We start from the raw sequence: 122,523 nt of genomic DNA on the forward strand, positions 1-122,523 counted from the left end.
CGAGTTAGAAATTAGTTTCTAGTTTCTGTGGCAGTTCAAACAATGAATAAAATCTTACAGACAAGTTACACTTTAGCCATGTATAACCAACAGTGTTTAACTGTTTTTCCCCAAAATCGTAGATGTTCCCTTTTAGGCAGCGCACAGAAAACTGACTGGGTGGTCTTGTTTCACAGTGTGTGGGTTGGTGGGCTCCAGATCCACACAGTAATGTGCTAATGCACTGAACAAAGGAGTCCTTCATCATTACTTACAAACTCTAATTTGTGTTTCTCTGTGGTTTGAGTCTATTCATGGAAAATGTGGGTTTTAAACTGTAAACTAAAGGCATTAACTTTAAATTAAAATGATATGCATTTACTGCAGTGTGACTCAAGCTGGGACCGAATTACTTTGTAGAAGACAGTTAAAGAGCTGGTGTTATGTGAATTTACTGAAATACCCTGTGGGAACTTTATGTCTGGTTGCTTTGGTTGTTTATGGGAACGCTGGATGTGCACAGTGCACTATATAGGGTGTAGGGATTAAGTGAACAAAGTGAGCCATTTCAGACACACCCCTGCTGTTTTTAATGAGGCTCAGAACCCAGAGCACTGTCCATCGTCCAGTCAGGCATGACTAATCGATCTGACCGCAGATTAGCTTTAATACAAGGAGAAGAAAAGAGAAAAGAACAGAGGAGAAAGCGAGAGGAAGAGAGTCGTCCTGACAACTCTATTCCTCTGCAGCACATGGTCATCCCTCGCTCCTGCCGTCCTCAAAAAGGAGAGAGAGGACATAGAGGGAATAATTAGGATTCTTTAAAAGATGTTTTAGTGAAAAAGTGAAGAAAAACAGGGTTTGTTTAGAGACACTGAAGACCCCGACGCTGACAACGTTCACAAAAACAACGTCTGGATCTCACAACCCTTCACAGCCAAAACCATCAGTAACCAACAGCGGACAAATAAAAACCAGCGCAGCCTCTTTCCCCCTGCCCCGGCTTTCAGGTCCTCGTCCATGACACATCACTGTTTCTGGGATTAAACCCCACCAACACCCACATCTCACTTCAACACCTTCACCTTCCCACCCCTTCATTCCTCAGATATAAACATGACTTTAAAATATTCATGAGCTTTCTTCTGATGGTTTAACACCTGAACTTTATCTGAGAGAAACCTGCAAGAAATCACATCTTACAGAGTGAAATCATCTGAAACCCAGTGGATCTCTCTGATGCTCCTCGTTCTGAGCTTGATGTGAGAAGATTAAAATATTAAACCTGTTTTCCAACATGTTTCAGGCAGTTTCGGTGGTTTTAAGTGGTATATTCCAGAGAGAAATAACTATATTCTATCAGCAGAGCATTTGACTTGTGAATGACTTTGCTTTTTCAATGAAATTATGTTCTGTCCAGAGGAATATGACACTTTCACTTTGGAAACTGGTTTCAAAAGTCGTGAGATTTCCTCACAGTGATCTCAGACCAAGGGACATCAGAGAGATTTCAGCTGATTTCCGTCAGTAAGAGCTCTACATTTCCAGTCACTAACTTTGGAAGATGATGATGGTGAAGAAGGTGTGAGTGAAGTGTGAAGTCATTACGGTTGTTAAGAGGTTTTAGCACAGCTCCATATGCTGCAGCAGAGCGTCCCGCTGGGTTTAATTCACACCGTGTGGTGGCAGAAAAACACGAGGACAGTTTGGCGACAGAGGCGTGAACTCCGGCCCGAGTTACAGGACAAACAAGGACTTCTTTTACGTGTTTTGTTTGTTTTTGGGTCTTTTTCTTTTTTAAAAGACTGGTGTGAAACTTTAACCTTTGATTCTACAGGAACATTATTTATACCCCGAGACCTAATTATAAAATCACTTCTTTCAGTCCTTTCAGTTTGGAACAGTTTTTAAAAAGCACAAAATATAGAATAGAAACTTAATAATAATTTACAAAGCAGAGGAATACACAACAACAAGCTTTCACTGAACCTCCAGACATTTACAAAAATAGGCTAAAATAATAATAATCTAAAATTTGTATTTTCGGGAAGAAATAAAAGGACAATTGGAAAGAATTCTCAGGTTTTTTCTTTTATAAAATGATTTTCTCAGTAACGCTCAAATGATGCCATGGTGAAGAAGAGTTTTTAAAAGAGGTAGTTTTTTGGACAAAAAAAACCCCAACACTGTTATTGATCAATGTAGGTCACATTAATGCTGATACACTGATATATCGGTCCACCCCGGATGTACTCATGACAATATTAAAAATGAAGGGAAATAAAGACGAGCACTCGGAGGAGTTTAACATGAACTGATGTGATTTTACTGCATTTTAAGAAAATGAAACTTTAATCACACGGTGCATTCACCCACACAGAGAGAAACACCCTCCTTTAAAGATAAACAAGATTCAAGTAAATAAATTTTTCATCACTGGGGACGAGTCGATTCAGAAAGAAAGGCTTTTATTCTGGCGTTGGAAAAAAAACGACAGAGGAAGCATCTCTTTTCAAACACTCCTCCCTTTTCACTATGAAAAAAAAAACACGTCCTGAGAGTGGAGCCCCCTTAACCTCGAGAAGCGTCTGAAATCTCAATGTGTTTATATTTATTTGATTTATAGACATTTTTAAAGTTTTAAAGCTGAAACTCTCTTTCTCTGATCCAAGGACCAAGTCTTAAAGGTGCAATCATTCACGTTCGCAGAGTCTCCTCCGTGGTATGAAGCAGCAGTTATACTGACACCTAATGGAGAACTAGATGTATCAAACATTTGGTACTGAAACATATTTCAAACATGGCTACCCCACGCAAGTGACCCACTCCATAGGGCATAAACATGTTCATTCAGTCGCAATAAAGAAACAGCTTGATTCTTCACCTCATGTGAGGTGCACTTTATAGAAATAATGTAAAATAAATAATAAATAACCACTTTCATAAACATGGATGTGTGAAACTGCACCTTTAAAGTGAGGAAAAATGACCGGCAACATTAAGCGACGTTTATTATTCCTGATGAATTTGCTTAAAACAAGTAGAAATGTCTAGAAACATATAAATAATTGTACAATATTCCTACAACACGAGAGAAATATCAGATGTATTTAATTGTAGATGAGGTTTAGGAGCATTTCACTCACAGAGACGTGTTTTTTTCTGTAGTGTGTTTAAATGCAGTTATTAAAAGCACTCAGTTGATGCATTAGGGCAAAACAACACACAACACGGTGTAGATGTGTTGGACAAAACTGTGAGGAGAAGAACCAGAGAAACAGAATTAGCAGAAACAAGGTTATCTTTCAGAGTATTTCGGGTTTTCATGATTTTCTTTTGTGTCTCTGTGAATTTAGGAGGTTCCTCTCCAACAAGAATGACACTTAAATCTCTGACTAAAAAAAAAACAAAAAACAAAAGAAGTCTAAAACGCTAAAAATCCTTGGGTTAATTCTGCTTCTATGGTGCATGGTTTTTAGAGGGAAGCCTCCAGCTCTCTGCACTGGGGTCACTTTTAAATTTACCTTAAAAGCTGCTACACTTTGTTTTGTTTAGTTTTTTTTTTTTTAATTTATTTATTCTTATTATTTTTTATACATATTATTTTTTCTAACATCAGTTTTATCCTTTATTTTTTCTTTATTTATGTCTTCTGCGTATGATACTCTGCGAAAGTCGTACACATCCAGAGAGAGAGAGAGAGAGAGAAAAACGAACGCTTTAATGTCGGCGTAGAAGGTAAAAGCTGGGTGACTAATTATATGAAGACAACAACTACAACTTTCACAGCACTGCCATTGGTTAATCTGTAAAATACTCAAGCACTGTTATTATTCATAGATGAGAAGAAAAAACTTAAAGTAAATATTTAAGTAAACAAAATAACCCCTCCCTGACCCTCCCAAAAATAAACAAAAAAACAAAAACAATCTACGGAGGCTTTTGTAATGAAACTTTTCTTTTTTAAACCGATGGCACACCTCTTTTCAAAAATGAAAAAATAAAATAAAAAACCCAAACAGCTAGAGATCAGGGAAATGCTCTACAGTCACGTAACTCTCTTTCTTTTGTTTTTTTTTTTGTTTGTTTTTGTGTTTTTTTTAGTTCAACAGTACCATGCATTAACTCATTAACTTGTTAAAGTCATATTTAAGTCATTATCTGGTCCGTTTTTCTCTTTTTATCATGTGTTTTTCTCATTTTCTTGCTTGTTTCTTTTCATAGTTAATTTCTCGGCGCTAAATAAAGTGTTAAGATAGTGTTGTCTTCACATAGACGGAAAGAAAGCTTGTTTTAATCCGTTAAATCCTCTAAATCCGTGCGTTTGTGTTTCTCCGGGACACATCCACCCGATTGCATGTTGATGGAGGGAAGGATACAGCGCCATGGGAAACGGTGTCCTTCTAAACCACGGCGCTTGGATCCTTACAGTCCTGAGCGCTGGTGCCTGAGTTAGTCTGTTTACTGTCCGTCCTCTCAGCCAGCAGCTTTGCTTGTCTAAACAAACAAACAAACAAACAAACAAACATTTACTGTCTTACTGTGATTGTGTGTATATTTATATATGATTTATATTCCCTCACCTAATGAATGGGCGGGGCTAAACTGCCACAGGCGATATGGGCAGGTGTTAACTGCTGGAGGCTGATTGGGCGGGGCGAAAATGTTGTAGGCCGCATGGACAGGTCTAAATGGTCTAAGCTGAATGAGTGGGGCTAAACTTGCTTGGGCGGAAAGGGTGGAGCTAAACTGCTGTAGACTGACTGGGCGTGACTAAACTGTTTCAGGCTGAATGGGTCGTGCTAAATTGATTTAGCCTGATTGGGCAGGGCTAAACTGATTTAGGCTGATTGGGCGGGGCTAAACTGATTTAGGCTGATTGGGCGGGGCTAAACTGATTTAGGCTGATTGGGTGGGGCTAAACTCCTGCATGCTGAATGGACGGGGCTCATGTTTGGGATGTTAGCCAAGTTTGTGTGTGTTAAACCAGACACCTGAGCATTTGGATCTGATCTGGGCTCTTTAACTGAGAAGAGGATGATGGAGATGAAGAAACGAGGGATGGCTCAGAGCAGGATAAAGGTGAAGGATTTCTCACAGGGTTTATCCTCCTTCATCTAAATGTGTTTTTTTTTTCTCTCTTTGTCTGAATATTTGTGCAGTCTCTGAAAGCGTAGCCCTCTGAACCCTCTCCCGCTGAGAAAATATTCTTCAACGGACAGAGAGATTTCCGCCTCACTTGCCCATCGTTTCCACTCTCTCACATTTCACTCTCCACCACACACTCATCAGATAAGATAAGGAAAAGGTTAGAGAGAGAGAGAGAGAAGAGGGGGTGGAGAGAGGAAAAAGAAAGAAAGAACAAGTTGGGGATAAAACGGGGATTAAGAGGAGAAAAAAATCACGTAAAGAAGATATAAAGACAGAAATAAAAAGAAAATTATAAATGGAGAGAAAGAACAATAATGGAAAAATGAGAAAAAAGCAAGGGAAAAATTAATCAGAGAGAAAGATGGACTGAAGGCAGGGGGAGAGAGAGAGAAAGAAAGAGAGATGGAGTGAAGGATGGGGAGCGGAAGAGAGAAAACAGAGAGAATGATGGGAAAGAACACGAGAAAAACAGCAAGGCCTTAAGCCTGGAGTCATAGCCAATAGGAGAAGAGCTGGACTGTAATCTGCCTGGATACCAGAGAGAAAATAATTCTGATTAGATGATATTCTTTCTGTCTCACTTACATTTCACACGATCCATTCTCCACTTTGATTGGTCCATCCACTGGGTCCAGTCCTTGTTCTGAAAGCTGTTTCAAGGCACTAAGAGCAGCCTGTGGACAAGAGAAAAAAGTGTGTTTTTAGTGTGTGAGTGTGTGTGTGTGTGTGTGTGTGTAGAACAGTTCAGAAAAAAATTGAAATTGGTGAGGTTAGTGGAACTGTGTTGTCTGGAGTGATGGGGTTCCTCTGGTGTGTGGAACTGTGTTCTCTGGAGTGATGGGGTTCCTCTGGTCTGTGGAACAGTGGAACTGTGTTCTCTGGAGTGATGGAGTTCCTCTGGTGTGTGGAATAGTGGAACTGTGTTCTCTGGAGTGATGGGGTTCCTCTGGTGTGTGGAACAGTGGAACTGTGTTCTCTGAAGTGATGGATTTCCTCTGGTGTGTGGAACAGTGGAACTGTGTTCTCTGGAGTGATGGGGTTCCTCTGGTGTGTGGAACAGTGGAACTGTGTTCTCTGGAGTGATGGGGTTCCTCTGGTGTGTGGAACATTGGAACTGTTTTCTCTGGAGTGATGGGGTTCCTCTGGTGTGTGGAACAGTGGAACTGTTCTCTGGAGTGATGGGGTTCCTCTGGTGTGTGGAATAGTGGAACTGTGTTCTCTGAAGTGATGGGGTTCCTCTGGTGTGTGGAACAGAGCAACTGTGTTCTCTGGAGTGATGGAGTTCCTCTGGTGTGTGGAACAGTGGAACTGTGTTCTCTGGAGTGATGGGGTTCCTCTGGTGTGTGGAACAGTGGAATTGTGTTCTCTGGAGTGATGGGGTTCCTCTGGTGTGTGGAACAGTGGAACTGTGTTCTCTGGAGTGATGGGGTTCCTCTGGGATGGGTTGGAGTGGTGAGTGTGAGCCAGAAAAAAAACCCCAAAATCAGCCCCTGACCCTTGCTGATTATGAGAATACAATGCCATCAAATCCTCACAGCTGTGTTCTCCAAACACCCAAATTCACAAAAACACAAACCTCTCTGTATCAGGACGTATACATAGTGTCTCATTTCAATATTTGTTTCTTTGTATCTTTGTTCTTTAAAGCTGCTGTATACATTGTGTGAATATTTTAAATCAGTGGACCAATAGAAACAGTCCAAATCGAATATAATTATTTACATCAGATCAGATAGAGATACTAATAAAGTTAATGAGGTGAAGACATGAGGAAATGATAGTAAATACATGTAAACCAATGGACAATTGAAACAAACACACACACACACACACACTTCTACATCACGAGTGGTGTAGAATACAGACATTCAACAGAGCATGTGAGAGAAAAGAAAAAAAGACAAAGAGGGGGAGGGGAAGAGAAAGATTTGGAGAGAGAAGGGAGGTAAACAGAGAGAGAGTATAAAAAGGAAAAAGAAGAAAGGATATGGACAGAGAGAAACAAACAGTTTAGACAAATTAATATATAGATGGTACAGTGAAATGTGATACACATGTCTCTTTATCTTTCTCTCTCTCTCGCTCTGTGTGTGTGTGTGTGTGTGTGTGTGTGTGTCCGTCCACCTGGTGAGTGTGTGATGTTTTCTGACGTGTCTCCAACACACTGCCAATGAAGACCAGATGTGTAGGAGGAGTGACCATGACATAAATCTCTCTCTCCCTCTCACACACACACACACAAACACACAGACACACAGACACACACACAACCTTACAGTACTTTAACGGCACCACTCCGTCCACTCAGGAATAAACATTAAAATGACTGATGATTTCACCAACTTACGACATCCACTAAACACAGACTCGGTGAAGTCCACCACAGACAGACTACAGCACTCCTGGGACTGGGGGAGAGTCTCCGGGGGACGTCAGCAGGGACATGTCTCACATGTTTCTCCAGTAATTAACCTCCTGTATCTGGACTGCTTTGAAATCACAGCAGGATGAGGGAGTCTCCAGTGTGTGAACACACCGCATTCAAATCATGGCAACTAAATTATGAGACGTACTCCAGTTTGGGCCGAAGTGAGGTTCCACAGTTAATATTTTCAGAAGAGATAACACCCCCATCCCACCCAGGAATGTACGGAGTGGACGACCGAGTAAATGTCTGACTGACCCATCCAAAGCATTCATGTATTGTTTTTTGTGATTACGTAGTGTCTCTGACTGATCTGTGCTCTAAATACAGCTAGTCGCACTGTCAATAATCTTTATTTTCCAAGGTGAAGGGACATCTGCCTGGAAAATAACAGAGATCTGAATGCAGACAGCACTGAAAAGATCAGAGCTCTGAGTGTGGTAAAAAAACAGTAGGCAATTCAGCCTATAGTTTTCTCAGAGGAGGAGGGAGACAAAAATAGACAATCTGGAAAATCTGGATGGAAATAAAATCACAGAGGAACTCCTGTATCCCATGGACAATACGTCCTGACACATCTGGATGAAGTCCATGCAGGAGTCAAGACAAACAGTCGTCCATCAGAGTCCAGTCGGGTTATTTTTGCTCAGATAGAGGCGGCGTGGGGCTGAGTGAGATGTACACACAGGTGAAGAGTGTTTGGTTTGGAGCCAAGGTGTGGAAGTGTGTGGAGATAACACTGTGCTCTTAGTGAAGTCATTAAACGACAAAATGGATCTATCTCAGTCGCAAACTGCTCTGAGATATTCACTCAACACCCCCCCCCACACACACTGCTTCAAAGACGAGTAAAGTCATGAGAGACAACTTAAAAAGGAAACTAGAGACGAAATAGAGACAATAAAGAGCAACTAAAAATGGTCAAAAACAAACAAAAGACGGTTAACCACCAATTAAAGAAAAGTTAAAGACAAACAGGTGAATGCTATTAAAAACTAAGAATTAAAGATGACTAAAGACAAATAAACATAGCAAATAAAACAAAAAATATTAAAGACCAATTAAATATAAGTAATAATATAAAAGAAAAAAAAATAGACAGTAAAATGAAACCATTAAAAAAACAATTACCGGCCATTTGGTGCCTCCCCTGATAAAGAAATGAGAGAGAGAGAGAGAGAGAATGAGGAATGTGACTAAAGGCCGAGAGGATGAGGAAAAGCTAATTTTTCTGTTTCAGTTTAATGGCTTTTCTGATTGTGTCCTCATTTCCTTCACTAAACAGCAGCTCTCTTCAAGAGAGGGACAGTGGTGTGTGTGTGTGTGTGTGATGGACAGATACGAAGGGGAGGCCACCATCCTCCAGAAACATGGACATCTTCAAACCGACAGTTTATCACTCGTTAAAACGAGAGGGGGTGGTGAGAGAGAGATTAAGACATCCACTTGTCCAAAGAGCTCTATGTGGAGTAATGATGATGATGATGATGATGAGGAACAGTGGACATCTGTCGCTAAGTGTCCTGCATGTCCCTCTCCACCAGGGACTGAGTTTAAACTATGGTCAGACATCAGCCGTGTGTCCCCCACCGTCTACTGTCCTCACTTTCTGTGAGGGGCTTTTAGAGGAGGACGTCTGGTTCCATTCACCTCCACTGTCCACTGGACTCTAGGAGTTTTACTAGAAACAGAACTCTCCCCATCACTGTTTACCTCTCACTCTTTGGATTATGGAGGAACTGTTTTCTCCACATCTGAAAAATACAGAATCATCTCAGTCCATCAAAAGGTTCTACCATCGCGAGTTACCACCTTTAGAGCTCCGTCTGTAAGAGAGGAGGTGCCCCCGGTCCTAAGTCATCGCTTTCTTCTCCTGCTGCTCTTTGATGTTTTCTGTTTTTAAGGTGGAGACGGCGGGACGTTAGCGCTCCATTAGTTCCCAAACTCCTCCGACAAGGAGCTGCATCTTTGGCTCAACTATAAACAGCCCAGAGGTCTACAACACAATCAAACACTCTGCAGGTGCACGCACACACACACACACACACACGCACACACACACACAGTCTCTCTCCCCCCACAGTGTCACTGAGGCCAAAAACCAAATCCTGCTGTTTTCACTATTACTCAACTTCAGCGACATCAAAAGAACGTAAACAGCTCTTCAAAGACTGACGTCATCACCTAAGACCTGAGAACAAGGGGATTTAAATATTTACCGTTCATCTCCAAATGAAAAATGGACAAATGAGACCACATCTGTGACCACAGGGAATGCAACCAACCTCTAAAACTGAGCTGCCGAGGAAAATGAGGAAAGAACAGAAGAGGTGAGGAATGTGACGAGTGGACACTGGACACAGAGGGAGCTGATACTGAATTTTGTTGTGATGTTATTTTCTGAACACAGCGCTGCATTTTTCAGACACAACGTCGGAACTACAGCGTACAAAAACACAGCGTGGAAAACAAACCTGCAGTTCTGAGTGTTTCAGTGTCCCACTCATGAGCGCAGGTGCGAAACTCAAGTTCAGAGAGAACTGCGGCCTGCCTTCACCAGAAGATAAAGCAGAGGTGAGTTTATCTGACAGTCAACAGCACAGTACAACCAGACAAACACGGACATGAGCCCGCCCCCAATCTTTTAAACCACGCCCCCATTCCAAACCTGGAACAGAGGCGAACTCAGAGTGACGACAGGTATCAAATTGAGACGGAATAAAACACAGGAGGATTAACAACCAGAGCAGGACATTACGAAAAACGAGTCGCAGTTCTGCTCTCTACTCTCATGCATTTTACATCTGCACTCGCAAGTCTCACGTCTAATTACACACACCAAAAATTCACATTTACAGGTTTATACATCTTTCACCTTGTGTTACCGCTTGCTCTTATTTTGACACTGTTGTGAAATTATAGACTTAATTTAACTACAGACAATTGAACAACTGTAAATAGTTAATTGAACACAGGACAAGCAATAATCAGAACCGGTGTATGGATCAGACACTGAACCGTTCTAGAGACAGACTCCACTTCATTCTCCATCATTAACGGCTGTTAAAATCAACATGGCTGAATGTGTGTGTTTAATGTGTAAAGCCTCGCTCAGTCTGAGTCTGAGTCAGAGTCAGAGTCAGAGTCCAAGTCTGGAAACAGGACATACCACAGCCCTGGCTCAATGAGCTGTGAAATCACACCAGAGGAGGAGGAGGAGCAGGAATTCCAGCTCTTATCAGCTTCAGCTCTCTCTCTCTCTTTCACACACACCCACACACACACCCACACCCACACACACACACTTATCTGAGGTTATAAGCAGGTGTGAGGGGGAACCTGAGAAATGCAAACATTCTACAAGTGTTTGCATTGGGGGTTTGATGAGGGTCTTAAACAAAGATCACTTCAGCTGATGCCCATATAAGGAGCTATGGGTGTGGCTGGATGCCTTTATACGGCATTGTGAGTGTGGCTGCATGTCCACATAAGGAGCTGTGGGTGTGTCTATGTCCATATAAGAAGCTGTGGGCATGTCTGTATGTCCATATAAGAAGCTGTGGGTGTGTCTATGTCCATATAAGGAGCTATGGGTGTGGCTGGATGCCTTTATAGGGCATTGTGAGTGTGGCTGCATGTCCACATAAGGAGCTGTGGGTGTGTCTATGTCCATATAAGAAGCTGTGGGCATGTCTGTATGTCCATATAAGAAGCTGTGGGTGTGTCTATGTCCATATAAGGAGCTGTGTATGTGTCTATGTCCATATAAGGAGCTGTGGGTGTGTCTATATCATATAAGGAGCTGTGGGTTTGTCTATGTCCACATAAGGAGCTGTGGGTGTGTCTATATCATATAAGGAGCTGTGGGTTTGTCTATGTCCACATAAGGAGCTGTGGGTGTGTCTATATCATATAAGGAGCTGTGGGTTTGTCTATGTCCACATAAGGAGCTGTGGGTGTGTCTATATCCATATAAGAAGCTGTGGGTGTGTTTATGTCCACATAAGGAGCTGTGGGTGTGTTTATGTCCATATAAGAAGCTGTGGGCGTGTCTGTATGTCCATATACAGAGCAGTGGGTGTATCTGTATGTCCATATAAGGAGCTCTTGGTGTGGCTGGATGCCTTTATACGGCATTGTGAGTGTGGCTGCATGTCCACATAAGGATCTGTGGGTGTGTCTATGTCCATATAGGGTGCTGTGGGTGTGTCTATGTCCAAATAAGAAGCTGTGGGTGTGTATTTGTCCGCATAAGGAGTTGTGGGTGTGTCTGTATGTCCATAAACAGAGCTGTGGGTGAGTCTGTATGTACATATAAGGAGCTGCTGGTGTGTCTATTTCCACATAACGAGCTGTGGGCGTGTCTGTATGTCCATATAAGAAGCTGTGAGCACGTCTATATGTCCATATACAGAGCTGTGGGTGTGTCTGTATGTCCATATAAGGAGCTCTTGGTGTGGCTGAATGCCGATATACGACATTGTGGGTGTGGCTGTGTGTCCACATAAGGAGCTGTGGATGTGGTTGCACATCTATATAAGGATTCGTGGATGTGCCTGGATATCTGAAAGTCCTTATAAGGGCGTAACACTCTCCACAGACTGAGCACATCATTTCCCTAACGTTAAACATCATCTGAATCTGCTTTGATTCAGTGTCCATGAGCACTGCTCATTGCCACTGTTTTACAGTGCTCCCATAATCCCACGGTCACCACGGCAATGAGACCAGAAAGGAAATAGGCCTCCACTCTCTGTAATGTAAACACCCTGTATCCAGCCAGGTGAGGAATTACTTTCATTAAACCAAAAGAATAAGGACCTGGCGCCTGCGAGTATCTTCCACTGCGGGACACACACTTCCTGCTGCCACAGGACAGCAGTTCCCACACACACACAGCTTCAGCTAGAAAACTATAATCAAAGCATAGAACTCAGCACAATGTGGGGGTTTGTTGGCTGACGACATGAAAGAATTCACTTTTACAGTGTTCTCCTCCAAGCGTGCTGAGTTGATGTAACAGATTCAGCATTTGGTGTTCTCCTGTGAGGGAGTTGAGTGTCAGTCTGTAAAGGTTTGGTGGAGCTTCATGCGTCTCATTTAGAATGTGCTAGAGTTTTAGTGAGGAAATAAGGTTTTGTAAGTGCTCCTGAAAAAGGCACAGGACCTCTCTCTCTCTCTCTCTCTGTATTTACTGGTGTTTACTTTGTCTGGATCTCAGACGATTGATTAAACCCAGAACACTGATTTAGAGAAGCTCCCGTCGTGTGCAAGAGCAGAACGCACCATCTGCCTTCACACCGCAGGCTTCACTAATCAAAATTCCAGATATCTGAGAGTCCGAGGAGCTCGGGTCAGGAGCGAGCGAAAAAAAGGTCCCCAGAGACAGAGACTCGCTGACATGGGAAGTCATAAATTAGAGGAGAAATGCAAAGGCATGCCACGAGTCATTTAGAGCACAGAAACACAGCCTTATCTGCCTCATCTGTTGCAGGGAAGAGTAGAATAACACTTCACTGCTCAGTTCTGGAGAACAGCCTTTGGCTTCACCAAGCTGTGCAGAAATAAACATTCAGAATACGTTCAAAAACGGACACAACCTTTAAACGCTACTGAAAATTACCATCAGAGAGAGAAATGAATTTGGGTGTGCTTCATCCCAGTCAGCTTCATCAGCCTCAGAACACAACAGAACACTTTACTCTCAGGTTTGGAGCTTAAACAGCAGAATAATACATTGTCCTAATATTAATAAATCAATAAAACTGTCAGAAAACCTACAGGAACATATCAAAGTCTTCAAATACACCTAATGGGGGAGAAAATGTGGATAAGTTAGGAATCTTTCACATCTGCTTTCTCTCTCTCTCCAAGAAAGAGGGGAGACGAGTGATAGTGCAAAAACACCACAACACTCTTCTATTAGTTCACATTTTCTAATATTTACTAATGCTCCATCCTGTTTCCACTCTAAGGTTCTTCCTCAAAGTATCGCAAAATTCATTACAAGCCGGATGTTTTAGTTTTAAGTTCTGAAAAAGCCTCAGATGAGAAATAAACAAACCCTCACAATCAAAACCTATTATAACGATCTTTATTCCCATTAAAGCCCATCAAACTGCATGAATTCCCTTCAGAAACACTTCAGAAGTCAGTATATTAAATCCTGAGCACTGAGAAACAGTGGACACACAGCATCTGATGAAAAGCAAAGACAGGAATCTCAGAAATGTCTGAATGAAGGATGCAGTAATTGAGTGGGAAACACAGCGATTAAGTGAATTGTTCTTTAACTGAACACATCTGGAGCTGTGCAGCACATCTGGACTCGTTCACATCATGAAATTACATTCTGCACATGTTCAGATTTAAAGATTACACACACACACACTTTACAGCCTCCATTAAGGGTGGAATAACTTTTTATAAAAATGCCTGCAGGTCTGTAACAGCAGATACATATCAGAGCACTCTCCAAAAAATACACTGCTGCTGACCAAGAGGGAATGCTATTATTATTGTTATTATTATTGTTGTTTGTGTGATATAGGCATCACAGCTGAAAATGTAATCATGTGTAAGTTTTTATGCTTTTAGGCAATGAGTACAAAGCTGCATTTTCAAATAAACGTTCAGCAAAATACAGTGAGCTCTAACAAAAAAGCACTTACAGGGAACTTTTTTTTTATTGTGGGGAAACACTGTTCTCTCTGGTTGTTTACATTCTGAATCTCTGCGTCTTTTAAGGTGTGTTTGAGGGGAACTTCTCTGTAGTGTTGTCACGATACCAAAACTATGGCTTTCGATCCGATACCTGCCTAAATATCTCGATACCAATACTGAAACTATACCATGGCAAAATCCTAAGACATCAGGAAAGGCAATGTACTTTCTCTACAAGCTGAGAGCGGTCGGCAAAATCGCTGCTATCTGCTTGTTCAATGTGATGCCGTTTCACCATTTGCCTTCTGCCCCATGTCATACATTCATAAGACGTGTTTACTGTTTGAATAAAGCTGAATGCCTCAATCTTTTATGTGATCTCAATTCGGGAGTTCAGAAAAAGGAATAAACTGAACATAAAAAAAAGCAAATGTGTCTTTGGCAGCACTTTTTGCACATTCACAGCTCATTCTGATCTGTGTGAGCTGCCTTGCGGACCGACTGTGCTGCTCCGTCTCTGAAGCAGACGAGCCGCGATGAGTCCATTTAGTTTTGTAGCACGGTAACACAGTTTTAGCCATCTCCCGAATTTGGAGACCTTTCCACCGAAAGTGATCTGAAACAGCAAAAAATAAGTCAATATTACCCACCTATGCAACAGGAACAGAGCAACATTTCTCACAGCTTCCATGCTGTGAGCAGAGAGAGAGAAAGCCTAGCATACCAGACCAAGACACTTTGTTTTTTTCCCCAATTTACAGATACTGGAGCTTCGTAAACACATCAGAGCGGTTTCCAGCGTTTTTTTTTATTAAAATCGTGACTGTCGCCTTAAGGGCAGAAAAAGTTGATTAAAACCGAATCATAGACCAGAGTAAGACCTAAATACACAAACTTCCATAAAATTCCACACAGTCCATACATTTTGGCAGCAACTCTGAGCAATTATATAAAATCACAATAACTTCCCACCTTCTCCAAAGCGTGACCTGCTTCCTCTCCTCTGTAAACATGACACAACCGTAATTACAAAATGCTTAAGAGGTTGTGTGGGGATCTCTACTGTGGACACTGACATCACCGTCCATGAGGAAAAAAGGCCATGGTGGAAGAGGATTCCCTTCCGTTCAGCCCTGAGGCATTGATCTCCCACTCAAACCTATCTCTCTATCTCTGTCCATCTCTCCTCCATACACACTCCCTCGGAGCGAGCAGTGTGTGGAACTCTGTTCCCTGCCAATGTGATCTCAGCGCCTGGGGCTGTCCCTGTCTTGCTCTGGATGAGATCAGCTCATTAATGAATTGCTGATAAATGCTGACCCAATGCAAACGTCCGGCTGGTTATCTGAGCTCCTCTGGAAAAGACCTTTCACTCACGGCTAAAATCGCCATTCACTGTGAGGTATAATCACTTCCTGTCATTTGCATCAGTGAAAGCGGAGCGGATAAAACTGCATCAAGCAAAAACAACATTCACTTTAAGAGTTGAGGATAAATGGACCAATCAGACACAACGAGTGCAGAGAAACGAGCACTTAGTAAAATGAGAATGGAGAAGGAAGAGAACTGAGCAAAAACTTCTGCTCCTCATTCTTCACTGCTGTGTGCTCAGGGTCGGCGTGAACAGCACGCGGCTCATTATCATTTAAAGGAACAGGTGCAGAAAGCGGGCGTTCTGAACAGGGCTGTTTAGACAGAGGGAGAACACTGCTGTGGGGTTTGGGCTTGTGGGGTTTTGACCAAAGCAGGACACACACGTTTCATTAAGAACCAGAACTGTGTTCCACGGTGGAGAAGAGGGAGAAAATATGGAAATGCCATTGATCTGATACACTTCTGTACATTGTCTCAGCAGAGGACTGGCTTTGGTTGAACACTTACAGCTGTGGTTCATTCATTAATTTGTGTGTAATCACTTACCCTGTTCAGGGTGGGTCTGAAGCCTACCCAGAATCATTGGGCACAAAGCGGGAACACACCCTTGAGGGGGCGCCAGTACTTCACTGGGGGACACACACTTACCTACGGACACTTTTGAGCAGCCAATCCACCTACCAACGTGTGTTTTCTGACCGTGGGAGGAAACCGGAGCACCCAGAGGAAACCCACGTGGACACAGGGAGAACAGACCAAACCGAGACAGAGACACTACATACACCTACAGCTGTGGTGTTGAGGTTGGAGTATTTGTGCTGAGTTTAGAATTGATATATAATTTATGCTTATTTCCAGAAGTTTTTAATAATGTTTGATGCTTTTCTTATTTTGTTGTGCTCAGGAACCACAGACAGGAGTTTCTCACGGTTGTTTAGTGGACATCTGGCCGAAGGGTGGCAATTTCTTTCCTGTTCTTTTTGCGTGCCAATGAAATGACTGACATTTGTGTGTAATTGGCTTGATCTGCTGAGGCCTGTTATTGCTCTGAGTCTGAGATTGTGACGTAAAACACACTGCGGCTCAAGAGGGATCGCTTTACAAAAACACCGCTGTGTTCCCGAGAAGTCTTAACACAAAGGTTTTAATCTCCTGACAGAGCACGGGAGGCGCACACGGCGCAGGAAGTGGCGTGTTCTGCTGTAAATGAGCTGCAGAGGCCACAGCATCAAGTCTTTCCCAAAAACAACACAAACAGAAAGACAGACAAACAGATATAGTCCAAAAAAAAAAAAAAAACAGTTGCTAATGCCCCCTGAAGTGGAGAATTCTTTTTATATTAATTTTTATTATCTCCTGTGAGCTACACAAAATACACAAAAGTAAAAATAAATCAGTTTTATGATGGTTCTCTGCTCTTTGAAGTTGAAAATGACTGACTGCATCTTTAAATTACTCTGCTCCAAGTGTGTTATTGGTGTTTAACACTGGGAAGGGTGTAAAACGCTGTCTGACTCCTGGATCTCTCCAGTTTCAGGATTTTGCTTCTCATATACAGCTACAGTCTACAAGCTGTGAAAAAAAATAGTATTAAATTCAGCTTCTTTAAAGGTGCCATATTCTCCCTCTTCTCTACAGTGGAACACAGTTCTGTTTCTTAAAGAATCATCAGTGGCCTGCTTTGGCCCAGACCCCACAGCAGTGTTCTCCCCCTGTGTAAACAGCCCTGTTCAGAATGCCCGCTTTCAGCACCTGTTCCTTTAAATGATAATGAGACACTCGCTGTTTACCCCGACCCTGAGCGCACAGCAGTGAGGAGCGAGGAGCAGAGGCTCTGGTTTTAGCCGTTTTTACTCAGTTCTCTTTCTTCTCCGTTCTTGTTTTCTCTGTTTTTATTCAGTGCTCTTATTTCTCTGTGCTCATTGTGTCTGTTTTGCTGCATTTAACCTTGTGTTTGCGCTCTCATATAAACATGGGCCCTGCGCTGTAATTGGACAGACTCAGAAGAGGGGGCGGGGCAATTCTAAAGTCTATGCACTTGATGTCAGAAGCGGAGCAGAATCAGAGTGGCTCGTGTTATCCTGTGTTTTTGAATGTTTTCAAATGCAGCACACAGAAAACTGACTGGGTGGTCTTGTTTCACAGTGTGTGGGTTGGTGTCCTCCACATACACACATTAATGTGAACATGCAGCGAACAAGGGAGTTTTCATAATATGTCCCCAGTATTTGGTCAACTGCTAGAAAGTTACATTAGTAAGGTTAGTGTTCAGGGAAAACATCCTCTTCTTTGTTCTGACTCTAGTGTTAAATACGGCCATATCTGCCTCTGCATTGTCACCTTCGCTGTGAAAACACAATCCAATGTTAATGAAGTGCCCTGTGCTGGTGTGAACGGGGCAGAGCCCAACAGGAAGGAGGTGTTGTGTAATTATGGAAATGGCTGAAGCATTAATTATGTAAATGAGAAGAGCAGAGGCAGGAAACGTAAGCAGCTTAACCCTGGAAATGTGGTGCAGTGTAGTCTGCTGATGTACGTCTAGAGTAAATATCGAAACAAGTTTAAACTCATACAAATAATCACAGATACTGCACTGTAACCAAGGAAATCACAGTATTGTAACCATGGAAATGGAGGTTAATGTAACCATGATAAAACTGGGTGTGGTGGGGTGTATTGTAACCATGGAAACAGGGGTTAGTGTAACTATGGAAATGGTGTTAGTGTAACTATGGAAAAGGGCAGAGTGTGAGGTACTGTGACCATGGAAACAAGGGGGTTAGTTGAACCATGGAAAACGGGGTAGGGGTGGTGTAGTGTTACAATGGAAACGGGTTAGTGTTACCATGGAAACTGTTAGTGTAATCATGGAAATGGGTGGAGTGTGGTATAGTGTAACCATGGAAACAGTACATAATGTATCTATGGAAATGGGTGTAACATATCCACAGATGTGTGCGTATCAGTGACATAGTTCTGCTTAGAAAAGAGCTGTGTGAAAAATCTGCAGCAAATCACTGATCTGGGACCAGGGGGTCTGAGTTAAATGAATAATTTTAGCCTTTTACACAGTCCTCACCCAGCACTAAGCCACGTGTGTGAACTAAGAAATCTGGTCAGCGGTGAAAGCGTAAAACCCGTCAAGCCTTCTCTCGCTCCTGACTTTATGGATTAATGGATTCTCTGTGGTTTTGTGGTTTGTGAGTTTACGGCTCTTCTTGTGTTTTTTTACAGCGTGGCGAACAGACAGTAAACACTAGGCGACAAGATTTAACACACGATTAGGACAGAGCTAATTAGCCTGCGGTCAGTAAAAGCGAGAGGAGGGTCGTAAACAGGGTCCGGCTTTTACAGCTGGGGCAGAGAAACGGAAAGAACAGATTTCACCCTCTCTCCTCTGCTCTTTTCCTCTTCTCTGGAGAAGAATCCTCCTTTCTTCTGCTGCCCGTATCAGAGGTCAGAGCACTGATGGACACCTCATGGCCTCCAGAACATTCCCTGGCTCTCAGACTTCATATAAATCAGTAGAAAGCCCTCACCCTGGGACACGGCTTCTCTTCTTTCAGAGAAACAGGTTTAGACACTTGCACACGGCATGAAAACGTGAGAAACAACTTGAAGCAAATGAAGAAACTGAGGCTGTTTTAGTTTTACAAATGAAAAACAAATGCTTATCAAATTTGGAAAACAAAAACACGCATAAGCACCACCAGAGCTCGACGTTCTACACAAAGGGACGCTTAAAGGGCACAAACTATAAGAAAACCCCTTGTTCTGGTCATGTTCACTTTAAAGCCCACCAACCAACACACTGTGAGCTGTCCAAGTCAGAAAAGATGGGATAAAATGAGCCAGCCGTGGCCTAAAGTTTAGAGAAGAGGGCTCAGGGCTGAAAGGTTGTTGGTTCAATTCCCACGACTGTCAGGAAAGTTAGGGGCGGTGGGAGTGAAGGAACAGCACTGTCCTCCTCCATCAGTCCACAGCTGAGGGGCCCTTGAGCAAGGCACCGAACCCACAACTGCTCCCCGGGCGCTGGGGATGGCTGCTCGCCGCTCTGGGTGTTTGTTCACAGCCCCTAGCGCACTAGTGTGTGTTTAACCCACAGATGGGTTAAATATGAAATACTCATTTTGCAGTAAGTCATACAAAGACAATTTATTACACTTTATTACATTTCAGTCTGCTCCACTTCTGACGTCAATTACAGAGACTTTAAAACTGCCCTGCCCCCTCATCAGAGGCTGTCCAATCACAGAGCTGGACCCCCGTTTATGTGACAGTGCAAAGATGAGGAAAACAGACAAGCTTGGAGAACCCTACCTTCTTCCATTTTACTTCCAATTAATTACAGCTCAGTGGAGCATCACAATGATTTTGAAGCTGTAAATTTAAGGTAAAAATATTAAATATATAAAGTATTAAAAACAGTAAAAATATTACCTATTGTTCCTTTAAGTGCTTTACACTATTAATAAACACTGAATAAGACACAGGGCTTTTATGTTAATGTGGAGTTAATGTTACTAGAAAAGTTTTCCTGCTCTTTTGTAAAAACCCTGTCAAGAGGTGTGATTTAAGGCGGTGTGTTTAGCCATTGGAGTAAACACTGCTCCTCTTATGGTTTGTGTGAATGCAGATTGCTCACAGATCGCGTGTGAAAGGCAGAGTGTAATTCTGCGTAATGAAATACAGAGCATTACTCTTCTCTCTGGTGAGATGAGGAAATAAGGAGGAAAAAAAAATATAATGAGTGAACAGGAAACTGCATCTGTTCTGTTTACTGACACTGCATGGATCCACGCTGGAGTTTTTAAGGACTTCAGGCACAAATCTCTGAAATCTGTATTCAATTTGTAGTCATTAAAGAATATATATATGAAATGATATTCCCAGAAGATATCGGTGAGGTTATCCACACTTGTTTAAAAAAATGGGAAAAGCCTAACAAAACAATGTATATTTGTTTAAAAATAAAAAAAAAATACACAGACTCATAACATCCGCGCAAGACTCTGGCGTCTCCCCAAAACCACCCCATGCAGATAAACACTTAAACTTTCATCTCTGAGAGAGAGAGAGGAGAACATCCTGAGACCACACAGCTGTCCTCGTCCATCCTTCTTTCCACTGTGCGAGGAACAGGCCAACAACGTGGGTCTGAAAGGATGTGTAGCTGAAGACAAAAGAAGCCCTGCCCTTAGAAAAGGAAAGAGGCACAAAAGAAGAGCAGAAGAAGGAGCTGCTGCTGTTTCTGAGAGAAATGAAGAGGCCCCTGAGCCCCGACCTCAACATCTCTGAATGTGTTTGTGTTTATCTTGAGAATCAGAAAGTGTTAAACCAGCTTCTGAGACTGAACTGTGGAGGTGTGGCTGCAAAACAGATGCCTTCTGAACAGAACAGAAGCTGGAATAAAGGCAGAGTGTGGACAGAGTAAACACTACAACACTGGATTAAACTTGGTTGTTTAGGCTTCTTTACTTTCTGTTAAATACATGGCTTCTGAATCTCCCTCTCTCTCTCTCTCTCACACACACACACACACACAGAGGGGGGCCGGTGTTTGTTTTAGCAGCAGGAGAGTGTGACACCTCCGCTGTAATCGGTGTTAACCCCGAGCGTCCAAATACTTTACGGTGTCTGGCTCCTGAAAGATGAGAGAGTTCTCAGACAGATAGAAAAACATTATCCAGTTTCAGCTCCAAATCTCACAGCACTGACTTAGGAGCTCATCATTAACACACACACACACACACACACACACACACACACACACACACACACACACACACACAGTTCTAACAAATAAGATTTCTGTAATGTCTTTAGTGTCATTGACATTGTGTGTAGTGGTGTGTGTAATGTCAGTAGTTGTATGTCATGACAGCAGTGGGGTGTGTGTGTTTAATGTCAGTAGTCTCTTTCTGTGTGTGTGTGTGTGTGTGTATTTAATGTCAGCAGTGGGGTGTGTGTCTGTGACATCAGTAATTTTCCACGAGAACAGCTCCTAGCCACAGGATTACAGTAACTGTAAATGAATAAATCAGTGTTTGTTACGGAGGGAGTTCTGTGTGATTCTGAACACACTGAGGGTCTTTGAGTTCGTTCGGAGACGGAGCGGGGACTCGGCTCTTCTGGAGAATCTGATTAATGCTGAAGAGCTTCAAACCACAAACCTGGGTCACATTTCAAATAAAGAGCAGAGCTCTGGGTCTCAAACCTCTGTTTCCCACCAAAAGCAAACAACCCACACACACACACACACACACACACACACGCAGGGTGATTATCACTGTCCCACCATCTCTGAATAATTCAGTTACGGGTCCGGCGGTATATATTTATTTATCAATTCATTTTTTATTGTCAGTTATATATTCAAATCCTTATTATTAATACAATCTAATATTTGCATCTGTTTTGTTACCAGTGTAAAATTCACAGTCTTTATCAGTACTTCCTGCAGCTCCACAATTTTACCACAGGGCCTTGAATGTAATACACTGCTATTTGACTGCTGTCAGAACTCCTGAAATACAGGACTGTCAATAATTAAACTGCTGTAAAGTTTCTCACACTGAAAACATGCTCTTAAACACACAATAAACACACAGTAAACACCCAATAAACACCTAGCAAACAAGAAATAAACACACACACCTTATCACTAATTAACCCCTTGCTAAGCAAGTGCTGTTAGCACCACAGCGATAATGAACCTTACACTTAAGTGTGTGTGTGTGTGCCTGAGATTATTTAACCACTAAAACAGATTCACACATTTTCCTTGATTCTCGTCTATTAACCCACAGACAAAAACAAAGGTCCTTATTTGCCAAGCTAAGCAGAGAGAGAGAGACAGAGAGAGAGAGAATGTGTGTAAAGTCAGATACTGAGACGCTTTGATTAAAGGCTGAATAAATGTTTAAAATGAAGCTCCTTTAAAATTTGACACCAACAAACTCAGAAAAGGAGCCCCACCTGAGATTTACACAAAACCAAACCTCAGTTCTTCACAGAACATCAAAGACATGCAGGTAAAGCCCGAGTCCTTCAGAGTGCCCAGAGACACACTACAGCCCTCTATCTGCAACACGGGACCCTCCATCAGTAACCTGCTCTTACAGGTAAGGACACAGGCTCCTAAGGAAATGTGGATCTGAACACAACAGACGAATACTGAAACAGACGACTACTGAAACAGATGAATACTGAAAGAGACGACTACTGAAACAGACGAATACTGAAACAGACGACTACTGAAACAGACGAATACGGAAACAGACGGATACTGAAAGAGACGAATACTGAAACAGACGGCTACTGAAACAGACGGCTAATGAAACAGACAAATACTGAAACAGACGAATACTGAAACAGACAGATGCTGAAACAGACGAATACTGAAAGAGACGAATACTGAAACACACGGCTACTGAAACAGACGGCTACTGAAACAGACGGCTAATGAAACAGACAAATACTGAAACAGATGACTACCGAAACAGACGACTACCGAAACAGACGAATACCGAAACAGACAGATACTGAAACAGACAGATACTAAGACAGACAGATACTAAAACAGACGAATACTGAAACAGACAGATACTAAAACAGACGACTACTGAAACAGACAGATACTAAAACAGACGACTACTGAAACAGACGACTACTGAAACAGACGAATACTGAAACAGATGACTACTGAAACATACGAATACAGAAACAGACGAATATTGAAACAGACGGCTACTGAAACAGACAGATACTAAAACAGACAGATACTAAAACAGACAGATACTAAAACAGACGAATACTGAAACAGACGAATACTGAAACAGACGGCTACTGAAACAGACGGCTACTGAAACAGACGGCTACTGAAACAGACAGATACTAAAACAGACAGATACTAAAACAGATGACTACTGAAACAGACGAATACTGAAACAGACGAATACAGAAACAGACGGCTACTGAAACAGACGGCTAATGAAACAGACAGATACTAAAACAGACGACTACTGAAACAGACGAATACTGAAACAGACAGATACTGAAACAGACGGCTAACGAAACAGACAGATACTAAAACAGATGACTACTGAAACAGACGAATACTGAAACAGACGGCTACTGAAACAGACGGCTAATGAAACAGACAGATACTAAAACAGACGAATACTGAAACAGACAGATACTGAAACAGACGGCTAATGAAACAGACGGCTACTGAAACAGACAAATACAGAAACAGACGAATACTGAAACAGACGAATACTGAAACAGACGAATACTGAAACAGACGAATACTGAAACAGACAGATGCTGAAACAGACGAATACTGAAAGAGACGAATACTGAAAGAGACGAATACTGAAAGAGACGGCTACTGAAACAGACGAATACTGAAACAGACGAATACTAAAACAGACGAATACTAAAACAGACGGCTACTGAAACAGACGACTACTGAAACAGACGACTACTGAAACAGACGAATACTGAAACAGACGAATACTAAAACAGACGAATACTAAAACAGACGGCTACTGAAACAGACGACTACTGAAACAGACGACTACTGAAACAGACGAATACTGAAACAGACGAATGCTGAAAGAAACGAATGCTGAAAGAGACGAATGCTGAAAGAGACGAATGCTGAAAGAGACGAATGCTGAAACAGACGGCTACTGAAACAAACGACTACTGAAACAGACGAATACTGAAAGAGACGAATACTGAAACATAAATCCTGAAGGAATACTAGGAGAATGTAGGAGATATCTGTCCCTTTATGATTCGTTGGTTTACTTCAAATATCTAGAGACTGAGGCTGTTTTTTTGTCCTCCAGAGTTTGTGGTGTCTCTGGACGAATGGACAGATAACCCAGGATGTGTGGGCTGGGGTGGGGGGTGGAGAGTGATTGGGGGGTTCCTCCTCTCCCTCCATTTCTTCTCCATTATTAGCTCTGAGAAACCGACGAGTCCCTTCAGCCGTCAGCAGCCTCTCCTTAAAGTGAAGTTCATGTTTACATTGGGACACTGTGACCTGCTGATGAAAGAGATCTCTCTCTCTCTCTCTCTCTCTCAGACTTTAAAAGGCTTTATCTGAGCTCAGCGGCTGATGGGTCGATGACTCTCTGGGCTCCAAGCCACCAGCAAAGAAGAGCCAGAGTCTGAGATAATAAGAGAAAGATTTTCAGATATTGAGACAGTTTGAGATGTTCAGAGAGCACAGGGTCTTCTGAGATTAAGATTTTTTGAGAATTAGAAGATAATTAAAGAGTGAGATGCTCAGAAATTGAGATATTCTTTGACATAATCATGAGATTGTCTGAGATAATCAGACTTTGGGGATATTCAAATAGTCTAATAGTCTAAAGATATTGAAATAAATAACTAGATAAATATATGTACAATTAGATAAATAATCTTTTCTTACATATAAATTTGGCTGAAATTTGCACATTTACATGATTAGACAAACATAAACTTGAGTATGTGTGTGTGTGTGTGTGTGTGCAAGGTTGTCATTGCTGTTAAATAAAAACTGAGGAGAAGTTTTCTGTCCTTAAAAGACTGTAAAGACCCTCCTGCTCTAAAAGGAGAAGCTGAGACCCTTTTCTGATGAACGGATTAGTTCAGACACTTCTGCTGTTTTCATGTAAACGGATTTGCTGCGGTTCTGTTGGCGCAGACGGAGAAATTACACAACCTGAACAGCTGCAACACACACACACACACACACGTCTCCAGATCAGCTTCAAACGCCCTGCAGGAGACCCTCTGAAGATCCTAAAGACCCCCACCATCTTCCCATTAATCAGCCCCTCAACAGCCCTTTAACAGGTGTGTATCACATGCACATACATGCACGTGCACACACACACACACACACACACGCACACACACACACACGCACACACACAGCACTAATCCCCGTACTTCATCATATCAAAATTGGAGGAACGTCTCTCAGCTGAATAATAATAGATAGCAAATCGCTCATTTCTAGTTTTACGGTGGAGGTGAATGGAACCAGAACTCCATCTCTAAAAGCCCCTCACAGAAAGTGAGGACAGTAGGCGGTGGGGGACAGTGGACAGTGGAGGTGAATGGAACCAGACGTCCTCCTCTAAAAGCCCCTCACAGAAAGTGAGGACAGTAGACGGTGGGGGACAGTGGACAGTGGAGGTGAATGGAACCAGAACTCCACCTCTATAAAGCCCCTCACAGAAAGTGAGGACAGTAGACAGTGGGGGACACACGTCTGATGTCTGACGATAGTTTGGAGAAGGGTGTGGTGTTTAAACCCAGTCCTGGTGGACAAGGACATGAAGGACACTGAGGGACACACACCGTCCTCCATTATTTTCATCATCATCATTGCTCCATAGAGACTCTGTAGATGGTGGAGACGCTGGTGGAGGTGGAGAGGGAATAAAATGCTGGGGGTGTGTTGGAGACATGGTGACGCCTGGTTCCATTCACCAACACTGGAGAGAAAGCAATGTCTCCACCGTCAGAACTCTCTGAATGACTATGTTTACATCTCAGCCCATGGATTAAGATGTAAATCTGAATGAGAGCGGCCTTCAGACGAATCTGACATCAAGATATCAGACTTTGTTTTATTTTCCTCACGGCTGGATGCTTTTCATGACCTTTAAACATCTGTAATGAAATGTTATGAAGTGAAAACATCTGCTCCGTGGGTTTGATGCTGATGTTCAGAAAGCAGACGCTTGTCAAAAGGTAAATAAAGAGAGACTGTGATGTGAAGAAACTAAAGTCAGATGAATCTCTCTACTCCAAACACAGCATTTTTGGGATTTTCTAATGCACTGATGACTAAACAAAGCACGAGTCCAGATCAAGGTCTTACTTCTAATCCCACCCACCTCCAAATTCCCAGAAAACCTCTGATACAACACTGAAACAAACATTTACACTTCCACCAGTGTCATACCAAAACTCCCAAGCTCCTGCTTTCATTTTGACAAACATCTGAAACATCTGCTGCTCTGTATCTCAAACTTTCATGAAGAACGGACCAATAGGAAAACTCCAAACTTACGTTCCATTATTTATTATAATATTAAGGGACAATAAATAAGCTGTTTTTATTTTAATCAAATTTACAGCGCTTCTTTAAGTCGTTCACTGTGTGGGATGCGATTAACAGATCACACACACACACACACACATACATCAAGACTTTAGAGCTCGGCGATATGATGATGATACGGTATCGTTATTGTTATATATATCTGAGCCGATCTTCAAAAAGCCAGTTTATTTTTATTACTTTATTTAGATCAAAGTGGCAAAGTGTTTCAGTCGTTGTTCGTTAAACTTCCAACAGCAACAGAATTTCTTCAAATCGAATTTGGACTAAACGAAAGCACAGCGTAAAGACACAGGCTGCAGTGCCCTCTGGTGGAGGACAGGGTTCAGACCAAAATGCAAATGCTGCGTCATTTAAGGTGGAATGGAAAACTGAAAGAATATCAGTGTCAGCTTCCTGACACTTCGCTCTTTGATGTGTTAACACACAGCTTCTGTTTTTCTGTGTTTTGTGTACAGACCAGGATTTGGAGTTTTTAAGGTGGATGTGATTTTTTTAAGGTGGTTGTAAGGTTGTAGTGTAGAGCATTATATTATTGTTCCCCATGTTCCTCCACATGAACAGAAATAATAATCTCTTGTGTAAATGAACCCCTTGATGTCTTCTCTGCTGATATGTTGCTGCTCTTGGACTAATGCTGTCAAATGATAAAAGAAATTAACAAATTATTCCTACAATCTGCTGCAATTAATCGGGGGTTAATCGCATTGCCCCTGTAGCTGCAGATTTTAAAGGATATTTTAATGTGAAATGAAAATATTCGTTGAATTATCAGCACAATGAAATATCGATTAACATATATAATCACAAAAATAAAGTATTTTTAGGAGAGACATAAATGTGCAGTGTGTGATATTCAGGACAAACCGGGGAAAGGAAATTGTTTTTACTTTATATAATATCTCAGTGTAGTTTTGATGATTTTTGAATTACAATCTCTTAATTTACTGAGTAAAGCTTTCAGTGAGAGATTTAGAATCGGACACAAACTTTAACAGAGAAAATAAACGCTACAGCGCAGCTCAGGCTCAAGCATGGAAAGAGGAGATGTGTGTGTGTGTGTGTGAGCGAGAGAGAGAGAGCGCGAGCGTGTGACAGCAAGAGAGAGAGAGAGAGAGAGCATGAACTACAGAGAAGACAGAAGACTAAGAGTCAGAGCTAGAGAGTTCATATTGGATACTTATTTCAGCATAAAGAAAATATAATCTACCTTCTGAACTCAACCATAGTGACTCTGTGTTTATGTCGCTAAATAAAACCGCTAAAATACCACTAAACTCTGTAGAAAGAGGGAATTATGGGAGGAAGTTGTGACCAAATATGGTAAAATTATTAATTAGCGTTAAAATAAATTAACCCATTAACCCGCTAATTATTAATTAGCGTTAAAATAAATTAACCCATTAAACTCACACGTGCCTTGACTTGTTCATATCGACAGCTCTGGACACATTTAAATGTTTACAGTTTTCTCTTTTGAAACATTTTAAAACATTCTCAGAACACCTCCACACAGCCCCACAGCCCCACGTCCCCCGCCCTTCTGCACCACCAGCGCTCTCAGCACTTCACTTTCTGTTTTCCAGCTCAAACTTCACAGCAGGGAGCAAACACGTGCTCGTTATTAAAACACTGAAGCTCTCGTGGGCAGCTTGCCCTCATTCAGACGCTCGCTAAGCTCCGGGAAACGTTTATCACAGACTCCATCACATCCTCACAGCTACATTAACAACATTTAATTACACAGATAAGCCTGATCTATCAGAGCTCCAGAACACATGCATCTGCCCACAGTTAAAACCCATCGCAAGCCGTGTTCATCCACAGGGAGATCTGCATGTGTCTGTTCACTACAGACGTCTCACGTCTGTTAGCGCTCATCAACACCAACCCGTGTCTCAACCTCCATCAACACACTCCCCTGTAAAACAAAGTTTCAAGCCAAAGTGGCCTGAAGTCTTGAGCTGGAGATTAAAACCAGATCTGTGAGCTGAAGTCTACAGATTACGGCGTCAAGTGGGATGTGTGACCTAAAGCCTGGAGTCTAAAGCTGAACATGTGGCCTTAGGTCTACAGACTGAAACTAGATGTGTGGTCTAGACCCTGTCCAGTCAACAGCCCTAAACCTAGACATATGGCAGAAATCTTAGAGCTGTAGATCTAATCTCAAGCCTAAAACCAGATCTAGAGGTCTAAAGTCGCTCATTATGATAATAGCTCTGCAAGTGGCTTGTGCTAGTGACCTAGGCCCAAAAACACCGGTCTGGGCTCAGTGTCCTTGTTCAAAGGAACCTGGAAATGAAATTTTAAATGTGTGGCCCAAAGACTAGAGAATAAACCTGGACGCGCTGCTTAGAGGCTAAAGCTTAACATGCGTCTAAAGCCAAAAGTCTACAGCTTAAATTCGTAGGCTGAAGAGGAATGTGTGTGAGGGAGGATTGATTGATCTGCTGATGCACACATTTATAAAACACAGAAAGATAAGATACTCTGGGTTAACATTACTGACAAATGTCACTTTTATTTACACAACATTTTAGTTTTCAACCAAGTGCATGGAAACCACAACCCGGTCACAGCTTAAACACGCTTTCTAAATTCAGTTAAATAAAATTATTGATATACATCATCATCACGAAAAAACGTTCAACAGTGCAGTGATACAGAAATAAGATCTTCAGCTCTTCAGTGTTTCTCCACACTGTCAGAGGGCGAACAATCTGAGACAAACTGTTTTTACCCGTTCATCAGCATATTATTTTTAGAATCAGAGCATCGCCCAGTTTTCTTCCGCCATAAAATAAACACATCAGCGAATTATCAGTTTGAAATATCAGCAAAATCAAAGCATCTGCCTGATACCGACGGTCTTTAAAAGCTATTTTCTACAACCATCGTGTATCACTAGACCTCGGCCCAAAAACTTCAGCCTGGGCTCTTTGTCCTGGTTCTCAGCGGACAGCCACCGTATGCAGGAATCTGGAGGAAAAAAGCTGCTCACAGCCGTCATGCCCCACTGCTCTTGGCAACAACAGAACTGTGTCCTATATCGCCTTCATTTAGTGTCCTCTCCCCGTCCCCCACTGTAGAGCGGCCTTTATTGGAGAGCGAGCTTTGAAGGGCAGAACAAAAGAGAGTCCTATGTTTAGATTAGGTAACGTAAGCAATGGGTTTTCTGCTTGGACGAAGGAGCACAAAGAGCCACCTCCTGAATACCGGCCGGCCCGAAGAAACCCCAAAACACACAAGGACATTTCTCCTGTAATTACTCCAGGAACTTATCAAAGGCTCTGCGGCCTGTCCAGACTGTAACCAAATGATGCTTATCATCAGACGTGCGGATAATGACCGGCTGCGTGCGCTGACCGCCCGACTGCAACAAACTCGAAGGTAATTTGTGGCAAATCCTGCGTAATCTAAGCGTAATTCATCTCCAAAAGCTTAAACTTGATGCAAGAAACAAACTGGAGACAATCTCTTACATACAATCTGCGTGTAACCACGGCAACCACGCAACAACCAACAGCGCTCAAACATACGTGGGGAAATCAGGCTCTACCGCTCCTGGAAAACATCTGGATGCTGATATTTCAGCATACTGGAGTGCACCTGTTCGTCCAGTGTTCCTACCTTACAGCAGGAGCAGGCCGTACTCCTCTGGGAAGTTGTTTCACTTAGATGTTGGAACATTGTGGTGAGGATTCGATGGCATTTTATTCACACAATCAACTGTGGGAGGGTTAGGGGCTGGTGTTGGTGATTAGTTCTGGATCACACTCACCACTCCAACTCATCCCACAGGAACTCTATCACGCCAGAGAACACAGTTCCCTCATTATGAGGAATGTATACAATGTACTGGAAGAACAGCGTTTTTGCTTTTTCACTCACATGTTCTTTCGAATCGCTTTAATAAGTTCTCTTTCTTTTAAACATAAGACTGAAGCCCCTTTCACACATGCACAGTCACAGAAATGTTCTGGAGTTTACCTAAAACTACAGCGTGAAGGAGCCTCATGCGTGAATGCAAACGTCTGCAACATTCGTCCAAGACACTACACAGACTTTATCCTGCTAGCTCCCTAGTAGAGACACTAGGTAAAGTCAGAGTCATTGCATGTGTGAATAGAGCCACTAATGCCCCGGAGTATCTCCTAAATGTGCTGCACAAAGACTGACCCACTCCTGAAGCACATGGAACATTTCCCGCTGTGAGAACATGCCTGATACATGTTGTGAGCTGCAGTTGTGAAAGGACGACTCTAGGACAACTCCGGACCTGACACTCCAAAATTTCTCTAGAGTTTCTCCAGTGTTCATATGTGAAATGGGCTTAAGTTGTTATAAATGCTTTAAACGAAACAGTGTGTATCGTTTACCTGGTCGTGGCTGGCTTGAATGGAGCTCCCAATGCCGTGGAAAGTCATCTGGACAGGAGAGAGGGTCAGGTAGGTCATAAATTCTTTGTCTGTCTGTCTGTCTGTGTACTGCACCTGAGGACAAGATTAAAAACTGAGATCAGACAGAGAATTAGGCTCTGAGAGTTAGTTTCTCCTAAAATCTTTGATTTATTTTTTCGTAACAGTGAAACCTAGTGGAGGTTTGGCATATTTAAAGCATGGCCGCCCCACACAGGGTACCCACTCTATGAAGCATAAGAAGTCGCATTCCGAGAAACAGAGCAATTTGTCTTTTCCTCTGATGAGAGCTGGTCTTTAGTGGAAACCAAGTAAAAATGATAATCACTTTTCGGTACCTGATCACTTTTTACTGATATCAAATTATTACATTTTTAAAGAATACATTTAAATATTTACTTTCTTGGTACTTGAATCACTTGATTCACTGACAGAGTTGTTGATGAACAGTAAGGAATATAAGGAAGTGGAGTAAGATCATGTAAAATGTAGACACAATAAAACAATCAAAGTGAAAGTGGTGTTCTCACTTCAATGAGCCAAGCTCTTCCTTCAGTTTTAGTTTCAATTTAAATTAAACGGATTACACAGAATGAGATAAGACTCCCCCACCAACCCCACGCTGGTCACTGTGCTTTTGGGAAATTTTGGCTGTGTTGTTGCTCCTGGGGTTTTTCCAGGACACACACACACACACACACACACACACACAGAGCAACCTGTCAAACTCCTCAGCGACACACTCAGCCACTTCTCACATCATTACACGCCTGACCTAAATACACCTCACAGAGAGAGAGGGAGGGAGGCAGAGATAAAGGGAGAAAGAAGAGGAAGAAGGCGAGATAGATGAAGAGAGTAGAGGGAAAAACAAGAAAGAGAGGAAAAAGAGAGAGGGAGGGAGTGGGGACAGAGAGAGTGAGAGAGTTATACAGAGGGAAACTTAAGGAACTTTCACATTTAGAGAAAAAGCATGTCTTCTGTCCCTTCTCCTTCTCCTCCCCCCCATTCCCTACTCTTTCTCAGTGTATTGGAGGGTTTAGCAGCTGGCCATTTGTTGGAGCGGTAATGGGTCGCTCCCACTGTGCTGGGGGGCTTTTCTGGGAGGGGGGTGTGCTCTACATCATTAAAGAAGAATAAAAGGCTGAGTACAATGGTGTGAATTATTGCACTGTCGCAGTGTGAGAGAGACACACGCTCCATCAGCGAGGCGCTTCATTACCTCTCCCTCTTTCTTCTCCTCTTTCTCTGACTTTCAGCCAAAACCACTGCCCAACATGTGGCAGCCTTCCAGCCAGCGCAATGCATCATGGGAAATGGAGGCCCACTGACACTTCATATATCAGCCGAGCGAAAGATCACGCTGAGGAGGAATGAAAAAGCCTCGGATTTCTCTCTTTCCCCTGGTTTCACTTGTTTATCGGTTCACAGGATTGATCAGAAAAACTAAGTACAGCCAGCCCTCGGATCAATTCCAGAAAAAACGATCATGACATCACTAATTATTATTATTATTGCTATTATTTTCAGAAGCATTCTGAGCCCTGTGTTAAAGCCATGTCTAACCTGTGGGGTTTAATCCCGACTTTAAGGCTGGTCTGATATAATGTTTTTCCACTTAATCTTCTGCCTGATCTCAAACTGCATCCATTTTTACGTTAAACAAACACATTAAACTTCCTTACACTTCACAAAAACGGTCCAATTGTATTTGTCTATTCTCAGAAAGACATTAATTACGATTACATTGAAATATAGCCCCAAATTACACGCATTCTCGAGCCAAAACTTTACAAAATGGAAAGAGCGCTGTGCTGTAATTCACTTTAGAACAGAGCTAATGTAATTATGTAATTTTCACAGAGAACTGGAGCGGATCCAAATGGCTCACAATGTCAAAATGTGTCAAAACAAATGAAACCCTTTTTCTCTACGTGTTCCAGAGCTGCACTTTCTCCAAGACAACAGCGCCCTATTTGTAGAAAAACGCAGCTCTGCTCAGAGTTAACGACCCGATCGGAAATAACACAAACCACAACAAGAGCTCAACACAACCATCATCACCACCCTCACACTGGCTTCTCTGGTCATGAATGAATGGATTAATCCATCCACCACTAACTCTGACACCTCAATCTGTCCTCTGGGCGTCGGGATGCTGATAGAGGAGAAAGCGCTGTGGTGTGACGTCTCTCCACTCCATGTGACGTTAAAGAGAGGAAATAAACAAGCGCTCGGGACTGCTCAGGGTTTGGGCACTAACTTTTGGATTTTTTTTTTATATATATATACACACACCACTGTGTGTGTATGTGTGTGTGTGTGTGTGTGTGTGTGTGTGTGTGTGTGTGTGTGTGTGTGTGTGTGAGAGTGAGTGCGTGTGTGCAAGCGTGTACATGAAGGCGTATTTGTTTAAGTGTGTGTGTTGAAGATTTCCGTCTGCATTTAAGTGTGGTGTCATTTTATCGCTTCAGTTCCTCACTAAGTTCTCTCTCTCTCTCTCTCTCTCTCTCTCTCTCTCAGACACACACACACACAGCTGGAACATATCAGCCCCGGCCAAAATCAAAATCATGTCCTGGGTGTTTGCTAATGTAATCCCAGTATAAACACGACTGAGTGAACGGAGGATGGGAAGAAAGTAAGAACGGCAAAAGAGAGAAGGGAATGGATCCTGTCCGTCTTTGAAGACAGGATGAAGAATGCTGTTTGATGCTGAAAAATTAAAAAAGAGGAGAAATCCACCAGCGAATCCACCAGTCAGGCCAAAACACAACCAAAATTCCAGAAACAAAATAAAATCTGACAAATAACCAACACAAAGAAATACATTAAAGCATCTAAACTTTCTAGCCCATTTCTTTGTGGTGGAGAAATTACATTCTTTTTTAATCGAAATTCCACCTTAAACGCTGCAAATAACTGCTACAATATTTAAAATGGAATACAGAAGTTTAAAAAAACAAACAAAAAAACAAATAAAATGCAAACAAACAGCATTTTAATCAATACTTATCCTGAAGTCGAACAGTTCCTAAATTGAGAGCTTGTGTCTGATTGGCTGCATTGAATGTTATGGGAGGAGTCAGCAGGCGGTTCCTAAATCGGGAGCTTGTGTCTGATTGGCTGGAGATGTTTCTCTTCTGCAGATTCTCTCCTTGACCGCGGGGCTTGTACAGACTGATCAGAATCGCTCTGACTGACCACTGCGAATTTATTTAGGAATGGTAGTGATCCTCCTTGTCTCCAGGGGTTTTCTAGGAGTGTCCAGATGTGACGGTTGCTGAAAAGTGCACTGACCTAGTACTGTATTAGAGTTGCATAGCGTCTGATTAAGAGATTTGGTGGGCAGTCCAGAAATGTTTGTCACCTCAAAAAAGAAGAGTGTCAACTGTGCAAAAGGGTAATAAACCCTGGGTTTTCTAATCCCGGTAATTCAGCCTACACTGAAATAAATTAAATATTGCAGACTCTTTTCATGACAGAGTTTCACTTCTGAAACTAAATATGGTCTTTAACCACAGTCCAGGTCTAAATATCTGATAAAATATATCCTTGTAGATTAAACAGACGTGACAGAGGCTTAATTTACTGATAACGCCGTTGTGTTTAAGTTAAACTGAGAGAGTTCTGAAGCCTAATAATCCCCATCGCTCCTCTCACAGATCAAAGCAGGGTCAGAAACGCTTCGCTTCAGAAAAGCAAATCCTTCATCGAGTTACTTCCTCTGAACTTTCAGCAGCTCCATCTCTCCACTGCTGTTATTAACAGAGAACTAAACACAGTGAGCTACAATAAAAACACAGGAGCCCGAGACGTTAAATCATTAAATCAGTCAGTGCATCGTCAGTCAGTGCTACATGATTAAAAGTGCTGTGGGAAAGCTCCGCAGGAAACAGGTGGCTAAAGAAGAAACAAGGAAGCCACGGTTAATGGCCGGAAATTTACCAAGGTAAATTTTGTTAAAACCGAGCTCAGAAATGATATATTCATTCATTCATTCATTATCTGTAACCGCTTATCCATTTCAGGGTCGCGGTGGGTCCAGAGCCTACTTGGAATCATTGGGCGCAAGGCGGGAATACACTCTGGAGGGGGCGCCAGTCCTTCAGAGGGCAACACAGACACACACACACATTCACTCACACACTCACACCTACAGACACTTTTGAGTCGCCAATCAACCTACCAACGTGTGTTTTTTGGACTGTGGGAGGAAACTGGAGCACCCAGAGGAATCCCACGCGGACACGGGGAGAACACACCAACTCCTCACAGACAGTCACCCGGAGTGGGAATCGAACCCACAACCTCCAGGTCCCTGGAGCTGTGTGACTGCGACACTCCCTGCTGCACCACCATGCCGCCAGAAATTATATAGTTTATTAAAAAGTTATAAATGTAAATAATAAACTGATCAATACAATGGTCTTATACGTCTGTTCATCAGCTCAACACGCTCGGAGGAGAACACTAATTACTCACTTAACTAACAGTTCCCAGTATTTGCGCTTAAATTAAGCATTAGATCATGAGAGGGAGTGTGTTATCACAAAATAACCGTGCTGTTATTTAACTACCTCTGGTTTTTTATTGCTTTTATACAACAGTTTGGGTAATAAATCATTAAATATATTAACGGAGCTGTGAAAGTGGCGTCAAAAATGTTTATGAAATTAGTAAACCCTTAGTTAGGAGACCTATGTTTAGAAAATAGTAAAATTATACTTCCTCAACAAGTTTTACTACATCCCAGTAACAAACTGCACATTACTAACAGCCTCAGCTCACCACAGTATCACTAACCTGTCGAGTAAACTACACAAACCGCTAATCTGCTGAATAAACTCAGGGCTCTCAAGGCTCACGCATTGAGCTTGAGACACACACATTCCAACAAGTTCACATGCTCACACGCTACACATGGCATTTCTCACACTGAGAAATGATTAACTTGCAGCCCAGAAATGTATCCTACAAATGAGTCAAAAGCAGTTTACTCTGCACTCCTACACCTGTCTTGAATTAGCAACCTATCAGCCAATCAGAACACCACACCCTAGTTGACAGAAAACCCCTCCAACACCCATCCCTCCAAAAGAGTCTTTATCTAGCCTGGTGTGCTCGGTCAAGCTGCAACTATCACAAATTTCCACATGTTCCCATTGTAGTACACCATAAGCAGTGAGGTAACTTGGCTTTAACCAGCCAAACAGTGCAATATACTTCTAATATAGATATAAATCGTATTGGACCACAGCTACATAACTTAATTTTAAACATTTTGTGATTGGTTCAAAACCCAGTCATACATTGCATGTTAGTGCACGGAGAATTATTTGAGACAAGCCCTGAATGTGCTGCTAAAACAACAAGCTTCTCACAAATACGAAGAACCTCTACAGCAAGTGAACCTCTGCGATCATTTAATTAATGGCTTATTTTGTATTTTTGCATTTGTGTTGAATTAAACAGTCTTGAGTGCCAGTCACTGCCTGCAGTCTCCCATTTATTACGAGAAAAGTTAAACTTAAGTGTTTATAACAGTGAATGAGTATAGCTGGTATGTGATTTTTATTGGTATTAATATTCTCAAAGTAAACTGTTTATTGGTGTGAAACATGAGCTGGAGTTTATTTAGTGATGAAAAATGTAATAAGGACAGCTGCGTGAAGTGATAGTGTTTAAAAAACTTTGCTGTTATCATGAAATATCAACACAGAATGCTTCTCCCCAATCAGAGTGTGTGACTGGAACCAACTGTTGTATAGTCAAATATATTAAATTAATAATTGTATACTGTTTATTGTAATTATGTACATTTGCTGGAATTAGCTCCCACCAGCTTCTGCTCTAGCCTTGTATTTCCAACGTACCACTGAAGAAGCTCTCGGCTTAATCATAACTCTTATATTTAGTAGAAAACTGATGTTTAAGAATTACTTAGATATTGTTCAGATGCATTGTGTTTGTGTGTGTGTTGGGGTGGGGGGAACTGTGGTGGGACTGAGGAGTCCTTCATATCAGCTCTACCTGCCTGCCACACACACACACACACACACACTCTCTCTCGCTACAAAAGGCTCTTTATGATGTGCACCTGACGTGCTGCACTAAGACGGTTCCCAGGTTCCCACAGAGATTGACTTCACTATTCACCCCCTACCCCCCCCCACACACACACACACACACACACACACACAGACACAGACACAGACACAGACACAGACACAGACACAGACACAGACACACACCTCCTGTTGGCTGATATCTAGACTCATTTTGAAGTGATGCTGCCACAGCAAGAGCAGGAAAACCGTGACTTATTCAGTAATAATGACAAAATAATAATACTACATTTATGGTTGAGTAAATTAACAAGAGACACAAGATAATGTTATACACATTAAAATATTTTGAGGAAACTAAATTAAATATAATCCCTCAGAACTGTTCTGATGCAAAAGGAAAGAGTGAGAGAGTGAGAGAAAAAAGATCCAGAGAGAAAGGAGAATGCAGAAGAGAGAGAGAGACCCAGACAAAAGAACATGAGAGAACACATGGAGCCTAAAAAATTTACCAAACAAAAAAAAAAACCCACATGAAATGGTCTAATATGGAGTGTTTTAGAGAACGAGAAAGAGTGAGAAAGAGAGAGAGTGTGCGCGAGTGTGCATTGTGAACCACACTCGCCCCATTATTTCTGCCCTACTTCCAACAGCCAAAGACCGAGCCAAAGCCTGAACTCGGGCCAAAACAAAAACACCCTGAAATTCAGAACACACTGAGGTTGAAAGGTCACCGTGCTCAGCGCCAAGTCTGGGGTAGAAGGGTATAAACCCCCCAGTGCCAGTGTGTGGAACAGTGGAACTGTGTTATTTGCAGTGATGGAGTTCCTGGCGTGTGTGGAACAGTGGAACTGTGTTATTTGCAGTGAAGGAGTTCCTGGCGTGTGTGGAACAGTGGAACTGTGTTCGCTGGAGTTATGGGGTTCCTCTGGTGTGTGGATTCACAGACACTGGGACTTTGTAAATACATTAGAGTGATTTCCAGTGCAAACAGACTGGACAGCAGCACATGGGAAGGAAACAGTTTCAGAATTTTATAAAAAGTGTTTTTGATTCAAATTGTGAATGTCGCCTGTAATGAGTGAGAGAGTGAATGAATGAGAGTTATGTATGTTACACAATGTCATTGTGATAGTTGTTATGATTGTTGTTGTAGTGGTTGTTGCAATTGTGATTGTTGTTGTGACTTTGATTTATGTTGCGAATGTGATCGTTGTTGTGACTGTGATTTATGTTGCCATTGTGATCGTTGTGACTGTGATTTATGTTGCGATTGTGATCGTTGTGACTGTGATTTATGTTGCGATTGTGATTGTTGTTGTGACTGTGATTTATGTTGCGATTGTGATCGTTGTTGTGACAGTGATTTATGTTGCGATTGTGATCGTTTTTGTGACAGTGATTTATGTTGCGATTGTGATCGTTGTTGTGACTGTGATTTATGTTGCGATTGTGATTGTTGTTGTGACTGTGATTTATGTTGCGATTGTGATCGTTGTTGTGACTGTGATTTATGTTGCGATTGTGATCGTTGTTGTGACTGTGATTTATGTGGTGATTGTGATCGTTGTTGTGACTTTGATTTATGTTGTGATTGTTGTTGTGACTTTGATTTATGTTGTGATTGTGATCATTGTTGTGACTTTGATTTATGTTGCGATTGTGATCGTTGTTGTGACTTTGACTTATGTTGCGATTGTGATCGTTGTTGTGACTTTGATTTATGTTGCGATTGTGATTGTTGTTGTGACTGTGATTTATGTTGCGATTGTTATCGTTGTTGTGACTTTGATTTATGTTGCGATTGTGATTGTTGTTGTGACTTTGATTTATGTTGCGATTGTGATCGTTGTTGTGACTTTGATTTATGTTGCGATTGTGATCGTTGTGACTGTGATTTATGTTGCGATTGTGATTGTTGTTGTGACTTTGATTTATGTTGCGATTGTGATCGTTGTTGTGACTTTGATTTATGTCGCGATTGTGATCGTTGTTGTGACTGATTTATGTCGCGATTGTGATCGTTGTTGTGACTGTGATTTATGTTGCGATTGTGATCGTTGTTGTGACTTTGATTTATGTTGGGATTGTGATCGTTGTTGTGACTGTGATTTATGTTGCGATTGTGATCGTTGTTGTGACTTTGATTTATGTTGCGATTGTGATCGTTGTTGTGACTTTGATTTATGTTGCGATTGTGATCGTTGTTGTGACTGTGATTTATGTTGCGATTGTGATCGTTGTTGTGACATTGATTTATGTTGCGATTGTGATCGTTGTTGTGACTTTGATTTATGTTGCGATTGTGATTGTTGTTGTGACTTTGATTTATGTTGCGATTGTGACTGTTGTTGTGACTTTGATTTATGTTGCGATTGTGATCATTGTGACTGTGATTTATGTTGTGATTGTGATCGTTGTTGTGACTGTGATTTATGTTGTGATTGTGATCGTTGTTGATTGTTATTGCAATAATTGTGACTGTGATTGTGATTGTTAATTGTAGTTGTAAGGTTATGTTGTAAGGTTACTGTAATAGTTGCTATGAATATTATTGTTGTTGTAATAGATGTCGTGACTGTTGTTGTGATTGTTGTAATAGCTGTTGTGAATGTGTTGCTGCTGTGATTGTGATACATGTTGTGACGGTTGTTGATTGTTGTTGCAATAATTGTGACTGTGATTGTTGTTGTAATAGTTGACTGTGATTATTGTAAGATTGTTGTGATTGTGAATGTAATAGTTGCTGTGAATGCTAATGTTGCAATTTGTGATTGTTTTAATAGCTGTTGTGAATGTGTTGTTGCTGTGATTGTGATTGTTGTTGTAATAGTTCTTGTGATTGAGATCACTGTGAATTTGATTGTTGATTACCTGAAAGCCCTGGATGTGTGCAAGGTACTCAAGCTGCTGAGAGGGCTGCACAGTCAGAGTGGGGGATTTACCCATCAGACCTTCGCTGAGCAGTTCCCGAGCCATGGACGCTGTGCTGTAGAACCCTCCAGAAGAACCAGGACCCGCAGAACCCTGACCCACAGGGCCCCCCTCCTTAGAGCCCAGGAAAACTCCAGAACTGCCTTTATTCCGCCCAGGAAAACTCCAGAACTGCCTTTATTCCGACTCGCCTCCATCTCCTGATATACATCCGGGGAAAGATGCAGAATTCCCTTCTGAGCTGAAACAGGAGCAGAGACACACTGTAAATAACACACACAGAGAGAGACAGAGAGAGTGAGAGAGAGAGCTCGGTCCTGATTGCATGCGGGCAGGCTGAAGTGGTGTAGGCTGAATGGGTGTGGTCAAGGGAGCAGGGCTAAACAAGCAGTCAAATCGGGATATGTTCATGAATTATTCAACACTGCAATGTTTCCTTGTGTGGTTTGACACCGGGAATTAAAACAAATGATGTGAAGAGGACAATTCGGTCTGGTTCTTTAAAGCATTCAGCTCTGATTCAGCTGTGCTGAAGTGTCCAGCTGCTCCTCTGAACTGTGTCCTGTTTGTGCTCGCGGAGAGAAAAACAACAACAACATAGGACTGTAAACACCACTGAACAAGCAGAGACTGGTTTAACCAGAGCACCCTCTCCACAAAACCTGAAAATATTACTCTAGAAATTACAGAAAAATCTGAACAGTACAGCCATCGCTCTCGCTCCTTCACTGAGCGCAAGGACTCAATATTATTGGTTTGTAGTATCTCCCTCTTCTCCACAGTGGAACACAGTTCAGGTTCTTAATAAAACATCTGTGACCTGCTTTGGTCAAAACACCACGAGCCCCACAGCAGTGTTCTCCCCCTGTGTAAACAGCCCTGTTCAGAACGCCCGCTTTCAGCACCTGTTCCTTTAAATGATAATGAGCCACTCGCTGTTCACCCCAACCCTGAGCGCACAGCAGTGAGGAGCGAGGAGCAGAAGCTCTGGTTTTTAGCCATTTTCGCTCGGTTCTATTTCTTCTCCATTCACGTTTTCTCAGTTTTTACTCAGTGCTCTTATTTCTCCGCACTCGTGTCGGTTTTGCTGCATTTAACCTCATCTTTGCGCTCTCACATAAACGTGGGTCCAGTGCTGTGATTGGACAGACTCGGATGAGGAGCTGGGGGATTCTAAAGTTTCTGCACTTGACATCAGAAGCAGAGAAGAATCAATTTTATCCCATGTTTTCTGACTTGGGCAGCGCACAGAAAACTGACTGGGTGGTCTTTTTTCACATTGTGTGGTTTTGGTGGCCTCCACATACACACATTAATATGAACATGCACTGAACAAGGGATTTTTTCATTGCAGGTCTCTCTTTAAACACTGGAGTGTGATCAGTAGCAGGGCCGGTGAATTCATTTCATTGTCTCATTGCTGTAGTGTGTGAACTGCTGATACAATCTGAGGATAACCAGTGAGGAAAAAATTAAGACGACAGTGTGGATGATCCCACAGTTCAGTTTGATCAAACTGACCACACTCTGGACCCAACATAGACTATTCTCTTTCTGCAAAAACTTTGAGTGTTCAACTTCCTTCAGCAAAACAGATGGAAAAGAAACTGGACTCAAACTTGTTCGACAGGAGCTTGACAAAAAGAGGTGTTTCTGCATGACATCAGCGGAGGAACGCAGGAGAATGCATGGGAAGAGCGTGGAAACATTCAATAAAACGGTTCCCCCTTCACCCTCACGCTCTGGGAGAGTGTGTGTGTGTATGTGTGTGTGGTGAACTGTAACGCCTCCAGCTGAGGGCTGAAACACATTGATTTAAACCAGAAAAAAAAATATCACATCAAGTTCCTTGCTGTAAATCAACACCTCCAAACTAAACAGGGTTCTACAAACCAACAGTTTAATTTTCTGTACTTTACTTAATAAAGTAAACATTCAAAAGTATCTGCAGTCCTGATCCAGTTACATTCTGGACAAACAATGTCTGGCACAAAGTTAATTTTCTTCTTGGAAAACAAAGCAAACAACATGGAAATAAGACCACTGTAACCACCCGAATGCAATATTCTTCTTGAACATATTTACACATGATCCACCCATTCTCCCAAAAGCAGTTCAGCCCCGCCCATTCAGCCTACAACTAGTTAGCCCCGCCCATTCTCACTGAAGAGATAGAAAGTGCTTACACAAATCAACCTGTTTAATTTCAGGGGATAAACTAATGAAGGAGAACAGTGAAGTAGAATTTAATTAAAATAATTGAATACAAACAAAGTTCAGAGAGTACAAAATAAACAGGAAAGATCCATTTGCTTAAAAAAGTAAAAGAAATTCAAGTGGAGCTGCATTCACCGGAGATCTGGATCATATCAGAACTCTGAGCATCAACTGACAGCAACAAACTTTACACAGAGTAAAGTTTACAGACAGAGAGAGAGAGAGAGAGAGAGAGAGAGAGAGAGAGAGAGGGGCACAGAGAGGGTAGAGAAGAAATAAAGAGAGAATCCGAGGGGAGGGTGGGAGGGACTGGGAAGTGGCTCAGTTCCAGTTAAGCACAGCTCTCGCTCTCTCTCTAATATGTATATCTTTCTCTGCTGTCTCCCCCCCACTCTCCACCCCTCCTCTGTCCCTCTCTCACTCTATCCCTCAGTCTGTGACACATTCCTTATTTTATTTCATTTTTCCAATATGTAAAACATCAATGAGGCAAGAGAAAGGGAAGGAGAGAGAGAGGCTGTGTGTGTGTGGTTGTGTGGTTGTGTGTGTGTGTGTAGTCAGTAATCCTGAGTGGCAGATAATAGAAGGCACAGAAAAATAAGGCAATGTGTTTGAATAGACACCTCACAGCAGTTTGTTTGTATGAAAGAGAGAGAGAGAGAGAGAGAGAGAGAGAGAGAGAGACAAGAGAGAGAGAGAGAATATCAGTTAAACAGATTCAACACCTCAGCGTGCATACTTACTGTTAGCCGATGCTTCTGGGAAACCGGCCCTCTGTCCATTCCACCCTTTATTCTCCACCTGTGACTAGAGAGAGAGAGAGAGAGAGAGAGAGAGAGAGAGAGAGAGAGAGAGAGAGAGAGAGAGTGTGTTAGATTTAGATGTTGCAGCTTAGCAGCCAATAAACTGACAGGTAAACAGAGAGAGGAAGACAGCAAGTTACACTCTATAAAGCTCAAGTTTGTGTACAAGTGAGAACACAAACACACACACACACACACACACGTTTGCACTTAAATGTGCTACTGTTTGCACTTCGTAGTTCAGAATGCCACAAAGTAAACTGGGAGTACTCTAGACCCTGGCACATTGCTGTGAGGATCTGATGGAGTTCAGCCTCATAATCATCAGTGAGGGTCAAGGACTGGATGCTGTGATTATTTGTGGATCACACTCACCACTCCAACTCATCCCAGAGGAACCCCATCACTCCAGAGAACACAGTTCCACACACCAGAGGAACCCCATCACTCCAGAGAACACAGTTCCACTGTTCCACACACCAGAGGAACCCCATCACTCCAGAGAACACAGTTCCACTCTTCCACACACCAGAGGAACCCCATCACTCCAGAGAACACAGTTCCACTGTTCCACACACCAGAGGAACCCCATCACTCCAGAGAACACAGTCCTCAAGACTCTGTATGTATGTGATGATGCTAAACTTGGTTTATATGGGTCTCATTCTGAATGGGAGTCTTATTTCTCACATTGCCCCTACACCTTACTCCATGTTTCCTAGGGGTGGGGGTCTCAGTTCTTGTTGGGATAGAGGTGTGGGGTCAAATGTGAGGGCGACATGGACCTTCAAATACAGTCTTACTCCAAAACGGAGGGTTATGACATCTTGTGAATCTTTGTGCCCAAAGCAACCCACAGATGTCAGGACAGTGCTGCAAAAATTAATTACACTCTACATACAACTCTAGGGGGAGCCCAGGAGCAAAACACTAATCCTTACCTAGTGTTCCCTTAATAATGTCTTCACCTATAAATGTAATTATTACCTTGTGGGGACCAGCTGGTTTTTCCACACAACGAAGACAAGTTCACACAATGTGCTATATTCCTAGTACACACACACGCACCTTTTCTGGAGAGTTTTGTACAGTTGAAGCTTTGAATCCGAGCTGCAGCAGCATGGCCTCCGCCGCTGCTCGTTTCGCCACCTTCTTATTAGGTCCACTTCCTGTGGTCACTTCTGCACCTACTTTTACCTGGAACATACCAACACAGACAGGGGGGTGTCAGAGCACTTCTGAAGCTAAATAATTGGCTAATGTTATAAACCTTCCCCAAACTATGGTCAGACATCAGCCATGTGTCCCCCATCATCTACTGTTCTCACTTTCTGTGAGGAGCTTTTAGAGGAGGACATCTGGTTCCATTCACCTCCGCTGTTCTGACTCCCACTGAAACACTGTCCATCACTGTGTTTACATCTCAAACATCAGACACAAAATCAGAAGGAATTCCTCTTTAAATTCACACAGAAACCAAGTGTCTTCTCTTTTTTTCCACTAGGAGAGAATGGAGGAGGACGGGAGCGGAACAGAAGCTGATTTGTGCCGACAGCCGAGAGAACAACGAGGAAACTTTAGAAGCAAAAAGGACACACAAAAGAAACAGAGTGTAAAGCAGCACTGAAAGAAGCGTGGAGAAATGCTATGAATGAGGAGGATTAACACACACAAACACACACACACACACAGAGAGAGAGAGAGAGAGAGAGAGAGAGAGAGAGAGAGAGAGAGAGAGAGAGAATTCCAATCAGGATGGAACAGCTGTGGTGTTGATTTTCTGAGTAAAAACAGGTTGCACTTGTTTATCATTTCTGTTCATTTACAGAGTTTAATACTTTGAAGAATAAGACAAATATATTTTAAACATTACATATTCAATCCTGATCACGCTACCACTTCACAGTTATTCCTGGATCATCAGGCTGGATGTAAACATAGCCACTAAGACACCACCTAAAAAAACAGGTCCATGTTTTTATATTCATTTTTACTGTGGTGTTTTTAGAGGAATAATTTTTTTTGTTTGTTTTAAGTTTCCCATTTCCCTCTTATTTCTTAGGAATTCTGTAATGTCTGAAATCCCCAACAAGTTCAAGTGTAGTTTATTGTTAAAGTCTGGTCTTGTTTATAATCTCTGGTATGGGGATGGTATTAATCGCTTATGTTTTACAGAGCTGTCTGTAGATAAGGAACGATCTGGACGTCTGTAACTGGACCTTTGTTCTGGACAAAGTGTCAGTGACTTTTGGAAAGAGACAAAATCTAATTAACCAGGAAGAGCAGAAAAACAGGAAGTTTAAATCTGTGTTGGGGGTTTTCTTGGAATGAAAGTACAGTGTAAAGTAACAGAACAAGATTCTGTGAGTGTGTATACAACCGCAGCCTTTCCACACACACACACAGTTATGCATAAATATGCACACACACACGTCAATTTATGTCCTAAATATCCTGCAGTATATTGACCATTCTCTCTGTGTGTGTGTGTGTTGTAGTTTCCTCCCGTTTTTTGCTGCATTCCTCCTCCATGACGTGGAGAGAGTGAGTGATATCAGCGGAAAAGAGGGCGAGCAGCTGCTTTAATAAGCCTAAGAAAACACTGAGCTTTAACAGAGAGAGAGAGAGAGGGAGAGAGAGAGAGAGAAAGAGAGAAAGAAAAGGTAAAAGAGTTCGGTTTTACTTCAGTTCTATAAACTGCAGCTGTCTTCTCTAAATGAAACAGTTTATGCTCCACAGAGCGGGTCCTCCACACAAGGCAGCCATGTTTAATACAGAATTTACAGCACATCGAAACCGCCACTAGGTGTCAGTGTAACAGCTGATTCACTAAAGAATGGATTAAAAGGTTTAGGGGCTGTTTTCTTGAGAGTGATTAAACTTAGTCCTGGACTATATTCTCCAATAAGTGGAAAATCCCGTCACTGTGTATTTTCTTCTTCCTCTCTCCTCAAGTTCTCCATTTTCCTTCAGGTCTCCATCTCCATTTTCTCTTCTTCCATCCTCCATTTTTCCCACTCCATCTCCTCTCTCTTCCCCACTTTCTTTTTTTCACTTCTCATACTTATCTACATTTCTCTCTCATGTCACCTGACCTTTATTTTGTTCTCCTCTCCTCCTCCTCTCTCATTTTTGTCTCGCTCCATATTCTTTCTTTACATCTCGTTTTTTTTTGTTTCTGTCCCTTGTGCTCTTTTTCCCTCTCCATTTCACCTTTGAGTTCTCTTGCCCTTGTCCACCTCCCTCTATTCAATCTCTCTCTCTATTTATTTTTACCTCTCCTTTTCCTCTCTCCCTTTCCTTCCTTCATTTCCCACTCTGCCTTCTATCCCTCCCCTCCCTCTATTTTCTCTCTCTCCTTCCTTCCTTTCTAATTTCTCACTCCCACTCTGACTCTCTTCGTACCTGCATGATGAATTCCCGGCGGCGGGGCATCCCTCTCTCAGAGAGAAGCATGTATTCTGGTTCTTTCTCTTTCTTCGCCTGCTGGATTTGGGCGAGTCTGCTGATGGGGTTCATGCCCTGGCCGTACTCGGGTCCAGTCTGAAAAAGAAAAAGGAAAAGCTATAGTTTAATTGTCGATGACAGTCAGTAGACTTGTCCAGAGCATCCATCCTAAACAAAGAAAACATTTTTAAAATATATGTAAAGCATGTAAACGCCAGGAGGGGGCGCTGATGAAACCAGAGTTGCTTTTCTGTGTGCGTTATTTAAAGAGAAGAAACACTGATCCCACATTTTCACCAACAAAGTGTTGATGCTTGTTCCTATGACCCAGGAAACCTTTTAAGAACAGACTTGTGTTTCCACTGGTCTGAGAGTCTGTGGATTATGAATCCAAACGGGGCATTGCCAAATCAGGAAGCATAAGAAGTTCAGAAGATGTTCCGAATGTGTAACACGTTTCTCCTGAGGACCACACTGCAGTTCGTTTGTTTCATCTCTGAATCCCCGGCCCCCACCTTTCAGCTTCATGTCACAGGTTTGTTGTTTGGTGACCAGCGAGATCCTATGAACAGCACCAGGTTTGCAGATTATTACAAAGGGCAGTGCACCTTTAGGATGGTCTTGGGCCGTTTTTTGTAGTGGAGCTTGGGCTTCTCCACCGCGGGGATGAAGGGCAGTTTCTTCAGCTCCTGCAGAATTGTGAGAGCTGCTCGTTTTTTGGAAAGTTTCTTGCTGTTTCCTTCTCCTTCGGCAGAGAACTCTCCCACAGTGACTCGGGTCAAAAAACTCTTCATGTGTGGGGGACCACTCTCTTTCAGCACCTGGAAAACACACACACACACGGGTTATTTATACACTCCCAAGAGAAATAAAAACAGGCCACACATGTCAAAAAATGCAAATCTTGGTCTTAAAATAAATAATTCTAAAGGTATTTAACCCCAGAGTTAAACTGGTGTCCCCCTAAGAGCTGTTAATAACAGATATTTATTTTAACGTAAACAAAACATTTATTAAAACAGGGTATTTCCTCATTTTAGGGTCATTTTATACAGAAATAAAAAAATAAACCTCTTAAAATGTAATTTTTATTCCGCAATTTCTATTTATATGAAGTTTGTAATATTATTATTATTTTAACAATGTGCCATATTCTCTGCACAGGCTGCACTTCTTTTGTAATTAGAAAATCCAGGCAGTAAACAGCTATAATGTAATAAATAACTCATAACAATGTAATTAAATAATAATAATGAATGTAAATATGTGCGCAAAGCAGAACTAGTTATATTTGCTTCATGTGTCCCTGCAGTGGTGCAGGTGAAGGGGGATTAGATCTCACACACACACACACACACACAGCTGCTGAGCCGGACTCTCAGTCTGCAGTGAAAGTTATCTCCCTCCTGAGAATCCCGCTCACATCCTCTACACAAGACCCACATCACACACACACACACACACACACACACACACAGACAATTTCTTTTAATTGTTCAGCTTCAGGGAAAAGCAGAAATGTACCCACAAGCCTCAACAACTAAATATAACATTAACCCCATTCCTCAGTACCTCTCCTTTTATTCCAGCCTCCTTTCATTTTTTCGGAAATTCTCTCAGCTCCTCATACACGTCTGCCGCCACACCTTCACAGTTCAGTCTCAGAAGCTGGTTTAACACTTTCTGATTCTCAAGTTAAACACAAACACATTCAGAGATGTTGAGGTCGGGGTTCAGCGGCCTCTTCATTTCTCTGAGAAACAGCAGCAGCTTCTTCTTGTTGTGCTCTTCTTGTGTCCATTTCCTTTTCTCAGGGTAGGACAATTTCTTCTCTCAATGCAGAACAGCATACTCAATGTAAAAATGATAAACTTGTCTTCACTTTTCTAACAATGCTTCGCTAAGTGTCGGCAGTAGAAACGACTGACTGCACCTTTAAAAGGAGTAGAATTACTACCTCCGGTGTGATTTCTGCAGAACTAAATGAATGAAGGCAGCTGAGAGAAGTCATCAATCTTTAGTCTTCAGATGTTTGGACTTTTATCTGAAGACAGAGGAGAGAAAAACGCAGCCGAACATTGAGCATTCCTCACACACTTCCCAGAATGCCCACGGCCAATATTTACACAGCTTTGATGTGGAGAGGACCAGATCGTCACAGTGCGACGTTGCATAAGAATTCAGAATTTCTCTTTGCGTCCTCAGCCGCTCAACTGTTATTCCACCTCCGGTGAGAAGACACAAACATTCATCCAAAAGATCTCTAGTGTTCCTGGGGTGTTCTATAAGGTGTTTACGTATTAAACGGGTTTCAGACTTTAACCTGAAGTCCTTTTTCACAGTTTCTATGCATTTTCTGATATTGAAAAATAAGAAAATCTAACACATATAACATTTCTGACCTGAATCCCGTAAAAACTCTGAAAACCGAACCAGTGCACAGAGTGAGAAGCCCAACAGACGTCTGTGAATGACAGCAGTTCTGTCTGGAGGAATGGGCTATAACTCCAGAGCAGTGGAAGTGGGAGATGCACACGGACACCCTTCAGTCAGTAAAAATCAGACAGAGTAAATAACAGCTTTTTTGTTTACTTACAAAAAGTAATAATACTGATTAAGCCATTTTAATATTTGACATTTTTGAAGTTTCAGGTTTTAAGGTTGAAGTATGGGTTTTAATATCATTTTTAAAAGAGTATTATTTTGCATGATAATATTAATAAGTAAATACAATCTACTTTAACTCAGATGAGACCTTTCCACTTGTGTGACCTAGGTGACTAAGGAGGAGTCTTCACAGGACAGTCCTGACTCAGCCGCAGCCGTGGGTTTGGAACGCAGCTACGGTTTTGTGGGCGGATTCGTTTTGGGTCGTGTGTTCTTGGCCTCTCACTGGAAACAGTTAGCATTTTTGCGCACTCTGATTGGGTAAGAACCACCCTCTGTGTGTATGTGGGGGAGAGGGAGAGAGAACAATGTGACTGGAGTTAGAGACCAAAGTCCTTTAAGTGTGTCCACTTGTTCTGTCCATCTTGGCAATGCCTCTGTGCAGTTATTTCCAGTCTCACAAAACCAGATGCCTATATCTTCAAACGGAGAGAGACCATAATACCTGGAAACTGAAGTTCGAATTATGGTTTCAATGTTGCATTTTATATCTCTGATAAAATCAGACAAAAACTTTAGCATTTGGCTCAATAGTGCATTAAAAAAACAGATTTTTCAACATATCAGCATCTGATTGGCTATTTTTGTTAAAGGGACTTTTTCCGTAAACAGAAGCCATGTTGAGCATTATGAGAACTCTCATATTTCAACCAGTGACTGCTCTCTTCTTATAAAATCTCTGGTGAAACCTCTGAGTCTCGATGCCGTGGCTTTGGCCAACAGCAGTTAAAAAAAGAAACCACAAGCCGTTATGAAAACAGTAAAGCAAACTGTTTAGCTGAAGTTCATTGTTTATCAATGACGCAGAATAAAGTGTGGCTGCTGTTGGCTTAATTACTGACTGCTTCACTGAACAAGGACTCTCTAACCCTTTGTTTTTGTAATTATTTGTTGTGAAGACTGTAGTGTCTCTGAAATGTGCTCTGCCTTCCTGTATTCACTTTCGTCTCAAGTAATTCTCCATCTAACACACTGGGTGATGCTGACGCTAAAGTATGGACTCTGGGTCCCGTTTATTGCTTAGAGAAAAAAACAGCAGATTTGTATTTATTTGATCTACAAATAATGTTCTTCTTTTGTGTTTATTTCCTTCTCCTAAGCTAGCTACCATCTAGGAGTGAATATACACAGAAACCAGGGACTTTATGACAGTTTTCAGAGTCACATTCTCTGATAGAAAAAACACTGCTGTACAGTGACTTTAGCCTGGAGCTAGTGTCTCCATCCTGTGGAAAAGTTTTGGCGCTGGGAGTTGTAACCATGGCAACAGACGCCACAAGATCTGAGCTACGGCGATGGAGTTTCAGATCGGACCTTGATGCCGAATCTGACGGTGGCCTGTCGTCCTGTCTCGTGCTTTTAAAAATGTTTTTTAATAAAACCGTAACCCGAGTTCGACCATCGGCCTCCATCACGGCCCAAAAAAACCCTCACACACAGTGTCAGTGGCAGGATCGGAGCCTAAGAAACTCTGGGAGAAAAGGCAGGATATCAGGCCTGGAAAGGGACAAAGGAAGGCTGGCAGGGTGAAGAAAGGCTCTTTTGTGCGGCTCGTTGATGCGTCTGCCCTGGAGAAAGGTACTTATGTACGCGATGGGTGGTTCTTGGCAAAAGCTTATGCCTCATATATCTTTTACTTCTCTTATATCTCTCAGCAGTGTGTCATCCGTCCAAAACCTTAGAGCTACGCACAGATATCTTTCGTCTGACGTGATTCGAGAAGCGACTCGAGTTGTCCTCATGTCCTAGCTGCACATATACACATCTAGAGCACGCTCTGAGTATATGCAGTAGTAGTATTGTAGTAACAACATAAATATTCTACAAAATGTATAACATTCATATGATCCACAGAGTCTTTCTGGAGGAGCAGGGGAAGATAAGGTTTCTATTATTCTGTTATCATAAAAAAAGAAAGCAGAATACTTCAAATAATTTGATTAATTGAATACACATATAATATACTGAAATCTTCTGTTCAGCTCTGAAAAGCTTGCCAGTAAAGAGCATCACTCACATATTCGGGGTCTAGCGCATATTGTAGCACTTATTTTATGGTTTAAATGGTTATAAACACACACACACACACACACACACACACACACACACACAATTCCCTCTGTAAATAGGCAAAATTCCTCAAAATAACATCCATATTTTCACTGAAACAAAACCCCTGCCGACTCTGAATTGTGTTCAAGGACGTTCCTAATTAAATAAACAACAGGATCTTTTCTGGACATAGAGGGTGAGCGTGGGAGCTCAGAATGACGAGGACATTATTGTGTCAAAAAAAAGAAAGTGTGGAAAATGCAGCATCAGCCACACGCCGGCTCTGGAGAAGGGTGTGGAAAAACACTTTACATAATGAAGATGTTACAGAAACCGCAGACATCCGCTCGACTCCCTCAACAGCAGAAAACAACTCTGTCTGCTCCTGGGCTGCCTTCAAAATCTGAGTTAAAAGAGCAGTCAGTCAACTGTGCCCACAATAACAATAGCAAACAACATTTATTTATTGTTTCAACCAGTTTACCCTCCACAGAGCGGGTCCCCCACACTGGGCGGCCATGTTTAAACAGGGTTTAGTACGGAATCTCTGATCTGAATCTTCTTCATATGACGAAGACTCACTATTCTCCACTGGTTCTTCTTTACAGTGTATAATAAAACGCATTATACTGACTCCTAGTGGTCTGGATGTGTCAGAGATTCTGCCCTTAATCTTATTTTAAAACATGGCTGCCCACATGTGGAGGACCCACCCTATGGAGCATGGACTGGGTTACTCAGGAATGAAAGCACAGTTTAATTCATGATCTTGTGGGAGATATACTTTAAAGAAATAATTTTTTTTCAAGGTGGTAAAAATGACTGACTGCTCCATAAAAGTCCTCCTCTGGTCCTGACTGGCCTCCCTACTCTTCAGAGTTGTGGATGTAGAAACTATTACCAACAAAAAAGTCCTTGACATGTATCTCTGCAGCTTCATACACTGTCGTTCAATACATCATAACTGAACACTGAATATACAATTAGTCCCTGAATTTAAATTGGACAGGAGATTTATGGCAGAGCTGTGATTTTTTTTTATTAAAAACTCTCTGTAATTAAATTATGTTTAATAAAACTTCTGAAGCTTTTAAAAAAATTGAATTCTCAGTAATGGAGATGTTTACGGTAATCTCTATTGTTCTCGTCCTCACGTGGCTGAGCACAGCTTTTCATCAGCTTTCCCCTAAAGTAACAGATGTTTTTATGAACATTAATGAAGAAATGTGATTAAATAAATGAACATAACGTCAGAACGTTAAAAGCAAGCATTTCAAAAGGTGACCTTCCTTCAGGACATGATTCAAAACAGTGAGCTACCAAGGATTTACTGTAATACGTCTGAAATGAAGGGTCTTATTTACAGCAGTCACAACCTCTGCTCTTCTGGGAAGGCTACACACTCTCTACACTAGATGTTGGAACACTGCTGTCAGGATTTGATGGCACTCTGCCTCAGTCATCAGTGAGGTCAGGTGCTGATGATATGGATTAGTTCTGGATCACAAACATCACTCCAGCTCACCTCACAGGTACTGGAACTGGCTTCATCACTCCAGAGAGCTTTTACACCCCTCTAGAGGACTCTGCATCTGCTGTAGAGAGTCCCACTCTCTCAGACAATGCTTTCATGGCATATATTCCCCCCTATTTTTTATATTATTTATAGGAGCAATGGCTCAGTGATGAAGGTACAACTGATTCTCCTTCATGTGGGATCGTTCACAGAGCAGTGCTTTACCTCAAAGTTAACGGGAAGGTTCCTTTTCAGAGCGATTTCGTAAACCAGGCTGATCTCTGACTTGCTGGCGTCACTGTTTTCCTCCACTCCCTTCTTCTCTTCTGGATTGGCCTAGGGAAATATTTACACACATTTTTTATGTTAGAATTTCATTAGGACCGGCATCTTTTATTCTTCTGAGCCTTTGCTCCTCAACACAATGTTTTCCCCACAAAAAGAGCTGCTTTAAACAAGTGCTCTTCTACAAAATACATAACAAATTAAAGCAAATAATCCCTGAAGATTGTGTGGAAGGTTTTGAAATCAGCCGTTCATATTGTTGTTAGAATCCCTTAAGACCCACTAACAGGTCTGACACCTAGTGTCCTGGATGTACCAGATTATCCTGATACATGTGGGGGAACTCACGCTATTGGATCCCACCCCAGGATCCCACCCAGGACCCAGAGACCCTGCAGCAGAGAGTGCTGCCCTTAATGAATAATCAGTTTTATAAAAATATTTTCCTTTGTTTTTGGTGGCAGAAACGACTCACTGCACCATTTAATAAAAGTAAAATATAAAGAAAAATAATCGCATTGTGTAAAAATTGGATTGCGAAATAAAACCAATATAAAAAGGCTAAGTTTCTCAGCCCTGCTGCCAGGTCGGTTGCCTGAAGGCGTACAAGATATCTGTGTTCTTCAATTTGTAAAGCAATACAGGAAAGAAGCGCCTGACAAAGACTTTATTCTCTGAGACAAGACGGGACAGGAGAGATCACAGCCATCGCGGTGTAAGTGACACTGTGGATGGCTGCCATAAGGAGCAGTGTGCGATAATATTTCCGGCTGCTGAGGGAAACCAGCGCTTCCAGAGATGACCCCGGGCTGTGTGTTTTATTCACAGAAACCAAAACCACATGCATTACATTCTGAATATGTTTTTTTAAACACCACACACAACAATGTGACGCCTGCTCTGTCTCACTTTAATCCTCTGGCTTCTCAGCGCTCTATTCGGGCTGAAAATGAGCTCCTTCCAGCAGAACTGTTATCAGCAATCACCATTACTCAACACTGGGACAATTACGCCTCAGTCAGTCCACAGGGAAGTAAATAACAACGTCTATCATTCAGTATTCAGTCTTCATCTAATTCTGAGAGATACAAACCCAACTATAAACCTGGTCCAGCTTTGCACCTTTAAACTCTATTAGATAACTATTAAAAATCTATTAGGTTTGGACACTCCACTCATGTTACATTCAGCTGATTTTTATGGAGAAAATAAGGACAGAAACAACACGGCTTTTGCTTATATCCTGAGTTAAAAAATTTGGAAATAATATGAAAACACTGTATGAAATAATTAGCAATTTTCCTCCAACATGCTTTAAATATTTTACTGAACTGAGCTGAGGGTGAGTCAGAAGTCACAGGACCTTGGGTGAAGTTCCTATATTATAGGCTGTGTCTGGCACGTGGCCGCCATCTTGAAAGCTGCCATATTGGATCAAGGGCAAGTTTTTCCAATGGGAAGTTGCATGTAGCATATCAAATCATAACTTGTTTTTAAAGTTATGAACGCAGAAATATAAAACCTGTGGTTGTTTGTTATAGGGTCGTTATAGCCTTGACCAGCCCCTAAATGCACAGCGCCATCTTTAGTCAGAATGGATAGGAACACTGTTTCCTGTAGCACTGTCAGGTTGCGCTGAGCATTTAGGGTCTTGTCAAGTCTGTAACAAGTCTCTAACGGGCTTCTGACGAACAACTTAAATTTGCAACCTTTTTTTTTTTCTTTCTTTTTATGTATTACAAATTATATTGCAAATCTGATTGCAGCAAGCGATTTCTGAGACAAATCTGGTCTTCTTGATAGGCTACACGAAAACAACTTCCTGTTGGAAAAAGCCTTGATCCAATATGGCTGTTTTCAAGATGGCGGCCATGTTCCGGACATAGTCTAAAAGATAGACCCCTTACCCATTACTTCCTGAGGTATTCAGATATGTCATTTTCCCTTTCATTTCTGAAATAAGAGAGTGTGTCCTTGTGACTTTTAACTCATGCTCTGTGTGTGTGTGTATACAAGGGTATGTACCTGAGGGGGTCTTTCTGGAATGGGCTCGTTCCTCAGAGCTTGAAGAGCTTTCATGGCAGCATTGTGTCGAGCTGCTTGGCGAGTTCGACCTTCACCAATAAACTCATTGCTACCCACTGTCAGCTGCACATAAAACACCTTCGGCACTGGGTAATGATACCTACAGAGAATGAGAGAGAGCGCGACAGAGAGAGAGAGAAGACAATTATTTAAAAACACAAAGTGGACATAATAAATGTTAAAGGCAGGGGTCACTGACGCTGCTTAACAGCTGGCCCTCGAAGGAGAATCTCCAAACAACTCATATTTATCCTAAATAGAGCAGATTTATCTCTAGTTTTGCTCACCCAGGGGGGCTGTCGGGTGTGATAAAGAGGACCACCAGCTGGACCCTCATTTACTCTTATACATACTTTCCAAAGTCATACATTCTGCAGAGAAAACATCTCCCACAGAGTCCTACACCGGAGCCAAAGCAAAAGGCCGTAAAGGAAGGCATGTCCACTCTGGTCATCTGTACGTTCCACTCTGCCCATACAACACCAGGCACATAAGGAGAAAAACATACAAACTCCAAAATTAAAGCCATGTTCAAACGACCTATAATAGTTTCATAGGCTTTTTACATTACGGGAGCGGGACTTTTACAAAGTCATCCCTATTTGTTTTTCAACTAGAGTCCAATCTCCTCCTGCTTCATTAAACCCACTTCCCAAACATTACATAATGGTTTATGCCCTCACCTTAAAACCATTTCTGGTCAACTGCCCTAAACCACAGCCTACGGAGGAGACCACTGCACAGTCGGAAAAATCATGTATAAAATTATGCACATTGTCCATTGAAGAAAAGGGTAAAAGGGAGTAAAGTATGCAGAGCAACAGATGGACTACAGTATGTAACTGTAAGACTACAGAGTGAGCGGGTTGGACAGTGTGTGTAGAAACAGGGAGGTGATTTTAAAACGTTATGACTGAAACACTGAAGACTAAAAATAAAATACAGGACACTGCTTTGTTTCTTAATTCTTCTGGAGGTTTGGGTTCAGTTCTACTGTGATTTGTGATATTAGGCAGATCTGATCCTGATGGAAAACACGTGGGAAAAGTTACGCTCAGAGCCACCAAAGAAGAGAGGATTTAAAAGCGAAAATTACACGCATGCTAATGAGACGCAGAGAACAGTAAAATCAAAAATAACTCGGCGTACAGACAACACTCTGTTTAGGTGAGTCACTGAGGACTTCAGAGACTAATAAAAGAGTTGTGACACTGAAAACTCCCGCTCCGAGCCTGAGAACCGCAGAGCTTCTGCTTCCTAAAACCAAGGATGAAAGAAAGTCGAGGAATCTGGAAGCAGTGAGGAGGGAAAACAAGGCTGAACTTTAACAGAGCTGGAGCGCTGCAAATAATAAACAGACCACCCGCCTCGTAAAACATGCTGAATCCTAAAAAGCTGAAAAGACACAGAGGAACATTCAAAAATACTTTCATTTGCTGTGTACATTCTGCAAGAATGGGGAAACTGGCGCCCTCTATATGCATGCAGGAAACGTGTGTAAGAACACTGTGTAACATGGGTTGTGCTTCTTCCCATTCCACCAAGTGGATTTATCTGATAACAATGTGACCGTGTTCACACTGAAAAAGCATTCTAAAAAAGAACTGGATTAGATGATGGATATGTCTCCTGCATTTTGAAGCATAAATTATAAAATACAATTTTATATATATATATAATTTAAACGCGCATTGTGGAATCAGTAAAACAGCATAAACAAGTGGAGTGAAATGGGTGAGATACACAAAAAAGGTCAAAATATGTCATGTTGTGCTGTTGGATGCCAGAATCGAAATTATCTTATAGCAAATTATCTTATTTTTATAGAATACCAGCGATGAAGATGCCCTTTGAGACAAAACACAGGAGTTTATGGTGACAAGCTATTAAATGGACAGACGGGACTGATGAATTTTCGGCTCTGCGCTGCACATTTCATATCAGGTAATGATTTTTGCCACTGTTTATCACAAAGCAAAATCAACAATGTATCTAATAATAACAAATTAGTGAAAGAAGGCTGGCATTCTCAGCTATTTCATAATGGTAAATACCAAAGGCAGTACGTCGGTCAGTAAAACACAAAAAGTATCCATCAGATCTTGGTATTCAATATCCTTTGTAGGCATTGAGAGATTTTATGGCTTGAGTGTTTCTGCTGTATACACGCTGGGTTTCCCACAAGGTGGTTCCTTGACCCACTTGCCCGACAATGAGTATGGGTCTGGACACCTCACTCCAGTACTAAGAGTTAGCTTATTAGTGTAGGACAACCTCTCTTTAACTCGTAAGCTAATAAGCATCCGGATTAGCCATATTCCCATTTTCCTACACTTGACACCGCTATGCTCACTGTGACTTTCTGCTACCGACTAAGCTCAAAAACAAAAACAAAAAAAATGGTCTATTATAGAAAGAGTGGCCCTAACCCCCACCCTGAGTTTCAGGGAGGATTTGTTTAAAAATCCTGAACCAAATCTTCATCAATCTGTCAACAACCAATAATGGGTTTTGTCCTAATAAAAACATCCATACATTTCCCAACATTCATAAAGGAATGCCAAGCATCCAATGGGATGATTGCAAAATGTGAGGCTTGTGATTGGCTATAGGTGTAGTGCACACACACTCACGCACCTCATAGGGCTGCAGTGTAATGTGGGAAAGGAGTCACACCCACACACAACCCCCAACACACACACACACACACACACACCATCCAGACTGTCTGTTCTGCATTAAAGAGAAATCCAACCCAAAGCGGGAACACCTAAGAGAACTGGAACAGAGCCAAACCCCAACAAAACATCAGCATCATCATGAAAATATCACTTTATTGATGTGTGACTGTGCAAACACAACAGGACTGAGGGGTGGGGCTTTAGAACAGACACATCTCATAAAACGCAGACTGGGGTATTAATATTGTTATTCTGACACATTTATTCTGTAAGTGGATGGGTGCTGGGACTGTGGGAGGAAAGCAGAGTGCCTGGAGGATACCCACACAGACCCCACACTCCTCACAGAGAGTGACCGGAAGAAAGGATCCCACTGAGGATGCCAAGACGCTGCAGCATCCCCTTGCTGCCCAATGTGATCTTAGTGACCCACTACTAATCATCAGGGCGGCACGGTGGCGCAGCAGGTAGCGTTGCACAGGTTGGTACACACGTTGGTAGATGGATTGGAGACTCAAAAAGTGTCTGTAGGTGTGAGTGTGTGAGTGAATGTGTGTGTTGCCCTGTGAAAGACTGGCGCCCCCTCTAGGATGTGCTTCCCGCCTTGCGCCCAATGATTCCAGGTAGGCTCTGGACACACCGCGACCCTGAACTGCATAAGGGTTACAGATAATGAATGAGTGAACGGCATCAAATCTCTTCACAACCAACGAACCATCATCAAGTGTAAAGAGTAGGGACTGTTTTAATTCCCTTTATTTCTGAGCAAATGCTGGAAGAGCAGGTGTCCACAAACCTTTGGCCACATCCTATAAATGTTTAGCTGTGTCACTGTTCCATTAAAGACTCAGATTAAAGATCAGAGAGTCATTAAAAAGCTTCTGAAATCAGAGCTTCAGTGGAGCTGCTAAACCTGTAAAAAAAAGAGCTCCGAGAGAAATTTTATCATAAAATCCTTCATCAAAGGGTCCTGCATCAAGGGGTCACTCCTTAAAGAAGTAAAAGGACATCAGTCTGCAGCAGCTGGCTTCAGTTCTGATCATGCATTATACAAATTAATTAAAGTTCTGATTCAGTAATACCAAAATAAAACAGACAAACGACATGTTTAGGAGCTTCAACACATTCTGCAGCTCTCTGACTTCCATCTCGAACTTGTTCTAAAACACTCTGCTGCTTTTAATGTGGCCATAAAATGTCTTCTCACTAAACAGCCTAATAAACACCCAGGCAGTAATTTCGGTATCTGAGAAAACTAATTTAAAAATCCACATCAAAATTTCCACATGAATGAAATGTCTGTGACCTGCTAAACCCCACAAGCCCCACAGCAGTGTTCTCCCCCTGTGTAAACAGCCCTGTTCAGAACACCCGCTTTCAGCCCCTTTTCCTTTAAATGATATGGAGCCGCTCACTGTTCACCTCAACCCCGAGCGCACAGCAGTGAGGAGCAAGTAGCAGACACTCCGGATTTTAGCCATTTTCGCTCTGTTCTCTTTCTTCTCTGTTTTTACTCAGTGCTCTTATTTCTTCTATCTTTGCGCTCTCACATAAACGAGGGCCGAGCACTATGATTGGACAAACTCAGACTTTTAAACAGCTGAATTTTTAAATGCTTTAAGCCACACTCCAAAGACTCTCTAGAGCTTCTCTTCCATGCCTTATTCGATGGACCTTGGCCTTTGGTCTGAGAGCAGTATTTAGTTGTAAATAATAACTGCTCTCTCCTCTTTAGAGAAAACCTTTCAATCGAGGGAAGCAGCTCCTTCTAGAATATTCTAGTATTCTTCCCTAATAACATTAAAAGATTAAGCTTTGAGTGAAGACTGGTGGCTGAAGGGTTAAGTGAGTTCTCTGTCACCGAACAGTGGTCTTGTTTGAGGCTCATACAATCCAGACGTCTGTTTTAAGAGCCTCACGGCTAACGGCCTGAGCTCCTTTCAAACATTTCTGCTTTAAATGACACAGCACAGAACATCCTGCTTTCATAAGGTTTAAATAAGCTGCGCTAAATTGGAATTCCTCCGCCAGCCCAGCCTGTTTGTTATGGTTTCTGTTGCAAACAAGAGATTACGACTGACCCCTGCTTTTTAATCAGGGCACGGTTTACCGTCTTTATCCTTTTAAAATTTGACCAGTGCTTTATTGCTTACTCATAATGACACACTATGATCTGTTTCCACAACCCCACAGGACACTGAATTCTCAGGCTTCAGAAAAAGACACGTCCAGGTCTTGTGAAATACAGCTCTCTCTGGACACTGTTGAAAGTCCCAGGTTAACATGTGACCTGAGTGTAGGCTTTTTTCCAATGCGTGGTCTTTAATCTACTTTATTCAACTCGACTTGTCTTGTCTGCTTCTCCATCAGGTAAATTTGGTCTTGGTACTGGTCCTGGAACCGTGGTTCCAAGCGAGCAGAATAGGGACTAAACCTTGGCTTGTAAACCTTGCAGAGCGCTGAGAGTCGTCATTCTACACCATGCAATGCAGACGTCCAGAACTCTTCATCTGTAAAATCTCCCGCTGCAGCAGAGATCATGCTTGTTTTTATCTGACTCACGATGGCAGCTTGTAAAATTACGCCGTGGTCTTTTGAAGAGGTTCAAACACTCCTTGAATCGGTGGCCAACGACACTGCAACAAGGAAGGAACAAACTCTACTGATCTGTCTGAAGTGATGACGGAGCTGTGTTCAGCTCCAAACAACAACAACAACGTGCCAATAAACAATGAGTAACCAACTGCCGGCATTGTTGTGCTTTCCAAAGCCTGCTGTTCCCGTGAGTTAGAGACATGGGAGTGGAAAACCAACCAGGGACCAGAGACACAGTGGGATTGAAATAAAATGAGAGTATTTGGTTGTTAATAGAGAAGCAATGCATGCCCAGTGGGCGGCACGGTGGTGCAGCAGGTAATCACACAGCTCCAGGGACCTGGAGGTTGTAGGTTTGAGTCCTGCTCCGGGTGACTGTCTGTGAGGAGTGTGGTGTGTTCTCCCTGTGTCTGCGTGGGTTTCCTCCAGGTGACTGTCTGTGAGGAGTGTGGTGTGTTCTCCCTGTGTCTGCGCGTTTCCTCCGGGTGACTGTCTGTGAGGAGTGTGGTGTGTTCTCCCTGTGTCTGCGTGGGTTTCCTCCGGGTGACTGTCTGTGAGGAGTGTGGTGTGTGCTCCCTGTGTCTGCGTGTTTCCTCCGGGTGACTGTCTGTGAGGAGTGTGGTGTGTTCTCCCTGTGTCTGCGTGGGTTTCCTCCAGGTGACTGTCTGTGAGGAGTGTGGTGTGTCTGTGTGGGTTTCCTCCAGGTGACTGTCTGTGAGGAGTGTGGTGTGTTCTCCCTGTGTCTGCGTGGGTTTCCTCCGGGTGACTGTCTGTGAGGAGTGTGGTGTGTTCTCCCTGTGTCTGCGTGGGTTTCCTCCGGGTGACTGTCTGTGAGGAGTGTGGTGTGTTCTCCCTGTGTCCGTGTGGGTTTCCTCTGGGTGCTCCAGTTTCCTCCCACGTTCCAAAAACACACATTCTTAGGGGGATTGGTGACTCAAAAGTGTCCATAGGTGTGTCGGCCCGTTAAGGACTGGCGCCTCCTCCAGGGTGTGTTCCTGCCTTGCACCCAGTGATTCTGGGTAGGCTCCGGACCCACCGTGACCCTGAACTGGATAAGGGTTACAGACAATTAATGAATGAATGAATGCATGCCCAGTATAGTGAGTACAGGTGTGAATTTCTTTCCTATAGCCCCAACGATGACTGCTTTAATGTCTAAAACTACAAACCACTAAATCAAATCTACACTCCCTGCCTCAGGACAATGCAGTGATCCAGATGAACAGGCCCTTTAACATCATGAGAGTTTAGCCACTGTCCGGATTAAACAGAACAGAAACAAATCACTCTGAACAAACTCAGAGAGTAAAACACAGGGCTAAGTGTTATCGGAGTGCATTCAGAATTCCTGGGAAAGCCATTTTTCAGCCTGAAATTCCTCCCCTGAGTCTCACGGAAGATTAATTCTCCTCGCTCTCCGCGCCCTCGGCCAGGCCTTGTGCAACCCGCTCGTTTCTTTTTAATATGAGAGCGGCTCTGTGAATAAGCTGACCAAACATTTTCTTTGGAACACTTCGCTGCAGGAAAGAGATCTCTTCAAAACACGACTCAGCCCTAAAGAACCAATCAGCGGGCTCTTTCTTCACCGTATCGAAACGCCACACTCCTCCTCAGGGTTCTCCATCACCTGAACTGGATCGGTTTCACTGCCAACGTGGAGGTTTTCTAGGACATTAAGAGGACCCCCCTTTAGAAACCCTGAGGCTGAGGGGGGTTCCTCTGCCTTTCAGGATGTTTGAGATATTTAATCACAGGGAAGGTGGAAAACACTAATCCCCCTTGTTGGTGCACTTCAGCAGCGCTGCTGTGTCTGATCTACTAGTAACAGCACAACACACACAAACACACCCCCAGCACCGAGAATGAGCCACCACCCAAATCATACCTGAGCCTGAGGGTCCTGAGTGTTAAAAAACAAGGTGGAAAAGGCGGGAAGAACGTATGCAGAACAACAGGCAGACTACAATCTTTAACTGTAGAACTAGAGAGTGACGGGAGTGGAGAGTGGAGCTGAGGAAATGGACAGTGAGATGATTTTAATGTTAATGAACACTGTCTTTACTCCCTGTAGAGGAAGGGTTCCCTCATTTTCCAGATTGAAAAGCAACGACACTGGATCTGTAGTGATAATGAACAGTGGAGTGTTTTTCAAATATCACGGTGGAAATAAACAAGAGCTCCACTACAGCCTCTTCGCTGACGCAGATTTCCAGAGCAGGCACCTGTTTGCCGAGCATTATGTACTCCGGAGAGAGTTTCCAGGCCGGTATCAGAGCAGGAAATATCATTGTCCAGCAGCTCTCTGCTCTATTATTGCAGCTGAGCTGGGGCCCTGACGTAATCTCACTCTTGTATCCAAATCAGCCCTGCTCCGAGAGGTTCTCCTGGAAAAACATCAGCCAAATCCCGACTCCAATGGAATGCAGGCGTTTCCCAAAGCACCCGCAAAACTCAGCCTCCAAAAAACTGCTCCAGTAAACGCTCCTGATGACTATGAGTTAAAACATGAACAATTAACTCCAGATTTCTCCTTAAAGGCAACTTTTTGTTTAATTCTGAGGATGTTTCCTCTCCATTTACGTGCTCAGACCCGGTCTGATGTGTTTATGATGCCCCAGTGTCAGTAAAAGGGGAAAAAAATAAGCTGTCTCTGTGCAGTATGCTAGACTTTACTATCTCTCTCCGCTCGTGGCAGAGGCATCTGAAGGATTTTAGACCAAGAAGAAAAGCACAAACCAGATGAGGATGTTGCTCTATTCCTGCCCCATAGGTGGTTAATGTTGACTTATTTTCACACTTTCATATTACTTAAAGGGGCGGCACTGTGGCGCAGCAGGTAGTGTCGCAGTCACACAGCTCCAGGGATCTGGAGGTTGTGGGTTCAATTCCCGCTCCGGGTGACTGTCTGTGAGGAGTTGGTGTGTTCTCCCCGTGTCCGCGTGGGTTTCATCCGGGTGCTCCGGTTTCCTCCCACAGTCCAACAACACACATCGATAGGTGGATTGGCGACTCAAAAAGTGTCTGTAGGTGTGAGTGTGTGAATGTATGTGTGTGTCTGTGTTGCCCTGTGAAGGACTGGCGCCCCCTCCAGGGTGTATTCCCGCCTTGCGCCCAATGATTCCAGGTAGGCTCTGGACCCACGGTGACCCTGAACTGGATAAGCGCTTACAGATAATGAATGAATGAATGAATATTACTTAAAGCGGAATTTCTCCAAATTCGGGAGATGGCAAAACTGCAACGCTGGAAGTGCTACAAAACTAAACAACTCCGGATACAAATCAGCTGCTGTGGCTTCAGCCATGTACAAACAGCAATCGTTTTTCTCCTCAAACACGTCATTCCACCTTAAAAGACACGGAGGACAACTTAAACAAAGATAAACAAGAGAACAGCATCTCCCCACAGTCACACACATCCCCTTTAAATGTGAACTCTGTAGCATAATTAAATATAAGGTGCACAAATAAGCTTTTAAAACGTCTTTTTTGTGTAACGTATAATTTTACTCCAAATTCAAACATGTTCCAGCTCTTTTGTTGTTTTCTTGTAATTGGTAACAGCAGACATTTTATTCAACAGAAAATAACCTAAAAACGGTAAATTTATTTATTGGGCACTCCATTCATTATGAGCTCCATCAGGAAAAAGCGCTGCAGAAGACTGTAATGGATTTGACCTGTTCTTGGCGATAACATTGTATCCAAAAGTACGTGTGAGTTTGACTTTAGATGATTTAAAGATGGAAATGTCAGAGTTAGAGGTGGTGAATGTAGCGTATTAATACTTCATTTTATAGGTTATTTTTTGTTGAATAAAATAATAATTCCGATTTTAATACTACACAACAGTCACCATAAAATGACACAAATGCAGGAGAATGTTTGAAATTTCAATTATAATTATGCGTTACACAAAATCGCTTTATAACATATTTACACACCTCACAGTTAAGCTGTAAACAAACTCACAGATTCCAGAGTCAGGACAGCGGGGGTGAATGGAACCAGACAGCCTCCTCTAAAACATCCTCACAGAACTGACTATGAACATTATTCAAAGACAAAATAGTGTGTGAACACCACAAGTTCGAAAGGATTTAATGCCATTCGGCCACTTAAACAAGAGGAAGCTCCGGTATTTTTTAAAAATGGTGTTCGATGACTAGATCTGCGCACTGCATTTCATGCCAAAGGTTTTGGGTGGAACTCTGGGGGATTTTATACCTCTCTGGCTGACTCTGGGTACTGGGTATGGTGACCTTAGGCTCATGTGTGGCCGCTCCAGAGTGTTAGGCTTTACTTTAAAGATTATACACAATGTCAACAGCCTGAATTCACTCGTTGTAAAGGTAAGCTACAAATGTGTGAGCACAGTCTGCATGTGAATAGATATTTTATACACAGATGGACAGACAGGTGAATGAAACAGACAGATAGATATTTATAGATTCACTGCACAGTGCCATATGAATAATTTACGAGTGCAGTGTTCAGTAATAGATCACAGGATCCGTCTGTGAGCTGATGAGTTTAAAGCTCTGCTGATGTATAGAGATCATAAAGCCACTGAGGCTCGGTATAAATCAGCACTCATTTGCACTAATCAATGGCCAGCGCCATTACAGCGCTTCCATTTACACACACCTCCCCACGTTCTCCGTCTCCTTTCACTCAGACCAACGCATTATACCCTTCATAACGTCAATGCCCCGCTCCATTAAACACCAGCTGGACACCGGTGATGGAGTGGACCTTCCTTTAATCGCCCACACCTTTAACATACTGCTGTGGAAACACCATCATCTCTCTTTCTCTCCATTGTCCTCGCTCTCCAACTCCTTTTCAACCCATTTCTTTCTCTTCCCTGTTTTCCCCTCTTTGCATGAATCTTCCTCTCAATTTTCCCCTCTCTTTCCTTCTCTTTTCTATTCTCTCATGTCTCTTTTATTCTTTCTTTATCTTTATATTTCTTTACTCTTTTCAAGCCTCCTGCAGTTTCTTTACGTTTTCTCACACATTTTCTCCTCTCATCTTCCCCCTTCTTTCTTTTATTGTTTCCATTCTTATTTCTAATATTTTTTCTTCCGTTTCTCTTCTCTTTCTCCATTTGCTTCTCACCTTCCCTTTCTTTTTCCCCCTCATTCTATCATTCACTAACTTCACTCTCAGTTCTTCAAAATCAGTTTCCTTTCTCTATATCTGTGCTCTATATCTTTCCTCTCCTCACACCTCTCCCTTTCTTTCTCCTTCCTCTTATCACACCTTTTTCTCTCATTCTTTCCTTCCCCATACTCTGTCTTCTTTTAAATCATTTGCCTTGCTCCATCTTTCTTGTCTTCTGATTTTTAAATATTCTCTATCCCTCTTTCCTACACTTTGCTTACATTCTTATTTTCTTACTTTTTCTCTCCTTTCTTCCTTCTCTCTCTCTCTCTCTAGGATGATGATGTAATCCCGTAGTGGATCAGATTAGCACTGGCTCCTCTCTGTCGTTGGATTTCAAAGGCTTTATGCCAGAGTCTCGGGATTGACAGCAGAGTGGAGAAAAAAAGAAGAAGGGAAAAGAAAAACAGATCACCTCATGTTGAGTCTCTGATACTTTAAAGGAGGAGGGAATTAGTCTGAGTTTCTCACCTTTCTTTCATTTCTTTCTCACAGAATTAGGACTAACGCTTTTCTGTAAAAATATAAAGGTTATTAATGTAGAATTAAAGACAAAGCTTTTAATTAAGGAACATTAGCAAAGAATAACGTACTACTTCTTTCAGTCCTCTATCTTTATGTTTAAGGGAGAACATTGCTAGCTCAGAGGTTCCCAGCCACCATTCTCCTCCAAACGTGTTGAGCTACAAAGACACTGCATCAGCAGCTGTTAGAAGAAATGAAGTGCTTTGACAACATTGTTATAATGAAATACTACAAAAACAGCCACAAGCTGTTGGTGGTGAAACCTCAAACACTAAAGTCAACTATAATTTACTCGATCCCTCCATATCTTCCTTACTTTTTCTTCCCCATTTCCTGAAAAGGAACAGTGTGCTCCAAGATATGGACAAAGAACAAACTTTAGTCTTAAAATCTGTAATTAAAAATTGTTTTGGTCCTTTCATATAAAAAGAAAGAAGAACAACATGAACCATGAAAACAGAGGCTTTCACTTCATCCAAATCTCTCAGATCAGAGACTTCAAGTGAATATATTTAGGAGAGTTTTTTTTATTAAAAAAAATTAATAAATATAACCTTACGCAACCTTCAGTGTCTAAACATTAATGGAGCTTTACTGCCCCCTGCTGTTGAAGAACAGAACACCGATAGACTCAGAGAGCGAGAGAGAGAGAGAGAGAGAGATTGATCTTGTGTACAGAAAAGACATTAGAGCTGATAGAGAAAGCTAGATTAGGGTTTTCTAATAAACCAAAAAAGACAAGAGCAAGAGAAAGAAAGAAAGACTGACATTCAATTTATCAGCGTTCCTGTAATCAGGTCCCGACTCAGGTGGCAAGTAAATTATTGTTCAATTTTAGTGGGATTTATATCCCATCTCTTTAACAACCTCTTCCTGTTTAACTGGGTCCCTGTTAAAATGGGCTGATGTTCTGAACTCACCTCTGGTTGAACATTCCTCTGAAGTTGTAGTTCGCTCTGTAATTGGGGACGGGTTTTGGGTCCAGTGGTCTGTAAATGGCCGGCTCCCCCCTCTTCATGGCCAGGCCATTTAGCTCCACTGTTGGAGTGATGCTGCCTATAAAACACACACCTACATCAAGTCATGAAGCTACAGGATACATCCGAACATTTGTGGACACCAGCGTCCCTGGAAACGAAGGGCTTTAATCAGGAGAGCCTCTTTCCTGCGGTGAAAGGATTTACAACACCAGTCCAACTCATCCCTAAGGTTTTCAGAAAAAGAACAATGCCTCTGACAATGCCTGTGTTTCCCTCCTCATCCTTCTGTTCCAGTCAGATCTGCTGGAGTCAATACTCTAATTAAAATATTCATATACACTTTTCTATTGCACTCAACCAAACTAACGCCTTTTTACTTTTACTGTTTTCCGAGAAAACGAAGCCCACTGATGTGTTCTCCTGCAGTTCACAACAGACCAACTGCTCATCTCCATCTACTGCTGCCAGCCTCGGACCCCTCGCCATTACACAACACCATCAATTACACTGAAGTAGAAATGGGCTCAGGTTAGCAACACTCAGATTGATGCTTCCATTACTATTATTATTGTTGTTATTATTATTGCCTTAATTCCCTTTACTTACATCAATACTCTACCTACTACACTGTAGCATAATGACAGACTAAAGTGCTGATACCGTTCATTTCTATCAGTAGCTTGACCACCAGGACAGTCCCCTGTGAGACTTGGTTCCTCCCAAGGTTTCTTCCACCATCTTTGAGGGAGTTTTGCCTGCCTTTGTCACCTTCAGCGGCTCACACTGGGCTTTCTGATACCAATTCTGTAAAGCTGTGACAACATCTGCTACAAAAAAGTCCTATATAAATACATTTTGATTGATTGATTGATTGATTGTATAGGGTAAGACATCAGGGGGCAGCCGTGGTGAGAAGCGAACCTGAGGCCAGAAGGAACCTTCAATTCCCAGCACCGGCAAGAGGTTAGTGAGATGAGCTTGGGACCGGAAACTCATCCACAGCCCAAGTTGCATTCCCACATATGAACAAATCTGGGAATACCAGTCTCATCCCATATGTTTGATACTTCAGAACACGGCGTATATGTCCAGTCACAGAGCCGTTTCCCTGTTTTTATTTTAATAAAGCCAGTTTAGAAAGTGTGTCAAAGCCTGCTGTACATTTACCTGGCCACTAAGGACTAACCTCATTGCCATGGTAACGTTATATTTGCATCCATGGCATCCTCATTCTGGTTTCATAAGGCTTCTGGGCTTTGTGGTGACTTTGCCTTTATAATAATATGTTTCATTTATATAGCGCCTTTGTCATACACAAGGTCACTTTACAATTCTAAGTGTGGAGGAAAAATAGAAAATAAATTAATTCGATTGAGGGGGTGAAAGTATTGTGAAATAATTGTATGTTTTAAACAAGAATCAGGGACAGAGGCGTTCCATTGTTTGGGAGCCATGGCACTAAAGGATCTGGCCCCAGCCGTGACCATTGGAGATTATGGGACAGTAAAAGCAGCATCAGAATCAGGAACTGAGCAGGAGAGTAGGGGTGCAGGAGGTCAGAGAAATATGGGAGTGCTAAACAGTGTAAGGATTTGTACGTTAACAGGAGTTTATACTGAAAAAGCCTGTGGGAGACGGAACCAGTAGAAGTGAAACAGTAGTGAAACAGCAATGATACAGAGGTGGAGAGGCTTTGACTAGTACAGAGTACAGAGGCTTTGACTAGAGCCATGATGTGAACCAGCTCATGAATAGTTAACCTATAAGAGGTCCTGAAGTCCAAAACCTGCAACAATGAAAACTGCCAAACCACTTTCCTCCAGCAGGAGGCGCAAATGCTTTATTAAACCATGTTTTGTGAGACCCACAGAGGCTCACTGAACACGCAGTGTTCTTCCTGTGTAACGTTGTTCTTCAAACAGTGCGACTGCAAAACAAAACCGTCCAGTTTCCACTCGTGTGTAATGACGAGTTATTGTCCTGTAGGTCTCTTGTTATGTTTTATTTTCATGGCATTAGCTCTCTTTGTTTAGCCTTTAATCTGATTCAACATCGCTCATCAGCTCTTTAAAAGAATCTTCTACACAACTGAGCGGCAGCAGATCTCACTGCCATCTTTGAGGGTAGTTGTGGGAATCGTATTTTCATGTTCTGAACGAAAATGTCATCAATATGACATTTTTTTTTTTATCAATGACATATCGTCACACACACACACACACACACACACACACACACTAAAATAAGCTTTTGGTGGCTTGCTGGGGTGCTGGCTGGCTGCCCTTTATCATCGCTTTTTTTTTTTAAAGCTTCTTGTTCACACTAGGGCTCTGTGAGTGTTTCCTGTACCTGGGTTGCTGTTGGTGTCCACTTTCGGGGAGCGAGGCGGAGGTTTGGGTAAGGTGCTTTCAGCCAGAGCTTTAGTGGCTGTGGAGTGTTGAGCTTTTTTGATGCTGGTGCCCTCAGCCTCCCACTCCTGATCCCCCAGACACAGCTGCACCGTGAAGATCTACACACACACACACACACACACACAAAAAACACTTCAATGCATAGCTCATAAATGTACAGTAAGAGAAGATCAAACCCCACTAATAATGGTTAGATCATCACACTCTGTTCAGTACATGGATTGTAGTATTATTAGATCTAACACGTCAGTAACGCTAATAAAACTCTTAGGCTACGTTCACACAGGAGGTAAAAGAGGCCCAATCCTGTTTCTTCATATGTGACGCAGTTATGTGGTTTGTGTGGCTGTGTGAACAGCACAAATTGCATTGAACAAGAAGCAAAATCAGATCTGGGCCACTTTCATGCGTGATATTGAAATCCGATCTGTGGCAATGCGACTCCGTCGGAACGGCCAGATCTCTGGACTATAGTCCAAAACATTTTTTTGTTTTAATTTGATGTGTTTGGGACGTGGTTACAGCCGGTCAAAGCATTTTCATTTTGTAAAAAATATTGGAAAACAAAACTTTGGAAATTTGTATTTAGTGAGAACATGTGAAGAGCTTTTTTCAGTAGGTCTATATCAGTTTTAAGTTGTTTATGTCGGTATGAAGCTGCTTAAATATTGATCATGGAAATATTAAAGTCATGTCTGTGCTCGTCTCCTTTCTGTGGAAACAATGTGTTTGCAAAAGACACAGGACATTTGTGTTGAGGGTGAAAGAAAAATCAGTTGATGTTTTAATATTCTTTTAAGTCTTTGATTAATAATCTTTTTATAACACAGAGCTCATTTGGAATAAAGAGAAGGGTGATTGTGTGATAAAGCGCTGCAGTAAAACACTGGTCCGGTTCTTTTAATTCAAAAACACAGGTGCTTTGCTTGAAACAGACGGACATTTCCTTCTTGTCAGAGCCTGAAGCCATGTCATTTTGCATGTGCCGGGCAGTTTAGGAGCGTGATCTGTTTAGACTGATATCAGATATAGGATACGTTATATACAGTGTGAACGGCATAAATAAATAAATAAATAAATAAATATATATATAAATCAGATTTGGGCAACTTTTACCTGCTGTGTGAACGCTGCCTTAGAAACACCCATAGCTGGAGAAGCAGGTACACTAAGCCACCTGTACTTTACGTAACTGCAGGACAACAAACTCTTACTGAATTACAGAAAGTAATTGAGATATTGTGATGAAGAAAAATTTGTGAATATGAAAATGCTAAACGTTTAGTTCAAATAGAATAAAACCCTTCTATAGTGTAAAATTTCAGTGAATAAGATGAATGCGTTTAAAGGACAGAAAATAAACCACACATGGGTGCGTTCACACACAGACGTGTGTTTGAACTGTGGGAACACAGTGAAGGACTCGGAGGAAACCTACACAGAACACACCGCACTCCTCACACAAGACCCCCTAGACACAGCAGGAGTGTGGCAGAGACAGCACCTGCAACACCACCTGGCTGCTCGCTGTGTCCGTTAATAAAGCATAGCGTACTTTACCTTAGCATGGGCCGGCCCCCTCTCGTTCAGCAGCTTGTACTGCGGCTGGAGCCTGTTGAAGCGGGCTAACTCATTCACCAGACACATGGGGGTTTTCTCTTTGGGGTTTGCCATGTTATCTTGGGGAGGACCTGATGTGGAGAGATTCGGGAATTAATAATGTTTAAACAAATAAATACATCAAAAAACATGCACAGAGAAACAAAACAGCTTTACTGCACACAGAAAAGAGCTTTTCCACTGCATGGTCCTTAAACTATTCATCACTACTGTCTGGTTATTGGTCCCCCCACTCCCCCCGTGTTGTTGTTGTTGTTGTTTGGGACTGAACACAGCTCTGTCATCAGTTCAGACAGATCAGTTTGTTCCTTCCTTGTGGCAGTGTCCTGCTCTCGCTGGATTCTTTCGTCACCACCGATCCAAGGAGCGTTTGAACCTCTTCAAAAGACCACTATGTAATTTTACGTTTAAAAACAAACGTTGGTGCTGGTCGTCTGCGTTGCGTGGCGTAGAGTGACAACTCTCTCTGGACAATCAGCGCTCTACAAGATTTACACGCCACAGTTTAGTCCCTACTCGACTCACTCTGAACCATGAGAGAACAGCCACTAAACAAGTACCCGCTTCCAGAACTAGGACATGATTTACACCAGCGACTCTGAAAGAGGTTAATGTGCTTGTATTGTAGGCATCATGTCCATAAAGGAGACTAAGCTTTGAGATTAAACTGATATAAACCAACAGCAGCTCCTCAAACTGGAGCCTAGCACTGAACAAACCTTTGGACAGACCTCGCTACTGTGGGGCCCAGGAGATTTTTGGGAGGTTTCCAGTTGTATGATGTCAGTTCACTGAGCACCAGTGTTATCTTGTTAACAGTAGTTCACCTGGTGGGCTGCTGGGCTCGGTGGCGTCCCCGAAGCTGGCGCTGGGGCTGGTGCTGGGTGCTGGGGTGGGCGAGGAGCCATTGACCGTGGGCTGCAGGTTCAGAGCTCCTGACCCAGGCGCAGCGGGCACCATGCCGGGCACACACAGCGGCGCAGACGACTGCAGTTTCACTTGAGCCATGCTCTCTATCTGCAAGAACCAGAAAACACACTTCTGTTACCAGTCTGCTTCATACCAGCACTGAAGGACATCTTAATTCTTCTGGAAAGACTTTATATTATACATAATATGAACTATAATATTTATATTATACTCTATAAGACTTTATATTAGAACATGAGGATATTAGGCACATCCATTTCACAGCATTCAACCATGTATATGAGCTAGGGCAGGTAGTGGTGCTGCATGATTGGTTCTCTGACTCATACTCATGATACTGGATGGAGCTCAATCTCACAAGAGAACGCAGTCCCACCACTTGCCAGGCAACTGCTGAGGGGGATGTGTATTTTGCCTCTTGACATTGGGCACGGTGACTGAAGGCTCATATGCAGCTGCTCCAGAGCATCCTTATTCCATGTGGAGATTTTAAATGGAGGTGCACATTACAGCTGCTATTTTTTATTTTATTTTTTTAAAAAGCTGATAAGGGTCCAAGAAAAAAAGTCTCAAGAAAAGTTTTCAAAATTGTTCAAATAAAACAAAATTAAAGCCCTTTAAACATAAAAAATAACTTCACAGGCCCTAACTCTTTATTTGATGGAGCAAATCATCATATATCCTTCCAGAGAGCCCGACTCTTCCATCAGTCTGAGAAACTCAACTCCTCTGCAGAACCCATTACAGTGGTTTTATTAGCTCTGAGTTCCAGGCAGCAATGTCATCAGGACCAGCCACGCCTTTAAATATTGTCAAACGGCTAATATCCCTTCGCCCAACACTCAGCTTCATCCTTTACTAACAAACACAGTCTGTTCTCATTGACCGTGCCTCATTCAAAACAGGAGTGAAACAGACTCTAACGGGTTAATGTGCTGATGTGGTCAGACAAAAAAATATAAATAGTAACTTTTTGGGAGAAGGTAAACAATCATACATTAACTTATGCTATGTTAAATTAAAATCATAAGGTGGTAAATATATTTTGGCAAACATTCTGTCTGATCTCTTAATATTCCACACAATAAGTTTGAAAATGGAAGAATATGAAGATTTATGGTTATTGTCCAACCACAAATTGATTGTGAATAAAAACAATAATAAAAAAAACAACAACATGATAATTGTTTTTGGCACAAAAAAACCCCAACAACACAAATGTTTAAAGAATGGCACAGCCTTTGATGCAAAGCACTGAATGCCATGCCCTTGTTCCTAAAGTATGTATGAATGTCAGACACAACATTGCTGCTGAAATGTTTAAGTCGGTCGTCCTCTAGTCCTTCATCAGTGACACATGACGCTGCCAGCTGGATATTTTTGGTTAGTGAATGATTCTCGGCGGCACGGTGGTGCAGCAGGTAGTGTCGCAGTCACACAGCTCCAGGGGCCTAGAGGCTGTGGGTTCGATTCCCGCTCCAGGTGACTGTGAAGAGTTGGTGTCTTCCTCCCACAGTCCAAAAACACACGTTGGTAGGTGGATTGGTGACTCAAAAAAAAGTGTTTGTAGGTATGTGTGTGTGTGTGTTGCCCTGTGAAGGACTGGCGTCACCTCCAGGGTGTATTCCCGCCTTGCGCCCAATGATTCCAGGGAGGCTCTGGACCCACCGTGACCCTGAACTGGATAAGCGGTTACAGATAATGAATGAATGATTCGTTCAGCAGTGACACTCAGGGGTTTAAAAACTCCAGCAGCACTGCTGTGTCTGATCCACTCGCACCATCACAACACACACTAACACACCACCACCACGTCAGCGTCACTGCAGCGCTGAGAATGATCCACCACCACATCACACCTGCTCTGTGGTCTTTAATTGGTCTACAGTGTACACACTCATGGCAAGAGGAACATCAAATATATAAACAGTAGGTGATGTATAAATAATAAAATAAATAATCAAACATGCCAAGCTACAAGTTTTTTGTTGCATGATAAAAAAAGGAAAGCTTCTAGGAGAGACAGAGTTTGTTGACAAACAGGGATCTGCAGGCTCTGCATGCACAGCGGACCCCCAAACACAGACCCCACACCTGGAAAGGAACTCTCTAATGCCCTCCTCTAACATCACTTCAGAAGAGCAGTCCCAGTGCCCCCTGCTGCTTTGTGTCCTGCACTAAAACCTACCAGACAGCATTAAAGTCCAGAAAAGGATGGGGCACACTCAGAAACATTCATCAGAATAAAAGCCAGTTCAGCCTTTTAAATTATTGTTTTATTTTCTGTGCAGACGCCTTCCATCACTAATTCCCCCAATCATTCTAGAGTGATCAATTCTTTCCAGATGATTAAGTCCTGTTTTGCATATTGCTATAAATATTGCAATGTCAGTGTTCTCCAGTACTGTGCAATCCTTGTTTAAATCAGCATTTGATGCAACTGATGCTAAATGACCTGTATTTGTTGATTTTATTTTCAAAAAAATAACATTCTCATTTCTGCTCATTTGTAATGCACAATTCATGTTTAGCTGCTGAACTTCACACATTTAAATAATAATAAAAAAAATCCAATGTGTCTTAGGCAAAATCTATGTTTAATGTTTTGTATGCATTAAACAGTAAAATTACCAACAGAAACAAATTGTGCGGTGTTTGTTTTGGAACGAGGTGTTGACTTGCATTGCAAACATAAACATGAGTTTTTTTATTCAGTATTGACAAAGATTTCAAGCCTTAAAGATAAAATACTAAATATATATTAATAAAATAATGTGTCCATCTTATTATAGTGATTTATAATAGGCCTGCTGTTGCTTGCTGAGGATGAAATAGGCTTTCTCGTTGGAACTTTACGCTCCACCTTAAAAGGTGCAGTCATTCCATTCTGACATCGGAGCCGCCAGAATGGAATTGCTACCCCATTTAAGGTGGAACGGAACATTCCAACGAGAAAGCCTATTTCAGATTCGTTGCACCCCTCCGCATCTCAGACACAAAAGGCAATGATTCCGCTCTTCATTTAAGAGCCACACTTCCCCAAACTGGGAGGAACACCGCCAGCAAATCATGTCAGCATCAAATATTTACGCATTTTAATCTTATTTTTACCTTCTTTTCCACAGCGGGACCCACTCACACCTCCAACATCGGCAAACACTAAAGAGAACTGATAACACGGACCGAACCACCTAATTAACACCTCCCTGCATGTTTTACAGCCTTTATTCTTGATATACATTGTCATTTTATTGATGTTTGATGCCACTCTTTTTAAATTTTATTTTATTTCAATTCCATTTTCTGTAATACACTGATTACTTTATGTTAGGGGTAATACAGAACCCCCCCTCCGGTTTTTAGCACAATGGTACAATCCAGCTTCCATGCTCAACCGCTCTACAGCTGATCTCGTAATGGAGGCCACAACAACACAAAATAAAAGCGTCTGAACGTTAAAAAAAAAAAAAAAAAAAAAGGACGACCTGTCTTATTAAATGCGACTTTACTTCAGCGCTTGACTTTAGGTTTAATTTATCTGGATTATTTAGAAAAACGTAAGATCAAAATTTAGGGCTTTCCAATAGGATTCTCCCTAAGCTGTGTTCGATTGGACCGACTCGACTTTGGGCTTATCAGGCTACATTAAAATCCTGCATAGTGGAAAACTGCTCTCCTGTTTTTTGAGGAGCAGGATTATAAAGTTCTACAGTATGAATACTGAGCGGACATCAAATAAATGTCAAACTGCCAAGCTACGTTGTAGTAAAGAAGTATGCACAAGCAAATTTACAAAGTATTTAAAACCATATAAACAAATGAAAAAATGATTTTACTTTTTCCACACAGTATCATTTTAATAGTAGGCACAAATCGCAACAATAAAATAATAATAAAATAATGGCATGAATGTAACATGGGAAGACGTCTTGAAAAATGTTTAAATCGATTTTTTTTGTGAAAAGCCCTATCGTGTCCTTAGTGCACTATGTAGGGATCATGAAGAGATTTGGAACACAAATTTGGTGAAGTTAGTTACAGAAGTCGTAACGTCACGTGACTGTCGTGTTTAAAAAAAAAATAAAAATAAAAGTCCGCCATGTTAAAAGCTACAGATCGCGGGGAGCCGAGCCGCAGGTAAACAACCTACTCACTGTCCGCGGGGATTTCTGTTCATTTTAGGGAGATGCGGAAAACGGGGCCGTTTCCTTTAGATTACCAATGAAATAAAACTCTCCTTTTTCGGTAGAGACTCTTAATCTCGGTGTTATTTAAAGAATCAGCATTTGGCACAAAGAGGAAACTTGAACAGAGGAAATTAGCATTCTGAAGTAAAATACAGTTAATTAAACACATGTTTGGTTTTTAATCAGAAAGTTAAACAAAAACAGAATTTCTGAACTCATTTGTGTGGAAACTTTAATAAAATAATGGCACTGTTCCTTTAATAATTTTGTATGAATTTATGTACCACCATATTTTTAAAAATATTTAATGAGACAAAAAGAGATCTCTGATTGATCTGGAAGTTATCATATTTCTTTTCTGCAATACAGGTCTTTACATCAGTTAATCATTAAGCATGATATTCAGTCCTTGTCTGGTCATTGATTAACCCCCTAAAAACTCCTTTCTGTTCAAAATCATAGATGTAGAGGTTAATATTAGAATAAAAGTCCCCATTGAAGTTTCTTAGCTGTGACTTTAATCCTTCATACCCCTTCATTCCGTATGTGCAGATCTATGAATATCTTGTGCCCGCCTCTGTCTTCACCCACCACTCCATCATTCGTTTGTAGCTCGAAAGTCCTGCCCCACAAGTTGACACGATAGGTTCTTTACGTGTGTGAGGTATGAAACCTAGGTTAGGTCTGAATCTGTTTTTAGGACTGTGTTTGGAAATGCTCAACCACAAACTGGCCACTTAACTCAGGATTAATCCTTTAGTGGAAACACTATAGCACATGCTAACATGTATTAACACTGGATTTACATATTTTTAAATGTTTGTTTAAAAAGTGTTAGATTTTCATTTGTTTACTTGTCATTTCTTTTACTTAAAAGAAGCATTACATAATATGTTTACATTAAAATTACAGCTTAAAAATTGTGAAAATGCACTATGTATCTTTTGGAGGATGGCAGGAAACCACAGACCCTCCTTCCCCCTCCTCATTCATTTCATACACTGCTGTAAATATGAATTAAACTAAGAGGAACAAGAAATTTAAATCTTACTTTGTATTCCTTTAAAAAGGGGCACAATTAGGTCAAGTACAATTACCCTATGATGGATACTTTATACTTTAGTTAGTCTTGAAACATCTTTTTGTCAGTTGTTCATTCAGTAAGTAATATTTATTTCTTTTTTTTAAAAGGACTTTATTTTTTATTTGGGCAGAACCTGGTTTTGTTGTGGCCAGTTGCTGCTGCTCTCCTGGCTGGAGGAGGTTTCCTGGATTGCTGAAAGCCGACCCCCTTCGATCTTGTCGTCGGCGTGTGTTTGCTGGATTTTGGAGAAATGGGACGGCGTGCAGATCTGACCGACTTTGATAAAGGCCGGATTGTTATGGCCAGGCGGCTGGGAAAGAGTCTCTCTGAAACAGCGAGGCTTGTAGGCTGCTCCCGGACGGCGGTGTTCTTCACCTTTCGGCAGTGGTCGGAGAAAGGTGAGATCGTCAACAAACGACAAGGCAAAGGGCGTCCGAAGCTCATCAACGAGCGAGGGGAGCGGAGGCTCTCCCGCCTGGTTCCTAATGACAGAAGTGTGACTGTGGCTCAGATCACTGAGATGTTTAACAACGGCTGTACAAAGAATGTGTCCGAACACACGGTGCATCGTACTTTGCTGAGAATGGGATTTCGTAAACGTAAACAGTTTAAAGTCGGGGTGTCCATGCTGAGCCCTGACTACTTTCTAAAACGACATCAGTGGGCTCAGGAGCGCAAAGACTGGACTTTGGAGCAGTGGAAGAAGGTGGTCTGGTCTGACGAGTCCCATTTTTTTTTCCGTTACGTGGACGGAGGGGTAGACGTACGTCGTGTAACATCACCAGGGGAACTTATGGCACTTGAGTGCACTGTGCCCACAGGGCAGGGGCAAGGGCTTGTGAAGCTCTGGGGGATGTTCTGTTGGGAATCTTTAGGTCCCATTAACGTGGATGCCAGTCTGGCACCTGAGAACTACCTAAACATCCTCACGAACCAGGTCCAACCCTTCATGGTGATGGTGTTCCCAGATGGAGGCGGCCTTTTCCAGCAAGACAACGCTCCATACCACACCACACAGACTGTACGAGAATGGTTCGAGGAACACGACCAAGAGTTCCAGGTCTTGCTCTTGCCTCCGAATTCTCCAGATCTTAATCCAATGGAGCAACTTTGGGAAGTTCTTGAACAACTAGTCCAATCCTCAGCTACTAAACCTAGTAACCTGCAGGATTTAAAGGATCTGCTGTTGACCTCTTGGTGCCAAATACCAAAGGATTCCTTCAGGGTTTTGGTAGAGTCAGTGCCTCAGAGAGTCAAAGCGGTTTTGGAAGAAAGTGGAGGATCAATGGCGTTTTAGAGAAATGGTTTTGAAACAGCAGTGACTGAATGCTGATGTTGGTTCTAGTTGAATGGATTTTTGATACTTTTATTTTGTAGTAAATAGTTAAGTTCTAAATTGTTTTCTAAAAATACCTAAAAGTAATGAGAACTAATGTATATGCTGCAGTAGTTTGTGTAAACAGCGCACTGTATAATCCTGTTCAGCTCAAAGTGCATGTTCTCATCCAATAAACAGGTACAGTTACTATTAAAACTGTGTTGTTGTGTTTGAGTCTTGAGTTAAAGTAAAATCAGCTGCTTTAAACTGCACCCAATGTGGAAAAACATTAATCTTGTTACAATTTCATCCTGGTCAGGGTTATCATTGGCACAAGGCAAGAACACACCCTGGACAGGATATCACACACTTTCTCAGTCTCTCTCTCTCTCTCACACACTCACAGACACACTCCACATATCAATGTGCATTTTGCACTGTGGGAGGAAAGCAGCACCCCTGGAGGAAACCTGCACAGTGGGAGAACACAGGTGTCTCCAGATTATTACTTCTATGCTGTATTTAGAATTAGTGACACACTATGATCATTGTACAACTCATTTATTCATTCATTGTCTGTAACCACTTATCCAGTGCAGGGTCACAGTGTGTTCACACACCTGGGGAGCATCTGGTGGTTAGGTATTTTGCTCAAGGGCACCTCAGGTCCCCGCCCAGTCCACCGACCTTTAGGCCACAACTGCCCCAGTGAAAAATGCGAAATGCATTTATTTTCTGCGATAACATTGAGGAGTGAAGGGTTTTAAACCCACCTCTGAGAGAACAGCCTATGGTCAGCTCTGACCGCTCTGACCACTCTATTCTTCCCTTTCTGTATCATTCTGGTCTAAAAGAAAAGTTACAGCTCAAGGGTCAATGGTGCACACCCATCGCAATGGGACAAGAACTCACTATACACTCAATATTCAGGAAAGTATAAATCCAGCAGTTTACTTGAGTAAATGTCACTAGATCCGACCCACCTCTGCTCACATTATTCACTCCAGCACCATGAGGATCGTTCTGAAGAGCACATGTACATAGAGTTCAGGCATACACATCTTTGTTTATTTTCTTATAACAGTCCTTCAGGAGAAAATATAACAACATTGAAAATATCTGTAAGAACGTGATTTCTTCCTGGAAAAAAGTACCTGAGGCAGAAGAGAGTGACCAGGGAACCCACACAGGACCTTTAGAGAATCTTAAACACCAGCTAAGATGATATGGAGCATAATAAAATAAAATATACACTCACAAACATTCTAAAAAAACCCATTTAAAGATTAAACACAAAGACAATATCTGTACTTTCAATATAAAACATACCAATAAATAAAATGCAAAACAAATCTCCACCTACATTCATTACATCAGTGATTTCATCCATAGCTCAGAGCAGAAAGATGCTTTTTAAATCAGATATTCAGGCTAAATTCTTTGACATTATTTGACAAATTAATGCAAAGATAAAGAGGTCACTGTTGAATAACATCATTCGGCAGAGCAGTACAAACCCTATTTAACGCAAAATAAAGTGCCAACCACTGTTTAATATATTAATAAAAGAAATAATTCTTTATAGACCATTACTCAGTGCCTATAAACCTCAATTCTGAATAAAAACAAAATAAGAGCAGAGATGAAGCCCTTCATCAAGACTTGAAAGAGAAATTCCACCAAAACTGCTATATTTTCACAATTCGTATACCTCTGGTTGAGACGTAAACACAGGCTGAGTGTGTTTCTTTAGGATGCAGAGCAGAGGACAGTGCTGTGTGAATGGAACCAGACATTCACCAGTAAAAGCCCCTCACAATAAGTCAAGACAGTAGACTTGTGGGGGACAGGGGACAGTGGAGGTGTATGGAACCAGACATCCTCCTCTAAAAGCCCCTCACAGAAAGTGAGGACAGTAGATGGTGGGGGACAGTGGACAGTGGAGGTGAATGGAATCAGACGTCCTCCTCTAAAAGACCCTCACAGAAAGTGAAGACAGTAGACTGTTGGGGACAGTGGAGGTGAATGGAACCAGACATTCTCCTCTAAAAGCCCCTCACAGAAAGTGAGGACAGTAGACGGTGGGGGACAGTGGACAGTGGAGATAAATGGAACCAGACGTCCTCCTCTGAAAGTCCCTCACAGAAATGAGGACAGTGGAGATAAATGGAACCAGACATCCTCCTCTAAAAGCCCCTCACAGAAAGTGAGAACAGTAGACGGTGGGGGACAGTGGGCAGTGGAGGTGAATGGAACCAGACGTCCTCCTCTAAAAGCCCTTCACAGAAAGTGAGTACAGTAGACGGTGGAGGTGAATGGAACCAGACGTCCTCCTCTAAAAGCCCCTCACAGAAAGCGAGGACAGTAGACTGTGGGGGACAGTGGAGGTGAATGGAACCAGACGTCCTCCTCTAAAAGCCCCTCACAGAAAGCGAGGACAGTAGACGGTGGGGGACAGTGGAGGTGAATGGAACCAGACGTCCTCCTCTAAAAGCCCCTCACAGAAAGCGAGGACAGTAGACTGTGGGGGACAGTGGAGGTGAATGGAACCAGACGTCCTCCTCTAAAAGCCCCTCACAGAAAGCGAGGACAGTAGACGGTGGGGGACAGTGGAGGTGAATGGAACCAGAAGTCCTCCTCTAAAAGCCCCTCACAGAAAGCGAGGACAGTAGACGGTGGGGGACACACGGCTGGTGTCTGACCATAGTTTGGAGAATGGAGTGGTGTTTAAACCCAGTCCTGGTGGAGAGGGACCTATAGGATGCTGTGAAGGACAGATGTCCACTGTCCTCCATCATCATCTTCATCATCATCATTGCTCCACAGAGACTCTGTAGACGGTGGAGGCGCTGGTGGAGGTGGAGAGGGAAAAAAATGCCGGGTGTGTGTTGGAGACGCCTGGTTAAATTTGCCACCACTTGAGAGAAACCTACTTCTCAGAATGATCTTGTTCACATCTCAAACACTGATATAAAGTACGAAGGTGAAATTCCTCTTTAACGCTAAAACCCCATCCATGATTTGGAATTCCGTCCTTATTGCACAAAACACAAACACAGTGAAACATGATTATTACACAAAACAAAGTGAGAGCGTACAATAATGCATATTCAGCAAAGGAATAACCCTCCCGTCCCCCAAAAACAGTCCAATCTCTTCCCATTTCCATAGATTTACATAATTTACCACAACGTCTTTGTTTTAATAGTCCTTAAACTGTGTCCAACTGGCAGTCCCCATCCTGGTCAGATTCTCCAGATCCTCTGCAGTGTCCAGAGATTTAATGATTTTTTTTTTTTTTTTTAAAGTGCTTGTTTTTAGTCAGTAGGCCTTCTTTCTTCTAAATGTTTTACAAAGTCAACATTAACATGTATCATCTGCAAAAAGAACAGAGCAAATCATTTACCAAGACTCAGTTATTTACATATACACTGCAGTACTAGAATTCAAGGCTCATCTTCTCACCGTGATACCACCACTTTGTCTTCTTTGGATTTTTATTACATGTGCGTACATAAAAGGAGTTATCAGGAGGCAGTCTCTGTGAAAAATACAAACAAGATAGAAATAAAAACAAGCAAACACTTAAAGGCGAACTTCACGATTGTTACATTTTTTTTTTTTTTTAATAAAATTCAGATATTTTTTTCCCATTAGCTGATGTCCATTCGGTTTGCGCTGGGAATCTGTCTAATGTGTTTATGAAGCCCCAGTGTCTCTAAATGGGTTAAAAAAAAAAAAAAAAAAGTATCTCGGTCCAGTATGCTAGGCTTTCTTTCTCTCACGTCATCTAGAGGTTTTTAGACAACAAAGAAACTCCGGTTCAGAGCAGTGGTAACTCTATCAGCAGTGTGTGTTCTGACTCGGTTCTATCAGAGAAGTGTTAACCGGGGGTTTCCAGAGGGCCTCACCTTTTCTTTGCAGCTGGACAGCATGCTGATGATGCTAAGACACACAGACTGCACTGAGAGAGCTGGAGACCAGTCTTCTGTTAAAATGGACAGACAGATATGGCCATTGCTATAAATGTGAGGATGGATGGGGATGTTTTCTCCTGTGAACATTACCTGCTCAAACACACAGACACAAACACCAAACAGTGTTATCAGAATTCCTCTAGATAAAGTGCAGTATTAGACATTAAGGGGCAGCTTCCCAGACAGGGATTAAGCCTCGTCCTGGACTTTATATTCCTTTCAATGGAAAATCAAATTACAAAATACTGTGTAGTTCGGGACGAGGCTTAATCCTGGGGAATTACCCCTAAAAGGAACCATGTGTCTTATTTATCATCAAAAAGTCCTACACAATATTTATGAAAATTAATAATATGCATCTCATATGAGAATCAAATTACTAGGTTCCTGAATTAATTATTCTCTGTTCTACAGAGTGGGTCCCCCACATGGGGGCAGTCATGTTAAAAAAATAAATAAATAAACCTGTGTTAAAAAAAAATCATACAGTACAGCACAGCACCTGAGGCGAGTCAAAGGGATATCGACCACTGAATTTAAAAAGCAGCTGAAATTTTTCTCCCTCATAAAGTGTTCCAGAGGCTCCTTCCATATCTATAATCCACCTGCAATCACAGAACCATACAGAAGTAAAATCATCATTTGCACAGGTAATAAATTCACAATGTATATTTATCAAAGTCTGCAGTAAAATATTAAAGATATGACAGAAAAAAAATATTCAGTTTTTGGGTTTGCAATCCCAAGCCTATAGAAAATTAATGAAAATATTTTGAATATAACATTAGAGATTAGTTTCTAAAATGAAAATAATGGGGGGATGTAACTCAAATGTGGCCTGTGTGAAAGTTATGCATCAAATGAACAGAACTACACTAAAACTTACAGAGAGACTTCCTGTTATTTAGAATTTACCCTTTATAAAAATGTATATTTTATTACAAACAAGCCTTAGCTGAAACTTCGTGAAAGCAGAATCGGATGTTAAAACAAAGATCTGCTAATGCATCTTATTGCTGAGTATTCAAAAGTATTTTAAAAATGTTCAGTGATGTCATCCATTGAATACATTCATTTTCCTTTGTTGAATGCTGAAGAGTTTAATGTGGCTCTGAGCAGGAAAACGCTATCAGGGAGCTCCAGCTTAAACACGTAATTGTAAATGTATTAAAGACAAGTGTCAAAAAATATCAGGACTGACAGGTTCGGTGACTTCATGTCTGACGTTCCACAATAACTTACTGTGTTATTGTGTTCTGGACACTTTTCTCATTCAGTCTCATTCCAACAGGCGGATCATTCTGAAAGGCCAGCAGTTCTTTCTGAAGCCTTTTCTGTTGTGAAGGAAGAAAGGAAGACAGATTTAAAGGCAACGGAATTCATAATAATGAAAACGTTCAAACACTTCCAGCTAAAAACATGAACACAAACGGAAACAAAATATGCCTAACAACATAGTAATTCATTATATACAATGTCTGTCAGAGGAAACCCCTGCACAGATCTAGTTCAGGAGTGTGTTGTTTACCACAGGAGCAGAGATTTTCAAACACAGCGTTTATTTTTGTCAGAGCACTCCAGCCACACCTGGAAAGGTCATGACATCAACTACAAAATAATGACAGGACTTTATTTGCTTAAACTGTCTCCAAAAACATAATCAGAAAAGTCAAGGTGACTGTCTAGTCTTTAAACCAGAAAATCTGACTTTAGAACCTGAAGTATGTTTACAGCACATGAAACAAATGGTTAATACATTAGAGTTTGGGCAGAGTTTTCCTTTAAATAACCAAAAATACATTTAATCCTATTTACACGATGACTTAGAAGAGACATCTATAGCAAACAAATTTAGGAGCTCAACCTCACACTACCAATTCTTTTTAAATAAAGAACTGTATGTTCTGCTCCTTCGGTTTACTTTATAGATAATAATTTGAATTATTTAATTATTACAATCACAGTCTCATGTCAAAATTAAAGTAAGGATACATTTTAATACCTTTTATAAATTTCACTTAAACAGAGAGACATTCAGAAATAAAAAATATTAAACCATAAAAGCAAATTCAAAGGCGAAAACCGACGGTAACTTATCGGAATAATTATAACTCAGATGCAGATAAGCTTAGCGCGAAGCTTCTTGTTGGAACTTTCAATTCCACCTTAAATGCTGCAGCGGTCCGGTGTATAAATACGTTCCAGTGCATCATGCGCCGGAACGGAGTTACCGCACCATTTAAGGTGGATACAAACGTTCCGAATAAGAAACCAACTTCAATCTCGAGCTAAGCTAGCAGAGAACTGTAAGGATTAAACAATGTTAACATTTTGTGGACCGACTGTGGCCACTTTTAAAAGACTTAAAATACCTTTATTATTTAGTTAATCTTAACTAGTGCTGTTAGGGCTTTTAAAGGTCAGTAAAACAGTCGAATTACGAAGTTAAGAGGCTAACAGATCTCTGTAGTGAGATACATTAAGAGTGAAGCACTAAGAGAGGACCTGAAACCCAAAGGACTACAGAGAAATATACAGTAATGCAGGTGTGTACAGGTGAGAATTAAACAGGTGAATACAGGTGAGAGTTAATAACAGCTTTACCTGCATTGACGCCATGATGAGGGCTTCAGCATCTCTCTCTCTCTCTCACTCACTCACTCACTCTCTCTCTTTCTCTCTCTCTCTCTCTCACTCACTCACTCACTCACTCTCTCTCTTTCTCTCTCTCTCTCTCTCACTCACTCACTCACTCTCTCTCTCTCTTCTCTCTCTCTCTCTCTCTCTCTCTCTCTCTCTCACACTCACACACACACACACACACACACACACACACACACACACACACACACACACACAGAATATCGCTCAGCCAAAACATTAAATTAACCACCTATACTCATGCACTGTCCATACTCTTAGCTCCACTGCCCACTCAGGTCACTCTCTAGTTCTTTAGAATGCAGTCCACATGTTGCTCTGCATACTTTCTTAGCCTCCTTTCCCGTTCTGCAAATGTCAGGACCCCCACAGAGCAGGTATGATTTGGGAGGTGGATCATTCTGCAGCGCTGCCGTGACATAGGCATGGTGCTGGTATGAGTGGATCAGACACAGTAGTGTTGCTAGAATTTTTTAAACCCTTTTGTGTCACTGTTAGACTGAGAATAGTTCACCAACCAAAATCATTCAGCCAACAGCGTCCTGTATCCACCGATGAAGGACTAGAGGACAACTGCACAGCACAGGGACAGATGAGTTACTCTCTCTGACTCTACATCTACAAGGTGGACAGAGGTAGGAGTGTCTCAGAGTGGACAGTGAGTGGACACAGGGTTCGAAAACTCCAGCAGCACCGCTGTGTCTGAGCTGAGTGAATGTACAAATGCAGCTTGTAGGGTGTGGGTGTGTGTTTGAAATTAGTGTAGCATTATTCTGTCTTTTCAGTTTAAAACCAATTAAATATTTTGTTGTTACAAAGTCAGGGGCACTTTGACTGTGCCGCAAACCTGTTTTCTAATGTTATTCCTTAAAAAGTCAGAAGTTTTTTTTTTAATCTTAAAATGTATGCAAACTCATAGACACATACACACTGCAAAATAGTCCTCTACTTATTATGATTGTTTATTGCTATAATTATATTTTGCTATAATCAAAAGCACAGGTACAAATAGCTATACAGTATGAACAAATAGTTCAGTGCAGTGAATGGATTAGGTTTTGTTAGACGTCCTGTTTAACAGTCCAAAAGTTGGCTGCCATCAGCAGCTCCAGTGCAATCTCAGGAGCGATGGGGTATTCTGAGATTTCTGTTGAACTGTTTGTGTAGCGAACTTTATACGTGAAGTACATACACACTTTGGAAACAATGTGGGAGGGAATCTCCTGGAAATGTATCTAATTTTCTGCAAACTGACCTGAAAGCAAAAATAAAACCTGAGTGAACTCATGTATTCAAGCAACACAGGGAGATTGGTCAGTCATTTTAATGAAGAAAAATAAAAGCTCATAAGACTGAGCTAAAATGAAGCAGAATCTGACCGGAGGGGGCCTGTTACTCAATATCTGTTCACGTATGAGTGGGCCCTAGGAAGATAACCCCAGCTGTGCTGATATTTAGTAACAGCTCAATTTAATTTGTGATACAGCTTTACTACAACAGTTCTACTGGCGCTGTTTATTGGTGTACAGTGACCAGCCCCAACACATTATAATTGTTTATTTAACCCGTCATTTGGCTCCGCCCACACTTTGACGTGATGGAGCTTCTCTGGGATGAGTTGGAGTGGTGTTTATGATCTAGAACTAATCACCAACACGAGCACCTGAGCTCAAAAATTTATAAATGGATGCATGACATCAAATCTTCACAGCAATGTTCCATCATCTAGTGTAAAGCCTTTTTTGATCAATACGAAGGGTTTTGTTATAACTTTATAATGACCGTAAAAGAAAAACAAATGTATCAAATGTGGGCTGGTCATGTTTTAAAAGTCCAGTTTCTAATCTAGGGTCAGTAAAACTCACCTGGTCCACTGAGCATTGCTTTAATGGTTCCAGAGGTTAAAGTGTGTTCTCTCTTCACTATAAACTCATGTCCGTCTGAAGAAATGAGCTTCACATACAAAGCATCTGGACCTTCACAACCACCATACACCTTCTGCTCAACATCTGCAGGAAAATATAAAGGGCTTCATTTACACCAACAATCAAATGCAGAGAAGTAATAATGTTATGAAATATTAAACAACAGCAAAGTTGAAAATGACTAAATCATAAAGAGCATTCATTACAGCTTGAGGAAGATGGACAAGCAGGTTAATGTCCAATAATAGCACTGATTATGAGGAGAAATGCCACTAAACAGTTTTTTGATTGGCTTACACTGGAAACATGAAAACAAAAGAGCTTCTTTCTCAATATCAAATCAGATCAAAATTTTTTTATATACAGCTTCTGACAACTGGTGTTGCCACAAAATAGCTTTACATAATTAGTATCAGAACAGATAACTGGAAGCCTGGTGCGAGCAAGCCGAAGGTTACGGTGGCAAGGATATATCTAACATACCAGTTTTATATTTTTACGTCTATATAAAGGCTGCTTGAAAGTGCATAATTTTTCACAACCACTGCTTGCAACATCATGGAGCAGTGTGAAGTAGACTGAATACCTTAAAATGAAGACATGAGAGCAGACATTAATGTAGATGTAGTAGTGTTTGGTACTAATGTACTTCACCAAACTTTGAAACTGAAATTTATACAGATTTCGGCTCTCTAACCCTTTGTTTCAAATTTAACTGCTTTGGAATATGTGTACACAAACCGTAAACGAGTTTCAAATTCCATTTTATTGTGTATGTGGTTTCAGTACAGACCCATTCTTTGTTGGAAAGAGGGATGATCCTGCAATAGAAGTAAAAACGTATTTAAAAACCAGAAAACAGCACAAGACCAGGTTTTACAGGTTGGGTTTAAATTATTTTTAATTACCTACTACTGGAGTTTAAGAACAGAATAGTGACAAATACGTTGTCTGGGAATTTGTTAAATGTTTACATTTCTAGGATCAGATTTGTGACCAATAAAACATTAGGATATGTTTCAAATTTAAGGAACAAAAATGACTGAAAATTACAAACAAAAGTCTGAGCAAATCTTCTCAGAGATAAAATTCTGGAGTGCTGCTGGTTCTGGGTTTAATGAACCCTAAATTTGTTAGATAAAGTGCATCAAGATGCCATTGCACTTTTTAAATACAACTGATTATATCTTATGTGCTCTGCTGTAGATTGCTCATGGTTTGCTTGCTCAGTTATCAAGCCTTTGTCTAGTATTGCTGTCCTTACAAACTATCTCCAGATACAGCAGGTCATGGTGGTCCTACATGATATCACACAGGGCGGCACGGTGGTGCAGCAGGTAGTGTCGCAGTCACACAGCTCCAGGGGCCTGGAGGTTGTGGGTTCGATTCCCGCTCCGGGTGACTGTCTGTGAGGAGTTGGTGTGTTGTCCGCGTGGGTTTCCTCCCACAGTCCAAAAACACACGTTGCAGGTGGATTGGCGACTTGAAAGTGTCCGTAGGTGTGTCTGTGTTGCTCTGTGAAGGACTGGCGTCCCCACCAGGGTGTATTCCCGCCTTGCGCCCGATGATTCCAGGTAGGCTCTGGACCCCCCGCGACCCTGAACTGGATAAGTGGTTACAGATAATGGATGGATGGATGATATCACACAGATGCAATTAATTTATATTAAAATGTGTGTCATAATTTAATGGACATTAAAATATTGCAAGGAACAATCTTTCATTTTACTCTGACTTAAAAAGAGAGTAAAGATTGTTGATGTTACAATTTATCATCCACACCCTGATAGTAAGGAGACGGCGGACCACGGTTGGTAACTAAGTTGGAGGTCCACTGTTGAGATCTTCTGGGCGGACCTCCTGTGATTGAACAGAATTTTAGACAAAATACCACATTTTAGCATTTTTATATTCACAGTCCAATTTACACATTCTTCCTTTTTTAATTCTTTATGAATTAGATTAGTAAATAATTTTAATCCAGCATAGTGGCAACGTTTTCATCATATTCATTTATACATCTCTCATAGTTGTTGGTAATATTATTAGTTTGTTTTCCGGAATAAGTCTCAATTTAAAATCGTTCTGAGGAGATTCAAAATTAGTTATAGCCTGTACACATGGATAGGCCTCTAGTCCGGAACATTCCAAGATGATTGTGTCTGGTTAAACCACTGACATGTTTATTAAATGTGACATTATTGAAATACTGATTAAAAAAATGCTTATTCGTTCTCCGACACTTACCAGCAGCACCGTTATGACCACAGAGCGACACTTCAAAATAAAAGTCTGTTATGATTAGCAATTTGTCACACTTAATGTTCAAATCTCCAGCAAAACTTTTACATTAGATTTTCAAGTTTCTAAATGGTAAGAAAATGTAAGACGAAAAATATGTAGAGCTTCGTGTCTGTAAAAATGAAAGTTTTGATAATGGCTAAAAAAATCTTAGTGATTACTAAGGCTGTGTTCTTTGTCACGTCTGAATTAAATTTTCATGAAATAGACTTATCATTTTCATATATTCTTTTAAATGCAATTATACTGGAAAGCAAATGTTAAAGTTGGTCTTGTGATTTAGTTACACATGGGCTGCATGTCATCATTTACTACCTTCTGCTTCTGATGCAGCAAACACATTTCTCTCCAGAAATAAAGATAAATATGGAATATAGACAAATAAGATGTTTGTAAAGCACCAACATATAGCATTACTCAGTTTTATGCCAAATGTTATTTGTCCAGGACAAAAACGAGCAAAATAGGAACAATAACTCTGAACAAGTCTGCTACAGCTGTAGTCTTCTAAATCGTTCTGATGGCAAACATAAGTACAATAAATGAGGTTTAAAATAAAAAACAGACACCTTTAAATCAACACAACTCATCATTTTTACAATGTCTTTTATTTTTTTTCTATTATTACAGACTCATGGGTTAAAAATAAAAATAAAAAAGCAAAACCACTTTTTTTTTCTCCTTATTCTTCTTTTCCAAACCCACTCCCCATCTCAGGGGGAAAAAAATAAAAAAAATAAAAATAAAAAAAAATAAAAAAAAAATAAAAAAAAAAGGAAAAAAAATAAAAAAGGGGTAACCCTTAGCACCTCCTCCTAATTCTCCCCTGCCCCCTTCCCCCCCACCCAGGATCTTCTCCCATCAAAACAGAAGCTCCACACCCATGTATATTCTTTATAATTAATTTAAATTTTCCGATTTCCTGTGGCCCAATCCATCTAATCAAAGCCAGGGCGGAACGATGGCACAGAGAAATTGTGGCCTTTCTAAAACGATTGTATTTTTTCTCCCCCCCCCAATCGCAACCCCCCTTTTACAACTCCCTCTCTGCCTCGTTCCCTTTGCGATGATTTAAACCAGCTGCTGCTATCGTGGCTTATAGCTCTGGCTATTTAAATATGTAGTGTACCTGTGTGTGTGTGTGTGTGTGTGTGTGTACGTGCGTGTTTGTTTTATGTATGTGGAGGGCCTGATGCTTATCAGCCTGTATGTTTTATATTGGGGAGAGGGGTTTTTTGTTGTGTGTCTTATTTAAAAGCTTCAACGCTTGTTGCTGTAGTAAATGCCCCCAGCGGTGGGCCGATGGTCCGCCTGCCCCCCTCCCCCTCCCCCCCACACTGAGAGGATGGGGTGAGTGTGGATGGCGGGAGCGGACAGAGAGAGAGATGCTGCCGAGACAGTGGGGGGCGCTGCTGCAACGGCAGGGGGAGGAGGAGTGGTCAGCCTCCACTGGTCCTGAAACCTGAAACGACAAGAATTGGTCTAGTACACACCACCACTCTCACACACACTCACACACAGAAAGAGAGCGCGAGAGGGAGAGAGTGCAAGAGACAGCAGGGACAGAAAAAAACAGCAATGCAAAAAAAGGACTTTCACACCCCCCCACCCCCCAAAAATAGAAAATAATAAATAAATAAAAAAATAAAATGGGGAAAAAAACAAACAAACAAACAAAACCCAAAAAAAAAAAAAACCTGGTCATGCCTGAAGATGCTACTGTTAGAAGGCGGGATGAGAAAAGGAAAACACCAAACACATTGCTCGATTAATGTGGAACCACTGAGACGGAAGAGGCAGAATGTAGGGATGCGCTGATATGGGAACCGAGACAAGGGTGAACACGATCTTTCGAGATTATGTTAATGTGGATAAATTAACTTGATGAAATCAACCTGGATCATCACTGCAGAGACTTTCCAACTCAACTCTGACTATTAACGTAGTAAAATTAATGAAAGGTTAATGATACTTCAGTTAATCTAACATTGTTTTTCTGAAGAAAAACAAATCTCAAACTCAACTTTTGACTTCATTTACTGTCAATTAAAAGATTTAAACTATTCTAAACATACACAGCACAACAAATACAGAACAAATCTAATCAATATTGATCAGTGTATTTATTGTACTGTAAACAATCGACGTGTTTATTATATATAATTAAACCAACACTGGTACGATTCCGATATTGTGCATCCCTGCTACAGATTTTTTTTATATTTATTTTTTCAAAGATAAGAAAAGGGGCGAGCGCAAAAAAAAAAATTAAGTGAGGATGGGATGTGAGCAATAACTATTTGAAAGCGCAGAAAGGAACGAAAAACCAAAAACAAAAGAAAAAAGCAGCAATGTGAACCTTCAGAATATCACAAATTTGGGAATTAAAATAAAAGAACATTCTTGCTGTAATAAACTTCCACAAAATCCACGGTACAATTAGAAAAGAAAAAAAAAGGCAAAGAAAACAAAAAAAATATAAATATCTCTCTCCTAGATTCTGGCAAACATCAAGTGGACTTGGATTTTCACTTTTGTTTCTGACTCACAGCCAGACAAAAGGAGACACATCTGCAGCCTGAGATAACATCATCTTCTCCAAGAGCATTTTCTTTAAACAAAAACAAAAAAAAATAAAAAGGTACCAAATTTCCAAAATTCCTTTTTAAGCCCCGCCCCCTCAAAATAAAGGACCATTAAAATTTTTTTTTTGTTTTTGTACCTTACCCACGATGACCGCAACACCTCGGCACAAGCACACGCACACAACCACCACACTGAGGCCAGTCTGTCTGTCTGTCTGTCTGCGTCTGTCTGTGTGTGTGGGTGTGTGTGTGTGTGTCTGTCTGTCTGTCCGGGAGACGCTCTTTGTCTTTTTTTTTCTCTCTTTTTCCATTTTTTTTCTTTTTTCTTCTTTTTTTTTTCTTCTTTTATTGACAGGGGTGGGTACTTTTCTCTCTTTTTGTACTGGGGATGGTAAAAGGGGGGAAAATGAGGGAAGGGGTGAGGATGAGGGAAGGGTAGGGGTAGGGGTATTAGTAAGGGGAATACCACGATGTTGATCGCCCTCGGCCCCTGGAAAAGAGAGAGAGAAAAAGAGGGTGAGTTTTCTTGTTCACTTTGATTTTTTTTTTCTTCTTTCCCCCGGTTCAAGATTTTATATTTTCTTTTTCGCTCATTTTTTTGGATTCTGTGTGTGCACATGTACCTACGGGGCTCAGGTAAAAACAGGTGAAAGTGATAAATATGTAAATAAAAACCTGAATAAATCAAATCAGTGTAATAAATAAGCAGGTATACAAAATCATCGTGAGGATTATTCTTATGATTATTGTGATTAAAATGTATACCATAAAAGCAAATGAAGCATTTGCAAAAAAAATTAATGCCAAGATTTTAATTATTAAATGTTCAAAAATGAAGCTCAATGAAGCTTCTGAATGCATTAAAAAAAGGTAAGCAATTTTTCTTTTTCTTTATAAAAAGGAATGTTAAGTGTTGGGGACAGTGAAGGCATCCACTCTCTCCCTCTTTATCTCTCTCTGTAAGGGCGCCTCCTTGTGGTCACTGTAAGGGAGAGATTTCGGGGACATTTTGTGCCCCTCAACACAGAGCGCCACACACACACACGTCTTGCAAATCACAAAAGTACACACTCACACACTCCAGAAAGACTTGGCCAAAAAGATATCAATTCAAAGCAACTGGAAATCCAAAAAGCAGACGACCAAACAAAGAAACAAAAGCTCAGTCACACAACCCCCCACCCCATCCGCCATCATTAATGTGCTGTTAAAAGCACAGCTCACACTAAATTCTGAAAAGTTGTGATATTGAGGTCAACATCAGGCTGCAGGAATGAACCCTTCCTTCTGGGAGTGAAAAAGCTTATGTAGAATAAAGCTGGGCAATATATTCCTTCTGTAAAATATAGGTCGTCTAAAAATATTCCAAGAGACAAAGCCATGTTTCTAATTAATGAAAAACAGATTTCTCTAAAAACCATCTTTCAACAAATTGGCCACAAGGTCGTGCAGAAAGGCCAACAACGCATTTAACAAAAACACTCTCTGCTACAACGCCTGACGATTACTCCCTGACTTCAGGCAAATCTAGAGTGCAGGTGGGTTCCCAATCACTGAGCACTGTGGTCCGGTACCGGACTACAAGAACTAGGTCAACAGCACGAGTTAGTTCATGTAGTTCAGCACAAAATAAGTTCATGTATTAAAAACGTTTAAAAAAAAAAAACAAAAAAAAAAAAACAAGATCTCCAAGTCATTTCATCCACAGATACTTCTTCATAATTTGATACCTTCTGGTCTGGAAGAATTCTATATTAAACGCATTTTAAACATGGCCGCCCATGTTGGAGAATAACCAGGTTCATTCAGGGACAACAGAGCTGTTAGATTCATCTTACGTGAGTAGAACTATATATAAAATAATTTCCATTAATACTGCTCTAGTCTTTGGTAGTAAAGACCTACTGATCCACAACTTGTTGTTGGCCATAACTTAAGGAGAAGCTCATAATTGGGATAAACATGCCATTGTAGTTTGTATGTTATTATAGACACAGCATATCTATAATAATAATAATACAATTTATCACCCAAGACACAACTTATTCTTTAAGAGCTGATAACAGTCATCACAAAACAGCCTAAAATAATTAAATGTCCCGATTTGAAGAGAGTAAAACTAATTTAACTACATTTAAGAGAGCTAGATAATCATTCACAATAGAACTTGAAGGCAAACCAATTTCTCCTCTTCTACAAACCCTACACTTTTTAATCATTTCTAGCAAGACTCCAAAATATAAAAGTTCACATTATGGCCATGACTACTCAGCAAATCAAAACCACCAAATAAAATGTTATTTCAGTAATTTAAGCATGCTAATCAAATGCAGATGTTTGGATGGGTGAGTGCTGTGCAGGCGGTCATGCAGGATGGAGAAATGCAGGGGGTTTTGTAAGTAACTGCAGCTGAAAGTGTGCATTTCAAAAACATTAAATTAATTTGGATATAAAATTAGTATGAACCTGAATCATGGTATAAATGTATAGTGCCAGTTTAAAGCTGACTAACTCCCAATCAAAAAGATACCATCTAGAAAATGAGAAACCCAGGTTACATTACACTTAACGCGGGTTATTCATCATTAAGCCATGGTCACATTAGACGTTTAAAATTTGCCTTGCTCTAGAAAAACTCTGGTATACTTTTACTTTTAGCATAAATAAATACAATCTTGCAATGCTAATTTTTATCCAATATAGGAAAAGATCCAAGGGTCATTCCTGCTGGGCAATCTTCAATTTTAGGCCTAGGTTATGTGGCTAAATGAGAAACCCTACTTTGTGCAATACCCCACTATCTTTACAGTAACCTGGCCTGTTGATTTTGTTCCCATTTCTAGGCTAGAGTGTTTGAGCATAGTGAAATGTGTTTGTGCTGAAGTATGCACAATGCTGTAGCACTCACCTGAAGGCACGTCCTCTGCCTCTGGGGGGCGTATAACCACTGTAATATCGAGCCCGAGATGAGGAGAAGTTTCCTCCACGTGAGCGGAAGCGAGCCCTGGGGAAGCCGCGATCTGTGGTGCTGATTCCAGGACGATTTGTTCTTTTAGCTCCGACCTGGGACAAAATAAAACAGCACTTAGGTATGTGTACCGCATCGGTATGTGCAGCATCTCACGTGTCCAGGCCACTAGGGGTTAACATTTACCTTTATCTGCCTCCCTCGGAATAAAGATTCATCCAATGCCATGGCTGTCCTTACAGATTCCTTATCTGCAAACTCGATATACGCAAACCTGGCATTCAAGAAAGAGGAGAAAGTTGTTTTACATGTGGAGAAAAATTCTAGTGTCTCAAATTCTACAAAAAAAATAAGCAAGACTTTAAAAACAGAATGAAATAGATGTTGCCCCCAATTTTTTTAGTGAAAAAGTGAAGTGCTTTGTCCAACAAAATCTAACTTCTGCATTTAACCCATCCGTGGCAGTGAATACAAAAACACACTCGATCCCCTGGATTCCCAGTTCTGCTTTAAATAATTTCTTCTACAAACTGTCCATTGCTCTTGATCAACAGTAGGGAGCGGCTCATTCATGTGGCCACTGCCTGGAGCAGAGCACAGTGTGAGAGTGTAGCTTACCCTTTGGGGTGTCCTGTGAACTTGTCGCACAAAATAGTGACTCTATTAACAGAGCCACAGCCATGAAAATGAGCCTCCAGCTCTTCTGCAGTCGCTCCATAATCCACCTGTAGGAGAAAAAGACAAACGATGCTTAAACACATCTTTAAAATTAAACTTCCCAATGGCTTTAAGCGAAACCTTTGATTATGTTACATCTCCCCTCTTCTCGTCAGTGGAACAGTTCTGGTTCTCAATGAAACATTTGTGACCTGCTTTGGTCAGAACCCCACAAGCGCCACAGCCCTGTTCAGAGCGTCTGTTCCTTTAAATGATGAGCTACTCAGCACGCACAGCAGTGAGGACCGAGGAGCTCTGGTTTTTGGCTGTTTTCGCTCTGTTCTCCTTCTTCTCCTTTCTCATTTTATACTCAGTGCTTTTATTTCTTCGCACTCATTGCGTCTGTTTTGCTGTGTTTAACCTTCTCTTTGAGCTCTCGCGTAAACATGGGCCAGCACTTTAATTGGACAGACTCCAACAAGGGGGTTGGGCAATTCCAAGTCTCTGCACTTGACGTCAGAAACAGAATGACTCGTTTTATAGTGCTCGTTTTTTTTATTTCCTGACTTAGGAAGCACACAAAACTGAACAATGAGCATATTATAATGCATCCCCTTCAAACACGGTCACCATCAAACGAGAGACTCTGAAAATTATACTTATTCTTTAAGGAGATATAAAGATATTTGATTTCTCGTCACACAAGCATTGCACTTAATTGAAATAATGTAACAATAAAATACGACACATTCGTGAGTATAGTTTGCAGGGTTAAATGAACTCACTGCTCCTTTCTATTAGTGACAATTTTTGGAATTATTGTTTATTACAGAACACAGAGAATGCTACAGGACTTCTGGGTTCTATTATAAAGATGACAGATTTAGTTTAAAACAACAAAATTCTTTGTAGTAACCATGTAATAATCATGACTGATACTTCACATTTCAAACTACTCTGAATATTGCCAAGGCAATGTGTGTGTTATAACATTAACATGAATAGCATTTCATTTACTGGAGAAAAGATAAATGTGACGAGAACCTTACATTTCCAACATAAATTGATCTTCCATCTGCCTCCATCTTCTCTTCAATGGACATGATGACGGGACCAGCTGGAGACAAAAAAAATTACAATTTGTCTTTATCTTAAAATAAACATCTATTCAATATTCACCTCATTAGACTACTTTCTATAATTATATGGTTCCATCTACACAAGCTACAGTAGCTTTAATATTAAAGGGAGAAACACCACAGGACTGGTTCACATATAGGTAAAGGAGATACAGAAGTAATCTTTCATACAGTTAGTGATAACTTTGATAAGGAGTACCGACTAGGGTTGAGCAAAGAAGCAGTGCTCTGGGATTCCACAACTTTGGTAATGGTTGGGTGTCATCTGAAAATAGTGCCAGCATACAAATATGATAATGTGACAGATGTTCCTAGTTTATCGTGAAATGCACTGACAAAAACCAAGAGAAAAACCCTCTTCTTTTTCACTGGTTTAATAAGATTGTCCTCACTGTTTGGTTACATCAGGAGCCAACAGGTAGAGTCAAAAACAAAGAAGCTAGTGAAGTTTGGGGCAAGATGTTCTGGTTCGATTAAACTGGACTCAGTGAGCTGCCCCAGAGGATTAAACCTGGGGTGACTAAAGTTGTTCAGTGAGATCCATAAACTGTCCTGGTAAAATTAAGAGTCACCTGGCAAGATCTGTAATACAGACACACACACCCCCTCTCAATTTGTTTTCCCTCCCCAAACCCTCCTCTCCCTCTCTCACCAGGCGGAGGACTGAGGTTCATCTGTTTCTCCACCTCGTTCTGAAGCTCCTTCAGTTTCTCCGCTTCCTCCTCCATCTCTCTCACACGAGCTTTAATCGCCTCCAGCTCCTGGGAGTTCAAACATAAAAACATTTATTAAAATGTTACAGAAATATGTGGTGAATGCTGTAATAAAACTTGTGTTAATATTAGCTTAAAATTATGGATTTTAGATCATTTTTTCTGGTCTGTTCATTATGAAAGGTTTACTGAACATAGAGAGCTGAAGTCTTTTTAAAATATAAAATAAAAAAAATGAATGTATTGCTAATGTTATACTCTTAATATTATATAATAACTTACTAAATGTTCACTCTCCATTTTTACTGTTGGATTTATTCAAAAACAATGGATGGAATAATTGAAACAATCCACAATCATTAAAAAGATTCCTAAAGTGCCCTATGGTAGTGTATTGATTATATCTGTGTTAAAACTTCAACTTTGCATTTACTGTATTCTATTATTGTGGAAGAATACTCTCTAGGGGCAGCTGACACTTTTTTCTTTGTTTCTTTCCTTTAATGTTGAGCATATTCTGACCCAATACATGTTTTTCCTAGATGATAGTTACACAGTGCGCACTTCAAGTACATTACAAAATACTGATATTTAATATAAAAAAAAATAAAGGCAAGATATTCTAACCAATTTTTTTGATTAATTATATTGAATTCCAGAAAAAAGTTAACCTTTAGAGTACTAAAATTCAAGCATTTGTTTTAGGCTTACTATGTTTGTAATGTTATAACAATACAACTACATTTTCTGCAATGTTAATACAGGTAGGTTTATTCCCAATTTTCACATTTTATAAATGTAGCATATTAATCACTTTCCAACAGTGCTTAGCATCAACAGAAATTACACAAAACAAACAATGCATCATTTATTCCTGTTTTTTTATACTAAAATTCTACAACTTGTATTTAAATTAATAAAATTGATCATTTATCAATAATTCTGACATGTTTTACTATGAATAGCATTTTGATGCAATTCCGATTTCAGAAACTGAGCACTAGAAACTTCATTCTTAAACATACATTTTTCACTGGAATTAAGAAAAATTAAGGCCTTACACAAACATTTTAACTTGTCCTAACTACAATTCTGATACAGCAAACTGAGAAATACAAGCCCTGCAGGAGGTGAGAGAGGAGTTAATGCATGCAAAAATACATTCCTGTCAGTAAGAGCTGCATTTTGACATGTTGCTATTCCACTTTAGCATGCCAAATTAAAAGGCCTTTTCAAGCGCCCCTGCAATTCTGGTTTCAGAAACTAAGACATGTATTGTTACTGGTGACAAAAGAAAATCGTGCACACACAAAATATAATTTCTGATCATTATAGTTTTTCCTTTGACACATTTCTATTAAGCATGCCAGATTTAATGCTGTTACTCGTGCAGTCATGTCTGGTATCAAAACGGTGTCCTAACAGGTAATAAGGCTCCGGCATGAGGCGTCTGAAAGCACAAGGCATGCTCATTGATGTTAAGAGTCAGATTCAGGGCGTGATGCCTGTTTTCTGCACAGATCTGGAGTTGTGCTCTTGTGGCAGTGCTGCATTGCAGGGCAGCAAGATCTGACCATGCTCCATCTCTTAAAAACGGCACAGCAGCGAATACAAGCCCTTCTGACAGCGTACATCACCTTCAAACACGCATCAAATCCTCCTTTATTTAGAATTATATCATGCATATAGGCTTAGAATTGTTGGATATCATTAGTCACACGTGCGTGATAACGCCTTTATGTCTTAAGGTTATACACCGGAGCACCACACCTAGTTTTCTGCACATCTATCAGATCCATCACCTCTTAAAAATACATTTTAAGTATCTTAAAACACCCAAAATGACCCCCGTTTAGACAAATTAAATACTCTTTATACAAAGCATGCAAAGCCCACAACAAAGAGAGAGGTTATTCTCTATAAAATACAATTTAGTCCTTATTTAAGTCCTTCTACACACGCTGTTTTCAACGGGAAAGATATAAGTGTATATAATATAATAATAAATAAGACAAAGGCAATGTGAATACAGTGCCGCGAATAAATAGCGAGTTTGTTCGAATTTTCCGTTCCACCTTAAATGGCGCAGCATTCAGTGTAAATCCTGCACAGTTTAAGGTGGAACGGAGGATTCGAACAAGGCGCACTAGAAGAGGGAGCTAACGAGCTAACCTGACCTAAAAATCACATTCGGTCGCATCAACAACTTCAAATATCAAGCAAAATACGCGTTTGTATACGCCTTTTCAACAAACAATACAGAAACAATACCCCAAAACATCTTAATAACATACACAAGCAAACAGTCGAATAGAAAACCGCGCGAAAAAAAAAAATCTCTAACGTTAGGCGCTAAAACCCACAAGGCTGAAGTTCTGAGGGGATAAAAGCAGCGCGCCGCTTTTGTATTTTTACCGTGCGCTCAATTTTTTTATTTTTATTCCGCCCTTATTCCGCAGACAGGCTCCCACAGCAGCGGTAATGGCGGCCCGTGTTCTCCCCTCGCCCCCCCACCGTCTCTCTCTCATCTCCGCACGGTATTTTTTTCTGCTCGGTCTTTTTCACTCTCTCTCTCTCACTCCCTCTCCCTCTCCAGCAGAAACTGCAACGCTTTGCGCCAAAATGGCGGCGACGGTGAAACGCGGGTTCAGCGCCGGAATGGCGGCAGCGGCGCAAGAAAACAGGAATAAACGCGTTTTCTAAGCTACACACGTGAACCACTTCGTTAATTAAAATCACTAACGCTTTAACGAGGCGCTCGGGTGGAGATATGCGTGGCTGCACACGCTACAATATCAACAAAAGTGTAAAAAAGGTCCTCCACTCACTGGGTCTTCTATAGCGGCCTCTCCTTCTTCCAAGCCCGGCTCTTCGTCGCCCACGCCCGTGTCTTCAAGCTCTGGGTGTCCGGGGTCTGAATCCAGCAGCGATTCTTCGGTTAACCCGTTCCCAAATTCGGCCATTCTGCTCCGTGTTTGTGCGCTTAAGGTTTAAGGGCCTAGATCTCCCCTAGAGAGGGGCAGATTGGCAGATAGAGGGGCAGGAGGGGGAAATAAAAAAAATCCACACTCAAGGGGGTTAAAGAGGAATAAAAAAGGCCTCTCCTTCCGCTTTAAAAATAAAAACTACCTCCCAAAACTACTCTTTCACCCTTTTTTTGACCCTCTTTAACGCGCAGCAGCGAAATCCCGCTTTCAGGCCCCCCCCGTAATGCGATAAAACAGTTTTCTTATTTCACATGAACATGCCTGAAAGCCCCGCATGTGTTTTATTCCCTGCGCCGCGTCTTCCACAACGACTCGTGGGCGGGCACTACATACACTGCAGCCAACAACTCGCACTCTCATTGGTATGCGCTGACATTATGCCACACCCCCTAAACAGAGCTCGAGCTGCAATTGGCTGTCAGAGCAGAATGTGAGCTGTGATTGCATGACCCGGGCGTCACTCACGGATCATACTTTGGACAGAAAGAGGTGCGTTCAACGACAGCCACGCGCGGCACAACGTTTAAGGGTTTGAAAACAGTGCAGATAATTTTGATACATTATTTTCAAAGTAGCGAAATATTTCAAATTTTATTATCAAAACACTAGCAAATATTTTTACCCTTTTACACTGTAGGATAGAAAGATGGAGACTGCAAATTTTAGTAAATATATAAATACTCAACTTAATTAAATAAATATTTTAATATTCATTAACTCACATTCCAACTATTATACGACTGTAATTCTGGTTTGTATTAAAAATGACATATTAATGCTAATCCTCAGGCACCCTGGTCAAATTAAAAATGTTTTTATCTGTGAAAAAAAAATTAAAGAATATAACATCATTGGCAGAAAATACATGGGGTAACACTGTGCACAAGTTCTAGATGTATACTTTTAACATAGTGGGGAAAGACGTTTAGTATATTGCATTAACATTATGTTACGAATCAATTCTTTCATCATCTATGAAACTGTATAACAGGTGATTTTAACTGAATGTAGCCCTGATTTTAAAATATGGTTTGGTATGCAAAGTCACACAGTAGATAAATGTAGTATAATGCCTTTAGACTCAAGATAAAATGAAAGAAATTCTCAAGCTCTGCTCTAAATGTAATTTATTATAAATGAACTAGAAAAATAATTTTGGAAAGGCAGTGTAAACTACTACTGTAAATACTAAATATGTTTAGATTTAGTGCGGTAGTTTTTGTAAAACTTTAATAAAAATCTGTATAGTTTCCGTATTTAAAAAAATGCGATAAAGCATGTACAGAGAAACTAAATATATATTGAGAATTAAGTTTTTATATTTTTGCAATATTTCCCACCCTCTAAGTTTACAGAATTAGAAATGGCAATGTTTATTAGAAGAAATTTGTGGCTGTCACTAACCAATGTGCACATATAAGTCTTGAGAATATTTTCTTTTATGAAAGAAAATGAAATTTGAAAATAAATAAATAAATAAATAATACTAAATATATATATTCCACCCAAAAAACAATGATCAGTTTTGTTTTGTTTTTTATCAACAAACTTAACATCATTATAGGAAGTTCAGTTTATTTTTCTGTATAAGGAAAAAAGGAGATCCAACACAAAATGAGAGTACAAGGAGAGGAAAAAGAAAAAACAAGCTTAAACAATAAACTAGTATTTCATAACAACACTGTCACCATAATTGCTCAGTTTACCAAGACCATCTCAGTGAAGGTAGAGAGGCTATTAAAAACCGTTATGAATCAATGATAATAATAAAAAATATTGATGATAGTAATGAAAACAAAGTAGTAGTTAACAAGTGTAAAGTGTTAATGACAACAAATAAACAAAAGAATCAGACAAAAACAAATGACCTATCCACTTTGAACAGTGCGACACCACGTGAGCCCATTCATTCGCACTGTGCCCAGAAACTTTCAGAGCTCCACACAGAGCATATTTTTACTAAATCACTGTGATGCCTCAGAATTTAAGTGCTCCACCTTGTGTTGATCGAAAAGGCAGCTCCGCGTAAAATAAAGTCCTGGAATTGGCCTCAAAGTGTCAGCGTGGGAAAAAAGTAAATTTTTGCATTAAACAAATCTCTCCTCAAACTTTTACACTTTTTGGTTTTTATTGTTTTAAAACAACAAAAAAAAGCAAGAGGAAGAATAACTTTGGAATACCATTTTCTTATATAGATCCTTTAAAAAAAGTTACTTTTTTAGTTTTGCATTTTGTTAAAACTATTAATAATAGCATCATTATTAATAATATTCATCATAATCATCATCATCATCATAATGTACAACTTAGAATCCAAGAGGAAAAAGAAACAGTTCTCTTTAGATACTCAGTTTTTTGTTTCATGTCCTTCAAAACCAACCAAAAAAAAAAAATTAAAAACAAAAATAAAGTACCTTAAAACAAACAGTTATCTCTGAGAGGTGGAGAGGGAAGGGGGGGGGGGCACAGAGGATAACACCACTACTGGTGACAAGAAAAACAGATCACAAATTTTTCCTCCCAAAAATAAAGATAAAAAAAAATAAAAAAAAACTAGGGATGTACTGATATGGGATCTCTGGGCCTTTAGGGTATTCCACAAAGCAGGAATTCTCTGTTTAGCCACATAACTTAAGCCCAGAGTTAAGCCTGTCCAATAGGAAATGAGCTGAGAAGCATTTATTGTTTATTTTTTTGGATGTTCCTCAACTTTGGGCTTAAATTATCAAGCTGAGAAATCTTGCTTTATGGGATGCCCATAATGTGTCTGATAAATATCTATTTTCTCATTTATGAAATGTAGAAGATTAAATCCATTTGGATTAGTAAAAGAGAATTCATTTATTAATTAGTTTCCAAAGATTTTCAGCAAATTGAATAAAATGCAAGCAATAAAAATGCTCAATAGCTCTTCCAGAGTTTAACAGGTAAAACACTGAATACCGAAGTAATGACTTTAATATAATCCCGATATCACTGTGCATCCCTAATGAAAAGGATTGCTTACTGTAAATAAGCTGTAGTTATTTGTTATACACTGGGGTTTATGACACAAAAATTAGAGAACAGACGATCCTAATTTGCTGATGTTTCACAAATCCCTATCAAAAATCTTTTACAAACTGCACTAAAATGATAGAGATTCGACTTTGGCTTTGTGCACAGCGGCTAGGTCTGATCCATTTCTGTCAGGTCTCTTTAAAAAATAAAAAACGAAACAGCAAAATAGCTGGTAACACTCAAGTGTTGGCCGACTCCGACGTACAGTAAAGACATCACTAGATAAAACAACAAAATGTTTATTCAAAGCAATGTGGGAAACGTCTAAAATGCATCAGACTCTAAAAGGAACAAAGTGCTGCATGACGGCCATTTGACATCTTTAGCTTTAGTCTTGGAGCTTTCAAAAATATAAAATGCAAGATTGTCAGGATGGATCCATTTAGAAAATCTAAGGAGGCAACTGTGTCTTTAACAGCTTCCTTTGTTGTTTTCAATAGCATGGATTTCAAATCCTATTTAAAATCCTTTGCTTTCTGTAATAAAAATTACCTTAAACTTTATGCATGTTTTATGCCCATCCCTGAACTGTTCATTTATTATTTGTGTATTTTAACATATTTCATAATCCAGCTCTGCTCTAAAACTCCCAGTTATGAACCAATAATGACATCTCAAAGACACTTCTTTAAAAGTCCTTAGAATATTTGAATTACATACTTGATATTCAAAATGAAATACAGTAAAAAAAAAAAATAATAATACAATAAAATAAAAATAAATGGAAGCAAATCGAAGACTATCCCTCATCTCAAACAAAAGCGGTACCGTCGTTGATCCTGATCACTTCGGATTTGAGTTTGAATTTCTCCCAAAGTTCCCACAACATGGAGCTTGATTGAAAATGCATGAGAAGATTATCTATAATAATATAATCATAATAAGAATAAGAATAATAAACAAGCACAACAGAAAACGTGTTTTAAAAACTCAGACAGAGCGTGAAAGACATAAAAGGACCATTACCACATAAGCGTTTGCAGGTTTGTCCATTATTACCATTCATTGGATTACTTTGAGTGTGTCTGTAATTTTTTTTTTTTTAGTGAACTGATGTGGCGGCAAGAAGAAGTCATTCAACAAAGTTCTCGTTTAGAACCGAAGAATATCATCCCTGCTGTGGTGAAGGCAGCAGAAATGTTCCCAAAGAGCCCCACTCGCAGAATTTTAGCTTGAGAAGACAAGCACCTTTCTGTGTTAAAAGCTTAAAGTAGGTTCAGTAAATGCGCCAGCTTCGAGTCTGTATTTTTTTTAGCTGGTGCTGCTGGCTGGTGATGTGGAAGAAGACTGGCTGGCGACGCCAGACGAGCCGTTGTTGACTAGTGTTGCCGGCTGACCAAAGTTAGTGGTTCTCAGAGTGGCCAAATGCCGAGGAGAGAAGACGTGATCCCGAGCTGCGGCTCTCGACTCAAACTCCACGTCGCACACCTCGCATTTCCCTCGCAGAGTCTCGCGTGCCGCGGGCTGGCCCACTGCCGGCAGTGGAGATGATTCCAGAACAGTCAGCTGCACGGGCTTGGGTAAAATTGGACGATTAGCTCTGAGCGCATTGTACTGAAGGTAACTGCCTGAGCTTATGTCCACCTTCTTGGAAGGGTCAGTGCAGTTAGGAGACTGTATAACAGGGAAAAGTAGAGAAGTTATAATCAGAAACATGGTCGTATTCAAAACAACACATTTGTTTAGAGAATGCTGCATCTGCAAATCCTCCAGCATTTTGTAGGACACTTCGTCTCACACATCCGACAAGGTATTCACTCATCTGACATCCAGCAGAAAGTACTGCAGCATCCACTTAGGGACAACCAAACTGGCACACAGCTTCTATCCCCACAATAAATATATCAACAACTTATCATATAAAGTACAGACATTTCCTCAATAACTCTTGCTGACCTTTTCTGTCCATTGTATTTACTTCTGTGTATGTTTACCTGAGAACGAACACCAATATTTTAGCCAATCTCACTGTTCAGTTCCCTCTTTTTATGTTTGGAAACAATGGTTTTATTTTATCATTTTTATAGTTTTATGTTTTCCCCCCTTTGCTCTTAATTTAACTGCTTTTTTACTGTTACTTTTGACTCTGTAAAGCACTTTGAAAGGCACTTGTGTATGAAAGGTGCTCTATAAATAAACTTGCCTTGCCTCTTATTTTATTTTCAGTTCCATTATCTGAATAGTCAAATATATTTCTGTTAAAATTTTGTTCTTTAAAGCAGTGTATTTACATTATTATTCTAATATATTATCTTTATATCAGTGGCATAAAATGGTTCTATAATGATAATAATATATAATATGATGTACCATGGTTATTTTTGGGACAATACATAGACCACCAATAATGGCTATCACAGGTATGTTTTATCTAATTCACAGCTACTGAATATATGTTTAGATTTTCCGCACACGGACACTTTAATTTTACTGACTAAGGATCGACAGTTTATCAGTGATATATTCCTTCATGTATAATAATCATGCTGACTTTTTTTTAAGTCAGCACTGTTACTGTGCAAAGGTCTTAGGCAGCTAAGATCATTATTATTATTTAAAATAATTTATCTTTTCAATAAACATAAATGTATAAAAGCATAATAAAATTACATATAATTACAATAAACACAAAAACAAATATAGCAAAACTAAAAGGATTTTTTTGTTCTAAAAAGTAGTGTGTGTGTTGTGAGTGAGTGAAGAACAAAGTGTTTTTCCAGATGTTCTCCTGATCATATGGATTTGTTAAATCAACAGAACACTTGATTTAATATAATGAAGTATTTAATAACCGCTAAAACTAGGGCTTGGTTGGTAACCTCAAGTAATACTGGACTGTCACAAGGAGAGATGCAGAAAGGGTTAAACCAACCCATACACACACACACTGGAATAATGGGGTTCGGTTTTATTTTAATATTGTGGGTTTGTGTTTTGGTCAAATAAATTCTTACATTTTTAAAGTCTCATTTTCTCAGGTGTCTGAAACGTTATCACCATACTTTATATTTATGCATGAATGTTGAACCTAAAGTCCTGGAATGTCGTCATATTATCTCATTTTGTACTGTACATGGCCGTAAAGACGATAAAGATCTGCTTCACATTTTCCTCATCAGCAAAATGGAATATTATATATATATATATATATATATATATACTGTTTGCAATATTAACAAGTACTTGTTGCATATGCTATGATACATAATCTCTGTTGAGGGGCTAAGTTTGAGGAGACTGCCAGGATTGTAGTTGACACAAAATGTTGACTCACTTCATTCAAAAGTCAAAATTCATAACCTCGCCAGTAAAACAGGTTCTAAAATCTGAATTTCCTGCCAATGTGCAGTGTAGATATGTTCTTACCAGCTTCTCCTGCTGCAGTCTCCAGCGTTTCTCCTTGGCGCGAGTGTTCTGGAACCAAATCTGCACCACTTTGAGCGGCAGGCCGAGCTCTGTCCCCACTGCTTCACACTCTAAAGCATTGGGGTGAGCACAGGTCTCGTAGCAGGACTGAAGGATTGACAACTGCAGACAGTTCAGGTGTGTTCGCGGTCTTCTTGGAGTGGAGTGCTGTGTGTAACTTGCTTCTTTTTGGCTTTGACTGGATGGTGGTTGTTGTGGTGTGCTAACCGTCACTGATGGGGTTGCGACTGCTGTAGTGAGTGTAGACCGCGGGGTACTCAAACCCAACTGCTCTCGGGAGAGGGTATTAATCTTGATGTGACCCTTTTGAGTCAAGAAATTCAGCCCGTTGTGTTTCTGAGACATTGCAATGGAAGGTTTGTTTACTTGTGTAGTGGACACTTTTGGCACCATCCGGTGAACTGAACCAGTGCTGATTTTTTCTTGATCTTTATCCTTCTGCTCTGGCAGGTCTAGTTTAGTCTGTTCCTCATCCTTGTTCTTCTGGGGGGTTCGAGTTGTGATTGTAGACCCAGCGTTTAATATAGGAACAGTAATTGCAGGTGCCACAGCCTTGGGGGCGATTTTAACCATTGTAACTGCACTTACTGTTTGTCCTTTGGTTTTGAGTGCTGATGTACTGCTGGCAAAGGTTGAAGCCATCGCCTCCTTTGGCCTACTGAAAGCTTGGATGGGAATTTTCAGTGGTTCTTTCTCCTCTTTAATTTTTTCTACCTTTGGAAGAACATTTCCAGGTTGTTGCTTGGAAGTGACCCAGCCAGGACTTGTTTGGCTTGGACTAGATTTGGGGGTACTTGAGAAAATGGGCTTTGTTAGTGGCCAAGTGAACTTGATAAGAGGTTTGCCTACAGCTGCCAAGGTGCCATCACTGATAAAGCGGACCTCCCCCTTCCGCTCTCTAGCCCTCATGTTCTGAAACCAAATTTGGACCACTTTCTTTGGCAGATGCACCCACTCTGAAATTTGCTCAAATTCATGCTTTCCAGGGTTTGGGTCTTTGAAATAACATCCATAAAGCACATCTAGCTGATCAGCTTGAATGATAGTCCTGGACCTTCTCATGTCTCGTAACCGTCGTGCATTAGGTCGTTTCTGATCTCCCATTCTGTCGCCCTCTTTCTGTTTCTCTTTCTCCATTAAAGAGGTGTTCATCTTCTCTGCTGCCCTCATGAACACAGTGCTAGATTTGGCCAAGTTATTGCTGTTAAAGTTGCTGTTGCCAGAATTTGGGATTGTTATGGCAGAATCCGGCTTAACTTGAACAACAATAAGACTGCCATCTGCAGGAACACTCACTGTTGCCGGCCTTAGTCCAAGACCATCAAGCAAATGTGTCTTTTGTATTGACGACTTATTACTCGCTGAGACAGATGTTGTTGAGCTGTGGTTTTTCCCCATACTAAGGTCTAAGGCAGACTCACAGTCACTGCCATTGGATAAGAATCGTGTGGACTGTGCAAGAGAACCAATGGCAGAGAATGGAGCTTGACTTCTAGCAACAGTTGTGGGATTGGTGAAAGTTCCTACTTTGGCCCGATCTCCTTCAGAAACACCAACTCCAACAACAGAAGAAGGAACTGAGAGAACATAAGGACTGAATAACTGAGTGGAAAATGGAGCAAGAGAAAGGGAAAGGGGCAAAGGTTGCAAGATTCCAGCTGGAAGACCCTGATGGTCAACTGCAACTGAAAGAGGAGTAGGCGGGTCAGCTTGGGCTTCTAACTGAAGGTCAAGATCTGTATCCTGCCTCTCCTTCTTGCACTCTATCTCCTCCTTGTCTATCTCCCTCTTCCTCTTTTTGTTCTTTCCACCTTCATCATCATCATCCTCCTCTGCATCCGAGAGGAAGACTGTAGTGGAACGGAGGACCTTTCCTCCACCCCCTGATTTTTCAGTTGAAGTTTCTACCTGCAAAGCCTGTTTAGTGGGGCTACTTGGCTCTTCCCTCAACGAACTACTTTGACTCTCCTCATCGGTCACAATAACAGAGGTATAGAACTCTTCACCCTCTGAGTCAGAAGTCAAACAAGAGTCCCCTTGGCCTTCCCTGTGCCTTTCTGCACTGTTAGACAGGTCTATCGCATGGCTACTTGTGGCCGACGGACTCTGTGCATAGTCACTTTCGTCTATCATCAGAGCACCTTCCTCATCCTCGATACTATCGTCTCTCTCATCCTGTTCCATTGCTTCTGCATTCTGCCTATCTTTGGCATGACGGGCATCCAACAGCCATTTTCGCACCTCCTCTTCAGACAGCCCTACCTCCCTGCCCAGGGCTTCGCAGTCTTCTCTTGGCGGACTAGCTGCATCAGACTCATTTCGGGACTCGAGAAAGGCCCACAGAACCTGAGACTGAAACTCAGTTAGCGCTGGAGGCCCTGAGGACAAAAATGGCCGAGACTTTGCACTCATGTGGCCTGAGGAAGTTAAGGCAAGGTTAGTGTTTGAAGAACTAGGTTTTACACTGGGATTATGAAGAGGATGGTCAAGGTTTAGCGAAAGACTCTGACTAGATTCACTAAGACAGGATGATGGGCTACTACACTGAAGGACTTGGGCTACTGAGGCCTTATTTGCGTCGATACTTGGAGCCCCTTTTGCATTTACCTCTGCACTCTCCCCTTCAGAAATTTCATCTACGTCCTGCTCCTTATTACCAACTACCATGCCTTCCTCATCTTTATTCTCACATAAACTAGTGTTACATTCCAGCTTAGGTTCCACTTTCACTGGGCTGGCCTTTTGCAGGACTTCTTGATCACTCAGCTCCTGCTTAATCTCATGTTTCTGGTTTGCTTGTGCACCCTTCTCCTCTGCACAGTCCTTCTCCTCTGGAGTCACTTGAGAGGGTCCAAAAGTGGGCCACTGACTTTGTAAACCACTCAGACCTTGGGCTAAGAGAGCCTGCTGTGCTGCATTGAGACCGACGATGGGTACAGGTTGCTGCAGAAGTGGTTTTGGGGACTCTGGGCTTGGAGTTTGGGTTTGGAGCCCATTCAGGATAAGGGGTACAAGCATCTGAGGCTGGGGTATTATCTGAGGAGTAGTGGTTCCTTGACTGGTTCCTGTCCCAGCAGCAATGAGAGAAGGGAGGATGGAGTGTGGGAGAGTGTTTGGGCTGGAGGTTAGGAGAGTGAGGAAAGCAGAAACTGCCTGTGCTGAGGCTACTGGAGAAGAAAGCAACGAGGGAGCTAGCTGAGGCTGAACCTTATCTCCTTCTTTGGTCATCGCTGATGATGTGGTCAAGCGTGCCTGCGTGACACAGTTACTGGTTGTGGCAAAAGGTAACTGTGTGGTATTACCTGTGGTAGTAACGGTCAGGTTGGTGGCTGCCACTGCGCTTCCACTTCCAGTGTTAGCTGTGGAACTAGCGGCAGCATTCCCGGCGTTCCTGATGCGACTCTGGTGCAGCACAGACTTCAGATGACTTTCCAGGGTGATGGCATGGTTGTAGGAGACACGGCACACAGCACACTGGTATGGTTTGTTAGAGATGTATGGGCGTGAGAGAAAAGGGGCTGAAGGATCATTATCATTCCCTCCTGTCCTCATCCTCTGGATGTGGCTGGCTGAATTATAGTGGACGCTGAGTGCTGATCTAGTGTGAAAGAACTTCAGGCAGGCATAACACTTGAATGTACGGGTGTCACGTGGGGCAGGGAGTTGCCTTCTGGTGGATTTTTCAGTTTTCTCAGAGACTTCTGATGGTTTTGCCACTTGCCCAGAATTGTCAGCATCCGATTCCAAGCCACCACAGTCACTCTCATCATTTTTGGTTCCTGCCTTTTCGTCCTCCAGTTCTTTATCCTGGGAGGAAACATCTTTGTCACTTGCATCTGTATATTCCCCTTCTACCTCACCTTCATCTTCATCTTCCTTGTGGGAAGCCATTAAAGGGGAGCTGGTGTGTTCTGATAACTTCTGATGTGATATGCCATCTTTGAAAGAGGAAAAAGAGAAAATGTTAGTATGTGTAATTTTATGAGGGTATGAAAGTAAACAAAGCTTAAAATTATTGATGGAAAACTCACTGGTATCTTTCTGGGAGCTGGATTCTCCGTCTTCCTCACTGGGGCGATGAATAGGAACCACCTTAAACAAAGGAGAAGAGATTCAAGGTTTTCTGGAAAAACTTTTTTTTTTTTGGAGAAATATTTCATTCGTACATCTTCTGTAACTTCTTCATCCTGTTCAGGGTCACAATGTGTTTGGTGCGACCCAGAAACATTGGACACAAGACAGGAATACAGCCTGGACAGAGCAACAGTTCCATCACAGAGCATCACACACCTAGTCACTCACACTCTCACACCTGTGGACAGTTTTGCACAACCAATAAACCCAACCAACGTATGTTTTTGGACTATAGGAGTACTGGAGGAAACCCACACAGACACAGGGAGAACAAACCAACCTCACATCATCATTGGATATCATAACACTGTAAAATTGGGCAGCAATAATACAAGCACTGTATCATACACAGACTAAATAAAGAGTCTATTAATTAAGTAAATAATGACTGAAATATTACTCACAATGTCCAGAAGCTTATCGAGGCAAGCAGGAAGCACGCTGTGTTTTTCAGTCAAATGCGATGCCAAAGCTTCACGGTCCACATGAGGATCTTGACACAAAGGGCACAACCAAAACAATCGTCCATCACTGTCTCCGCCCATAGTCTCTCCCAGCTCCTCCTGGAAACAGAAAGGACAAATTCGCCATCAGGGTGTATTTAAATATTGTGAAATGCTTCTTTCTGCACAGCATAACCAGCAATGGTACTCTGACAACGGTGGCACGTAGCTCTGTAAACGTCTGCATCGTGCTAAGATTATAGACCATGGGGATATTCCCAGTTGAGGGCTGTCCAATAGGAATCTTCCTGACCGCTATTCCTATTGGAAGGGCTTGATTTTGGGCTTAAGTTATCTGGCTAAATTGATAAATCATGCACCACCCCCCCCCACCCACCATGTGTGATGTGATGATGAAAGCCACCATTCTCTGCTGAAATAGTTTTGAATACACAGTACGCTTGTTAACCGTGTGCTTCGGTTGACAATTTTCTGGCAAAATTGAATACAAGTTCTAAAAGTATAAAAGAAAAAAAATCATGTGAGCCAATACGGATACAAACATTTGTCAATATGCCAAACAACATATTTATATATTAAACAATGAATTAAAAATTAAATGCACTGAAATTTAAACATTTTAAACTGAAAACATTTAAAGCGTACAGAATAACATATCAAAAAATGACAAACATTTGTCCTCCACTCCTTAAATATCAGTAGACACAGGTTTTAAAAATTTGTTTGTACCTGTTCTCTAAAAAGACAACTTAATATTCAATACTAATTTCCAATTAAAGCAAGTTGAGAAATCTCAATCAAACCGTTTTTGTCCTTAGCAGCAGCAGAGGCAACCAACAACAAAGCAACCAATCTGTATCTCTCTCTCAGCACAGAAAACGAAGAGATACCTGATATCTGGTTTAGCTGGTTAACCACTTGGTTTTTGTGGTAATTAAGGGTCATGTTACTTATGAATATTACACCATGTCATTTTTTGAGTTACTTTGTTTATGTAGATCTGCAGAGGTGGGCCACAGAGAAACAGCACATTGCTAAACACCAGTTAAGGAATGTATTTACAAAAGCAAAGTTTAGTGAAGGTCACAGGTACATGGATTCTATTAGCCATTTGTGGCAGCAGTATTCATATATGGAAATGACTAGTTTACAAATTAAAACAGCATCATAAAATGTTATGAGCTGGTTAACAGCAAGATCTCAGTGTTATACAGTGTAATAACTGACTTGTCTGAAAATTTCATTTTATAAACCAGACATTAATTACATTAAGGTTTCAAAAAAATCTGGATGCGTGTGAACTGATAATTCTCATACTCATTTTCAAAAACTGTGGATGACGTATAAAAATATTGCAGTTTACGTTGTTGTGCACTTATGGGTGCAATGCACTGATCCACATTTGAAACAGCCAGGATCAAGCTACTCCTACAGCAAGACAGAGCAAACTACCTAAACATTTTAGTCTTTAACAAACATTCTGCTTTCATGTACGCCATGTATTTTTCCACTTACTGACCTGTTTTCACTGTTTCAGGATGTTACAGCATTTCATATAATGCTATGCCATTTGAAGTTAACAGATATCAACATGATTGGTTTCTGGCTCTTAGGGAAGCATTAACATTGACCATAAATTTTAAGTAAACGTAATAATTAGTGCTTCACTGCAGTAAGTAGAATTAAACCCATATAATTTAAGCTGAATGTCTACCACAGACAGTTGTTCTGCACAAAAATGACTATTCATATCCTTTAGACCAATCCTCCTGAAGCATAAAACCATACGGGACCGGTTCTGCCTTGCAGATACTTCATGACTATCTCCATTTAATTCTATTCCAGCAGAGCTGACTAACCAATGACCAACTGAAACACTGCTGCTTTAAGCTTAAATCAAACATCACATTTGACACCTCTGCAGTCAGAAAAAAACCTAATACAAGTTCTTGCCACATTATGGCATTTTACCAACACCACCCTCCTGGTGAGACAGAAATTGATGAGCATTTTCCTATCCGAGACTTTGTTTAGATTTTAAGTTGTTATTTTTGTAAACATCAGTGAAATTCCTCTTTAAAAAAACAGTCACATAAATCAGCTATTATTCAGTACTTGCTCCACAGCAACCTTTGCCAAACAGTGTGCAATAAAATTTGACATTTGCTAAAAATCCCCTTTAATCCCCAGTAAACACGAGCAAACACAATTAGCCGTAGTGCTGCACACACTAGTGCCCTTCTGTAACAGAGTGACGATTATTTCAGCTGCTACAGTTTAATAACTAGAGCTGAGGTCACATTAAAGGGACCCTATTCTACATTTGTCTTTTATTAATTTCATTGAAGGTCCATTTTTTGCTATGTATTTCAGTTTATGCAAAACTGTCTTAATACATTTTTAAATAGATTATATGACATCGCTCTATAACTACAAATTAATTCATGCGTTTTGTTTACCACTCCCTTAATACATGTATATGTAAATTTACCTTCATTCTCATTGCATATCCTGTTCTGACATACCTCATTCAACAAGCAATCCAGGCTGAAACACTATAAATTTAACATAACTGTGTTAAACTGCTGTAGACCAACACATGGACAGTGGTTTGAACCTTTTACAGCTTATAAAACTATAGAGAACACTTAGCTATTTTAAGATATAAAGAGAGGACAATTTGGATTTGAATGGCATGGGCCCTTTAAGCAACTCCAACTTGATCTGCACACCAATTTCAACAAGGACTAATTGACAGAATAGTTTTTGAAGTATTTAAAAAATGGCCAAATCAATATTAGATATTATTACTATCTCCAAATGGTAATTTTTAAGAAGGGAAAATAAAAACATTTTTCACTAAAAATAGAAGTTAATGTAATTTTGGCAAATGATAATTGAAAATGTCAAATAAATAAAAACAATAGCAATAATATATTATATTGTTATTAAATAACACCACAAACAATATCATTACTGATCTGATGCCAAAAATTAGGCCAAAACACCACATCTCCTTCAAAATGACAGACTGAAGTGCTTGAAACAAATAAAAAATAACCTAAACCATAAACAATCAATCCAAACTACTTAATGATAATCCTCATCAAGACCGTTTAAGTTTTACATATAATAATCAATAAACCACTTGACATATTTTGATTAAATAACAACTGAGATAAATTTCTGCAGTATAATGTCGCTTTAAAATAAATATAAACAAACAAACAAACTGGCCATCAGTAAAAGGAACGAACCACAAACGTGGAAATTAGCGCATAAACTGTTCATATTTGAGTTTTTAGAGGGTTTTTGAACGTAAAATATTTCAAAATATCCAATAAGGCTTAAGTTGGCGTCCAATTCGCCAGCTGCTTAATGGAATTCTCCGTTCCACCTTAAATGGTGCAGTCGTTCCATTCTATCGTCTTGGGAGCTGGAATGGAACTTGTGCACCATTTAAGGTGGAGCCAAGAATTCCAATAAGCAGCTGGCGAATAGGCTGCGAGTCCACGCCAATTAGCTTTTGCTGCTACTGGACTCCCAAATAAAAGTACTAACAACTAATTAGAAAAGTCCAACACGTCCTTAAAATCCTTATACTCGACATAAATCATATAAATCATATTAACCCAGCATCCTGAGACCGCTATAAGAGTTTATAACTGTGTTAATTAACGCACAGGCTCATTAGCACGATTGGTGTGGAGCTAACACCCCCAATTAGCACGATTATCACCAAATAGGACGTTTTTAAACAAACTATTCCTGCGTGGATGAGGTTTTTGATCGATTCTGGCTTTATTCTTAGCGATGTTAGTCGAATTCGAGCCCTTTTAAATCACCATTTCGACGTTTGGTTCTTTGGTGATTAGTTTATAAGCTTCAAAATACTAAACAAATTGGCTAGCTCACTAATTACGTCGCCAAGCTCAATTTAACTTATAAAATAAAGCTGGAAAACGGGCCCATGATAGGACGGAAAGCCGACCCGTGACTTTCACATTCACATCGACCTGAGAAACATCACTAATTGAAATTTCATCCAAAAAGCCACGGGCTAAATTAGAGACACTCTACCGTGGACGACACCTCTCAGCCGGGCAGACGCTCACGGACCTCCCGCTGTCTGCTCCGGCATTGACACTGCGGCCTACACCCAGGCTGGGCTATTTTAATTAATGCATTTCTTTCTCCAAACAACAAACAGCAAACAGCTCTTTAATCGGCTTTTTAACTCGATTAACAATGACCATGCATCGTCTCTCAATGCCCAATACCATCATTAACACCTAATAATAGTGTCCTTTGATGTGATCACACTAATTACAGAGAAAATGTACAAGTTTTTAGGGGAATTTGGGATCCAACTAAAATGCACCCTTCACAAAGCTCAACAACTGCACGAATCAAATCAACCAGGCGCCCTTCTTTCCCATTTTTACACACCGTTAAGTCTACAACACGATATGGATCTGCGCTGGCTACACGCGCATATTAATTGAGTGATTAATTAATTAATTAAGAGCACAGCAATTAAGCAACACGTTTACCTGCATAGTGGGACTCGGAGCAGCACGCTGCCTCTCCCTCTTTAAAACTGAAAAGTTTTCTCTCTCCACCTCTCTCCCCCACCTCTCTCTCTCTCTCTCTCTCTCTCACTCTCTCTCTCTCACTCACTCACTCTCCCCCCACCTCTCTCTCTCTCTCTCTCTCCCTCGCTCTCTCTAGTAAACACACAACAGCTCCCCCGAAGCTCACACACACATTCACAAAAACCAGAGAAACCACAAGCAGTCAGTTTAATAATAATAATAATAATAATAATAATAATAATAATAATAGAATTTATACAGCGCGTAAAAGTCGCAGTCACATTTATTCAGTAATTTCAGTTTATGTCATTCCATTTCAGCCACGTTATGGGCTTTAATAAGCACTGCAGACCCCTGTCGGTTTACAGTCTGCAGTTTAATGCTGATAGGAGAGATTGGTGTGTTAAATAGGTGTAAACCGGTTTTTATTTAGTTTAAAAATGTCTTCAAATAAATCTATCAAATAAATGCAACTAATAATATATATAATAAGATGTTAATAATTAATATATTACATTATATGTCTTATATATTATATAACCTATACTATTACATATTCTAAAAAAACCCCAGAAAGGTATCTCCATATTTATTACACACCACATTCAACACACTATGGCCAATCTTTTCTAAAATTGGGGAAAATATGAAAAAGAACAAACCTAAATAATGTACACTTATTGTTTGAAAATACATTATCCTAATACATTGGAACAATTACATGTTTTTTTTTTTGTTGTTGTTAAGAGTTTTAAAACATACTAAAATAAAAAAATATATACAAATAAATAAATAGAAAATAAAAAATTGTGTCAGCATTTAATAATTTATTTAATTCATTATTTAATTAATCATCTTATTCAACATCACTATCATGTAAAAAAAAACTGTTGAAACTGGACATGAAGCAAAACCTTGTAGAAAATATAAATATATAAATATAAATAAATAAAAAATAAATACATAGAAGATTTCTGCGAAATGCTGCGCATCATGACGTGCAGAAATGTAGCAGGGCGGTGCTGAATCTGCCTGCGCAAAAAGTGCGCAGCCTATGATTATCCTGCTCCTACGGACAATTAAAGTCCTTTGAATTCTGCAGAAATTTACATTGTTTACTTCATTATTGCAGTAAGAATCTCCGCTCACTTCCGCTACACCTCAGCAATTCTTCACTCAGAAACAGGTAGGAGGGAATGTATATACACCGATTAGCCAAAACATTAAAGCCGTCCCGTTGTTCCTACATTCACTGTTCATTTTCCCATCTCCACTCACCACACATTACACTCTGTAGTTCTACAATTATAGACTGTAGTCATCTGTTGCTCTGCATACTTTGTTAGCCCCCTTTCCCCCTGTTCTTCAATGGTCAGGACCCCCACAGGGCAGGTATGATTTGAATGGTTGATTATTCTCACAGCAGTGTCTGCTGGAGTTTTGCAAACCCCTCAGTGTCACTGCTGGAATGAGAATAGTCCACCAACCAAAACCTCCAGTCAACAATGTCCTCTGGGTCAGTGTCCTTTGTCCACTGATGGAGCACTAGAGGGAGAACAACACAAACTGGGCAGTGACAGATGAGCTACCCTCTCTGACTTTCCATCTACAAGATGGACCAACGAGGGAAGAGTGTCTAACAGAGTGGACACAGGGTTTAAATCTCCAGCAGCACTGCTGTTTCTGATCCACTCGTATTAGAGCAGCACACTACCACCGTATCAGTATCACAGCAGCGCTGAAAATGATCCACCAACCAAATCATACCTGTTCTGTGGGGGTCCTGTGGTTGTCTTGACCATTGAAGAACACGGGGGAAAGGGGGGTAGGTAACAAAGTATGCAGAACAACAGTTTGACTACAGAGTGACTGTTGTGGTCAGTGGAGCTGAGAGAATGGACAGTGAGTGTAGGGGGTGACTGTAAAGTTATGACTGACTGGTGTATATAGTGTTTATCTAGGTGTAATGTGAAATCTGTTTTGTATTTGGTTTATCCAATCGCAGGATGTCTGTGGAGGTGGAGAGGAAGTTTGCGTGTGAGACAGATATTCAGGAGAAATTGAAGGATATTGGAGGTGCGTTTAATTCATGATACATTTTTACGGCTTTAAATATGCACAGATTTTTCTCCAGTAATGTTGAATGGAACCAGGCGTATTTACATCTCCAACACACACTCAACATTAGTCTGACAACAATGGTCAGACACCAGCCGTGTGTCCCCCACCGTCTACTGTCCTCGCTTTCTGTGAGGAGCTTTTAGAGGAGGATGTCTGGTTCCATTCACCTCCACCGTCCACTGTCCCCCACCGCCTACTGTCCTCACTTTCTGTTAGGGGTTTTTAGAGGAGGGCGTCTGGTTCCATTCACCTCCACTGTCCACTGTCCCCCACCGTCTACTGTCCTCGCTTTCTGTGAGGGGCTTTTAGAGGAGGACGTCTAGTTCCATTCATCACCACTCTTCTGTTTTTGCAGGATTCTCTAGAACACTGCATTTCTCACCAACCTACATTCACTGATATATTTACATAAAATGATCTTAACAGACTGTAACTCTGAGGTAAAACTCTGTTGTCTGTGTCTCCCCCAGCTGTGTGTATAGGTCAATACAGGTTTACGGACCAGTACTACGACTCGGCAGATTTCAACCTGACTCTTGAAGATTTCTGGCTGAGGAAGCGAGAGGGATCCTGGGAGCTAAAATGTCCAGCAAAGTCGAGAGCGAATCTGGAGAATAAAGCAGACAAGCTGTGTACGAACTACAGAGAAGTGACAGATCTTGCTCAGATTAAAGCCGAAGTGATGAAGGTTATGAAGAACAGTACTGAAGCTGCTGAATCCTCATCAAAATCTTCACAGAGGGAGCAGACTCCAGACGAGAGGTGGCTGAAAGACCTGGAGCTGGTTTGTTTTGCAGAGTTCACCACTCTGAGATGCTCGTACACTTTGGAGAGCGCTGGAGCGGCTGGAAAACTGCGAGTGGATCTGGATCAGGCGGATTTCGGATACTGTGTTGGAGAGATAGAAGTTTTAATTTCAGAAGGAGATGACATGCAGTCGGCTCAGCAGAGAATTCAGAAAACGGCGGAGAAGTTAGGCAAGTGTTTGACTGCACAATCTGGTCAGTTAAAAGAGTAGTCAGTCATTTTCTCCAGTGATAATTCTTCACATTATGTAACAGCTGAGACACTGAGATTCTGTATTAAACCCATTTTAAATATGGCTGCACCCATGAGGTAGACCCACTCTGTGGAGCATGAACTGGTTCATTCAGAGAAGACAATGCAGTTTGAGTTGTATAAACATTGTTTCCTATTTGGTGGTAAAAATGACTGACTGCCCCTTAAAAGCCTTTATAGGGATTCTGTCCTCTCAGGGACGTCCTTGTTTAGGTTCTACTTCTAAAAGACCAGGCTCCTGTCTCTCAGAACAGGGACAGACCTGTAAACTGAAGTTTAACAAACCTCTTTGAAATTACTGATCAAATATGACAAATACTTTAAAGTTTTTGCTCAAATAACACAGAGCTCTAATCTCTTATTAGTGGAAGGACAGGGCCTCTGGTGCAAAGCACTGAATAGCACCCCCTTGTGGACTATATTTGGTTGACGCTACCTGAGTGTGTATGTGTGTGTCTGTGAGCGTGTGATGATTGAGTGAGTGTATATATGTGATTGTGCATGAGTATATGTGTAAGTGTGTATGGTTATATGTTAGTTAGTGAGTTAGTGTGTGTGTGTTTGTGTGTGTGTGTATGTTAGTGAGTACGTTTGTGAGTGAGTGTGGGTTTGTGCTTGCAAATTAGTGAGCGAGTCACAAGCATTAATTAATTAATTACCTATCATTAGGTCATTAAGATATTATTACAATAAACAATAAAATTGATAAAGTCACACTGTATTTTCATAAATTAAATATTATTGAATCTTGAAATGCTGCCATTTTAAATATGGTGTTATATCTATATGCCTTTCTATTTTGTGTATTTATTCTCTCTCTCTCTCTCTCTCTCTCTCTCTCTCTCTCTCTCTCTCTCTCTCTCTCTCTCTCTCTCTCAAGGTCTTGGTGATGAGAAGAAAATTCAGGGGAAAATGGACGTGTATCTCCAGAGATATCGTCCAGAGCACTACTCCAAACTTATTGATGCTCATATCTTATGAAAGACAAAACATATTTTTGTAATTATCAGAGAAATAATTGTCAGCTGTGACTCAGTAATATGTCCATATCAGATCTACCTTCTCTTTCATGTCTTCCATCCTTAGTCCGTCTCTAATCCTCCTTCTTGTTTGTGATGTGATAGTTTTTGTGATGGTGTTTAGTGTTGGTGCTGCTGTGTGATGGGGTCAACACCCAATCAGCATTTAGCAGAAGCTCTTATCCAGCAACTTACATCTAACAGTACTACAGAGAAAGGCTGTTGTGTTAGGATTCTTGCACGAGGACTCTTAGTGGTGTAACCTGGTGTGCTAACCCAGGCAGGGAAATAAAACCTGGTCCGCTGCAGTGAAGTCAGTGGTGTTACGCCCTATGCTACACCCACCACCAGCTTTCAGGAGTAGTGTGATAAATATAAAACCATCATCAAACTCCTGTTTTCCAGAAAATGAATGCCATACACTTACACATGTTCAAAAGGCTCACCCAGGGCCTTCAGACTACAACACAGAGCTCATGTATATTTTTACAGCTCTGGCATGTCTATTACACTGTAATAAACGTTATCAAAAATGTGAAGACATACTGTCTTATCTTAACACTCCTCTGCGGAGTCAGGAAAGCTGCTCCTTTCAGCTCGGTTCAACAAACTCTTCAAATTCCAGCCGGATGAGGCTCCAGCCTGCTGCGTTTGTGAAAGCGTGCACCTGGGCCACTGTCCTGTAGTTTTCTCCCTGCTGCATCACAAACTCATCACCTTCTGAAGTGGTTATTAATGAGCTCATTAGTTGTATCAGGTGTGTTGAGAGCAAAGAAGTCTCTACATTTTGCAGAGCAGCAGCCCACCTGGACCAGGACTGAGGATCACTGGAGGTCGAGAAGAGAGCAATGTGGGAGGGTCAGCTGAATTATCAGTACATAAAGATGCAAATTAGAAAGCTCATCATTGGCTATAGTCAATTAGTGCCATCTGTGATGTCACAGGCAATATACAAAAATGTAGATTTAATTTTCTGTGGTGGGACTTTGATCAACGAGAGATAGGACTGATGTTTTGTAGCTGGGTCCAAATTTCAAATTTCATAACTACACAATTTCATTTTATAGCAGAACCTGAAAAGGACAGCAAAAATTTGTTATAATAATAAATAATTTATTTGTTAAATGTTTTGATTTAACACTTTTAATTCAATTAATTATTTTACCCATTATTGTATTTGGCTGATGTATATTATTTACCTTTTGTTTTGTTGTCGTTTTTTTAGTCTCAATATTTTCATTCTGTTTATTTCTATGTTATTTGGCCTGATTATATAATCATTTTAATTTCTTTGCTTTGCTTTGTAAATGCATCTTGATGACTCTGCACTGTAATATTAAAGCTGTTCTGAAAACTGATTTGTTGGAAAATCGGGTACAGATTTATAAGCCTGCAGCTATGCTTTAACAGCAGATGGCGCTGTTGTTACATAATGTAATCGATCCCGTTCTTCACCCGCAGACGGCGCTGTGTTTGAGGGAAATTCAGGTCACAAAACGTTATGGTTGTAATAGTTGAAAGTGCCCCGCTGTAGAATGAAACTTCAAGATGTTTTTTATTTCCCAGAATCTGTAGAAGTGATTAGTGCAGCTGTCATGTGATGTCATAATATGACCTGCTGTAATGAGCCATTATGATGTCATTCATTAATCACTTATGGGTCGGTGGTCTTGTGCTCAGGCACAACCTTTCAATTATTATTGGTCATTGTGTAATATACAAGTCATGTAACCTACATGAAGTCATTAGTGAAGCCAATAAGTTTTGGAGACATCAGGGCATCTTTCTCTTCCGGTCTCTCTCTTTTCTCTATGATCTTTATTTCTCTTTTTCTGTCTTTCTCTTCTGTCTCTGAGTTTCCTAACTTTTATTCTCTCTCCCTGTTCTGTCTTTCATTCTTCCTTCTCTCCCTCCCTTTCTCTCTCTCTCTCTAAACAATCAGTGACCTTTCATAACTCTGCTGCTGTGCTGATCAAAAGAAGACACATACTGCCGCCGTTTTAAAGGTTTCACATTTG

The 122,523-nt window shown here is 41.0% G+C and overlaps 6 protein-coding genes across 11 annotated transcripts; 1 reads left to right on the forward strand and 5 right to left on the reverse strand.

Annotated features, from left to right (window-relative positions):
• Positions 1–2,291: 2,291 nt before the first annotated feature.
• Positions 2,292–75,308, reverse strand: stau2 (staufen double-stranded RNA binding protein 2). Its single transcript, XM_066670020.1, is given in 16 exon segments — positions 2,292–4,476; positions 5,716–5,804; positions 31,106–31,219; positions 40,087–40,313; positions 40,316–40,387; positions 43,107–43,170; positions 44,235–44,363; positions 46,572–46,709; positions 47,222–47,434; positions 53,074–53,184; positions 55,159–55,318; positions 67,105–67,240; positions 69,514–69,673; positions 71,136–71,266; positions 72,023–72,212; positions 75,237–75,308. Coding segments are annotated over 15 exon segments (2,019 nt in total). The 5' UTR covers positions 72,204–72,212; positions 75,237–75,308; the 3' UTR covers positions 2,292–4,382.
• Positions 75,309–79,663: 4,355 nt separating this feature from the next.
• On the reverse strand, positions 79,664–85,420 carry ube2wb (ubiquitin conjugating enzyme E2 Wb). 2 transcript variants are annotated; one of them, XM_066685805.1, is made up of 6 exons: positions 85,296–85,420; positions 83,934–84,025; positions 83,194–83,296; positions 82,626–82,781; positions 82,180–82,255; positions 79,664–82,091 (listed from the first exon to the last, which is right to left on the reverse strand). In XM_066685805.1, exons 1-6 carry the CDS (start codon positions 85,308–85,310, stop codon positions 82,078–82,080), a joined length of 456 nt encoding a protein of 151 aa, XP_066541902.1. In that variant the 5' UTR covers positions 85,311–85,420; the 3' UTR covers positions 79,664–82,077. The 2 variants fall into 2 exon arrangements, with proteins under 2 accessions (XP_066541902.1, XP_066542723.1); XM_066686626.1 differs by lacking the exon at positions 85,296–85,420 and adding an exon at positions 85,064–85,207.
• Positions 85,421–86,369: 949 nt separating this feature from the next.
• eloca (elongin C paralog a) lies at positions 86,370–89,051 on the reverse strand. The gene is given in 4 exon segments (XM_066641645.1): positions 86,370–86,607; positions 87,218–87,361; positions 88,019–88,098; positions 88,580–89,051. Coding segments are annotated over 4 exon segments (420 nt in total). The 5' UTR covers positions 88,582–89,051; the 3' UTR covers positions 86,370–86,413.
• A 1,365-nt stretch (positions 89,052–90,416) lies between these two features.
• On the reverse strand, positions 90,417–100,941 carry pabpn1 (poly(A) binding protein, nuclear 1). Of its 4 annotated transcripts, XM_066679899.1 has the most exons (8): positions 100,056–100,159; positions 98,702–98,761; positions 97,580–97,688; positions 96,838–96,905; positions 95,750–95,856; positions 95,318–95,405; positions 95,072–95,226; positions 90,417–91,040 (listed from the first exon to the last, which is right to left on the reverse strand). In XM_066679899.1, exons 3-8 carry the CDS (start codon positions 97,653–97,655, stop codon positions 90,839–90,841), a joined length of 696 nt encoding a protein of 231 aa, XP_066535996.1. In that variant the 5' UTR covers positions 97,656–97,688; positions 98,702–98,761; positions 100,056–100,159; the 3' UTR covers positions 90,417–90,838. The 4 variants fall into 4 exon arrangements, with proteins under 4 accessions (XP_066535996.1, XP_066535186.1, XP_066534200.1 ...); XM_066679089.1 differs by lacking the exon at positions 98,702–98,761 and having other exon boundaries at positions 100,056–100,201; XM_066678103.1 differs by lacking the exons at positions 98,702–98,761; positions 100,056–100,159 and adding an exon at positions 100,469–100,941 and having other exon boundaries at positions 90,418–91,040.
• Positions 100,942–102,200: 1,259 nt separating this feature from the next.
• zfhx2 (zinc finger homeobox 2) lies at positions 102,201–116,401 on the reverse strand. Of its 2 annotated transcripts, none has more exons than XM_066665434.1 (5): positions 116,265–116,401; positions 111,652–111,810; positions 111,145–111,205; positions 107,054–111,051; positions 102,201–105,301 (listed from the first exon to the last, which is right to left on the reverse strand). In XM_066665434.1, the coding sequence occupies exons 1-5, from the start codon at positions 116,268–116,270 to the stop codon at positions 104,939–104,941; spliced, it is 4,587 nt and encodes a 1,528-aa protein (XP_066521531.1). In that variant the 5' UTR covers positions 116,271–116,401; the 3' UTR covers positions 102,201–104,938. The 2 variants fall into 2 exon arrangements, with proteins under 2 accessions (XP_066521531.1, XP_066522381.1); XM_066666284.1 differs by lacking the exon at positions 116,265–116,401 and adding an exon at positions 115,792–115,894.
• Positions 116,402–117,356: 955 nt separating this feature from the next.
• thtpa (thiamine triphosphatase) lies at positions 117,357–121,549 on the forward strand. The gene is made up of 4 exons (XM_066681990.1): positions 117,357–117,492; positions 118,312–118,382; positions 118,898–119,404; positions 120,367–121,549. Exons 2-4 carry the CDS (start codon positions 118,313–118,315, stop codon positions 120,465–120,467), a joined length of 678 nt encoding a protein of 225 aa, XP_066538087.1. The 5' UTR covers positions 117,357–117,492; position 118,312; the 3' UTR covers positions 120,468–121,549.
• Positions 121,550–122,523: the final 974 nt, after the last annotated feature.

The sequence above is a fragment of the Hoplias malabaricus genome, chromosome 1 (genome assembly GCF_029633855.1).
Source record: "Hoplias malabaricus isolate fHopMal1 chromosome 1, fHopMal1.hap1, whole genome shotgun sequence".
In the NCBI taxonomy this organism is placed as follows: domain Eukaryota; kingdom Metazoa; phylum Chordata; class Actinopteri; order Characiformes; family Erythrinidae; genus Hoplias; species Hoplias malabaricus.

Excerpts from the sequence above, each read along its gene's own strand:
- ube2wb (XM_066685805.1), bottom strand. Across the intron at positions 83,297-83,933 it reads GTCCAGAACACAATAACACA|GTGGATTATAGATATGGAAG; the intron begins GTAAGTTATTGT and ends CTGTGATTGCAG. Across the intron at positions 82,256-82,625 it reads TGTCCAGCTGCAAAGAAAAG|AGACTGCCTCCTGATAACTC; the intron begins GTGAGGCCCTCT and ends TATTTTTCACAG.
- pabpn1 (XM_066678103.1), bottom strand. The coding sequence starts at position 100,603 with ATGGCCGAATTTGGGAACGGGTTAACCGAAGAATCGCTGCTGGATTCA. Across the intron at positions 95,406-95,749 it reads TTCACAGGACACCCCAAAGG|GTTTGCGTATATCGAGTTTG; the intron begins GTAAGCTACACT and ends CTTGAATGCCAG. Across the intron at positions 91,041-95,071 it reads GGCAGAGGACGTGCCTTCAG|GTTTCAGGACCAGTGGAGGC; the intron begins GTGAGTGCTACA and ends TTGTCGTTTCAG.
- zfhx2 (XM_066665434.1), bottom strand. Across the intron at positions 111,206-111,651 it reads TCGATAAGCTTCTGGACATT|GTGGTTCCTATTCATCGCCC; the intron begins GTGAGTAATATT and ends CCTTTGTTTAAG. Across the intron at positions 105,302-107,053 it reads GACTGCAGCAGGAGAAGCTG|TCTCCTAACTGCACTGACCC; the intron begins GTAAGAACATAT and ends CCTGTTATACAG.
- thtpa (XM_066681990.1), top strand. The coding sequence starts at position 118,313 with ATGTCTGTGGAGGTGGAGAGGAAGTTTGCGTGTGAGACAGATATTCAG. Across the intron at positions 118,383-118,897 it reads GAAATTGAAGGATATTGGAG|CTGTGTGTATAGGTCAATAC; the intron begins GTGCGTTTAATT and ends TGTCTCCCCCAG. Across the intron at positions 119,405-120,366 it reads GAAAACGGCGGAGAAGTTAG|GTCTTGGTGATGAGAAGAAA; the intron begins GCAAGTGTTTGA and ends CTCTCTCTCAAG.